The 128,041-nt window shown below is 27.5% G+C and overlaps 3 protein-coding genes across 10 annotated transcripts; 2 read left to right on the top strand and 1 right to left on the bottom strand.

Moving 5' to 3' along the window:
- The first annotated feature begins 45,337 nt into the window (after positions 1–45,337).
- On the top strand, positions 45,338–60,549 carry LOC135922066 (procollagen galactosyltransferase 1-like). Its single transcript, XM_065456481.1, has 12 exons — positions 45,338–45,342; positions 45,387–45,514; positions 46,941–47,005; positions 53,693–53,759; positions 55,244–55,505; positions 55,612–55,731; positions 55,898–55,980; positions 56,255–56,361; positions 56,661–56,793; positions 57,771–57,898; positions 58,546–58,809; positions 59,009–60,549. The coding sequence occupies exons 2-12, from the start codon at positions 45,500–45,502 to the stop codon at positions 59,214–59,216; spliced, it is 1,452 nt and encodes a 483-aa protein (XP_065312553.1). The 5' UTR covers positions 45,338–45,342; positions 45,387–45,499; the 3' UTR covers positions 59,217–60,549.
- Positions 60,550–68,766: 8,217 nt separating this feature from the next.
- On the top strand, positions 68,767–107,255 carry LOC135922064 (alpha-aminoadipic semialdehyde synthase, mitochondrial-like). 8 transcript variants are annotated; one of them, XM_065456475.1, is made up of 24 exons: positions 68,767–68,848; positions 84,251–84,794; positions 91,403–91,582; positions 91,828–91,980; positions 92,354–92,500; positions 92,727–92,805; positions 95,408–95,535; positions 95,676–96,034; positions 96,353–96,464; positions 97,747–97,809; positions 98,274–98,344; positions 99,874–99,989; positions 100,263–100,416; positions 100,938–101,048; positions 101,291–101,399; positions 103,155–103,231; positions 103,906–103,969; positions 104,626–104,793; positions 105,067–105,162; positions 105,590–105,702; positions 105,890–105,981; positions 106,316–106,392; positions 106,556–106,664; positions 106,764–107,255. In XM_065456475.1, exons 2-24 carry the CDS (start codon positions 84,282–84,284, stop codon positions 106,913–106,915), a joined length of 3,243 nt encoding a protein of 1,080 aa, XP_065312547.1. In that variant the 5' UTR covers positions 68,767–68,848; positions 84,251–84,281; the 3' UTR covers positions 106,916–107,255. The 8 variants fall into 8 exon arrangements, 7 of the variants coding, with proteins under 7 accessions (XP_065312547.1, XP_065312551.1, XP_065312550.1 ...); XM_065456476.1 differs by lacking the exon at positions 68,767–68,848 and adding an exon at positions 76,002–76,020; XM_065456477.1 differs by lacking the exons at positions 68,767–68,848; positions 84,251–84,794 and adding exons at positions 86,848–86,910; positions 91,192–91,267.
- Positions 107,256–114,266: 7,011 nt separating this feature from the next.
- Positions 114,267–126,015, bottom strand: LOC135931442 (uncharacterized). The gene is made up of 5 exons (XM_065468554.1): positions 125,771–126,015; positions 125,637–125,726; positions 125,311–125,584; positions 119,382–119,566; positions 114,267–115,187 (listed from the first exon to the last, which is right to left on the bottom strand). Exons 1-5 carry the CDS (start codon positions 125,952–125,954, stop codon positions 115,039–115,041), a joined length of 882 nt encoding a protein of 293 aa, XP_065324626.1. The 5' UTR covers positions 125,955–126,015; the 3' UTR covers positions 114,267–115,038.
- Positions 126,016–128,041: the final 2,026 nt, after the last annotated feature.

The following is a 128,041-nucleotide window of genomic DNA, read 5'->3' as shown; positions in this document are numbered from 1 at the left end:
TTCAAAAACAAACTAAAGAAAAATCATAATTATTTAAATGATCAATAACAATATTCCTTTTTTTATTGTACCAATTTATTTTAAGTGAAGAACACTTACTTAACTATATTATGTAATAAACACAACAATAAAACTTTTTTCTTAAAAAAATAACTTTTTTATCTATTAAAAATTAGATTTCCTTTTATTGGAATGTAATAAAACTTTTTTCTTAAAATTTCTTTTTTTGGGTCAGCAATCTGAATTGTATTATTTTATTTTAGTAATAATTGTTTATCTTTATAATTGCCATTTTCGTTTTTATTTTATTATATAATAAATAAATATTATTTTTTATAACATAATTTTTAATAAAAAAAATTTTTTAATTAAATTTTTATTTTAAAATAATATTATGAAAAAAGAAAATATATCTAGAAAAATAAAAAATATTTTTACAAGTTAAAATATAATAAATCAGACAACTCAAATCTTCAATGTGGAAACAATTTTAAATCACTTTCGATGAAAATAACAAAAACTAGATTGGATTCGCTGCAATGATTACTCTATCTATAAATATATATAACAAATGGCACATCCTTTTTCCTTCGGCATCAATATTCACTTTTATTTAAAGACACTTGAGGAGAGGATATACTTCAAACGGATATCCTATTTGGCGGTAACTACAAGAAAGAGATTTGCCAAAGCTATCAAGATTAGCAAGAAAAATATTGGCAATTACTGCAACTAGTGCTTCTTCTGAACGAGGATTTAGCATTGCTGGAAAGTTTTTAGAACAAATAAGAACGTGTTTGAATCCAGATGTCGATTCATTATTATTTTTTCATTATAATTACATATAATACCAATTTTTTATTTATATTTTTTCATAAATATTATATTTGATCAAATAAATTGTCCATAATTTAAATTAATTATTTTATTTTATCCTTAAAATAATTTCCTAAATTATAAAAATTTTAAAGTGTAATGCTGTAATATTTTTAAATTGAAAGAATGGCCATAATTAAATTAATTAAGGATTAATTGTTTTTTTTATAAATAATGGGCGGGCGGGTAAAAAATTTTAAACTAATGGGCTGGGTGTGCGGGTATCTATATTTTTGATAACTATTTAGCTGGGCGGCAGGGTTAAATTTTTTTAAACCAATGCAGACCTCTAGAGGGACTATTAGGTTTTTTTCATAAAAAGGTTTATGGATATCTTTAATATCACTAGCACACCATTGGCTATATCACATTTTTAAAAATATTTGTTTTTTTTCTAAGAATAATGAATTAGTCATTATTACATTATTCTAAAATAAATTTTAAAAATATTAAGTTTGACTTAATCGGTTGGTTATATATCAATAGGTATAGGTCAAATCAAAATATTTTTTAGGATAATGCTTAACAATCAAATCGCGTATTAAACTAAAATAAATATTTTTCCATGGATAACGCTGGCAATGCATTATTTAGTTATTGGGCAGGTTACGAGTTGGTTATCGGCCAAATCACGATATTTTTAAATTATTTTTGGGATAATGTTTTACACGTATTTATAAATATATAAAACAATAATGAACAATAACAAATTTGATCAATCTTATATTTAGTAAGTGGTCGGTTTTGAGTTCGGCAATCGGTCAAATCAAAAATTTTAAGATTTATTTTAGGATAATGTTATACATGTAAATATAAGTATTGGAAACAAAAATGAATAAATTTTGATCAATAACCCTAGCAATATGTGCATTACAAGTTTTCTTTTATTTTTCGATTCTAAACCTACTCAATGTTAAAGAAACCTATCATTTTATTTTAATTTTTAGGTTTCCACATGTATTACCACATATAAAAAAGCACTAACTAATAATCCTTCGGGAAATGATATTTTCATATTTATGCATTTAACGCCCTCTTATGGATATATTATTATATTTTCTTCAAATTGTAGTTTTACTTGTTCGACATTTTTATTAATCCTAATTTATTATCAAAGCCGTAGCAAATTCTTTATTTAGTTTTTCAATATTCACGTTACCATTATCATTATTATTATATTTATTGCTGATTATATTGACTTTACCATTATTGGTTTCGATAGATCAAATTCTATAGTCCATGGAAATTTAAATAGTGCTGCATCATTTGTTTTTGTAACTAATAACGGAAGCCATTTAATTTTATCATCTAATTGTACTTTTACATGAGCTTCACCCATAATTTTTATTATATTGTTTCCATATGTAGTTGAACCTCAAACCATTCTAGGTTTTGACCTCCCTATTTTATTCCATATTGTTGCATTAATGATGATTACTGCGGAACCTGTTTCATATTCCATTTTAATTTAGTGTTTTTTTATTATTACCATAATTTTCTGTCCATATTTGTAGACTTTTCTTATTGAGAAATTTGAATCGTCGTCGTTACTATTGTAATTTGTGCCGTAAACTTTTCCTCTAGCTTTACAAACACACTGCAGTGTGGTTTGATTTCTTACATTTGTTGCATTTTTTTCTGTATGTTGGACAATTCCAAATAGCATGAAAACGATTAATAGCACACTTTTTTGTATAATTATTACTTGTGTGGTAGATTATAACCTTGCACTGGTTTACTTTTTATGTATATTTTATTTTCATTTTGATAGTGTCGATTATCATTATCATTTTAATTTAATCGTTTATTATTGTAATTATGTTTAGTCGTCTTTTGATTTTTTAACTATGTTAGTAGTATTATTTCTTTCTAAGTCGGCCCGTTCCATCGCTAAAGCCATTTCTATAATCATGTTTAAGCTTAACGGTTGGTCTTCATCTCTAGTATCTAGGTATCTTAAATGTAGTTCTTTATCTAGTTGTGATATCTTTCCAGCTATTAATTGATCGCCAATTCTTAGATATATATTATCTTCAAATTCGTATTTTCGGGCTAGTTTCTTTATATTTTTTAAATAACTCAATAGGGATTCTGTTGTTCCGTGACTTAATCGAATCAAATCCATTCTCGATGCCAAAACAGTTCTTTCGTCTTTATATAGTTGTTTTGCAATTTTGCATAGATCTGCCCATACCACATCATCAATTTTTCTTGGAAATAGTAATTTTTTTATATCAGTTATAATATTTATTTCTCCAAAAGCTATGAATGATTTTTTCAAAGTAGCATCAGTTTGAGGAATATTCTTTACATTAAGCATATTTTTAGTAATCTACATAGTTGTCAAGAGAGCATTCTTCTTTTTTGAATTTATTAATGTAATTTTTTCCATAATTTAACTCTATTTAATATTTAACTTGACCGTAGACCACATTTTTTTTTATTTCGTCGTCAAATTTTATAGTCAAAACCATTTGTATCTTTCATTTAAATTCTTATCTAAAAGTATTCCATAATTATGTAATTTAACTTCTAATATTATGCATTTAGTTTGACAATAATATAAAATTAAACGTGGGAAAGTTATAATTGTATGAGAAATATAATATTCAAATAGCGTTATATAATTTTATAAAATATAACAAAAATATGTCAAATTTAATGTAGTTATCAACTTGAGTCTACTTTTTAAATATAGTTTCACATTTAACCTGAAATAAATTCAAAAAAAGTTATCGAGAGTAAAAAGAAGATAGCTAAACAGACACTCATAAAAGTTGCAAATACTATTTGTAATAATAGAATAATGCTTAACACGTAAATAGCGTATTAAACAAAAATGAAGATTTTTCCATGGATAACGCCAGCAATTCATTAATATTGGGTGGGTTACGAGTCGGTTATCAGCCAAATCACGATATTTTTAAAATATTTTTGAGATAATGTTTTACACGCATTTATAAATATATATAAAACAATAATGAACATTTTCTAATTGATATTAATAGCAAATTTGATCTATCGAATATTAATTAAGTTGTCGGTTTTGAATTCGACAATCAGTCAAATCAAAATATTTGTAAAAATTTTTTTAGGGTAAAGTTATATACATAAATATAAGCATCGGAAACAAAAATAAAGAGATTTTGATCAATAACGCTAGCAATATGTGCCTTTCAAGTTTTCTATTATTTTTCAATTCTATAAATGTCAGAGAAATATATATTTTTTTAATTTTTAGGTTTTCCACATGTATTTACACCCAAATATAAAAAAAGGCGCTAACCAATAATTTTTCGTGTTTCTTAAAATGATATTTTCATATTTATGCATTTAACGCCCTCTTATGGATATATTTTTGTTAAATTTCAAAATAAAATAAAATTTGAGTGATAATAATCTTGTTAATATATTTTTTTTCATTAATAATAAATAAAAATATAGCATTATATAAAGTGTTTTTGAAAATAATTTTTTAAAAAAGAATGTATAATAAAATTTTGATTGATTATGATTAAATGCTTTTTAGCAAAGCAGCATAAAATGCAGTATTTAGTCTAACTCGCCATAGAAATAAAATAACAAATTTAGTCATAACAACATCCTATAATAAAGGATTCTTTTAATTTTTAACAAATATTATGATATATAATATTTACGAATTATATCCTAAATTTTTTTCTTACCCTATAAAACGTGAAAAGGTGATATACTTTTAAATATACATCATACATAATATAATAAAATATATTTTTGAATCGAAAAACTTATTAATAAGAAAGAAAAACTTACATTATAATAGTCTAAAACCGTTTCCAAATATCACGTAAGAAAGAAAGAAAGAATTATATTGTTTTTTAGTTTATATAATCTTAAGCCGTTTTCAAATATCACGTTTTTGTCGAAGCGGTTTCCAAAACATGTTTCCATCAATATGGATAATAATATGTCTAATTAATTTTGTTTTGCTAATAATATTATATTTAACAAATAAACATATGGGATATGGTATTTGAGACGCTATATTTAATCGTTAATTTAGAAAAAAAAACGATTTAATTTTTTTTTATAAATTATTAAATGGATAATCACCTAATTCAAGGTATTTGTAAATCAAGGAAATTTTTTAACTTTAAATATGAAATATATGTAAAGTTAAATAAGTATGTAAGATTATAAGTTAGAGAGATATGGATTAGGGTTAAGATATATTAAAAAATGGGATATAATAAAATTAATAATTTTTACTAACATGTCAAATCTGACAGGTTTATGTGATTATAAATACTTTTATAGAATTGACCATAAACGATTAAATGGCGCCTGCGATACTCTGATCTAGAAAATGCTTTTTAAAATATTATATTATACAAAAAAAATAATTTTAGCAACAAATTATTATCCTGTTTTTTTGAAATAAGAAAAAAAAGGCCTCAAAAAACGGCTTTGAAAAAATAATAATTTTGCCTGAAAATGGCCTAAGAAGAAAAGAAACTATTTTAAAATCTCCTTTACAAAACAAGGACCCTAACCCTAAGCTTTAAAATATGTAAATAAGACAATATCTCTATTGACCTTTTTTGATCATATAAGTATGTTTCGTAAAATATCTTAAACACGTCATTTATTTATCATATTATACTAGAAAAAATTGATCAACGTCTATGGCCTATTCTGCTTTGAACTAAATTACCCGCGTAGATCTGTGAATCCAGTAAGAACTATATTTTATTTTTGAAGCCACATATATGGTTTATGGAAGGTGATTGCGTAATTTTATCTATAAAAAAATGGGTCTTATTACATTTTAATATAATTTGGTCCTTGTTTGATGGGTACAAGGTTTGTTACCATAATTACGATTTCTTTTATATAATTAGCAATGGTAATTAATACTTTTTAAATATTCAGGTATATAATTAGAAATTAGCAGTTATAATTCATAAATACATTTATAATTCCCTACCTTTTTAATTAGTTTTTATGAAAAATGTTTAACAATTATAATCATTCATTTTTTTTATATTTAAAACTACTAATAATTGCAATGTTTCTTTATATTTTTGGTGGAATAATGAGTAATTCGGAATTTTTAACTTTTACCTTAGACTCCGTTGCTATTCAAATAAACTTTTATATTCAGTAGAAGATAAATCTAAATTGTCAATATTCAATTCAATTTTTTTTAAAATAACTTACAAATGATAAAACCACAGTAACTGCTTATGTACTCTGAGATCAAATCAAAGGGTCATTATCAAACTTACAATAATTTCTTAGAACATTGAGGCATATTTAGATACTATATTTTTGTTTCTAATCTTGTTCCTATAGAGAAAATATCCTTATATAATTAACAATCCAATTAATTAAATCAAGAGCAAATATTCAGAAAACTTTATCAGAATTTCTTTTCAGAGCCATCAATTTTGCTATAAAATTTAAAGCACTGTGGCCTTCATCAGCACCTAAAAGACTATTTACTTTTTGCTAAGTTTTATAAAACACGTTTAAATAAGTGCTTGAAAAATAGATATTTTAGTAGCAGTGAACTTGATTGAATTTCTTAACATCAAATGTATAAATCTAATGATATTGTATTTTATATTGAATGAGTAAAACGTTTATATTTTATAAACATAAGAAAAAATTGCAATAATAAAATTTTATAATTATATTCTGAAATTAAATATTAGTAAATTACAAATGGGTTCAAAATACACAATAATTTAATCTGCATCATATATACATTTATGTTCGTCTTCCCCTCAATGATGGCAAGTTAAAAAGATCATACTAATAGTCTACCATACCATGATTATTTAGCGAATATGGGCAGATGGATCATGTTATTATTATTATTTGTTAATTGCGAGAAGTAGGTAGGCTAAGCGTGTCCCAAGCCTAGATGGACATTACCGCTATTTCGTTCATTGAAAAGTATAAAGCTGCTTTATTATGTCTATATCCAGCCTCTGACTCAGCTACTTTAATTTTACTATAAAGAAATTTTAATTATAATTACTCTAGAAAATCACGATTACATGTAATTAGTAATTAATTACCGTTTTTTGTAAATGGAATTATTAAATATAATCTGATTCAAAAATTTTATAAGTAATAGAAATTAATTACAATAAAATATTGGGTATGGCCAGTAAAAAAACATTTACCACTCTCTCGCTATGACATTCACATATTAAATATAAAAAATATTAATCTAATAATTAGATAATTATCGCTTAAGATATAAAAAGTTGTTCAAAGTGTTTGTCTGATATCCAATTATTTTTAGATTTAAAAAAAAAGGTAAAAATTCTCATGCGTCATTATAGATGAAATTTAAAATTAAAAGACCATTTAATCTATTTTTAGTATTCGTAAAAGGCTTTCCTTTATAACACGATTCAATAATTACTTAATATAAATAAATGATAAATCAACAAACGAATTAAGTTACATCAATTAAAAAAAAGCAATTACCTTGACATTAGATTACACTGAAATATATAATGTAAAATAAGTTGTTTTTTTAATGGTGTTAAAAAATATAAAATTTTGTATCCAATAGCAGCGGCATATCTAATAATTTTATTTAGGCAAGGCCTTGCTATAAAAGTCTATTGAGGGGCCCTTTTTGAAATCTTATATTTTAAGAGCTTAACAAATAGTTTTTTTAAATTTAATTAAAGCTATACATATTTTATGATCTTCAATTTTGAGAATTGAACCAAAATATTAAAAATTAGCTAGTCTATACCTATGTCCGCTTAAGGCTTTCTCCCTGCGTATATTTAAAGCCAAAAATATTTGTATCATTCTAGTAATGAATTTTTTTTAGTTAAAATTTAATATTTTTCAGAGACAAGCAGAAGTACTTGCACGGCACAGATTTTTTCTTCTAAAATTTTTTACGTCCAGGTTTAAAAATCTTAGGCCCGGCCCGGATATTTAAAAGAAAAATTTTTCGAGGCCCATACCGAAATCGATTTTTTTAGGCCTTATTCGACCTAATTTTGTGATTTAGAGATAATTATTTTCATCCCTATTTCATAAATTTAAACATTTTTCTAAATTATGAGAGTGGTCCAGTAGATGAATAGTTAAAGGGGGTAGAACTACGCTTACCTTTTCAATTTATTAGGTTTTTTTTAACAGACGCATATTTTTGCATTATAATAGCTATTCTTTTATTTTTCTATTATCATCAGTTTTTTAAAAAGTAATAATTAAAAATAATATATAACATGTATGGTTTATTTATATTCCTGAGATCCTTAGAAATCGAATCAATAGTAGAATTTATTTTTCTAAAAAAGTCTTTGTTTAAAAAAAAAGGTTTATAATATTTTAAACTTCTATATTTTTAAAAAATATATATATCTAAATATTAATAAAGATAATTTTTTATAAAACTATAGTATTTTTAATGGGATTAAAAAAAACTTATTTTTTAAAAGAAATTAATCACAAAAGTCCGTTCGTAATAAAATAATCAGCGCAAAAGATGAAGCAACTGAGGAACATCTCGGCATTCCTAGCATCGTTTTGGAGTTTCATGGCGTTTCTCAGGGGTGCCAAGAAGTGAAAGTATAGTGTAGCCATCTGGTAGAGTGGGCACATGTTCGTATCAAAGAGTTTATCGTAACCTGAATAGTTAAATATTAGTTGAAAATTATTATAGTAAAAAAACAATAAAAAAATATATATATACCTTGATTAAAGAAATGAATCGGAATGTGGTTTTTATCGCATTTCTGGATATGGTTTTGGATGGGGAACAGATGGTCGTTAGCGATTAAGCATTGCTTTTATACGAGTCATAAATGAATGTGAAATTATAAATTAATTGAAAAAAATAGGAAATTTTAAAATATATAATGACATAGGGGATCCTGGCTCTATTGAAATATTCGACAACATCCAAATTATCTTTAACAAAAAAAAATTTAAGAGATCACCCGGCCTACCTCCCATATAAATTGTTATAAATCGTTGCCCTCTATGTGACGAAGTTTTATATTACCGAAGACAAGTGTCCAGACATCCTACAGTTGGTACAAAATGGTTGTAGATTGGTATTCATCGACGGCTGATGCTCATAACTATCTTCCAAATTTGTCTGCAAAATGAATAAATTTAAATTATTTGATTTTAAAAGTGACGATCACGTGAATTTCGATTTAAACCGATTTTTAAAAAAGGGATAACTCAATAATTTATCCAAAAAAATATTGTTTAACCCTAGAGTTTAAGCTATAAGATGTCTAACCTTTTGAGTTAACTATTTTTATAAATCCACTCAACTCGAGCCGTTAAACAACACTAATGTGAAATATGGAATAAACAATTTTTCAATATTATAAATAATAAATATGATGTGATATACCCTAAGATTGTTTTAAGAATATATGAGAATATCGTAAATTAATATTGTTTTTTTTTAAAAAAGGACCACTTTGAATTTATGTTTTTATGTATTTACTTTAATTGTTGTTGTTTATGTTATTGACAAATTAACGAAAAACTATATATTATTAAATATAAGTAGAGATAGACCTTAAGGCTAGCTATTTAGCCATTAACTTAAATAGTTATAAAAAAACCATAAGTCCTAAAATAAAGTATATAAAAGGGACATTAGAAATCAGGTAATTTTGTAACTTGAGACATTTCGGAAATGATGTATATGGAGGTCCGATACATAAAATGAATTTGATTATTAATGAAGGAAATAAAACTGATAATTTATTTTTTTTTCTCAAGAGATTAAAAAAAAGATTTTTCATAAAAAAAAAATTAAAATTTCTAATTATGCAGAGAATCCCGATTAATAAAAATGCAAATTGATTAACTCAAAAGTTTTAAATGTTTTATTAATTATATATTTTAAAATCACCCTTGTTTTTGGTAAACCCAAATAAACTTAATTCTCCATATTCCCTATATATTCGGTTAAAAGATTAGAAAAAAAATACTATATATTTGTAATAACGTAATTGTGCTAATTAGCTTCAATATTTAATTACATTTTTTTAGAAACTTGTCATAGTTTTTTTTTATCACTTATAATAATATTCTATTTAACATTTATGAGGTGTCCTGAATCAAAATTTTATTATAAATTTACGAAATAAAGTTTGGGAACGAAAAGATTGATAAGCTTAGGATGGAAAATCATATGAGGTTGGGGAACAGAGATTCGATTATTTCTATCTGCAGTATCTGTCGAGGGATATAAATGAGAGAAAAATTATTTGACTTAAGGTAATCCTATATTTAATTTTTCCTTACGAGGATAAAAAAAAACCTGTTCGGTTAAATGCACGTGGTTCTTAAAGGGCTGGTTGAATATTATTTACGTTATTGGATTTTTACTTAGAGATACTTCTATAATTCAATTAAAATTATCCGGCATCCGAAATAGAAAGTGCAAACATTGTTATGAAAAAAAATGAAACGAGCACTATTACAGTCGTTTCTTAAAAAATAACAAATAAAAACAGGGAAATTTAATTATCATCCCCGATTTTGAAATTTCATCAAAATACATGAAAAGTGCAATATCAATTGAAAATGTAATCATTTAGGATAGTTTGACAAACAGAAATTTTATTAATAGTTAAATCAGAGACCTGCAGACCCGACCCCGGTACACGGGCCGGATTTTAATTTTTTTAAATATTCCCGAGCCAGGCCTGAAAATTATATTTGAAATCGCCATTATTAGCTATAAAAATCACAAAAAAAATATAATATATTTTAAAAAAATCAGGCTTAACCTAAAAATATAAAACCCGGGCTGGGTCCGAAAAAAATTTTTGAAAAAAAAATCCGGGTCGAGCCCTGCAAATAGCATCTCAGCAGGTCTCTGAATTAAATGGCATACTACAATTAATTATTAGGTAAACAGAGAAGAGTTTAGTATACTCAAATATTGATTTTTGTTTTTAATCTTATATATTATTTAAATGCCATATGACTACAATAATATATTAATTAACATTTTATTTTCCTCAAGAGGTATAATAATTTTAAGTTTGTCTAGCGATATTAAAGTAAGATATCTGGGAAAGGTGTAATCGATCAAAAAAAAATTTCAATACTTTCTGGAAATAAATCTTCAAAACATTTATTATTATTTTTAAAAAAATCTAATTATAGATTTTTAATAGGGAGTTGTAGACAAAGATATAAAACAAAATAGAAAAAAAATCCATTATTTTTCTTATAATTATAAAGCATCGTAAAATAGACTACATTTATTGGAACCCCTTAAGTGGGCCAAAAGTACCCTTATCAGGGTTAGGTTTTAAAAAGATTTATTTTCTATTTTATTAAACAATGATTACTATAAAAGAAAGTACACGACTAAACGATTAGTTTTATTTAATTTAAAATTTTTATAAAAATTTTTGACCGGGGCAGGTTTGAACAGGAAATTAAAATATGGTTTGGGCTCCGAACTTATAAATAAATTTTTTTTAAATAATTCAAGATGGGCCTATCATAAAAAGAAATTAATTTCCAAGAGTTCTAATATTTAACATTATATACAACAAAATGATTATACTGTTTCTAATATTCTCCGAAATATATTTTAAAGAAACATAAGAAAAATGAGTTTAATATTTTTAACTTATTTTTTTTTTATTTTAACAAGATTGGAATTTCAATTTTTTAGGATATTTTAAAAACAATATATATATATATCATATTAAGATCAGAGGCTTGCATGGGCCTTAATCATTTGATCAGGCCCGGATGTAATAAAATGTTAGCACGCCCCATATTTAATATTTAAATAAATATTGTATACTTCACTAAAGGAAGAGTCAGTGTCAACAATTTTGCCTATGCCTAGAATGTCTTTGATATGAGCTACAGCCTCGGTATCTTCTTCCAGATTAGAATCTAGTTTTTGCTTGTTAATTTTGATCGTGATATCATCTATACTCCTTTCTAGCTCATCACCTGCCTCACCAATACCGCTGATATTTGCATTCAGAGCTGGCATTTTTTGGGGGGTTAAGGGAATGGTTAAATTAAAAATAATTAATTTATTATTTCTTAAATTTATAATATTTTAGATATATAATATTAATTGTTTTGAGATTCTAAATTAATTATTATTAAATTATGTATTATATATGTATTATTTTTTTTAAAGCCATTATCCTTTAGGCTAATCAGAAAATGTTTTAATGCCTAAGAATTAATGAGGGGTACAACTCAATTGATATTAATTGATATTCCGATTTTGACAATGAACCAATTGAAGTTACAAAAATAACGATTGATCAACAATTCATATTTTGTTATTTAAAACAATCTGTTTTTTTCTCTTCAATTGTTTGGTTTGAATAAAAAACAAAAAACAATGTTTTCTTATTAACTAGGATATCCACTTTCATAATTTAATGAAACATTTTGTATACAATTATTAAGAACTCAGTTTTGACATAAAAATTCTTTTGGGCCTTCTAGGGGAGGCAGGGCTCTTGAAAGAGGGCTTATTACAAATAGCTTAAATAATTTTATGATAAAGCATTTCATGATTGGCATTTTATACTTCGAACGCTTAACAATGAAGAGCTGATAATTTTTTTTTTAAATAGGTGAGAAGATTTTTGTCCTGAATCATGCCCATTAATGTGTAAGAACGAATAATTGAGATATGATTTTTCTTGGAACTACGGACTTCCCTATATATATTATTATTATAATTTGGGCTGGCTTACAATATTGGAGTTGATTACAATAGTATTGGTTTATTTTTAACAATGCCTTTCCCTATATTAAATCGTTTTTAAATAACATATACAATTTAGATAAGAATTAAAATAATCCAAAAGGGTGTAAATCTCTTCGCTTATTAGAAAATTTTTCAGAGTAAGCATCATTCTAATTTTAGTTATCTATATCACTTCTATTATCATATTCAAAAAAATATAATTAATATGAAATCTATTTCCATAGATTCAAAAATATTACCATTACAGATGCCAAACTTATATAATAAATGGTAGATAAGAGGGTCGAGATAGTAAAATTTAGCCCTTCTTTCTAAAGAAATACTTATTTGAACAAATTTATTTTATTCCTAAATTTAAAAACAAAAATTTAATCATTTGGTAACATTTTAAGCAATTAATTTTAGCGTTATCCACCAAACAAAACCGGAATATCGTTTGTCAATATCCCTTTTGGTCCTTTGTCGGAATTCAATTTCAAATCACCCAAATAACTTGGTACTTATTTATTTTATACCTCAATTTGCTAAATCTCGAGCCTTACCATAATATTAATTTAGGCTAAAAATCTTAATCGGGCCGTTTTAACTAACAAATAATGACATTTTTTGTATGTTTAATTTATTATATAAATTAAAATTGTTATTTTATTTTTTTCGATACATATTTAAAAAATAAAACGAAAAGCTTTTGTCTTATATTAAACTTTCAAATCCCATCTTTTAATTAAAATAGATATCAAAAAAAAATTTTTTTTTTGTTAAAATAAAGTATATAACTTGTTAATTTTTTAAAAATTTTTATAACATTTTTTTATGTTTTTATTTAAACATAATTGTTATTAAAAGATAAAAAAAAATAGCAATTAAAATCCTTTAAAAATTTTTTCTATTTATAAAAAGGTAAAAATTATAAAAAAAAATCGAAATATAAAACAAATATTAATTTTTATATATTTAAAGAGGTCTGAGATTTTTTTTTAGCTTCGGTCTCAGGGTCCTCAATTAGTGTTGCTAAACGGCTCGATTGGGATTGTTAAAAACGGCTGCTAACTCCATATTTTAGCCAGAAAAATTTTGCCTATGCCTTGAGATTTGGCTAATAGATGTCCAAACCTTTGTGACATCTATGAAAATATTCAGGCTTGCATAATATTTTTCGGAATAATATATCGAGTTAGCCGTTTTTAAAAATCGACCCGTTTAACAATAACAAACTAGTCCCAATATTTATTTATTTTTTTTAGTTCGGACATGACTTTTTATAAATTTAAAAACCCGGCTATATACCCGACCCGGATTTTAAAATTATTATTTTACGGTCGGTTTTTGGATATCTTCTTAGTCTAACTCCTGATCAGATTTCAGGTCTCCAAAAGATATACTAATATAGGAATTAAGGTAAGAGAGAGAATAGGGAAAGAAAATATTTTATCGCGATTGATGAACAGAATGATATAACTTACATCCCTGATGGGACATCTCATTTTGCTAAAACGCGTTCAGCGATTAATCTATAAATAAAAAATCGCTAAAATAATTTAATTATTGAAAGAAGAAAAGAAAAATCACGGAAATCGATAAATAAGTTCGTCTTAAAATGCTTGGAAAAGTAAAAGAAAATATAAACAATGTCCAGATGCCACTTTTAAAAGCAAATAGCATAAATTTAAAATGTTTTTTTTGCCGATCATATATATTCAATAATGTTACTTATGAATGGGATAATTATGTTTATTATATTAAAAAATTGGGTTTTCTTAGAACTATTTTGACCCCTGCATATTTGCGCATGCTATCGAAAAAATTATGGCAAAATTATTTAACCCAAATATACACATTATTTTTACATCCAAAAACCATGATTCGCTTATATTAGAATGGTTCCAAAGGGTACCTTTTAAAATTACTGTTAGTTATTGTCAAGTGAACATTTAACAATTTTCTAACAACCATACTATAAAATGCAATGAAGTCCATTTTTATAAATATATTAAGAGATGGAATCACGCGATAACCTCCGATATTCTATATATCATTCCGCATAGCATTGAACCACCTAGTTGACTTCAGAAAAAAATAAATGGTTCTTATTAGATTCGAATCCAGAACTATAGGATTAGTTCTGCCTATTTACCGAATAGGCCCCAGACGCTTTTGCAAAAGGAAAGGTTTTTTTAAAATATATATGATAACCATTTGTGGCAGTGTCGATCCAAACAGAAATAGATAAAATACCATTTCGTTGAACACTGCCTTTGATAAAACTAACTTTTAACAAGTATTTTACATTTTTTTTGTTTGGGTTGACACTGCCGCTTATGGTTTCATGATATATTCAAATAAATTCGGCGGTTTACCAGAAAAGTATGTATTTTTATCAGTTAACGAGGATACTATCTAACACTTCGACATGAGTTAGAATCCAGAAAGAATAGGATTTTTCCCTGAAGTTAAGCAGATTACGATATATAGTTAATCGGACGGTAGAGCTTTATTCCTTATGTTAATATATATAAAGATACCGTCTAGTTTTGTGGTTGTTTTAGCAACTTCGCAAGTTGACTTGGCACCAGTTTTTAAAACTTTGAGTGTATCATTAAAAATTTATAATAATTTTATATACAAATAAAATATCAAATTGAATATTAAATATTGGTTTACTTTAAATTTTAGTTTTAACAAAAGATTTATAAGTTTGGCATTACACCTATATAATATCTTAGATGTATCTTGAAAAATAAGAGAATAGCTCAATCTGGTACATTTGAAAGAGTGAATCTGTTAGGCCATATATCTATTTTAAAAAGTATCTTTAAATAACTATAGTCTGACTTTACCTTACAAAAGGAGATGATAGGAGGGGTTTATGAGTTGACGAGTACTCAATCACTCAGAATTAATGTAATAGTTGGATTTTATAGAAATGTATGAGAACAATAATAATAGTATTATATTATAAATATGAAGATTAAATAAACTAATTATTCTAATAAGTATATAAAAATAAATAGTAAAGTCTAGTCTAGCTTTGTTGGCATATTCTTACATGTGATTTATGAAGGGAGGAGTTAAGAGAAGCTTATTGTGTCTTCCATGTGAATTTGTTTTATAATTTATGTAAAAAAAGTCGTTGGGATGAAGGGGAAGCTACTAATATAGTGATATTGTGACTGTGACCTTTGAACCCCAAAATGTTATTTAGATATCCGAACCTCCATTGTTCAGTAATGTAATCATATTATAATCCCCCTTTTTAAATTTGTCTAGATTTTTTTTCACTATCCTTTTATTTATGTCATATCAAATATCCTTTTCCCTTCTTCTAAAAAAACCAGGGTCTGTTCTGCTCATTAGCTTCGAAAAATATTTTAGCCCACAGCCCAACGGCCTGTTCAACGTTTTTTATTATTTTTTTAGCTCACCCGCGCCTACCCAATGTTTAAACTTTTTAACCCGCTTATTGCAGTTGTCTAGTGCAAGGAAAATTAATATATATCAGAGAGCTGCATAGGTATCATTCGCACGGTCCGGGTTTTATATTTTTAAGTCGGACTCGGCTGGGATTTAAAAAAAATATATTATATGTATTTTTAATTTTCATAACTAATAATGGCGATTTAAAATATTTGGGTATTTATTAAAAAAAGTTCAAACCCGGCCCGTCTAAAAATTAAAATACAGACCAGCCCATGTACTTAAAGCCGGTTTAGAGCCTGGCCTGCAGGTAGGGGAGACCGGGGTAAAGCGATTGACGGGGTAACAATGTTAACGCGAATAACTTTTTAACCATTGAGTATAAAGACCTTAAATTTGGTGTGAAGATTTATTTTTATATCTAATTTCTTACCTATGTTCATCTTTTAAAAAACTTACCTGGTTTTATATATTTTGTAAAAAAACTGTTTTTTACCCAAAAAATATAAAAATCCTTCTCTAGTATATTTTGCTTTTAGTAAAATTTACATATCCTCAGGATTCAAAATTTGGCACACATGTTCCTTAATGTATTAGCTATAAAATAAAATTTATCTGACATCTTTAGCTATATTAGAAGTTACGCAATAACGATATTTATAATATATGTCACCTAGGGGTAAAGCTGTTATGGGTAAAACGGTTAAAATATAAAATTATTCACATTAATTTTTCATTAATTCATTTATTATAATTTTTATTGTATCAATCAAATAATGAGAAATTATAAAAGAAAAACCATATACAGAGATGTAAATATAATAAATGAAGCCATAAAATATAAAATAACAAATAATACTTCATTAAATTTGTCTGCTAAAAAATTTAACATACCTTATACAACGTTGAGAAGGAGATGTAAAATTGGTATTAAAAGTTCAGATCATCATAAACAAATATTTACAAATGAAGAAGAATCTAGATTGTGTGACTACATATTAGAAGCAAGTAGGTCATTTATGGGATTAACGCCTAAACAAGTAATTAAATTATATTGTTTGTATTATATTGTATTTCATAATTTTAATAACTCAATTTAAATATCAATATTAATTTGGTAACTTTAATAAAAATGCTCAATTGAAATTATATTGTATTTCATAAATTTAATAATGCTCAATCTAAATATCAATATTAATTTGGTAAATTTAATAAAAATGCTCAATTGAAATTATATTGTATTTCATAATTTTAATAATGCTCAATCTAAATATTATTAATTTGGTAACTTTAATAAAAATGCTCAATTGAAATTATATTGTATTTCATAATTTTAATAATGCTCAATCTAAAAATCATGTGGGGCAACAATTTCAGATTTATGACATTCCAGGAGTGTTAAAAAATGAAATACCAAGGGCAGTGACATCAAATAATATATTAAATGGTTCTTAGCATGTGGCATATTTCCTTTAAACCCAAATATATTTACAGAACAAGATTATATCTGCTGTAATAATTCAAATGCTAACTCAAATATTGAATTTGAAAATAATGATGAAAATATTAGAGTGACTCAAAATCTTACAGTGACTCAAAATAATGATAGTGATTTATCTATATTATTGAACGAAAATGTTCCAGATGATATTGATGAACCTTATCATGATATGTTACCATCATGCTCAAAAAATTATAATAAAGTATTCAATCCTTCATCTATAATACCTATTCCAAAATTATTCAATATTTCATCGGATAAAATATCTAAAAAAAAGAATTCAGAAATATTAACATCTACACCTTATAAAAAAAAATTATTAATTCAGAGAAAAAAAAGATATCAAAAAATAATTGTTTATGTGTTATTTGTAATAAAAACTATAAAAATAGTCGCAAGGGCGATGAATGGCTAAAATGTACAATGTGCCTTGAATGGGCACATTCTAAATGTGCTAATTATGATAATTATTTTACATGTCCTTATTGTATCGATTAGTTTTTAAATAAAAATCATAAATAAATGTTAAATTTGTAATATTTGTTAAATAAAACAATAAATATGTGTCAAATATTATTTTAACCACTTTACCCTAGTGCTTATCCATTTTACCCTAATGAGTAGTTTTACATAACTAATCATAGCTCCTAAAATATTATAGGTAGAGGGCTACACTTTTTTTTATCTTGTAGAAGAGAGATGGGGCTACACATTGATCTATAATTTGTTGTGTTTGACTCTTGTTTAAAATTTTTATGGTAAATATGCAAAATGTCTATCGTTTTACCCCGGTCTCCCCTATATGATTATATATATATACGAAACATTTTAGTCTGACCATAGTGAACTCAAAACATGTATAGGACTTTGCTTAAATTTTTAAATATCTGGAGACCATAATAAATCTATAAATACAAATATAACGTGCGACTAGTAAATTATGACATAATTGGTCAATTGTTATATACGAATATAATTCTGTATTTTATTCTTTTTTTGAAAAAAAGAAAGAGCTAATGATACAATTATAATTTATACAGATGGGAAAATGATTATTTTCTAACTATAAGATCCAATATTATAATAAAATTATGTTTACGATAGAAATATGTACGTAAATTAGAAAATGGAAATCGCAAAATTGACAAAATTGCTTAACTTATAATAATTGCCACGCTATTTTTGTTGTTGTTTGACATTAGTTTGTCCTGTTCCCTAAAAGAAATTGATAATTATATACCATTCGTGAATATAACTTCAAAATAAAATAAGTAAAACCTATATAACTAAAAAAAAATATATGTATATTTACCGTCTTAGTTTAAGAATATAATAAGTGTAAGCTTATGCCCTTTCTGACTGACCGTGATTTAAAAAAATAATAGTATATTCTAATTATTGTAATTTTACTCTCATGTTTCAATTTTTTTAATTGGATCTGCCCAAATAATAAAGTAAAATATCAATAGTTTGATTACAAAGCGGGGGAAAAAAAGAAATATAAGATAAGGGAAAAGAAAATGGAAATTAAAACTCTGATATAATTAAATCATCATTATGAGTTTAGCTTTTTAGAAAAGTATTGCACCTATTTAAAATATATATCCCCCCGCCCAAATAAAAAATATTTTCAAAATAAACGAAATGTTCATTATAAAAGAGTTAAATTAAACCTATTGTTTAATTTAGGAGTATATTATTATTGAATAATACTACTTCATTTCCTTATAAGTATTGGAAAACTCCATCAAGAAGATGTAGCATTTTTAAGATGCCTTTCATCCTGGAAAATAAAAAGATGGGATTGGAGAGGCACAGGCACGTTTGATTCTACAAGCACACTTTCTTTATATGTTAAATTTTGTATCGGACGTTTTCTTGTCATTTTCCGAACTTGGAACTTAATTAATTTATGATATTTAAATAAAGTCATTTTATACTAAATTATATAATATATACATTACATTAAGGCTTTTTTTTAAAAAAACAAATGTTCTTAATATGCAAAAAGTATAATTAATAAAAACAATATATTAATATAGATTGATAAATTTTCTTTCTTTCTTTCTTTTTTCTTATCTTACCTTTGTAATTTAATAAATTATATAATTTTTTAAGAGATATGTTAATCCGAATTTTTAATTTATATTATTGAATATTAATGTTTTTTTAAATTATAATTAGTTATTCATATGTTAATTCCCATTTTTAATTGAATTTATTTTTAATAACAATAATATCATCCACTAGGGAGTGTGTAGATTTTTTTAAAAAAAAACAATTTTTTTTTATTGGGCGTGAAAAAATCAAATTTAGAAAAATATGATTGTTTGAATTAAAAACGCGGGACACGAATTTTATTCGACCCTTGTTAACGGAAGTTTAAAAAATAAACAGGTGATTTGGGATGGATGATAATTTCTATGAATAATAAAAAATAAGAGAAATCTAAAAATAGTACATAAACTAGAGGAAGTTGGGACGACAAAATATCAAAAAAAATTTTTCGAAAAAGATACTACGAATTTTTATTTTTATATAAATGAGGCAGATCTCAGGGGACCCCAATGAAGGATTTTACCTTCGTCAGAACGGTCCAATTTTTTAAGCATTCACTCTTTTGATTTGTACCCTTTTTTTAAATTTTATTTTTTTTATCTCATTCCTCTTTTATACATATATATGCATTAATTAATTTTTAATATATTATTTGTTTTTTAATATATATTTTTAATTATAATTTTTAAATGAAAAACTTGTGAAAATTTGTTTCTTAATAAAGTATTATTTTTTTTTTTAAAGTAAAATTTAGTTTTAAATTTGCATAAAAATAATAAAAGAGAAGTAAAAAAAAAAATATTTTTAGCAAATTTTTAATATTTTTTTAAAAATTAAATGTATTATTTTTTTTAAATAATATAAAAATATAAAACCTACTCATTTTTTAAAGTAATAATATATGAAATTTATATAATATATAATTTAAAACATTTTTGTATAAAAATTAAAAAATAAATAAATTGTTTTTGAAAAATAGATTTAAAAAACTAAATATATAGATTAAGCCTAATCTATTTAAAAATAAATGACGGCGAAATGCTTGGTGAACCCAGAAGATCTCTATAAAACTCCCTTTCTTACCATAGAAAAGATATGTTACTTTTATGCCATGGCTACCATTTTAGCCTTAGGATTTGCGGCTCAAGTTGTGTTGGCTGCCTTAATTTTGATTATGAGGAATCCAGATAGCCCCTTACTCACTCGTTTTCTACCTAACACTTTTATCAAAGGACTAAGGAGCTCGTCGGATTTTAGAAACTATTCCAAATTGACTCGCAACTCATTTTACTGGTTCATGATTCTCATATTAGCCTGGGATATTTTGGCTTGCGTGAACTTCATATTCTGGCCCGTCTTGTACTTTGCTAGCCCAATCATGGGCGTCCATAGTAAATTATTCATGACACATATCGCCGTGACATATTGGCCCATTGAACAGCTGTGCGCTTCTAATGTTAACTGGCTGACGGCCATACTCTCGCTGGACCGGATGATATCTATAGCGTTTCCTCTAACGTTTAACGCGCGATTCGTTGGTCAAAATTCTCGAGCTATCGTGTCTGTTATATTTTTCATAACCTTGGTGGGCTCTATTCCTTACTTGTTGCCTTTCAAGGTAGAAACCATAGTCCCCAGATTACTCTGTTTGGACTACGAAGACACCAACGTAACCATAAATATTGAGAAACACTTCGATAACAAATTATCGACACTTTCGCCATCCTTAGGAATAACGGTCCATAACCATAAGCCTGCTAATCTACAGGCGTTAAAAGCTACCGTCATAACAATGCTACAGAATGGAGAGAATTTTTACTTGAAAGGAGGTTACCACGATAGTAATGCCTTAGTTTTAGTAAACGGAGCAGACTTTCCGGGAGACGGAATACGTTTTAACAGTTTTGACAATCTATGTTTGATCCAAACCAAACTAAATAACTTTACAGTGGAATGCATTTTGATTACGCTACCTAAAGGGTATAAATATGTTGTCACTAAACATTACACCACTTGGAATCCTGTGTATGACAAGGTGTTCAGCGTGTTCATGTATCTAATTCCGGTTATCATATTTATATTTTGCAATACATACATGTTGTTCAAGCTGGCCACGGTTCAAAGAAAGGTGTTCCCAACAACTACGGCTGATACCCCATCTTCGACCCCATCGTATGCCAAAAGCGACGATCTAACAACGATTGGCCATAAAAGCGTGTCTTACGAGGTGGATCGAAGAAATATCAGCGTTTTATCTTCAAAATTAGGAATTATAGAAGAGGGGTCGGGTAGTATAGAGGTCAACACTCAACAGTCTAATACTGTTAGGACTAATAATGATGATAATCAAAAGATTTCTTCTAAAAGAAAGAAACCGAAATCCGCGACATTGGGCATATCATTGAAAAAAAAAGGCAGCTCTCGCAGAAAAATGGATAAGAGCCAAACGAAGTCTAACCGAAATATAACGAAGTTGATGATGTTTTTGAACATTGAATTCCTTCTTTTCAACTTGCCCTACGTTTTGTTCATCTACGTCTTCAATCACGCTTACGTGGAGGTAGGGGCGATATCGCTGATAAGGTATCAAGTTTTGATGAATGCGCTCAAATACGGCAGCCATGGTATAAGGGTCTACGTAAATTTTTTAGTTGATAAAAATATCAAGGAGACGCTCAAGATAATAGTGGATCAAATGATATCTTCCTCCAAAATAAAATGGGGAAGAAAGGGGTAATACGAAGAAAAAAGAAGAGATTATAACTTTATAATATAATATTATATAGTATATTACATGTTTTCGGAGCGGTTGCGACAATACATAATATTTCTACTAATTTTATGGGATTTTTTATCATACGTGCAAAGGTCAGTAACCACTATGAAGTTTGGAACTGAATTCTATATTTTGGATCCACCATTTTATAAAAAATAATAAATTAAACTGGTATTTGTTTCAGATTCATATTAAACCCGTTAGTATTAAGTTTTAGTAAAAAATTTTTAAAAAAATGGAAATTTAACTGACTTTTTCTGGAAAGGTACACATTGTTTTGATCTCAAAATTAGTAACGATTATAATAACTCGAATCACTATCTGATAATTTCCCCATATAAGAGAAATTCTTCGATATTGATGATTACAAAGATAGTGCCTACAAAATGGTTTATAGTTCAACTCAATAGAGAATTGCTGTTACAACAGCTGATTTATTTAAATTTCTATTCTTCTATTTATAACCAGACGAGACAATTTTGAAGTTTTTCAATAAACGATTATGCTTTTTATTAAAAACCAATTTAAACCCTCTCTTGCCTTTTTAATTCTACTCCTTACTCAATTATTTAATTGTAAATTATATTTCAACTAATTTAAAAAAATTCCTTCCGTTGAACATTCCTTAATTTGAGCATCCTATAAAATGACCTTCTGCACCTCCTACTTGTATTATTCAACAATTTGTAACTATGTGCAGGGTTTCTTTATGTCAGGAATTTTTTTTTGTTAAATAAAAATAATCAAAGTATTATTAGTTGTTATCAATTATGTCAGAGATAAAAATAATATTTATATAATAAATTATAATTAAATATGTATATATGTATATGTAATTAAAATTATACATGGAATTCAAAAAATAAATAGCGTTTCTTTTTTTACAGTTGTTAAATAATTGTAGTATACCTTTTAAATATATATATGATCTATAAATGCTGGTCAAAATATTCAGAAATACCTGAAGAAAGAAAAATATTCAGACCGAAATACCTTCACATAAAATGGCACCCGTTTAAAGATAGTTTGGAACAAAATAATTAAGTCAAACTAATATCCCAATTTTAGCAATTTTTTACACAATGCATTTATATTTTTTAAATATTGGATATGAAAACATTATTAATAAGGATACCCTTACTCAATGACATATAATAATATACCTAGACTGACGAACATCAATAAACAGCTGAGGGCACCTGTATGACGCCATCTTGGTCACGCATATCATATATAAAACATTTAAAAATTTTATAGAAAGTAAAGTAATGGCCTACGTTCAAAATTATTCCAAGGCTATACTCACAAAGAAATATGTATTTAGCAATTTAGCAGACCAAATTCAAATATTTTAAAGTATTCTGGATCCTATATTAGGTTATCAAAATGGCGGGTCACGTGGTCTCCAGCTGATCGTTAGTCTATGTATTAATTATTATGTCATTGGTCTCACCCTTTAAAAACGATAAAAGTATGCACCATAATTTTTCTAAATGAAAACCAAAAAATACACGTCCTTTTTTAAAAAACTTTTATCTTTTCTAAATATATTAGCAAAAAAAATTTGTATGTTTAAACTCGAACTCAAAATTGGGGTAATTATATTTAGATCCCGAGCATATATATTATTTTTTTATCAGGTTGTAATTTTGTTCAGCTTTCTTTGCCATATGTTTTTGTCTACGAGCTTTGCTTCACTGTCAATCATTTTTTCCGCTGTCTTTCTATCTTGGATATTGTTATCAATCTTTTTTTTGCCCCTATTCCTTTAGTCTATTAAAACGGGCCGATTAAGATTTTAGCCAAGGTAATATAAGTCCCGAGTTTTGGCAAATAGAGGCCCAAAGTTTCTGCCATATATGAACAAAATCTCCAGGCATACATAATATTATTTTTTGAAATTCTTAATCATGGCCGTTGATTCAAATCGGGTCTCGTTTAATAACTTTTACCTAGGTCATTTTTTTTAAGATAGTTTTTTTAAAATATACTTTCTATATTTTAATTTCATATTTATATAAATTTATATCCATCATTTTTTACACCTCAAATTAATCATATTTTAAAAAAAATGATACAAAAAAAGGAAGAAGTATTAATTATATCAAAAAAAAATTAATATATATTTCTCTTAATTAGATATTTCTTTCCCCAATAAATAAAACAATCGATAATTCGTCCAAACCAAAATCCTTAAACTTTGTCAACCCCCTTCCTTCATTTTTTAATTGGATTTCCGTTTTCTATAATTAAAAAAAATTAATGCTAAATATAGTAATTTTACATTTTATAAATGTAATTTATCTCCCCCTGTTTCTAAGGTCTCGTTTATATAGTATGGGCGATATCGCTAAACGATAGAATGGCTGTATATAATATAAAATTGTATTTTGTAATTTACGCATCGCGTTCATCGACAATGGCTGTATTTTGCGCGATTAATAAACGAGGTCTAAAAGACACTAAATGGGGAAAATGTGTGCCAAATTTTTATAAACATATTTTCTACACCAAATTCAGGTCAGCAAGGTTATAGTGTATATATATTACTAAGTTTAAGTATATGTATATATATTCATTAATAAAACCAATTTGGGATATGATTTCCTACATAATTTTTAAAACAATATTGAAGTTAATATTTTATCAATTGAGTTTTTTTTAAAAATGGCCAAAATTGGGGACATATACCCCCATTTTTAGCGATATAGAATTGAAACCTAAAATTGATGTAGTTTTTTTAAATATGACTGGCAGAGCAGATTATCAATGATGTATATCTTTTAATGTATTTTAATAAGTGAATACACTCAATTTGATCATTATACATACTTTCTCATAATGCTGAATTGCTAGCAATAATCGCTACTCGCGCTCCAAGTACCGCAAGATTGGTAACTATAAACTTATAAAAATTAGGTTTTAGGGTTTGTTTTCTTTTGCTCGCTCCAAGAGCAAATACTGAAGCGGTAATATTCATAATATATTCAGATTTATATAAAAAATAATAAAATCGATTTTTCATAAATTAAAATCTTTACTTAAAATTTATAAAGAAAAATAACACAATTTTTTTTTTAGGAAATAAAGAAAAAATAATTATCTAATTTATAATTAATTAATTAATTTTATACTTTGAAAAGCGATACATTTCCAAGTTTACTATTCTAGTGAGGTGAGGAATATCTTTTTCTTCTTATTCTTAAATAATTCATCCCATGTCTATTAACATCTTAACGGAATCATTATTTTTTTAAATTATTTTTATTTATTTGTTTTTAATTTTATTTAAGTGATAATCTAAAATGAGTGCAAAGGATGATTTAATTTATATTTATCATTTTTTTAAATATTATAATATAAAAAAAAAAAATATATAAATATTTTTGAGAATTATATATAAACATTTTTTTTTCAACTAACTTAATTAATTAGCTTATAATTTTAGATGTTTACTATAGGCAAGTCGTTAACTATGTGCTTTGGGTGATTAAGCAACCCTCGTTAGAAAAATTAACACCAATTTTGTAAAATGGCTTATCACCTAATTTTTTTGAATATTGGTAGTAGTGATGTAAAATCACTCCTTTTAAGCCGATTTTTAAAAACGGCTAACTCAATGATATCCAGAAAAATATGACGCAATTTTCCATTAAAATTTATAATCAGGGGAAAAATTTTGAGAATAAAAAGACTAACTTTCGGCTATATTCCAACATAATGAGAACCCATTCTAGACAGTTTAGAAGAAAAAAAAAATATTTTGAAGATATTAGGTTCAATATAATCTTCAATAAAATATAAAATTTCACAAAAATAAATGAGGGTTTTAGGGTTATAAAGATTGTATAATGGCGACAATTTTAGCCACCTTAGTATAACGCGTCTTAAATTTAATAAGTTTAATTTAAGCTAAAACTCAAGCCAAAATTGGTCTCAGACTCTTCGTTGTTAGAGCTGAGCAGATTTATATATCCAGTTATATTAAGAATATTCCCAAGTAAGAATTCAGATAAATTATACGTAAAGTCTTAAGTCATAACTTTATTCAACTCAAGGTATATCGTATTGATTGATGAAATAGGTTTCTCTTAATTATTTTTCGATTAGGAAACAATTAATAATATTTAGACATTTTTTTTAACGAAATTTCCCCCTTGTTTCACAATCAATTTAGAAGAGAAAAAGGTAACATATTTTTAATTTTATTTAATCTTATAAAATAATATTACAAGTGTATTAATTTATAGGACTTTAAAAAAGAAAAATCTAATTTTAATTTTTAAAAAAATAAAATAATAGATTTTTTATATTTTCCCCAAATATTTATTTTTATATCATTTATGTCTAAAAGAATTTTGATGAATGTTGAATGAATGATAGTGATTGATATAATTTTATATTTTTATTACGATTAAGATAGGGAAATAAAAAAAAAAATAAGAGATTTTTTTTTAAAATTATTAATTAGGAAATCATAAGTTCACGTGTCTTTCAATCATATCTCCTTACTCAAGAACCTCCGATAAATTTGATCTCTCAAGGTCTTGGCGCCTCACATCCGCTTTATCCCTGGCAAGCCTCGAGAAGGCGTTTTTCTATGACGGGTGCCTTCCATAGCTATTTGTGTAGGGAAATACTTACTTTAACTGTAGTCTACCTTCCCAGAAGAGGCTTCCTAAACATACTATTCCTTTATTATTTTATATATATATAATTTCTTATTGAAATTATCACATAAATAAAGATTGGCTGCGTTCTAAAGGAAATACGCTCATAATAAAGGTATAAATTAATTAAAATCATAAGCATTGCAAAAAAAAAATAATTTCAATAACGAGCCATAATATACTGGTAACTGATCAAAATATTTTGGTATTTTCAAGCTTACAATATATTGGTTAATAAAAATATAAATAATTGCGCGCTGACAATTATAAAGATAATTCCAACGCCTTTTTTTATGAGCGAAAGTCTGATTGCTCCATTTAGGACATAAAATATAAAGGGGCTTATTCGTTTAATCCACTCAATTCCTAGCTACAGTTAGGACGCAGCAATTATATATGAATTATAATATATATATATAACATTTTGATTTGACAAGCATCATAATAAACTTGAATATTATTAAACCCATATTTGCATATCTGAAGTAGAAATATAAAATTATATTACACTTATGGTATTAAAATGATATTTAATGGGACAGATTATATAAGAAACAAATATGAATAATAAAATAACAAAAATATTAAAGATTAAAAAAAGATTTCAGCGGTTATAAATTGTCTTGGTAATAGAATTGATCCAGAGACAGAGAAATTGCATTCGAATATCTTGATTAAAGAATAATACGCCCCTCCCCCAAACTCACCATGAATAAGGAAGTAAGGAAGGAAGGAAGGAAGGAAGGAAGGAAGGAAGGAAGTAAAAATGGATGGATGGAGGTAAGCTACCTGGCATATGATAAGGCCAATATTGTTTCACAACTCTTTGATGACCTATTTCTCCTAGTCTGCAAACATGCAAGGTAGTATAAGACAATGCTTCTGACCGGCATTACCGGAATTTCGAATACAAGAAAGTACTAATAATACAAACGGGGCAGCATATGGCACTCTCAGTTAATGACCATATTGATGGCTTCAAGCTATATGCTATATGTATGGGGATGTATGTCTTAGTGTTGTTAAACGGCTCATTTTTAGCCGATTTTTAAAAACAGCTAACTCAATATTTTAGCCAGAAAAATATTGCCTTAGCCTCGAGATTTCGCTATTAGATGTTTGGACCTTCGGGCCATCTTTAAGCAAAATCTTTAAACTAGCGTAATATTCATCTGAAAATAAAATATTGAGTTAGCCGTTTTTGAAAATCGGCTTAAATGGAGCCTTTTAACAACACTAGTATGTCTGAATGAAACAAGGTCCATCTACCATAATAGCTGACTCCATCATCTTACCAACCCTTAAAAAAATAGTTTAGACGAGTTGAGTCAGAACTTTAAACATTTTTTAGGCTTACCGTTATGGTCTGTATAAATTCATAATCTCCATTGTCTTATTAAGGAATAAATTATAGGTTCCCTACCCCAACGTTTAAAAAGAAAACCCACCCTTCGCCCCTCCCTCTTGGTTGTTGTAAAATGTGTCTATGCAACCAAGGTCTAGTGTCACCATCGCCAACTTGCAGGCGTGTAGGAGGGGGGGTGGCAGGGGGACAAATCTCCCCCCAGCCACAAAATGCAGATGCCGGATATATTTTTCTAAAATATTATCGTTTATATCTATATATATAATCACCGTAATCAAGAAATGAACGTTTTCCTATCATCTTAATGTTTTATTTTTTCTATCAACTTTCCTATCTTCTTAATGTTAAATAAATCGATGGAGACTATATATCTCTAATGTTAAATTTTAAGAAAATTTTTTGTACATCACGGAATTCGAACCCATGACTTAACGTTTTAAAGACAAACGTTCTTCCCACTCAGCCACCTTCTATATTAAATTTTGTAATATAATTTTCTTATATATGTTATTAATTTTCTATTAACATATTTTTCGATTAATTTATATAATTTAGATCTTATTGTGTTATATTATAAAGAATACTAACCTCACCTCAAATTATGATAAGAATGAATATTATTAAATTTAAATTAACAAATTAAATTATATTTAGCCAATTGAAAAATAAACATTTATCTCATATTAATTTTAGCGTAAGTATTTATATTCAATCAAAGTAAAATTTATTAATTTTTATATTACAATTTAGATTTAACAAATAAATTTAAATTATTTAACACCCCAAAATATGTAATAAATTTTTTTTTATCTCACCCACAATATGGGAGCTCTGCAAATAGTATAAAATACCTATTTATCAATATCTTCTCATGCCAGAAAATTAACCTCCCTCACTAATCCTAAATAGTTATTATAATTTAGATTTAACAAATAAATTAAAATTATATTTAGCCAATACATTTATCTCATATTACCACCCAAAAATATGCCAGTATAAAAATTTTATCTCAACAATATTTGAACTCTGGAAATGACATACAATACCAATTTATCAATATCTACACTACATTTTTGATTACAATTTCATATATTACGCTAAATTTAATAAAATGAATAAAATAATCACTAAAATTTGTCATTTATTTTATATAAAAAAATGTTATTTAAAAAAAAATTCATATCAAGATTTTATTATTCCTGTCATTCTTGACGGGTTATCAACTAGTGTTTAACAAATATGATTACATTAAGATAAAAAATTTAAAAGAAGTAATTAATTACTTCTAAATGCCTTGAGGTTTAAAATACTAACTTCTGAAGAAGATATGTTCTTCCTTCATAAAGAGCATGCAGTTATCATGGCATAGCTACTTCCATCCCTTTATTCTAAATCTATAATGAACATTATTAAAACCTAGAATTATTTTATATTATATAATTAAATAAAACTTGTTAATTTATATTCGTTAATATTTATTCCTATTTCAAATATATATTTAATTACATTTATTTATCACATTCATCTACTAAGTTATTTTATCAATTAATTTCTTAGATTTCAAGTTTTACTTGGAGTTATATTTGCCTATAATATTTATCTACCATTTTCAAATTTCTAGTCAAATATTAATTATTTCTGAAACTCATTGTCCAACAGGGAGAAAGAAATTGCAAGCTTGTCCAACGAGATGGAGTCTCCGCAATCAAGTAGTAACAGCTTTTATAGAGCTATAAGAGCCGATTATTAATGCTATTACTGAAATATCACAATGGCCTGAAAGAAATATTTCTTCTGAAGCAAGAAAATTATTGGATTCAATATTCCAAATTTTTTTTCTCATTAGAATGTATTATTTAATTATACAACTATTTTATGTAATACTTTTAAAACATGACATTGACTTGCTTGAGAAGATGAGAATAGCGGAAGCATTTTATTAGAACTCAAGAAAATTAGGGCTAATGTTGTTGAAGAATTTCATATTTTATAGGTTATTGTTGAGTCAAAAGCAGAGATATACGTGTTTATCTCTCGACTTGCAGCAAAAGCTCATCGTCAAAACATTAATATAGGATCCGTAGAAGAGTATTATAAAACAAATGTCCCCTCTCTTAGATACATTTATGACCCAAATAAATGAATGGTTTTTAATTCATCATGCAGCACTTACCTCTAGATATTACTTCCACAAAAGTCTTCCCAACCTTTTTCAGATATGATAGAAAAAAATATATTTATTAGATTTTATCATGAAGATGTTAAAGTATCTTATTATGCCTTATTAGCTGAATAACTATGTTTAAAAGATTAACTATGGTTGGTATAGTCCCAAAAATATTCTATGGATGCTTTGCATTATTTCAAACACATATTTTATTCTCAATGTATTAAAATGGTTATATATATTAGCAACTCTTCCCATTAGTAAACCAATGAGAGAACATTCTCTTTTGTAAGAAGAATAAAAGAGCCCTGCTGCAGAGATACCAAATTTTTTTTGGCCCGGCCCGGGTATTTCTTTTAAAAATTTTTTTAGGCCTAGCCCTGCTTTTTTAAAAATAAAGTTTCCAGGCCCGGCCCGGATTTTTTTAAAATAAATTATATTTATTTTTGATTTTTATAGCTAATGGCGATTTCAAATATTTGGTTTTAAAATATGCAGCCCGGCCCCGGTGTTTTTTTTAAAAAAATTTCGGGCGCGGCCCGGATATATTAAAAAAATTAAACTAAGGTCCGGCCCAGGTCCAGGCCTGCAGGTCTCTGAAAAACATATCTAAGAAGTACAACTTCTGAAAGTAGATTGAATGGTTTGGATCTTTTGAATATTCATAGGCATTTAACGCCAAGCAAGGATGATTAAAGAATTAGCTTAATCCCAACGAAGATTGGATTTTATATTGTAAATATATAAAAAAAATTATTATCCCCCCCCCCTCCCAGATCAAATGCGTACGCGCCTCAACTTGTTAAAAATATATTATATATTTATGAGATTATGACATATTGGAAAACATTTTATTCAAAAAAAAAGACTCATAAAGTTTTTAATTAAATGGGTAAATTTAATAAAAATTAGCATAAGTTAATTTTTTTTTTGAACATTAATGACAAAAAAAATAGCAACTAATTTAAAAAAAAAAAATTTAATTTATATACGTAATTTCATCTTACTTGTTTACAAACTTTATAAATATTTAAAATATATTTAAAATTTAAATTAAAATTAATTTATTTAAATTAAAATAAATATATATTATATATTTTTATTTGATTTACTGTATTTTTAAATAATTTATTTAAATTAAAATAATTAATTAAAAAGTGCACTTAATGGTCTCCTTAGGAAGGAGGTGGACTCAAGCCGCGATAAAATTTTCAAGAGCCTTCCTCAAAAATTTTGAAATACAAATCTAGAATAAATTATTTGAATCGCCATTAGACTTGTTAACAATATCCTTATATTATAAAAACCTTTGCCGATACAAATGTGAACGGATCCGTTGATACTGATATAAATACATTTTCCTCGAATGTTAAGATATTAACATCTGGAAATAATATATTTAATATATAAATATTACATCTAATAATAAAATAGAAAATAGAAATACATTATTACATATTATATAAAATATTTCCAAATTAACATCAATTTATAAATATTTGATTTGGACAAAAAAACGTTTTCAAAAGTTTTTATCGATATTCCCTGGCAACAGTTAGAGCATTTTTAGCGAAATAAGTGTTCAACTGGTGGGTTGGAATTGTGTTTTATTAAATAAATAAATATTCAATATTAGGAAAATGGTTAAGAATGAAGAAATCTTTACTCTTTGTTACTAAATAATTTATCAAGGTTTTGTTCTATATTTAAAATTATCTTCATCAAATATCTTTTTAATTTAATATTTTTAATTAATAAAAATTATTTAAATTTCTTCAAAATTATTACAACATTTAATATAAAATTATAATGTAAGATAAAAAAATAAAATGTAAAATGAACTAGAATTAATTTATTTTAATTTAATCAAATAAACAATTTAAACATTTTTTTTTATTAACGTGTTAAATAAATTTTTTAGTTTAAGCTGGAGGGTGCGATTGGGTCTACACAGGAATAATCCCAGACTGAGATCTTACTATTCTTCCATGGAATCTTGGATAAACCATCAGGACTTTTACCATCTACTTTCCAGTTGACTCAAGGGTTGAAGGAACTCCAGCAAAATGACATTGCATTACATCGAAGACCGATAATGCAAATGAAGGGTTCTACCTTAGACAAAGATTGTCAATTAATATAATTCAATCTAACTACATCAATAATTTATTTATTTCTAAGTTTTTATTTTACTGAAAAATAATGAATTAAAATTTCTCGGGCCAAGACGACAATACAATGAAATATCAAAAGTATCGTCGATTTGGTTTACAAAGATGTGCAGGATGCAATATCATAATTTCATGATATCTTAATAGCTCTGATCGTGAATTATTTCCCACGAGAATTGAGTATCTCGAAAAAAGTATTATCTTCTTCCCTCATCTCAGATATTCTTTACGACAGAATAAGGTAAATCCAGTGCCCAAGCTAAGATTGAGATAAATAGTCTTGGGTTCCCTCTATCCGATAGTTTAAACAAGCAATTTATGCGGTGATGATGACCTTTCTGGTTGTTTCTTTTATTTTCCTTTCGAATGCTGTAGAACGCGTCTTTTTCCTCTCCTTAGTGACGACAATTGAAAGCACTTTCTTCAACAAAAATATGTTTTTTTTAAAAATGTAAACAATAAATTATATTCATTTCCTTGTATTGTTATCCAAAAATAAAGAGATCATATAAATATGCTTTTTTATAATTTATTTCAACTAATTGACTTCCTAAATATACTTAAGCGTTTCGTAATCTAATATAAAATCATATATTAATAAAATATATTTATTTTAAAATGATAATTATAAAATTTTTTATTGTATTTTTTTTTTCAAAAAAAAGACCCATATCTAACCTTCTCCAAATTTTTATTTCTTATTTTAAATAATAAATTTTGTTTAAAAAAAAAATACAAATTTAAAAAATTATATTACTAAGTAAAAAGAGCCAAAACTAAGAAAAAATGTCAACAAAATGCTTTGCGAACCAACATGATTTATACAAAACTCCCTTCACTCCCCTTCAAAAGATATGCTACCATTATATCCTGGCTACTATCCTAGCCCTGGGGTTTGCTGGCCAAGCCGTATATGCTTCCTTACTATTGCTTTTAAGGCATCCGGATAACCGCTTAGTTAATCTTTGCCTTCCTAACACTTTTATCAGGAATCTAAGACGCTCTAACACTTTCAGAAACCATGCAAAATTGATTCGCAAACCGTTTTACAGTTTTATGACTCTCATATTAGCTTGGGATTTTTTGGCCTGCTTAAATTTCATTTTCTGGCCAGTTCTATACTATGCCAGCCCAATTATGGGCGTCCACAGTAAATTATTTATGAGACACATAACTATAACATATTGGCCTATTGAACAGCTCTGCGCTTCTAACGTTAACTGGTTGACCACCATTCTCTGGTTCGACCGTATGATATCTATAGCCTATCCTCTAAAGTCCCCTTCACGATTCGTGAGTCAAAATTCTCGAGTCATCATATCAATTATATTCTTAGTAACCTTGGTAAGCTCGGCCCCTTACTCTTTACCTTTTAAGCTGAAAACCATAACTCCCAAATTAATATGCATGAACTATGAGAAGACCAACACAACTATAAGCTATGAGAATCATTTTAATTACAGGTTACAAGCTTTTTCACCACTCATTGGGTTAATGGCCTTCCATAAACATAAGACTTTTAATCAAACATTTATAACGAAAGTAGTAAGTGGGAATAATATTTATCAAAAAGGAGATTACCAAGCTAATAATGCCTTAGTACTAGTGAACAAAACAGATTTTCTGGGAAACGAGATCAGCTTTAACCATTTTGACAGCATTTGTTTGATTCAAACCAAGATGAGCAACTTTACCGTCGAATGCATTTTGGTGGTGCTCCCCACAGGATTCAAATATGTCACTACTAGTCATTACAACACTTGGAATTCAATATACAGTAAGGTATTCAGTGTGTTCATGTACCTCATTCCTGTGATCATATACATATTTTGCAATACATACATGCTATGCAAATTGACACCACAGAGGAAAGTGGTTCCAACCAGCACAAAAGATAACCAGTTTTCGGCCCGGTCGTACCTTAATAACAATGATTTATCGCCAGTGGCCCCTAAAGGAGCGTCTTACATGGATCATAAGAAAACCGGTATAGAGGCTCAGCCTAATACTACTAAGCTTAATAATCAAATTTCTTCCTCGAAGACAAAAATACCAAAATCAATCACTGTGCAAGAGACCTCATTAGCTAATAAACTGAACAGTTCCTATATAAAAACTGGGAATAGTCAAGTTAAATCCATTCGAAACATAACTAAGTTAATGATGTTTTTGAACCTAGAATTTCTAGTTTTTAATTTACCTTTTGTTTTATTCATCTATACCTTCAACCACGCGTATGTGGAGATGGGGACCTTGTCTCTTAGTAGATATCAAGTTTTGATGAATACCCTCAAATACGGCAGTCACGCTATGAGAGTCTACGTAAATTTTCTAGTGGATAAAAATATCAAGGAGGCGATCAAGATAATCGTCAATCAAATCTTATACCAACAAAAGATAGGAGGAACAGGACATATTGAAAGAAGGGGTACCATATACATGTTTATCAAAGCAGTTATAACTAGAGAACCTATAAACTAAAAATGAATACAACTTCTACTTTTCTGTCTTATCACGTAAATTAAACCCCGTAGTTTGGATATTGTATTTTATATTCTCACTCGAAAATTATTTAAACAACAACCATAAAATTGTAACATACCATGATGGATTTATATAGGAAAATAAATTCATTAATATTTTCGATTATATTTTTTGTAATGTTTCTCCTTTTTTTTATTATTATTATGCCTAATTTTTTTTGCATTTATCATTAAAAAATGGGCTTTTGCACAATTGATTTATTTACTTAAATAATTTACGCATAACTTTTTTTGAGTAGGGAATATTTATAATGTTCTTAAAAGGTTTTTGAAAAGTGTTTTTTTTTCAATTCCTATTTTTTTTTACAATGTACACTTTTATAACGATTTTTCCGTGTTTAAATGTATTGTAGTATTTGGAAAATAAAAATTTTCTGCCTTATTTTAGGCGAGGTTGGTTTATTTAGTTAAACAAAAAATATAGACGTTAGTTCTCTATTAATGGCCAATAATTAATCTGACCTCTAAGAGAAAGTTTGTCATCAAGTCCCAAACTCCATGCTGACATTGCGACAGAAGTGTCGATCACTAAATACTGTACAGAGAATCTGCGTTTAATGCCCTTAATCTAGGATCTGACAGGGATGTTCATGAGGCTATGACGATCTTTCCAAAGAACAGTATCTTTAGGTGAAAAAAAAATTTGATAGTAACAATCATGCCTAGAATTATAACCAGCCTTCCCTTACCAGAAAAGTTTTATCCTTATGCACATATATATTCAATACTAAATCTTTACATCTGACCTATTTTCATAGGTCTGGTTAGGTCGTTTAGATTTTTTTTATAACCCCAAAGACGAGTCTGTATTTTCTCATGAGATCTACCTATTTTCCCAGCAAATCAAAATTTTTAAAAATATTCTCGTTTCTCCCGAGATTTATTAATTTTGTATGGGGGGAGGGGGGGGGGGAATATATATAGAACTTCCAAAATGTTGCTTCAAAATATAAAGGCCCTAAAGAAAAAAATGACACTAAAAAATCCAATCTCTGTAAAAAAAAAAGCTCCCAGAGGAAAATCTATAGGAATAATTCGGTATAAATATCTGTAAATATATATTTAAAAAATAAATAAAAAATAAATAAAATAGGATAATATTTTAGATCAAGAATGAAAGTATATAGTTATAATTATAAATTGTCTCCCTGTTTATATATTAAGACATCAGCATGATTTTCAGCCCAGCGACTCATCAAGAATTTTAAAGAGTGTTTTGGTGGTCCGGCTAGTATAAGATTTTGCCCGGGCTGAGGAAAAAAATTCTCAAGTTTAGATATTATACTTAATTAAGAGTAAAAACCGAAAAACTGCTAAACATTAATTTTTGATAAACTTTTATTTAATATTTGATAATTATAATGACGAAATACATATATTTACAGTTATATTAAATTAATTAATCGGATAATGAGAAGTTTAACTCACGTATTTGTTCTACAATGATATCACTATCTGCCGATGATATATATTTTCTAAAATTTTAAGAGTTGAAATAACTGGATGATTATATGTTGTATCAATAATTTTAAATTGTAAATATAAATTACATTTTATGGAAATTATCTTTTCAAATTATTACTAAGTCTATTTACTATTTTTGGAATGGGTTCTTTAAAAATAAAACCTAATCCTCTTCTAAGCAGCATTCGTAGGTGGAATCTGTAAAAGTGGTATAGCGATCATATTTATAGGTTTGCAGACAAAGACCTTTCTAACATATCAGAACATGCTTTGCCCTTTCCCATATTCCGGAATTTTCTCCAAAAACCACTCTTTGATCGAAATTCTGCTAGATTTGCCAAAACAACTCCCATATCAAGATTGAATTCTGAAATCAGAGAATTAACTTCAACCATGGCAGGTGATATTTCATCTTTGTTTTGTTTAAACCTATTGAAAAGCAGATAAAATATCTTTGCTTAGAAATGAATATTCTGACAAAAAACTCTTTACGTTTGCTTTAACATATATTTCTGCTCTCCTCCTCCAAGAAAATTCTTATTTGTTTTAATTGATGTTAAAATAGTGGGAAATAAATTCAGAACTTGGGATATACTCGCCTTATCACTTACTAATACATTTAACTTATAAATAAAAAATATTTACTAACTAATTATATATCTAATTTTGCAATATAGTTTAGTTTAATATATTCAATCGATCTTTATAAGGTAATCAAATAAAATTAGCTGATCTAAAAATGACTTGAGGAAAATCAAAATATTGTAATAGGGTATGTGAAAAATCTTTTTGTAAGTATTAAATATATGAAACCTTATCTAATGAGATTCAAATTTCAGGAATTAATTAAATATTCCTGGGGAATTTTAATGGAAATTTTGGATTTCGTTTCCGTAAATATATCCAAAATTTTCCAGAACGTTTTAAGCATGACCACATATGGGAGATCTATGAGTTTTCATAAACAATAATATTTGATTTCATAAATTATAAACTTATCTTGTATATAAAAAAAAATGAACATTCTTAAAAACATACATAATGATCACTTGATTTAAAACTCTAATTATGGAATTTTTTAGACTTGTAACAAAAATACTAGATGATCTCTTTCCATAATTTTATATCTTGCGCCGGAGTCTGTAGGTTTCGTAAATACTCCTTAGATATTAAAGATAACAAATGTGCCTAAAACCATCCTCTTCCAAAATAGATCATTTTAATTATTTACTAATAGATTTTTATATTTATGTCATTTAATTTCAAGAAAAATCATTTCACATCTGATCTGATGAGTAAAGATTTAAAAATTTGTATCCCTAATATGATATACCTTTATTTAAAAGTATAATCCTAATAAATGACGTAAGCCTTTTCATACCATTTTTTTCAAATATAATTAGATGGCGTTAGGAATCTGTGCTTGAAGACACCATATTACTTAAAAAAGGGTGTGCATTGGCATTTTATTCCCAGTTGTGGTGTTTTTTTCTCATGATTACATAAAAAGATTTATAAATCAAAAATTTATTATCCTACCCCTCCCCTCTCCCCCCTCCCCCCCCCCTTCCCCACCTACCTCTTCTCCTCCTCTAATAAAAATTATAGGTTCTTTCATAAATTAATTGTGTATAATGGTGTTAGATAGGCATATATTTTTTATAGAAATTAAGTGAAAACAGGATGATAATAATGCCATTTAAAAATAAAAAATAATGCAGGATTTTTGTATAATATATATCTCTAAAGAATGATACTAATTTACTTTTTATATAATGCCGGTCGATTATAGTGACCTTTCCCCATGTATCTTAATTAGGTTTTCATATATATATGGGCAGCTTAATTGCTTCAAACTGGTGCTATAAACATTTCTAAAAAATCGAACGCGTTCGCATTCAACGTTCATCGACAAAAATCAGGTTCAAAATTTTATGAGTAAGTTTTTTTAAAAATTTCATTCAAAAAAAATTCCATAAATTTTTTAACTCAAAATTACTTAGTTTTTTGAATAAAAAAATATTTTTATTTATTAAAAAACTTATTAATTTATAAAATATTAAAACTCGTATAAAATTTAATTATTTATAAAAATATCTATAATATATATCAGAGACCTGCAGGCCCGGCCCGCGTATAAGGACCGGACCGTATTTTAATTTTTTAAACATACCCGGGCCGGGCCTGAAATTTTTTTAAAAAAAACCAAATATTTGAAATCGCAGTTATTAGCTATAAAAATCAAAAATAAATAAAATAAATTTAAAAAAAAACCCCGGGCCGGGGAGGGCCGAAAATAATTTTTGAAAAAAAATCCGGCCGGGCCAAGCAGAAAAAATTTTTTAAAAAAATATCCGGGCCGGGCCGTACAAATGGTACATCTGCAGGTCTCTGATAAATATAAAAGCCTTGTCACACTGTCACAGTCACAGTGTCACAATTTATAATATATTATATATTTAAAAAATCGTTAATTTTAAAAAGCTTCTATGGCCTAATTGGCAAGAAACTAGTTTACAAATCTGAAATCATTGGGTTCGAATCCCAACAAACATCATTTTTTTTCTTAATCCAACTTGCTGGTTCCGTCCTTTGATTTTTAGGCCCAGCCTGGGTATATTTAAAATAATTAAAATATGGCCTAACCCCTGTACCTGTATCAAAATATATTATCTTATAATCAGGATCATCATGAAGAATGGATCCATATCATGAGAAGATGAAAACTTATTCAAAACTCTGTCGATAACAATTTACCAAGGAGTGCTTTGTGGCTTCCATTGTAAATAAAAAAAAACCCTTAAGGAAGAATGCATTCCCACAATCTAAAAAATATTTGCATTTTATATGATTACTAGCTGATGTTCCACAAGAAAGAGGAATTAGTATTCTCCTTAATTTGATGATGGATAAATTAAAATAAGCCTATATTATATGAGGTGTGAATCAGAAATTTACCTTATTTTGATGAATTAATTCCAAAATTTTTATTATTCTTATATGTTAATGAAGTATATATATATAAACTTATTGTATTCAATATGAACAAATACTTTTTTTAAATTACATTAATTTCATTATTTTTTCAATTTTTATTATTTATGTACTCAATAAAAAATTTAATTCTGCTAGATGAGGGTTTTGTATATTGTCATCATGGAAACAAGTTTTTGGACTTATTAAGAATGAGTCAAATTGGCTTCAAGAAATTAAAAACAAATTATTATAGGAAGAGTAATACATATTGTTCCATCATTAAGATACCAAAAATTTATAACCAAATCAAATATAGATTTAAGATAATTGATGAGACAATGAATAACAAGGCAAAATAACCGAGGACGTGTTCCCCCTGCTGGCTTTCGTCAGAATCTATGACATGTGGGCTGAATAAAGGAGTTTTAATGTTACAGTATGTCTCTAGGAATTTTAAATAAACAGGAAATTTGCGATAAAAACATTTATTTAAAGCATTACTAAAGTCTGCTTTATAATTAATAGCCATGTCAGGAGGAGGATTTTGGATATAATACAAATGGCAGGTGAAGCTATTTTGCCTTATCCCTTAACATATCCTAATTGATACGTATACTTAATAAGTTATGACCCGACCCTGGGTATTGACCCGTGGCAATTATTTTTACTAATAATTTTCTAAATAGCTCATTGCAATGGAGTGGATACCACCACAGTGTTTGTGAGATAATCAGGTTAGCCCCATAATTGATTCGAATTATGATGGCAGGTCTTTTTTATAAGAATATTTAGGAAGGTCTTAAAGCATTTAAATGATTCCGATGAAAGATTTTATACGATGTGGGAGGGCAAAAACAATAGCGTATGGGAGAGAAAAATTTGTTAAAAGAATTGATAAATATCATAACTCACAAATCATATTATTTTATTCTAAATTTTTCATAATATATTTGGCCTTATCTCTAAAATATATAGAAATCTTAGAAGAATGAATACGGATAATTTATTCCTCACATTGACTATTCTGATTCATCCATCGTCAAACGAAGTAACATTTATTATTTATCCATAAGGAGTTCTGATTCCCCATCATTCTTGACGGGTTATCAGCTAGTAAATTTATAATACTTTAAATTGTGTTCAACTATTAAAATTTAAAACCTTTGATAAAAACAAATTTCAAATAATTACACTAAAAATAAATATATTTTAAAGTACATTAACTATTTATATCTATGTACATAATATCTATGTATATAATATATATTATTTAATGATTTTAGCTTTATGTTTCTATTATAATAATCATAATAATTTAATAAGCCTATGAAATACAACAATCTAAAATAAAAGGTTACATATAGTTATATTGTATAAAATAATAAATATCACAATCATGTAGCTCTTTATATTAGAACTTGAAGATTTTGAATCTGATATACTTTTTGTACACATTTTACATTTTTGTCAGGCAGGATAGAATTAGTTTTATTGAATATATGATGTTACTGTTATTTTGGGTCATGGTAATGTAATTCAGAATCAGATGATGATGATGATATCACAACATTGCTTACGCTAATCTATAAATAATAATATTTAAATTATAAACTATACTATAGGACAGAAATAGTGGTAGGTTAAAAAAATTCAAATGTAATAAAGAAAACAGTTAATCAAAAAATAACCCTCTTTTCTTTAAAAATTTGGATTAATATTAAATTAATATTTTTTTTTATTTTCAAATAAATAGAAATAAGAAGATTTTCTAAAATTGAACGAACGCAAAATTAAAAAAAAAAAGAAACATGTCACTTTCAAAGTTCATCACTCAAAAAACGAACTTCGTTCACGAACGCGTTCGTATACAACATTACTTCAAACTATATATTGAAGACCTGATGCGGGATAGGGTCCCTGAATTGCATATAGACACACCTCGCATATAGACACACCTCGATATGTCATTCAAAGAAATAGATCCTACGAGGGTAAGGAGTAAAGGGTATTATTTTGGAGTTGCCTTTAATAATTTTTCTCCCTCGTTAAGATGAGCACGGGATCTATCTACCTACCGATTTTAAATCAAGAAGAAGATAAAAGAAATCATAAGATAATTCCTTTTTATTGGAGGCCTGATACGGGATGGGGTCCTTTATTTGCGTAAACAAAGGAGTATGCGCACCTCAATATGTCATTCAGAGAGGTAGATTCTAAGGGTGTAAAGAAAGGGTATTATTATGGAGTTGCCTTTAATAATTTATCTTCTCTAATGAAGATGGGCCCGGAATCTATCTACTTAATGGATTTTAATTTAAGAAGAACATTTAAAAAAACAATGAGATAATCCCTTTTTAAAATTATTGTTTAGTTTTTCTTAATTTATTTTAAAAAAATATATTTTAGTGCACAATTCAAATCAATCTTTAGCACGTTATCAATTTGGAATATAATTATAGAAATTAAAATGTTTGGTTCAAATCAATGGTATTGTTTTTAATATTAATAGTGTCATGGCTAAACAAGGATTTATATATTACTTTACATAAATATCAATCATAAACTATCTATAGATTTAAATGAGGGGGAGGGGGGGGGGTAATATTTAATAACTATTTGTATATAATTTTAATATTTTAAATATAGGTTATAATATTTTTAATATAAATTTTAATATTTTATATAGTTTTAAATTATGTAAGTTTTAATATTTTATAAATATATTTTTTATATTATAGTCTTAATATTTTTTAATATATATTTATTTAAATTATATACTCATAATAAAATGAATATAGCATTAAATATTTATATTTTAATATAAAAATGCGTTAAATAAACGTATATTAAAATGTATCTAAAGACACATACATATACCTTTAAAATAGTATCTAGATACAGATACCACATTTTATATCTAGATACTTAAACATCTCTGTTAAAAGTTTCAATTATAAATTATCTAAAAAATTCGCATTTAAAATAATAAATTTTTTGAACAATAATAAACACTATTTTTGATGAATTTAAATTGAGCACTTCGCCTCCCTCTCCCCTAAAAAGGAATTATTAATTAAATTTTTAATGCATTTAAAACTAATTTATAATGTTAATTTATTATTTATTATTTAAAAACAAAGGATCAGGCCGAAAGCCAACTGTTCAAAGAATAATATAAACTATCTATAAATACTCTCCCACCCTCTTGGGTCAATACTAGAGAAAGCTGTTATAAAATTAGAAATTGGTAGGTAAAGTTCTATTATAATAAAATAAATTTTATAAAACTATAATTGTTTATTAGCGATGTATATGATATAAAAAAGACTTTTAATATCAAATAAATTATCAAATTAATAGAAGATAATTTATAGGTGTAGATGGCATGGTCTAAGATAAAAAATGTTCTCTTTATTTATATTTCACATGGTTTATATATCTTTGTTATAACTAAAAATTAGAATAAAAATCAAAAGTTTAAGTTAACGAAAATTAAAAGTAAAAATAAAAGTATAATTGTACAATTTGAATAAGTTAAATATATCAGATTATAAAAGTAAAGATAATTTAATGAACGCGTGATATAAAATTTAAACATATTGCTATATATAATATTCAAATTTATTATATAACAATAGGAATCATTTTTATACATTTAGTGAGTATTTAAATTATATAGTAATAAGATAATACATCAATAACATAAAATAAGGTCAATGATATCACAAAATTTCACAACACATATTTAAAATGATTGGAAAATATTTTTTAACTTCTTATTGAATAAAAATTTAACTTAATTCCTTTTATTTGAATATATTTCTGCTATGATATACTTATATGACATAGGCATTATAAAAGGAGAGGGAGCGAGTTGCTGCCCTTTCCCAGTTTTCATAAATATCAGTGCTATTCCTCTCCACCCTCACCCATTTATATAAACTAAATTTTTTAAAATAACTAAGTAGAAGTTAATTTTAAAAGAATTAACAAAATTCAAAATTTCATAAAAAAGCATTAAAAAAAGAGACAAAATCTATTTAGAATATAAAATGTTAACTCGCTAAAGATCTGAAAGTGGATCTACATTCCTCCTATAAAATTTGAAGGAAAAAAACAAACGAAATAATCCAATCTCTCTCCTACAAAATTCTGGTTATAATTTTGATAAATGAAAATCACAGTCACTGTAGTGTAAAAATTATAGTATGATGTGATACTGTTCCACAATTTCTTAACTGCTTTATTATGCATGATATATTACAAAGAATAAACTTTAGTTCCATCTAATTTTATACCTACTTTATTATTCAATACAATTTTCATGGAATAACATTAATTTTATTAGTAACAAGTATTTCGCACTATATTTACAAAAAAAAATATATAAACATTTACAAATAAATTAATGTGAAATAAATCACGTAGTAAGTTTCACATTTGGATGAAAACTAATCTATTTTAGGAATATAATTTATTTTATGAAAGTGATAAATTTGGAAAAAAAGGGAGACAATTTTTTGTATAAAATAAAAAATCATAATAGAAATTATGATTTATGAAAAAACAAAACAAAAACTTTAAAAGTTTTAATCATGGTTGAATAGGTTTAAATACTATCCAGCTCCCCTATGCCTATGTCCACATTCAGGTCGGAATTCTGAGAAAAAGTTAAAAAAATTAAATAAAATCTATATTTACAAAAAACGAATTAAAAATAAAATAAAATCAATATTTACAAAAAATAAATTAAGATTAGCAACAAAAGAAAATAAAATAAGTAAATAAAGAAGGAAACAACAATAAGCAAATAAATTCTTTCTTTTAAAAAAATTTAACTTATATTATTTATATCAGTTCTGAAAATTAAAAATAACATCTATTTGTAACTTATTTTGTATTGTATACCATTTTTAAAACAGGGATAAAAAGTTAAGGGGGGGGGTCCAGATTTGCCCAACGTAAGGAGCCTACCAGTTCACATATAAAAAACAAAAATTTAACAATCATTCTATTTTTACGTATAGCATAGTGTAATATTAAGCCCGAATTCAATTTAGACTGGAATCTGGCCTTAGAAAAGCTCTATTTCTCTTCGACCCCACAGAAATATTTTATTAACTTTATGAGAGAAAAAAATAGAGTATATAATTAAAATTTTATGAATCATTATATTTCAGCCTCATAAAATTTATTTAAAATTTTTATGTTTATAACTTTAAAAAATCGGAAATTAAAGTTCCTTGTGAATCAATCTGATATTTCAACCATCTGTTATTTAAATTTTAATGAAAAACGTGCTAAATTTTTTAATAATCGTATTCATATATGCCTTGCACATTGAATATTCTAAATGTCAAAAAGTTGTCATTCCTTTATTAGCTAGAAATAAAGAACATACTCTTCCCTATTTTTTTTACGGTCTCGATTATCTAAATTACCCTAAGAAGAGTATTTATTTATGGTAAAATTAATAGATAAATAATTACATTCCTTCGGAATAGGGTATGGACTGATCATAATGAAGATAATACCACTGGTATTCTGAAAGAATGGGTAAACAAGGTGCAAGATGAGTATGCAGAGATTCGTTTGTTTACTAAAGGTAATTATTATTTTTTGTTATGCTAAATATTTCCTACTTAATAGATAAGCCAATAAACTATGAAAGTGAAGTGGGCCCATTTGATTGGCCTGCATCAAGATATAAAAATGTGATTGAAATCAAAGAAAAAGCCTTGAAAAATGCAATAGATTCTGATATGGATTACATATTTGTAAGTCATCTGATAATTCATTTGATGCACAATTTATTTATGTTTTGTATTTAAATTTATATAGGTTTCTATTAAAATAACTTAACTCTAAAGCCTTGTTAATAGTAACTACAATGTCCCTTAGGCGATGCATGATTAATCACTAAACTATAGCATAACTGTAATTTAACATTATAAATTTTGTAAATTAAGCATTGCTTGAGTGGCATTGCAGTATTTTGATTTTTGTAGCCAGGTAAAATCAGGTTATCTCATTTTTCTCTTTCGAATTTTTCTTCTCAGCAAAATATATGAAATATTTAAAAATATGTACAATTGAATGATTCATTCTTAACAAAGATGTGCTTTCATATAAAAATTTATTCTGCCATATAGCCAACATAACATGTTAATATTTTATTTTAATAAAAAAAACATTTATAACCAACCGTCCAACTTAACTTTTTATTTTATTTTCAAATGTAAGATTAGGAAGATTTTTAAAAGTGAGAAAAAAAAGGAATAAATGGCAAAAATAGATTATTCATGTTAATTTTCTATGAATCACTTATTATTTAAAAAAAAACGTCTTTGAAAATGACTCAAAAATATTTTTATAATTTGTAATACACCTATAAATGTATGAATGATATGGTTTGTGTTTGTGAAGTTTATTTTTGTCTTTTTTAGCTTAGTTCATTCAGTTCAGGCATGTACTGATAATCCCCTCTCCTACCATTGGAAATTATTATTTTAAACTAATAAATCCCCACCTCCCCCAATGTATAAAAAGTGTAAGTTAATAATTTTCCAAGATAACTATAATTCAAAATTAAAAAAAAAATTGTTTTAAAAAAGTGAAAAACCAAAATAATTTTTATAAAAATATAACATTGCCTAATGTCCAAAATAAGTGGACCTACTAATGACTTCTAATTACGTTTATAGCAGAATAACTTAGCTGATAGTGCCCCCTTCCCATTCATAGGAAAGTCCTAGCTGCATCTATGATTCAATTTAAATGGTATATAAGAATTCCCCCCACCTCCCCATCTAACTATTCTCAATTTTGTAGCGTTTTAAGATTCTGTACTCTATATGAATTCCTATAAAAACCACATTGATTTCTAGCTAAAAATAAATGGCATAGAAACTTTTTTGAATAAAGTAAAAAAAAAAACAAAAATTAAAATTAACGTTTTTGAACGGCTCGATTTAGCCAATTTTAAATTGAGAATTTGGCCAAAATAATAATAGGCAAGCCTCGAGATTGCGTTAATAGATGCCCAAACCTTTCTGCCACCTTTGAGAATAATCTACAGGCATGCGTAATTTATTATGGCTAAAATATTCAGTCAGCCGTTTTTAAAAAATAGAACCATTTATCAACACTAGGAAAACGAAGTTTAATATGATTCATTATTTTACTCATCTCATATTCTTTTAGTATTTAGATATGGATAATTTTATCACCAACCCTGACACGTTGAATTTCCTTATTAGAACAAAATTGTGAGTCATAAATTATAATTTATATATAATATTTATTTTTAAAAAACACAATTTATCAAATTCCCCCCCCTCCCAAATTTTTAGAAATAAAATACAAGTTCGAGCCCGGATTTTTTTTTAAAAGAGAAATTGGAAACATGAACAGCGTACAAAATATATTAAATAAGAAAATGAAACGTTTCAGACCGGCCCCATAGCCCGAAAACAGTCCGCAGATTTAAAAATTCTATTTGTTTTCTAACATCGATCCTGAATTTATGCCAATCACTATTTTTTTTTTTTGAAAATGCTTTCGATTTGGGAAACCGTCGAATGATTTATTATATTGAGCGGGTTAAACAAAATTTTTAGATAGATGAGCGAGCGGGTGAATATTGATAAAAACTATTAATGCATAGGCGGGCGGGTTAAAAAAATTTAAACAACGAGTGGTATAGACCTCTAGTATCCAGGTCGATACACTTTAATCAAGTAACATATATGGCGACATCCATCGGACCTATTTTTATAAATCTAGTCCTTACCCAATCTAACCTTTTTTTTGTGATTGATTGGACTCTATACGAAAAAGATGATTATTCAACGAAATCTGAAAAATTGTAAGCGCTGAATGATGATAATTAATTTTATGGTTGTAAAATTTCTAAGGCTCGAAGAAATGTCATTCCGAGTTCAGTCGGATAGGATATAATTGGTTGAATAAGAAAATTGGTGGGACAAATCTTATCAACAAACCTAGATTATTAAGAGAAACCTCATTTAAATTTAATAAATATAAAAACAAATTCGCGAAATGGCCTATATAACATCTTAATATCCTAAATATCTTGATTTTTTTTCACGAACTAAAATAAAATATAATTAATTTTTAATAAAGTTTTAGCATTGTTTGGCCTGCAATCTATGTCCTCCCAAATTAGACATCCTATTAAAACTTGATATTGCAAATTTTTGAAGTAATATAAGTGAACGATATTATTATATCATTATCATTTTTAGTATTAATAAATAATATTTATTTTTTTCGCGTCTTTTGACCCTATATATAAGGTTGGTAACGTAATGAAAAATTTTCTTGGAATTTTTATAATTACATTCTTTTTTTGTGTAAATTATGTACCTTTTCATTTATTTATTTATTTTGCTTTTTTGTATTTATTATCTTTTTTATTATCCTCTCTTTTCATTTTCTTCTTTGCATTTATTTATTTTTATTCCCTTTTGTTCTTTTTAGAAATTTAAAAATATTACATTTTTTTCTCCCCCCCCCCAAAAAAAATAGAAAATAATTCTACACATATTTTTTTTTTAAAAAATCTTATTTTATTTTCCTTTAATTCCATTCTGCTGTTCCACTTCCACCCTTCCCAGATGTTGTTTATAGTTTTAATTAATTTTTTTTTAAATAAATTTTATTGATATTTTTTTTTATTTTAACCATATTATGTATAATAATGATGTATTTATTTATAATTTTATGAGTAAGATGTAATCTAATTTGACAACAAAATATTAATAACTACGAAACCCGGTATGGAAGTGTTTAAAAATCCGGACCGAATTTAAATAAACAAATTAAAAACCCATACAAGCAAAAAATCGAAAATCCGTCGGTTCGGGTTTAAAAACTGAAAAAATTGTAAATCGGGAGCCGGCCTAGAAAATCGATTTCTGCAGACCCCTGACAGCAGTTCAATACCTTTCAAATGTATCTAAATACCGATATATGACCTAAAATGGAAATAACAATTACATGGCTAAAAAATATAGCTAGATACAGATATAATATATTTTCAAGATACATTCGTTACAATCATTTATGTAAGTGAGGTTCGCATAATGCCAAAATGGGAAATTGTTAAAACTCAAATTATGGGATTTTTAAATCAAACATTTTTTATTCAGTTTGATATTTTATTTATACATAAAAACAGTTCCCGTTCTAAATCGCTAATAATTGGGAATCCGCTTATATCTCCTAGAAAATTTTTAAAGTAAATTTAAAATTAATATTAATAGATGCTAGGGGAATAAATGAAGGAAATATCATCCATATTCCCAGTTTTGATTCCCAAATTGGTATTATTTTTAGTAATCATCTAATAATATAATTTCAAATTTACTTTAAAGATTTTCTAGGAAATATAAGATAAATTCTCAATTTTTAGCGATTTAGAGCCTATCCCATTACTAATACCTATTTGGGTAAAGTGAAACGTGGGACAGATATTTAATATAAATATGAATAAGTTTAAAACTATTTTAGATATCTAATCAATAGATATAGATATACCTCTAATAATATCTAGATACATATACTTTAAAAAAAAATACTTAACAACTCTGATAATTTGGAACCCTAGACAGAAGGATAAATCCTAAAGATGAGATATATATATATAAAGTAAGTAATATTTAAAGAAATAATAAGTTAAATGACTTAAGATGAAATAAAGAATGCGCTTAAATAGAATAACGATGCCGTTACGAAGATATGGAATTCACTGGGATTCAGAGTCTCCCAATTTTAAATCACTCTCAAAAGCCATTTTAAAATATGAATATTTTCTTTTACCGGAAATGTATTCCAGTATACATGCACGTGATCTTTTGTGTTTTTTAAAAAAAAATATAAAGAGATTATAATAACAGAAGCTATTGGATTTGGATTTATAATTCAAAAAATTCCCAAATAAAAAATTTTTATTTATTATAATATTTTTTTCTTTTAAAAATCACTTATCTGAATTTCACGATTTAGATTATTTACTTCGCGATTTAAATCAAAAACGATTTAGAATTAAAAAAGAAACGCGAGGAAAATAAATTGTGGAACGAGGTAATTTTTGTAAATTTTTTTTTAATGAAACTTTTGTTCTACAATATAATTAAGTATATTTTTTACTACTACATCGTATCATATAATGTTAAATATTATAATTACAATTTAATACCTTATGATTTTTTTTTTCACAACATATACACCTAATTAATTGACATTTTTACTAATGAAAATTTTCTTCGCTACTAGAAAAAGGTAAGAATGAAAGAAAGAAAGATAGAATGAAAGAGAAAAAGGAGGGGAAAAAATGATTTTTAAAATAAATCTCAAGCTTATCTATCTTATATGGGTCAAATTTTATTATTTTTTTAAAAAAATATTTTAAAAAAAAATAAATTTGTTAAACGTTATTTCCTATGATACAAAATTTTTTTAAAAAATAATATCCTTTGCCGCTGGCCGCTACCCCCCAGACATATCGCCCCGTTTGATTATTATTATTATATTCCTAACAAAAAATATATGGCTTGACATATATTAAAGGGAAGTGCCGCAACCTGCCTATAGATTTGTTCCTATTTTGGTTAATAATATTTAGTTTTTTTAGTTAAGAAGAGAGAATAAAAAAGAACATCAAAGAGATATAATCTGAGAACCAGTTTTACCCTATTTCCCCGATGATGAAGCATGTTGGGCTAATAGTGACACCTGCCAATCAGTGTATATATGTAAACCTGCCTTTAGCCAGTGAGAACTGGATAGGTCAAGTAAAAGAACCATCGGCTTATTGTTATTACTCTAAAGATGAAAGCTAGTAAATAACCAAACAATGTTCACCACGATTGAATAAAAAAAACTATCACATTTCCCAGCTTTGAATTATGGGCTAGCAAATATGAATTACAATCGCATTAAAAATACATTTAGGATTTTTTTTAAAAAAAAGGGAAGGAGAAGAGTTAATGTAAATCTGGAGGAAACCCTCGATCAAAATTTGGAGTTAGAATTTAGCAATGATCAGCCTTGTCAGATATGTGATAGAACTTATGAGGTTGAATATTCTTCAAAATAAATCTCTTAGGAGGAGAATCTTTTGTCGACGTAAATTAGGCATCTAAAGCTAGTAGTGTACCAACACAAATTTAATGAAAACCGATCTGATATTGCGCTGACGTTGTGCCGAACCGGAGAATAAAATCCGTTGACTAAAACAGACCTATAAGTTCCTCACAGTACTTGGTTTCCCAAGTGAAAAAAAAACTAAGATTTTTCCTTTTTTTTTTCTAAGTTAATTTAAAAGACGCAAATGTAAAATAAACTTTTTATTAAATTTGAAATAATAAAAAAAATTAACATATTTTGCCTAAAACTCGGCCTTTTTATACCTTATAATTAAATAAATAACAAAATAATTTTCTAAAATAAAATAATAAGACTCATCTTGAGTCTTACAATTCAAAGCCAAAAAAAAGAACACGCCGATGTTACAAAGCCATATTATTCCGCGTAATCAAAGGATAATAAAGATTATATAAAAAAAATATACAATAAAATAAAAAAACGATAAAGCACTTAATATGACATCTCCCCCCTTCCCTACTCCAAAGTTCGGGCCAGGGGTAGTAGAGAGAGATCTTCCCTAGGTCTGAAATAAATCATTGAGTACCTGGGTATTTACTCCCAGGTCCAAATACTCCTCATGTGTGATCGCTTGCCGTCCCGGCTCCTCCAAAACCATGGGTCGTCTCGTTGGGCCATTACCCCCGTCGGCTCTGGCCTCCTCTGGGAAGGAATCAATGTTCCCTGTATGGTCGTTGATTGCACGGTGGCTGATTCCTCACCTCCCACGCTGAAACAATAGTGATTGTAGTTATAGTTAGGGCTGGCATGATTAAATCAAATTGATTTAAATCTCTAGCTTATATTATAAATTGTTTCGATGGGAGACAAGATTACAGTGCTTTCGTTGTGGAGTGGAGGGACACGTCAGAAGGGATTGCCCGCAAGTATTGTGCCCCGGAGGAGGGACCCCAGCGTGGGAGGTGAGGAATCAGCCACCTTGCAATCAACGACCATACAGGGAACATCCATTCCTTCGCAGAGGAGGCCAGAGCCGAAAGGGGTAATGGCCCCAACAGAGACGACCCATGGTTTTGGAGAGGCCGGGACGGCAAGCGATCACACATGAGGAGTATTTGGACCTGGGAGTAAATACCCAGGAACTCAATGATTTATTTCAGACCTAGGGAAGATCTCCCTGGCTCGAACTTTGGAGTAGGGAAGGGGGGAGATGTCATATTTAGTGCTTTATCGTCGTTTTATTTTATTGTATATTTTTTTTATATAATCTTTATTATACTTTGATTACGCGGAATAATATGGCTTTGTAACATCGGCGTGTTCTTTTATTTTGGCTTTGAATTGTAAGACTCAGGATGAGTCCTAATATTTTATTTTAGAAAATTATTTTGTTATTTATTTAATTATAAGGTATAAAAAGGCCGAGTTTTAGGCAAAATATGTTAATTTTTTTTATTATTTCAAATTTAATAAAAAGTTTATTTTACATTTGCGTCTTTTAAATTAACTTAGAAAAAAAAAGGAAGAATCTTAGTTTTTTTTTCTCTTGGGAAACCAAGTACTGTGAGGAACTTATAGGTCTATTTTAGTCAACGGAACAAGTTGATATCAGCCGATATATCGATCCGATATCACTTGTCTTCTGATTTTGTTCGCTATACATATTTTAATTTTTTTCAATGTACTCATACTTATACCACTACGTATTTTCTTAAAACTTAAACATTTTAAAATATGTTACTATTAAAAATTTTTTTGTATTCGGTTATATTCTTCAAAAATTTATACCTTTTAGCTAGGGATATTTAAAAAAAAATCATTAAACTACTACAATTCTTATGATAAATACAATCTACAAATATTTTATTGCTAATTTTACGCTTTTTTTTGTAAAATTAATATTCAGGCTTGTTTTTTTCTATTTAATTTGTTGTTTTATCCAAATTTTTTTCTTTGTTTTTATAACACCTAGAAGAAAATGAAAATATCACTCTTTAAAAAAAACTCTTAAGTATTCTTAGGCATTTTTTTTTTAAAGTTATCAAATATTAAAAACATTTATAAAAATGATTATCTTTTTCGAACTGTTTTAAATCATCATTTAATGACAAAAAAAATTTTAAAAATCATTTTCCATGTGTGCCGACTTAAATTAAAAACAAAAAATCATATAAATTAATTAGTTGGATAGTGTAGCTTAAAAGCTTTATCTAGTAGTATTGTTAAAAAGCCCGAATTTTGTCGATTTTTCAGGCCCGATTAAGATTTTTAGTTAAAATAATATTATGTAAGCATCGAGATATGGCAAATAGATGTCCAATCATTTCTGCCAGCTAAAATCTTTAGGCTTACATAATGCTATTTTGGTTATAATCTTATAATCGGACCGTAAATCAACCCGAATCGAGTTTTTTAACAACACTACTATTTAGCCCTTTAAAAATGGCTTCCAAAAATAATATTACCTACGCCTCGAGATTTCGCCCAAAAGATGTCCAAACCTTTCATACCATCTAAAATTCTCCAGGCCTCGGTAATATATAATTTTTTGGTTAAAAATCTTGAGTCAACCATTTTTATAAAAATTGGCTTAAATCAAGTCGTTTAAAATTCTGTTGTATAAATCATATAATGGAGCCTTTTTAATTAATATTCGTGTACTGCTCGTGTTTTTCAATATCGGTTTAATATACAAAATAGAGCCAACAATCCGGGCCGGGCTGGGTAGTAAATTGATCAAAAATGAAAAGCCCGGGTCCGATTTCTCAAATCCGGGTGGGGTTTAAAATTTTGATCAAAATTATTTTATAATTACAAATTTATAGACCTCTAGTCTCTCCAATGCTCACATCGGGACACTACTCAAATTTTTGGGGTGCAATGAATGAAGAGGTTAAATATTACATTGTGCTTTTCGAAAAATAATAAATAAGAAAATAAAATAGAAAGAATAAAATAGAAAGGGGAAAGAAATATATGTAATAAATTGAAAAGAATGAAAGAATAAATGTTCTTTTAGAAAACAAAGCTTTTTATTTATAAGATTCGAAAAATAATAAATAATAAAATATAATAGAAAGAATAAAATAGAAAGGAGAAAGAAATATATGTAATAAATTGAAAAGAATGAAAGAATAAATGTTCGTTTAGAAAACAAAGCTTTTTATTTATAAGAATAACTGATATTGTAGTATAGTAGTATTAAATTTTTAGATTTAGTTTTTCTAATTACTTTTACTAAAAGTATTAAGAAAACGAATGTTATATTTATTGATCATTTTTATACACTGACTAAAACATAAGTATGGTCACTTAATGATGGAGGTCTCACTCATATTTACCCTTAATTACCTTCTTTTAAATTTATTTAAAAAATTTCTTTTGACATCATATAACAAGATAATTTAATTTAAACTTATTTTTAGAATGTCTTTCTTTAATGAACTTTTCAACTTTTTTATTTTAGCAAAATTTTTTAATTTTTTTTCGATATTAAGGTTTATAAATAAATACGAATTTTTTTTTAGCAACATTTTTTAAGTTTTTTTTCCATATTAAGGTTTATTTATGCATATGAACCTTTTATTTTATATTTTTTTTGAAATTTTCAAAAATTTAATGCGTTTCTTTCAAACATATTCTTGTTTTATATTATTAATATTGTGCTAAGCCCTTTAGCTGAGTAAAACCAATTCCATTATTTTTTTTAAGAGGGGTTAAATTTTTAGTTTCTATTTTTAAAACAATTATTATTTCTATTGTGGTTTTTTTTTGAAATTTGTGTCTGCGTCATTTAAATAAAGCATAATTTTTTAAAAAAAAATATTATCCAAATTGGGATTTTTTAAAAAAAAAACATTTAGATGGGATAGCGTTTTGTCGAAATTCGATGGGTTTAAAATCAAGAATATACATATTTTTTGTTACATTTGGCAGCAACATTTATATACTATTGATAGGCGTAAACCAGATACCAACAGGCCCTAAGCTCGGCCCGAATACCCGAACCGGGCCCTATTTTAATTTTTTTTAAAATATACCCGTACCGACAAATATCTTAAATCGTCATAACTATAAAAAAAATAAACATAATATATTTTTTTTAAATCGGCCCGGGCCGTTAAATTATTTTTTAAAAATAATGCGAGTCGGATCTGAAAACATAAAACCCGGGCCGGGCCGAAATTTTTTTTTAAAAAAAAAATACTGGCAAGGTGGTGCTAATGACATCTCTGCAGATCTCTGGCATTAACTATGCAATCTATCTAATTAACTCTCGAGAAGAGAAAGAAATTAACAAGTGATAAAAAAAAGAATTGAAGTAGATGGTTAGAATTTTGGCCAATATTTATATTTTATACTGTTCGCATGATCAGGGTTATTACAAACGCCATGACGACTACATGCCCATTGTGAAGAGGGAAAAGAAGGGTTGCTTCAAGGTTCCCATGATTCACTCCACGTATCTTATAGATTTGAAAAAAGTTTTCCCCGGGAAAACTAACGTAAACATAAGGAAAGATAGCGGCGACAAACACGTGATCAAAAATTTTCTCACCTTCGACCCCGAAAATTTTCCGTCCTACAATTTGACGTTGGACGATATCATAATATTCGCCAAATCGGCGCAGGCTTCTAGTATATAATATCATATAAATACATATTATTTTATATTTTTTATAAATAATTAAAGCATTTTATGTTTTATCTAATATATCATTTTATCGACGTAATTTATTAATAGAGGTGGACATGCACATTTGCAACAACGAAACCTTTGGGCATCTTTTGGAACCCCTTAAATCTAACGCGAAACTAGACGACATCAAGCTATACATGCACGAACTCAAGATGGATATTTTAAGTAAGCCCCGCCACCCCCCCCCCTTCTCCCATATTTTTCCCAACAAAGCATTACTTTTTTTATCAATGTCTATTTTATTCAATAAATTTATTTTTTTAAAAAAACCCAGATTGGTTATTGAAAATTCGCTTGAAATAATTTTGAAAATAAATAAATGTATTATTAGATAGTGAACCAGCTGGTCTTCTAGCTTCCAGATTCGTTCCTCAACCTAAATTGCCTACCAAAAACACTATGGGATTTGATAAGGTTTTTTTTTACAATAAAAAGATATACATATATATTATTTTAAACCAAACATGTTAACTAGATACTTTTGAAAAGTAACTGGTCACGAGTTATATTCTTAAAATGGTTAATAGTAACGCCACGAAAGTTAACCCATTGAATAAAATTAAAACTAAAATGATAGCCATCATATTTAGATTAAGTTTTGTATTATAAAAGCGCGAACATTTTGTATGCATTCATTCTATTTTAATATCATTTTGAAATGTACAATAAAAATAATTTAAATCAAAAGGTTTACATGATCAATTTAGAAAAAAGACCCGAGAGGAGAGAAAGAATGCTCAATTGCTTCGATGAGTTAGGGCTAGATGTGACTTTAATCAACGGGATAGATGGAAAGTAATTACCGCATATTATGACTAAGCCTGTACGCCGAGCCTCAATTGACTGCGGCGGTTCCTTTAAATTTTTTTGCCGGCGTTTAGCGGCGGCCGCGGCTTGCTATTTATTTAAATTATTTAAATAAATTTAATTTATAATTTCAATAAACTAAAATAGGGGAAAAGAAGGAAGGAAGAAAAGAAAGAAAGATCATTCAACAAAATGCTCAAATTTTATATTTCTTATATATCTAAACTTTATTGTATTTATTTTTAATCGATGAACATATGTAAAACGAAAAAAAAAACAATTGATAGTAAATTGAACGACTCATTCCTGAAGACGCAAAATATAACTATGCTCGGTAATTACAAGGATCCCTACCACAAGAGAGCGTTAACCCTTGGCGAGATCGGTTGCTTCCTCAGCCATTATCAAATTTGGAGAGAGGTTATTCCTATCATTTCTTTCTTTTTTTTTAAAATATAACTGATCCCGAGCATAGATAATTACTACTTTTTAAAGAATTTAATCCACGGGGAGAGTAATTAATTTAAGAATAAAAAAAATTTGATCATTGATCCAATTAAAAACGAACGTGATGTAAATAATATTATTAATATTATATTTTGTGCTCAAAAATTGAGCATTTGCTTTTTTGACATACCTTTTTTAATAAAAAAAACGTAACGCATCCTTTATTTAAATTGAGGTTATTTATTAGTATCGTCGATTCAAAATTTTAACTGGCGAATTTATATTAAACTCTTTATGTTCAAGTGGTGCGTTATTTATTATACTAGTATCATAACGCTACTATAAAATTTGAAAAACATGTTTGCGACGTATATTGCCAAAAATTATTAACGTTATGAAGAATCAGCTGTGATTTTTATAGCGTAGAATAACGTAACGCTCGAACCATAACGTGTTTAACTATAAATTCAACGTAAATTATAATAAAAAAAAAAGAATTGGTTTTTGTAAATTATATTATCGTCTGCCTTTTTTATTTCATTAATTGTTTCATTCTATTTTAAAAGAGACAAGTTATTTTTTTTACATTTTATATAATATTAAATTAACCTATTCAAGATCGAAGGAATTTTTAGCTTCCCCCCCTCCTAATTATCTAGGTAACAAGGTTTTATCGGCCATCTTGCAAAAAAACCGAGTTCTTAAATAACTGGTCGTAAACTATACATTTATTTTAAAATGGTATCTAAAACCAAACAGTAATTTGAAAATTGTGTACGATACTATTTGAAATGCATTATATGTTGCACATCATAAGGCGTTGGCGTTTTAAATAGGGGGGGGGGTGAGAGATTTACTTATCCCCACTTCTTACCACCCCATGGGTCAATCATTTTTTTCCTTGTTTTTTGCCTTTTTTTATATAGTAAATATATTATATTCACGTCTAGGTTTTAGCCCGGGATTACCGGAAGGTGTTGGTATTTGAAGACGATATCAGATTCGAAAAAGATTTTAGGACCAAAGTTGAAGCTCTCATGAAAGAGCCAGAACGCCTCAAGATGAATTGGGATCTGATGTGAGTATTTTATCTCATAATTTAGAAATATAATTATTTGAAGAAATTTTTTTTACCTCTCCCTTCCACCTCTTCCTCTTTCTTTATTGCTATATATAAAGTGAGTTACAAGTTAAAATAAGACGTGACACTAAAATAGATAGTATAAATATGAATTAGATTATTAATAATATTTCATCATTCCAATTTATTTTTATAGCTAGTGAAGTAGTTTATAATAATACTAGCAAATAAGTAATTAACCTTAAGTGCAATTTAAATTTACATAATGTAACATAATTATAATCAGAATCAAATTAAAATATATTTAACAAATAATATAAACTTAAAATTAATATGAAAAATTAGTAATTTAATTATTATTTTTTTACACATTCGGTAAATTTGTAACCATCCGCCAATTATCGATTTAAAAAATTTATTGGATCGGATATCCGGTTATTAATTAAAAATTCACAAATCGAATAAACTTGATAATATCGGATTTATTGTTTAGGATAATAAAAAAGAACTAATATGTTCTGGACAAGTTATATATTGAATTCTATTGAGAAAACATGGTGGTAATATAGAAATAATCTTATATACTTTTCTTTTCTATTAATTATCATATTTTACTCTCACAATCCAAATATTTAAAAATAAAGATATTTCGGAAGGAAGCGTTTAGTTCCACCCGAAAGGGAGAAATACATTAAAGATTCGGATATTTTGGTTTGGCCTGATTACAGTTATTGGACCCTTTCTTACGCACTTTCCCACACAGGAGCCCAAAAACTCAGTCATTGCAGTACTTCTTCGAAACCGATAAACCCGCTGGGCTCGGTCCCCAAAGACGATTCTCTATGCCCATTGAACAAGATGGTGCCAGTCGACGAGTACCTGCCTATAATGTTCGATATGCACCCTGAGTAAATTAATAAACATTATATTATTTTTTTTAAATTGGATTTATGATAAAAAGAATCCTCTAGGAGAGTAGAATGCAAAGTTTATTTTCTAAACCGCTTTGATCCACCCATTTAATAGCCCCCTCCCCCCTCTTACCATTACAATAGAAATTATCTATAAAGCCTTTTATAATATATATTTTTTTAAATGATCATTTAGGGAAGATTGGAAAAAACATTTTCCCAATCGTGATCTGGTAGCCTTTTCGGCCTACCCTCTAATAGTTTACCCCACCCATTACACCGGTGACGATCTCTACTTTTCCGACACTGAGGATTCGCCCGTTATAGCCAACATGACAGCCGTTCCGCACCTCTTCAACCATCGCTACGACACGAATGGTCATAAGAATAGGGAGGAATTGTGAAAATTGATTAAATATATAATATATTTTTTTATATTTTTGTTTGAATGAATTTATTTTATTTTCTCTTATCAATTGTCCTCCCCTAGGAAAAAAAATTATGAATAGCTGAATTTGCGCATTAAATTTAACTTTTCAAATTTCTCTAATGCCCCATTTTTTTTAACCATAGTTGGACTCTTAATGTATCATATTATTGAGCCTTTTCTTTATCCATTTGGTGGTTAGTTTTTTTTCCTAAAGCTATTCTAGTAATTCACACCCCGAATGTAGAAACACATTTATTATATATCAATTTCTTAGTATACCATCTCTACCCTGCATCCTTATCATCATTTTAATAGTTGATATGAAAAAAAATATTAAAGAACCTAATTGATAAAAATATTTTTTTAGAATTTTTAGGCCCTTCTAATAAAAAAAACAACTTCTTTTAACGCTCTTCTAATAATTTGTTATGCCCAAAATATTATATTATTCTTTTTAAAACGCGGTGTGCTATGAATGATGCCAACTTTTTTTAAAATAGCTTTTTATTTTATAACTCGTCTCGTAAATATAATAAAAAGAGATTTTAAATATTTATATTTATTAGATATTTTATATTAATATTTTTTTTTTAAAATAAATAATAATATTTCAACACTGAATTCTGAAATTGGACGCTAAAATTAATCAAATTATTTTTTTTTGCAATATTTTAATTCCATAATAATTATTTATATAAATTATTCCTTATTTTTTTTCAATATTAATTTTTAAATTTAACAAACCCCGTGTTATTTTTATGGCTACGTCTTCGCGAGCAAATTTTTTAAAAAAATGCGCGGATACGCGCTTGCGCCAATATTTGCTAAAGACACTCACGTTTGTTTATAATATTGCGCACTAATTGTTAGCGAAGACTTAGGCTAAATAGCGAAAAAAATTATATTTTATATAAAGTAAGCCTATTCAAAAATGAATACGAAATCGAATAATTTGCTATTCGTATACAAGTAATAGATTATTCGATTTGTTTGACAAATTCGAATAATTTGTTATTTAATTCTTATTATATTTATACTAATCAACTTTCAAGCCAAAAATTATTCATCAAATTTATTTCTATTTTTTTTAAAATGCATCAACCTCTCTCCCACTGCCACATCCTTTTCAATAATTGCTTAGCGACAATAAACCGATAATTTTTTTAAAAAAAATGGTTGAAATACACAATCACAAATCTCTCTTTCTTGCTTTTACTAATTTTTTTTTTTTAGAAATTCATATTTTAAAAAATATATATTATGTATTTATTATTATATTTTATAGATTTAGATGCAGCGAATTCTTTTTTATGGCAATTTTTATATACTTTTATATTATATTATATTTTTTTTTTAAAAAAAATTAAAATCCTATATAATCAATCAATTTATAGTATTTGCTTTATTCAAGGATTAAAAAAATTTTATATAATTCATATGCAAAAATAATATTTTGCACAACTTTCCGGGCCTGAAATGATTTGCGCAAGTTCCCTTCGCTTTGTACAGATTTTCGGGTTTTGATCTGACCCGTGTAGGTCTCTATATTATATTAATCCTTTTGGAAACATCAGACCCATTACTATTGCTATCAATATTCCAACTCTTACCGGTATTCAGGTATTACTCCTATGCATAGTTTAGGTGAAATCGAGAAATTAAATTAAAATGATCTTTCACATAATATTTTTTTTTTGATTGGCACTTTTCCAGTAGGAAACCCTTGTAAGTGTAAGTGGTAAATAAATGTGGAAATAAAATTTAAAAACAAGTATTTCAGGGGAGATATTGAATCATAAAAATAATTTCTTAATTCTTATGTTTCATCGGTTAAGAATTGAAGTGCCCGTTACATTTTTATAGTTTTTGAGTTATGATTGGATTTTAATTGATTAATAATATATAAATGGCCCGTAACCATAGAGTGGGAATTGGGAAATTTCCCGCCATATCTGAATTTTAATTGATTAAAATCCTCCCCCCATCCTCTATCATCCACTACCCCAATCACCACCAAAAAATGTATATAATATATAAAAAGACATTCATTTGAAAGAAAAATAAGTAAAAGTTAATAATTTTTTGAAATAACTATAAATATTTTTATATAAAATCATTTTTATAATAAAAAGTTCGGATTGGAAAATAGACTCGGGCCGATATTACGATATTTATTGTTTTTAAATATCCCACAATGACGTATAAATTTTTTGGAAGAAGAAAAGAAACGAAAATGATGAGAATAAAATATAAAGCAGAAAAAATGAATAACTAAAAGAATAAAGATTAGAATAAAAAAAAATTAAAATGAAATATAACTAAATATAATAAAATTAAAAAAATTTAGAAAAGAAAAATATTAATATTATTTCATAAAAAATTAAATCTATTTAACGCCATCTTATGTAAAAAAAATTATATCAGAACGAATCTATGGTATTCGGGTATGAAACGATTAATTTAAAAAAATATTCCCCCTTAATTATTATAAATCTCTAATTTTTTATTCCTTGGGATGAGAGAATCAGCTGTTTATTATCGTAAGATGTTACATAATAAGGTAGGCCAAATAAGTGAATGGAGATATTAAAGCGAAAATTATATTTCAATTTATGAGCAAGAAAACAAGATCAACTCCCAAAAATGGAATTGGCTATTTCCTCTCGAAATCTTTCACTGACTTCGGGATTATAATGATCTTTATGAAACACATTTCACAGTCAATCGTTGGCAATTCCCTAGTGTTCATTTTTAAATTAGCTTTACAAAAAAAATTTTTAAATAAAAATTTATATAATAAAAATTCTTTTAAAATCATAATGCTTTAATACCCCCTATTTTCATGTATAAACTTCATTATCTGATTTACATTTTAAAAAAAAACAACTGGTTATTCAACTTAAATCATTCGAAAAGAAAAATAATTATCGAATAATATAATCATATTAAGATGATCACATTAAGTTTCCTAATCACATTAAGATAATCACTAAGTTTCATAATCACCTTATCATGATAAATTGAGTAAGTCACAGAATAACTAAGAGTCAACCAGATCACATTATCAGGATAAATTGAGTAATAATCATTACCATAATATTGGTAATCCTTATAATTAGAACACAATTCTAAGAACACACTAATTTTATAATCACCTTAATTTCGGTTCAACATTATTTTTAGAGTAGCATAAATCTGAGAATACATTAATTTTAGAATACACTGTTTTTGGAATAATCGCAATTTTATAATGACATTAATTTTAGAATAACATCAATCTGAAATAATTAGTAGTTTATCTACGTATTTTCAATTGATCGTTATGACGGATTCCCTTAATTCCATCTATAAACTCCACACGATTTAATATGTTTTCTAAAATGCAACCCTTTTCCCATTTTTTTTTATTTAAATATTCTAGCCCAAATAATTTGTCTCACAGGAAATTTTGTGTTGTTTTTATCACATGGTAATATACTAGCACTTCCCCTTGATTTAAGAAAATCTAAAGGTATCTGTTCCCTCGACCTAAAAACAATTCTACAGGAGTATAACCCTTCTTATTTTTAGAATTAAAATATAACTGGGCCATCTAAATTTCAGTTTTTTCATTATAAACAATTTCACTTGGCGTAAATCTTTGTCTTTCAAAGTATTCAATTTAATGTCTTCCCACGTTGTAGGACCTCCCTTTAATATGTATGATAAATTACGCACTAAAGCATCTTCCCTATCCAAAATTATATTACCAATTATCTCAGGATCTGCACAATCCGATCCTAATCTAGACAACACATCAGGCAAATTATTTTCTTTTCCTCGCCTATATTTAATTTCCACATTAAAACTTCCCACAAGTGACAACCACCGTTGTAATCTTGGGGACATCATCCATTCTTTGTTATCTTTTTTGAACAAATGAATCAATGGTTTATGATCAGTATAAGTCACAAATTTTTACCAATCAAATATTCACAACACTTGGTTAACCCAAAAATAACCGCTAAGGCTTCTTGTTCAATCACAGAATACCTAGTTTCAACTTCATAAAAAATTCTTGAAAAAAAAATAATTGGTCTTTCTACCGTCAATTATATGTAACAATGCACCTCCAACACCCTTATTGGATGCATCCACGGCTAAAATTATTTCCAAATCATTATTAAAACATGTTAAAATAGGTTCTTCACAAATTTTCTTTTTTAAAATTTCAAAAGCATTTTGTAGTTCAAATTTCCACTCAAAATTAACCCGTTTTTTTAATAAATCGTACAATGGAGATGCCACTTTTGCAAAATCCTCCACAAAACGATGATAATAATTCACCATGCCCAAAAAAGATTGTACTTCAGCTTTGTTACTTGGCTGATTCATATTAAATATATTTTTCAAATTTTTATCAAGTGACTTCACTTCAACAACATTAATTTGATGATCGAAATATATTACTTCAGTTACACCTAGAACACTTTTTTCTTTGCTAGCCCTCAAGCCCTTATCACGAATTCTCTTGAAAACCTTTTCAAGGCATTTATTATGCTGTTCTGGCGTCACCCCAGATATCAGCACATCATCCATATAATAAAATACACCTTCTAACCCCTGAAAAACAGATGCCATGGTACGTTGGAAAATAGGTGCTGACACTTAATCCAAACGGTAACCTGCAAAACGCAAATAATCCTTTAGGTGTAGTTATCGTTAATAATTTTTGAATTTCCTCCTTTAAAGGTAATTGTAAATAAGCTGACGAAAAATCAACTTTAGAAAAATATTTTGCACCTTTTAAACTGGCCAAAATTTCTTCAATTCGGGGAAATAAATATTTAACTCAACAACCCACCTGTTTAAAGTTACTCTAAAATCAGCACATAGTCTCAACTTTCCATTAGCTTTTTCACTGGAACTAATGGTGCTGCCCATTTAATCCACCGGAATAATAATGCCATCTTTAACCCAACGGTCCAATTCGTCGCCAATTTTTCTTTTCCACTCAAAAGGAACTCGACGGCATGCTAGAAAAATGGGTGAAAATCCCTCTTTTAATTTCACATCCACTTTATAATCATTAAGACATCCCAAATTGTCTTCAAAAATTATACCATATTTTTCCAATAAAATAGATATATCTTCACACATTCTCTTCAATTTAATGACTTCTAAATCAACAATTTGATTTTCATTAATTTCAGTTTCATTTTGAAAATTATCCAAGTTAACCATTAATTTTTCGGAAATTTCACATATATAAGGATTAATAGAAGGATTCACTTTCCTTTTTACTAAATCTGATATTACTATTTCATGAATTTTATTTTTAACATGGTCTGTCATAATTTTGCATTTAGTATTTTTTAATATCAAATCACTAATTGTTGTAAAAATATTCCAATAGTTGTTTAAGGGACCAATTTTAGTAATCCAATCCCAACCCATAATTGTTTCTACATTTTTTTCTACCACCCATAAGTCATGAAAAATTGTTAAATCATTTAAAATCACTCCTAATTTAATTTTACCCAAAACCAAAATTTCGGACCCATCAAATTGTTTAACGCACATGTTTTCTTTCTCAAGCGTACCCTCAGGCCAATATTTATAATAATTTGCTCTAGACATTAATGAAATGCTTGCCCCAGTGTCAAACAACAATTTTATCTACAAATTTTATATTTACACGAGGACACGAACACTGATTACTTTCTCTTTCAATCGTTAAAATTTATTCATTTTCATTAACTGAATTATATTTATTATATTTGAATCACTATTAATATCATTAATATTCATGCCTAAATTCAACTCTGAATATAATGGCCTCTGAATATCAATACTTTTTTTTATTAAATATATTTGAATTATTTTTAACAACACTATATATATTACAAATTTTATTATTAATATATGATTTTTCAATTTTTATATGAAGTCATTGCAATTCACTCACGGATTGAACACAATTCATGGCCACATGACCCATTTTCTCACATTTAAAACACATTCGGTCATTATCTTTATTGCTCACATCTTTTTCACTTGAATTTGAAATAATAGGTACCACTGGATTTATCAAAACAGGTGGTCTCTTTGGAAAACCATCTTTAAAATTTGCTTCTTTTACCATGCAATTTCTTTATATGACTTGTAAAACCACATCGATGACAAATTATATCATTTTATCATCAATTTTACATTCACATTTTCATTAATTTTTCCCACTATGACCCCTTCGGCCACAAATATCACAATTTTCACTAAAATTATGATTTTTATTTCTAATTGTATCCATATCTTTAGAAATATTCATCAAACTTTCTCTAATTTCTTTCATATCATTTGAAATTACACATTCATTTTCATTTCTTTTAACATTGTTAGTAACATCAAGATCTTACAACCTTCACAGGTTTATTAATCACAATTTCAGAAATTTTCTCTTTAATTTCACTCATAAATGAATTCAAACTATCATTTATATCTTTTGACGTTACAATACTTTTACCAACAATAGGTACTTCACTAGTATTTGACTTCTCATTCCCACTGGAATTATTCATTTCTTTAATATTTAAATTTCTAAGTTCAATTAGAATCAAATTTAAACTATTTTTTAGACCTTCAGAAAAACCTAAAAATTTATCAGATGTCACAGGATTCAAATCCACAACATTAGAATCATCTAACTTACTCCCTTTATTTGTAAAACATTTATTCTTAATTATCTTAATTAAATGTATAATAAAAATCAATAAAATATATAAGACAAAAAAATTAAAACTGTAACCACACAAATGGTCACATCCAATTTATCCAAACTCGAATTAAATACTTTAACAAAATTATTCTTATAAATTTGCATTTTATTAAAGTTAGAATTCCTATGATTACTAATAAAAAAATAAACCATGTTCTCATTAAAATATGATAATAAAAATTTTATCATTAACAATAGACAGCGTCTACATGAGCGGGAGGAGTAGGAACAGTTTGCATCCTATTGAGGGAGTAGGGGGTAGGCTGCTTTAATGGGGGTAGGATAAATTTTTTGGGGGGTTATCTATTAAATTTTGAGATGAAATAGGACACAATTTATTGCTGTAAAAGTTAATACTTTTATTATAGAATTATTATAATACAATTATTGACCAGATCTATATATTGCAAACAATCATACACATTGTTTTCCAAATCAGCAAGCTCATAATGCCATAATAATTAATTCATTGTAAATAATGGAGGTTTTAATTGAATTTATTATCTAAAAAATAAATTCTTTATATTCACAAAATATCGATAGTTGGTAGTAGAGATAGATTAATTTAAGTTATCCTTATAAATTCTCTGAAAAGAGTATCGATATAATTATAAAGGTGAAAATAATAATAAAGAGACACTGCCGCTGAAGGCGGTGGGATTTTTTAGGGGGGTAGGCAAAGGTTTTTAAAGGGTTTGCATCCATTAAAAATCCTGTCATGTAGACGCTGACAATAGACCATTGCGTTGTGTGCAAAAAGATATTTAAACAAAGAAAATATTTATTTTTTTACCTTTTTTATTTGGATTCGAATGATCTTTTTCTTCTTCGAATAAAAATTTTAGGAACCGCATCCTTTTCTCAATTTAAATATTTTTCCCAGTTAAAATTTCTATCCTGGTACAACGTGTACCAATTTAGTAAATGTAGACACAATTCATAATTGGAAAAATACTATTATTCAAATTTCATAAAACACAAGAATAATTTATTTTTTCACGAATCCATAATAATTGAATAATAATCAATAATATATTCTTAATTTTACAATCAATAAAACATCTGATTGACATTTTTTTAAATATTATATTATATTTTATCTAAGTACACATTTTATTAATATCTACAACATATAAGACATAAAAAAAAGGTAAAATCATTATTTTATTATTTTGTTTAGAATTAGAAAATCATTTCATTACATTGATGTTGTTTATTTGTGAAATATTAATTATTCTATCACATATATAAACTTATTATTTGGAAAATAATATGTAGGAAAAAATATCATCAATAAATATATTATCTTAGACTTTAAATTTTTTGTCATCTTTATATATTATTATAAGCGCGAAAGGTTAAAAGAATTACCAAAGTCCTCTTGAATGAGGCGGCTAAATATAAAAAAAGATACCAAAGTATTCTTAAGTGAGACGGCTGAATATAAAAAAGGATACCAAAGTCCTCTTAAATGCTAAAATCATAAATGCTAAAATCATAAATGCAAAATCATAAATGCTAAAGTCATCTTATCTGTAAGCGACCTTCGCGCCAAGATTTTTACAGAAAGAACTGTCGCACGGAAGTGCTGCCCGATTTTTTAGAACATTTTACAGTAAGCTCTGTCGCACGGAAGTACTGCCCAATTTTTTGATATTTTATAATAAGCCTTGTCACACGTGCCAAATTTTTTTTACTTATAAGTTATTAGAGTTACATTTTAGCCATAGACGTAGCCCGAAATTTCCTAAGTGAGGGTAGGGGATGGATTGGGGGTTTAGGCTGCAATCAAAGTGGAGACGGATTCGTTTTTTACATCCGTTCCGTCAAAAGTCAATCTCATAAAAATAATATATATATTGATTTTCAATTTTAAAAAATTATAAGTAACGTTATAACGCTCTATAAAATTTGCCGGATCAAAAAGTCAAAATGTTTTGACTTCAAAATTTGCCGGATCCTTTTTTAAGACGGATGGTATCGGAACGGACGCACTTTGATCATATATATTATAGTTTGTCTATTTTTTATATATAAAAATACTATTTTTTATAAATACTTATTTATTTTTATTATTTTAAAAAATTACTAACTTTTACTTATTTTCTATATATCTTTTCAGTATATTTTAATGTATTTACACTTTCTAATGCATTTTAATGATGACTCGTCAGTTTGGCTCTAGTTAGTTATAAGTATTTGGGTAAAATTATTTAAATATTTATAATTTTATTATTATATTAAATTTTATTAAATTTTTTTTTGTTAATTATAAGATGATGGACGAATAAATAAATAACAGCTTTTTTAAAAATTAGAAAAATGTATTAAAGCTTAAAGAACAATACTTTCCTTTTAATTTATTTAACCTTTTTCTGCTGAATTTTTTATTATTTTTTGGTTGGTCCTTTTAATCGGCTCTTTTTCGTTTTTGAATCGAAAATTTTCCTATTTTTGAATAGTAAATCCGATATATGATCTATAATTTTGATGTCTGCGTAGTAAGTAAATTTTTATATTTAAATAGTAGCCATTATATTATGAATGTACAGAAGATAAAATTAAATTTTGATAATTCAGATGATATTTTATATTTTTCTTCGAAAAGATTTTATAGTTTTTAAATAAATTAGAATTAAAATAAATTCAATCAATTGCTATTAATTCATGATATATTACATTAACTCCAAAAATTATTATCATTATGGAACCTAAATAAATTTAATATTTCGTAGAAATCAATAATTTCAACATAATTTTGTGTTTATCGTGGATTTATAAAATAAACATATGTTTTTTTTAAACAACCACACCTCCAATGTTTTGTTCGAATTTCTCTTTAGAAAACAAAAGTAATTCATAAATCATAATATTCAGAATTCTGGTTATATATATATAATATAATTAAGTTATATTCTCTTTCATTTTTTCATTGGTTCTGATTATGTATATTTAGAAAATAGAACTTCTATTTAATATAATATACTGTTATACATTTTATGTTTAATATATTTTTCCTCTATATTAATATTATTAAAATATTCACAATACCATAATACCTTTTAATAACAAATCTTAAAAATATCCAATTAATCCTATCAATCTATACATAATTATAATCAAAAGTTAGAATGATCTTCAAAAATATTATAATTAATCATATTATAAATTAAAATCACAATTGTTTTAGAATAGAACTTGTTTCAATATTTTTTTCTCATCTTTTTCAAATCCTAGTTTGGTAGATTAATATATATATTTTATGAAAAACATAAAAAAAATGCTATTAATATGAATAAGAGTTTTTAATTATTTTGCAAAAAATACTCCTATATCCTTTCCATTAAATATATGATCTAGTTAAATATTGGTATGATTTTATTTCCTTTACAAAGATTATTTTTGAAAACAGGATTTGTTAATATACTTAACATATCTAATTAAATTACTCTATTACAATTTTGAATAGTTAATCTAATTTATTCTTGATCATTCATGAGAAACTTTGTAGCACAACAGATTTTTATGCCCATTTTTGTTTTGTATAAACTGATATATTTATTATTATTCATTTATCTTTAAAACATGTAAACAAAATATAAGAATAAAAAATGAATATATATATTAAAAGTGAATGTATATTTTAAAAATATTGATGGCTCTAAAAAGAGCTTATAGTAAAAATGTTCCTAAAAAACAGGTATAATTATGTTTAAAAATTTCTAATTGGAGTTTTTGTTTAAGAAAAATTGACTCACGTTTTTCGTTTGTAATGTTAAAAATTTTACGTGCTAAAATTTAAAAAAAAAATAAGTTGTGAGAAATTGCCATTAGTTGAAATGATTATAGGTTGAAAAATAAAGTTATTTAGTATTGAGTATTTATTAATTTTTTTATTTTTCCCGCTAGTAAGAGGGTTTGAATTAATTGATGAGGGAAAGGAAGAGACGCAGGTTGCGTCCCATATTAGGGATTTCCCATTGGACCATGGGGTGCAGGTTAAACCGTCAGGTCTGAGACCATCTTGTAAAGAGAGGTTTGTTGGTTCTAGGATGTTAGGTATTTTAGCCTTATTAAGAGCGTTATGGATGATTTTATTTATAGCTTTATGTCGGAGGTGGCGACCTTGGCTGCGGGAGCAGTCTAGGCCATGTCTTGCGTTTGGTTGAAGGGTAGGTTGCAAAGGTGACAAGTGTGTGAATGTGTAAGCTAGCGTCTAAGTCTAAATCCTATGGTAACTCTCAGTTGGTCATTGGTTAAGAGATTACCAAGGGTTAGGCTTGGAAGTGCCTCGAGCCATTCATGCCCGCCGTATTTATCGTTTAGTTGAAGAAGTTGTATATCGCTGATATCGGAAGGGTTAAGACTATTTTGTTTCTTTATAAGGGGTTCCAAGATTGATTTATTAGAAATTTCGGTTGGGAATGTTTAACCCTGGGGTTAGTAGATTCCATCTTTCGATTTCTACTGTTAAGAAATCGTCATTGGGGGTTATGAACTAGGAGATCGCGGAATTGCGAAAGGCGATTAGAGATAAAAAGAGATAGGGAGAGTAATTCTAAGTGGATCAGGTCTATACCACCAAGTTTAGCGGGTAATTGAGCAAGGTGCCAGTTAAAGTCTGATAATGAAAGATTAAGGATCCTTTCCATAAAGGTCTTTAAGCGAATATTATGTTGGGTGAAAAATCCTAAGGAGGTGAATGAGGAGGATGAGTGGAAGAGGTGCGAGATTTTAGGTAAATATAGGCACTTTTTTAGTAGATAAAAAAGTTGGTGCGATGGGATATGATTGATGAACTTTTCCAAGTTTTGCATCTCGGAGAAGGTTTTATCTATAGTTTTTTCCGAAATTTTATTATTAAGTAGTGGAGAGCCAAAGGGTTGGATTTCTTCGATTTCGATAATATTTTAATCTTTAAATGAGTCTAGGGGAATCTTGGGGTTGAGTATGCAGATTTCTGTATATTGTAAATTTAATTGCATAATTAAATTTTGAATATTTATTCATTTGTATTTACAAGTATATACGTATATATATATATATATATATATATATCCTTTTCCGTATAACTATTAAATAATAACTGTTAAGGTTGCTTGTATTATTTAAACTATGTATATCAGCCATAACCTCATTTGTATAATATATTATTAAATTTATGAAAGACTATGTAATAAATATAATTACAAATATATTATTTAAATTATATATAATCATTATTAATATATTACAATAGTTAATGGTCTCAACCTTCTCAAAATGTTTTTTTAATCTTTAAAACTTTACAAGGTAAATTTTATGTTTTTTACCTATTTTTTTGCATTTTTTACTTAATCTTAAATGTTTAGTTTATAGATTTTTGATTTTTTTAATATTAAAAATCACAAATATTATGAAACTATTTATAAGTATATCAGAGACCTGCGTATTTTAATTTTTTAAAATATAATCGGGCCAGGCTTAAAATAATTTTTTTAATATATCCAAGCCTGGCCTTAAATTTTTTCTAAAAATGCCTGGGCCTGGCCTAAATTTTTTTTAAAATATTCCCAGGCCAGGTCTGACCGAGCTAAAAAATATTTTAGAACCAGAGCAAGGAAATTTAAGTCAATGCCTCTAGGCAAGGTTCGGTCAATTGACAGGTCAAATTTGGTCAAAGGGATATTTGACCTGGTCAAATACTCTAAAATGTTATTGGTAAATAAATATATTTATTTAATAAACTAATATATATTTAAAGCATGTTTATCACTTTTACAATATATTTAAAAATATATTATTCATCAAGGCATCGATTTAATTACAATTTCATATTAAAATTAAACTAATATAAATATATTTAAAGCATGTTTATCACTCTTTTACAATATATTTAAAAATATATTTGTCATCAAGGCATCGATTTAATTATAATTTCATATTAAAATATAAGATTTTCATTTTGAAATATAAAAATAAATAAATTTTTTTCATTATTAATTTGTTAGACCTCAATATATAAATAAATGTAATAATTTTGCTAAAGCATGGATTGAGAAGTTTACTAATTGCTAATTTTTATCACATTATGTACAATTATCCATACAAGATGGGCATAGTCAATAAAATGTTAGGAGCAAATATAAATCTGTAAGAAAGCTCTGAAAGCAGCTATTGAAGAAGTTGAATATTTGCTCGAAAGAAATTATCAAATATATTAAATGAAGAAATATTTTGGAAACCTTCAAATCAATGAAGGGAAAATGTAGTAATATAAGAATATATTGTAATATACTATTTATACACTATGAATTATTACATTCGTCAATTAGATATGGTTATAATGATTAATATAATATTGAGTGAAGGTTAACACCACCTAACACCCCTAGCATCGATTACATAATATAATTATGGTCAGTTTTATTTATTTATTTTATAAATACCATATAATATAATATATTCTCGTTTACACTAATTTTTTATGGTATCAATTTGTTTAGAATAAAAAAGTTAATGTATAATATTATGCTTATTAAATGATAATACTCGCTGAAAAAAAATACGATAAAATACCGAATTGGTGAATTTTTGTATGCACCAGGTCGAATATAATCTTAAAAAAATTCAAAGCCGGAACCTAAAATTTTTTTAAAAAATATCCGGGCTAGGCCTAAAATTATTAAACCCGGGCCGGGCCTTTTTTAAAAAAAAATTCGGATCGGGTAGAAACAATTTTTTTGGAAAAAAACTGGGCCGGCCGTGCAAATGATACCTCTGCAGGTCTCAGATGTGTATAATAAATATTTTCAAATAAAATCCTTAAATTGTGTTATAATTTGACTTTTTATATTATTATATAAAATTATATTGCTTACTCATTTATTCGCGATAGATATATTTATTTTTTAAAAATTATTTTGTTTAAATATTTATCGTATTTATAAATAGTCGCCTGATTTTATATCACCTGTAGATCTCGTGATTTCTCTTAAAAAGTATAAAAGGGACGGGATTTTATAATTGTAACAACTTTTGCTTTTTTTTGTAAGATTTTCCAAATGAAAATTTATTAATTTTAGTTTTAGAGTTGTGTTGGTAAATTTTGCCTTGACAAAAACTTAGGGGGAAAGTTGTTATAGTGTCACATTAATAAATGATATTTTAAGCGGTGAATGTGATCTAAACATATGGGGAAAATTATAGTGTGGTTAGTTGATATTTGTCGAAATGTTTGTTAAAAATGTGGTGCTAATTTTAAAAATAATTGTGAAATTTGGTTAAAAGAAAATTATTGTAAATTTTAGTAGTTATGCATAATTAATTATTGGAAATAAAGTGTACAAATAATGTATCGAAATAAATCGGTGTAAGCGAAATAAATTATATAGAGAGCGCACAATGCGATAATTGGGAGAAATTTATATTAATAAAGAAATATAGGTGAAAATATATAAGTGAAGAAATTTAGAGTAGTGCCGAAATTTAAGTGTTGGAAGGGGGGAAAGAGATGTAAATTTTTATGAATGTTGTTTGATTTCCGCAGAGAGGTACGCTTCTGTACGCGGCCAAATGCGTGAAGGAACTCTGATAATTTTTGCATTAAAGATATAACAACGACTAGTGATATAATGAGGGAGTTTATTAGTTTCAAGTTTAGAAAATGAGTGTTGTACCTTTTTTTTGTGTGGGGTGAATATAAAATAATGAAAATCATCTTGCCAATGAATAGCGCGGTGATGATTAAAGAGAACCCTATTTTAGTGCGGCTAAGATAAATTAATTTACATAGGAGCCAAAATTATAAATCAACGACATGCGAAAGCTAAATGTAGCGGCGAAAGTGTTGAATAAATATCTAGAAATAAAATGGCGGTGAATCTAAATAAAAAAAATAAAAAATGGTAAGTGCTAGAAAATATATTTTTGTATATGTAGCTGTGGTAAACTTTTTCAAAATAGCAAGGCGTTCGAGTTCACAAGGAGAGATGGCAATTTTTTTAAAAAAATAAATAAATGTTGAAAAATAAAGCCAAAGGCGGTGTGTCAATGGGTTCGAATGGGGTTGAAATGACAAATGGGAGGCGAAGGAGAAAATAATATAAACAAAATGAGTTTGGCTCCAAGAGAGAAAAATAAATCCACGAGGTTTGAAATTCGACGATTAATATTATTCTAGGGAAAATGTTTCTATATAAAAGGAGGGTGCCTTATTAGGGAGGAGATGCTAAAATATATTTAGGAGAAAAGATATTCAATGTTTTTTTTTCTTACCTTTAATTTTGGAATAAAAAACGCGGAAGGAATAAAAGAGAATTGAAATGGTCGATAAAAGAAAAAAATTTGGAACCGTATTTTTGGTTAATTGAGTAGAATATAACAGCGTATTGGGTAATTTTTTTATTAAGGAAATAAATAATTTAATGAATTCACAAGGTTAAATATTTTTCTTGGTTTAAAAAAAGGAGGGGGGGGGGAATAGAAAAGATGATGTTTTAATTTTATTATGTGAAGAAATGAGTTGACGAATTATCTAAAATATGTAGATTTTCGAAATGAAAGAAAAAATAAACTTATAAGTTGATTTATGAGACTAAATTATCTTAAGATTTTGGGCTATTAAAATAAGTATGACATATATTGACTATTATTGTGTAGAAATTTAAAATATAGGAAGTGGAATTATTATATTTTTTTTCGATTAAATGAGTTAACAAATGTGTAGAGGGTGGGGTTTAGGGAAAGGGGTATCATTGGGGAGTAATCGGGGGGGGGGGAGTAGGGAAAGAGTAGATGCAAATATGTATATGTGGGGTGAATCTATAAGGAGAGAGAGAAATTTTTGTAAAATTGTAATATATTGTGCTTTGGATAATTTCAATATATCAATGCGGTGAAGTAGAAAGGAAAGAGAATGAGTTGGCTGAACCATATATAGTCACGTGATGCAGATTGACGATCATTGGCTGAATAGTGTTTTTTTATATATAAAATAGCAAATCAAGAATTGATTGTGCTAATGGATATAGATAGGTGTACCGATATTTTTGGAGGCCAATCCGATCCGACATTCCCGATATTAAATTTTACCGATCCGATATCATTACCAATGGTTTTAATTTTTAATATATTTTTTATATAACATCTGTAATTTAACTCATTTAAATATATTATAATGATAGTTACAGTTTATATTCAATTCAATTGCAATTCTAAAATTATTTAAAACATTTTTATTGATAAATATCACTTATTTATATATGTAATAAGTAATAACATTAATCTATTTACATAATAAGTAATAAAAAAATATATTATTGAAATTTGAAATAAATTTAAAAATTAATATATCGAAGATTTCTTTTTAGAAATACCAAAATTTCCAATTTATCAGAGATCAGTCTGCGGCGATGGGGTTTCAATTTCACTAAACAGATTCTGAAGAGATTATCGCACACGTTTAAAAACAGAATGCGCAAAAAAATAACAATATGGCAGATGTTTATTAATTAATTATTATTATTAAAAATTAAACATAAAATGAATTTCGATTTTATGTATAAAAATAAATGGTTTATATTTTTTTTAAAATTTATAATATTTGCCGATAACCGATATTTTAAAATGTGTGAAATATTGGCCCGATCCTATCCGATAAAAAATATCGGTACATCCTTAGATATAGATTATTATCCCGCGGGAAAAGAAATTATGGGGAATATGTATACTCTATAAAGACTAGGAGACGAATAGTTAACGCTGGGTCTAGTATTCTTTGAAACTCGATGAAGATTACGGAGGCAAATCAATAACGTTGGAGTTAGGATAACTGATATTCGATCATAAACGATGCAGCCAATGCCTACTTAAGCGAAACTATTGGGATTTTGAAAAGGAACCCCACTATACGATTAAAGATATTGGAAGGAAGATAAATTCATATGTTGGTTCTAGTGAAATATTATGCAATTCTATTTATTCAAATAAGGAATCGAATGGGATTACGTTAAATAAAAATAATAATATAAATTCTCGACAGGGGGTAAACAAAATAAGATTTTATTTTAATTTAATACATATTGAAATTAAATGTGGACAAGCAATTAATTAAGAATCGTCATGAATAAAAAGAAATTATGTTTGTAAATATATAATTTGTGATGAAAAATGAAAAAATTTTTTGATCTTCTTTGAAAATGCTCAAATAAGATTTTTATTAAAAATAATCGGGTTCGGTCCGGGCCTAATATTTTTTAAAAAAATTCGGGTTGGGTCGGGTCGGGTCGGACTTTGAATTTTTTTTAAAATATATCTAAATTTATCAATTTTATATTGAATTTTTTATGTAAAATAAAAATATTTGATTTTATTTATTGAAACTTTTATTTTGGTAATTATAAAAATTAATTTCTATATTTAAATAAATTCGGGCCGGGCTGGCAAAACTTTTTTAAAAATATTTCGGGTTCAGGCAGGCACGGGCTTGAAAAATTAGGCCCGATGCAGATCACTAATTAATACTAACTAAATTGTTAAGGCTGATTATTATTGATATTGAGGGCAATCATTGTACACAAATTAATTAGAAACCCTTATTCCAAAATTTTTATATACATTTTTTTTTTAATTACCATTACCTTATATTTCTTATGAATGTTTAAATTTGTCAAAGTTATAGCATTTATTTATAAATATTCAATAAAAAGTGCAAAAAAAAGTGTTGTTTTGATTTGTATTTAAACTGCTAAATGCTAAAATGACTCAAATCACATTTTATAAAAATTCATTAAACATAATAATTTTTATTATAAAAATATACAAAATCATAAATATGAAGATAATATAAAAAATAATAAATATGAAAATAATATAGAAAATTATAAATATAAAGGGAAAATTTCATTTTAAATTCAAAAATTTATTTCTGATTGACTATATCATTTAACATATCTTGTGTGTTTGGCTCTAAATCCTAAGATATAGATTATTATATAATTCTAATTTAACGTTATAATACTTGTGATGATATCTGTACATTTAACATATCTTGGATGTTTGGCTCATAATCCTAAGATATAGATTATTATATAGTTCTAATTTAATGTTATATACTTGTGATGATATTTGTACATTTAACATATCTTGGATGTTTGGCTCTAAATCCTAAGATATGGATTATTATATAGTTCTAATTTAATGTTATATACTTGTGATGATATTTGTACATTTAACATATCTTGGATGTTTGGCTCATAATCCTAAAATATAGATTATTATATAGTTCTAATTTAATGTTATAATACATGTGGAGATATTTGTAATTAATAGCATCCTTAGATAGTTTTAAACTGAAACTCGCTTCAGTGTGCTTGCATATATCCTTCACATTTTCTTTTAGCCAGTAAAAATCTTCAACAAATTTAAGGTGCTTGCTGTTCATCATAGCAGCACCTGAACCTAAAATATAAAATAATATTTATATATCTCTTACCATTTGTTTTTACTTGCAGCTGTATCTCTCACAAATGTCTATAAAGTCTTATATTTTCCATTAATTGAAATTCGTTCGCCATTTTATTCCCTCAATTCGCAAAAGTTTAAGGAAAAAACGATTAAAGTTTTACGAATCGTGAAACTTTTAAGAATCATGTAATTTGCGCAAAATCGAAAAAATCATTTTGGCCAACATTTTAATTTCCCATTAAAAATGCCTTATATTATTTTTTTCGTTAAACTCGCGCAAATTGCGCGGTATAATTTTTATGCAATTTTTGATATTCAGGACACAGCCTAAATGTAAATCTATTTCGATAAAACTACGGTATTACTATAAGCTTTTATAATATCTTCGATAAAATAATTAATAGATAAAAATGTTTAAACCACGGGCCTGTACTCGGATTCGTGCTCAGAGCTGGTTTAATAAAAAATTTTTACCCAAACCCAGGGGGCTGAGTTTTACGCAACCAACTAATTAACAGCACTAGTTTGCAATTACATAAATATTTTAAAGGAAAATAATTATCCTTAATGATAAATGATAACTATAAATAAAACCCTTATAAATTTTGAAATATTGAAAAAAAATTAAAATTAATTTTGCATACATATAATTTATCTAAAATGATAAGCTACTAAAAGATTCAGTGAAAAATATCGAAAGAATTTAAAGTAATAACGTTTTTTAAAATGACTATTGTGTGCCGTTGGATTAATTGCGAAAAAATAATTAAATTAGAAATAAGTAGTATTTCCATGAAATTTATATTAAATTTATAAAGAAAGATTTTAAAATGTATTTATTATAATTTTAGAAATTTATGTATTTTATGATTATAAATATTACTATTATAATAGTGATAAATCCGGCGACGTTACGTGGCGGCGCAAAGGTCTATATTTTTTTAAAAAAAATCGAAATCTATTATCTATTTCAGTTATTATAATATCCTATGTATAATATCCTTTGATTCAATTTTTTTTTAAAATTCTTAAACTTTAAAATATAAAGTAAGAGTAAGTTATAGACGATAGCTGACCTTATTGTCTTTATTTGTTAATATAAATATAATAATCGAATCGAAATATAAACAATATTCTTATATTTTTAATAGAAAATTGCTTTGCAAAGAATGTAAAAAGGCTATCAATTCTGATGCATATATTTACAAGACCTGTGATACATGGGTTCAAAAGTGATGCCTCAATGCACCTGATGAATCTTATAGGATTTGGGCTCTATTAAAATCACCATACTTTGCAGGTATTGTTATAAAATAGAAGACTCATTAATGAGGTTAAATCTACCCGGATGTATCAACCTCTAACAATAAGTTAGCTTTAATTAACATGTACTACAAGCATCCTTCTCGTGAAAGAGATAGTAAACACGTAGGGAAAGTAGATAAAATTTCCAAAAAATTGCTTGAAAGTTTTCATCCCTTTAAAAGGTATTCACCTAGGTCCTGCATAGGAGATGAAAATTGCTGCTATAGAGCGCTTTATTGGCAATTTATGGTGATGAAATTTATCATTTATATATAAGATGCGTAATCGCTATCGAAATGATAATGTATAAGTGAACATACGATATAATTTCTGCCCTATATATATTAAGCAAAAAATACAATGGCTTAAATATTTGGGACACTATTTATGATTAATTATTAAAGGACCTTTTGGCACCGATTGAAAGGTGGGCCGAGATGGCTCATATATATGCTGCAAGTGTACAGATATGAATTGGGTCCTATTACCTAAATGAAATGATTGTTTCTCATGAAACCAAAGATAATAATTCATATAATCGTGAGGTTTATGGAAGATCAGTACCTATATCACAACCAGTGGGCATAAATATTTTATGAACAAAAACCTCAATAGGGATAATGCAATGTAATCATATAATATATCTGCAACCTGTGTGTAATACATATAAGGTAACGAATGATGATAAAATTTTGGATATCGAATGCGATAAATCTATACATGACTATATTTATTATGATTTTCAAATGTCTCCACCAACACTCTCTGATGATGGTTCATATATTTCAAGCGAAGAATTTGATTTCGTAAGTATATATCCTTTTAAAATCGATACCATATAACATTACCCATTATTTGAAATCATCACCAGCAAATGATAATAATGTAGAAATATTAAATTCCAAGATTAAAGATTACTCATTAAATCGGAATGGATATACGATGGGTATGATTATGTATTGTCGTCACTATATGTTTTACACACAGGTTGCAGATATATTATATGATTACATTGCAATATCCCTAATGAGGTTTTTGTCCATAAAATATTTATACCCACTGGTTGTCATATAGGTACAGATCTTCCATAAACCTCACGATTATATGGATTATTATCTTTGTTTTTAAACAATTATCATTTTAAAAGATGATAGGACCCAATTCATTTCTGTAAAGCTGGGCTTGCAGCATATATATGAGCCATCTCGGCCCACCCTTCAATCGACGTCAAAACTTCCTTTAATAATTGATCATATTTAGTGTCCCAAATATTTAAGCCATTGTATTTTTTGCTTAATATATATAGGACAGAATTTATATCGTATGTTGACTTATATTTTATCATTTCTATGGCAGTTACGCATCTTATATATAAATGATAAATTTCATCACCATAAATTGCCAATGAAAGAGCTCTATAGCAGCAGTTTCCATCTCTTATGCAAGACCTATGTAAATACCTTTTAATTAATTCTGGACGAAAACTTTCAAGCAATTTTTTGGAAATTTTATCTACTTTCCCTACATATTTACTATCTTTTTCACCAGAGGGATGCTTGTAGTAAATGTTAATTAAAGCTAACTCATTGTTAGCGGTTGATACATCCGGGGAGATTTTTAATCTCATTAATGAATCTTCTATTTCATAACAATACTTGCAAAAATATGGTGCTTGTAATAAAGTCCAAGTCTTATAAGATTAATCAGGTACATTGATGCAATATTTATGAACCCATGTATCACAGGTCTTGCAAATACATGCATCAGAATTGATAACTTTTTTACATTCTTTGCAGAGTAATTTTCTATTTAAAATAGAAAAATATTGTTTATATTTTGATAAAATTTCTAAAAGTGTGTATATTCTAAAGTCACAACTGGGCGAACAATATGGGTGTCGAATGAGCTCATTTATAGAGGGCATGTTATATTATTATTTAAAATAATATTACATACTTCATGTATTCGCGTAATATATATTTATTTTTAAAAATTATTTCATTTAATATATATAGCATTTATGTAGTCGCCTGATTTTATATATCGTGTGGATCTCGTGATTTCTTTGTCCCAAAAAAAGTATAAAAGGGACGAGATTTTATAATTCTAACAACTTTTTTAAAAATTTTTAAATTTTTTTCAGGGTTGTATTGGTAAATTGTGTGAATTATAAAATAGCGTTGTTACTAATAGAGTTTTATATTATATAATTTTCACACTACCAAATCAAGCATCACGATGTTAGGTTTTATTACAATTAAAAATATAAATTTGAAGTAATTAATATATAACATTCATTTCTTCATAAGTACCAAATGGCGATATTTAGCTCTGAACAATGACTTAAATAAATTTGATTCAACTATGTTACAAATGGTTTCTGTTTGATAACTTGATATCAATTATGAAAAAAAAAATATAATTAAAAATAGAAAAATTTAATGAAAATACCCCAAAGCATTTATACTTAAACGCCTCGATTTGAGCCAATTTTTAAACACGGCTAACTTAGTATAATACTTCGCAAGCTGGAAGATTTTGCTCATAGATGGCAAAAAGGTCTTGATATCTATTAGCGAGGTTTCGAGGCTTTGGCAATGTTTTTCTGGCTAAAATATTGAGTTAGCCGTTTTTAAAAGTCGTCTCAAAATCGAGCCGTTTAACAACACTAAGCTTACTATAAGAGCTATTCACAAGTTTTTTTTTCCTTACTTATTTTATTTTGTATATCTCTATGTCAATGAAATGTGAATTTTTTTGTAAAACGTTCAAATAAGGTTTCTCAAATTATTTCCAAGCAAAGCTTACCTATTTGTAACTTATTTTAATTTGCAGAATAAAATATTTAAAAATAATTAAATAATTGCAGTTAGTTCTAACTCACAAAAATAAAATAAGTGTAATTGGTAATTGAGTACTTTTTTTTTGAAAAAGTAATTAAAATTAGTAATTATGTCTAAACAATTATAAAAAAAACACGATTTAGCCAATTTAAAAAAAAATAACACCAAATCAAGAATTTAGCCAAACATAATATTATACAAGACTCGAGATTTTGCCAAAAGAACCAAACTTTGCTTAATTTTTTTGACGAAATTTTTAGGGGTTAAAGTAATATTTAAAATATAGGGCTATGCTGATCCTCGAGATTTTTACCCGACCCAATATTCGTATAAAACCGATCCGATATTTAGATATATTTTTTTATTTACCATCTATTCTTTTTGCTAAAAAAAGAAGTAACTATTAAACTATGATCAAGACAAGTAACGCCGCATTTATAGTGAGCCCGATCTACTCAAGCGATGCGGAATTAATCGCTGCGTAAATATAGGCGTATCCAGAATTTTTCATTTAGGGGGAGAGGGGGAAGCCTATTCGGCTGGGTTTTCCGGCATAAATTTTATTGGAGGGCTTTAGGCCCACTTATTGTAGGCATTTGGCTATATTATATTTTAAAAATTTTGAATCATGGTCGTTTATTTTAAAAAGTTATTAACTTTTAGACTCATTTTTCTTTTAAATTCCTCTTTATAATGATATTTTGTGTACATTTTTTAAGGTTTTTTTTTATTAGCTTAAAAGGATATTTACGAGAACAGGAAAATTTGCAAAATGGTTAAGAAAGTCATATTTATTTAGTGCATTATCACGAAATGATTAAATATATTGTGTTTTTTTTATGATCAATATTTATGGTTGAATGTGGTATGGTTAAATATTTTTAGATTTTTTTTTATCAAATGTAACAAAAGAAAGAAAGAAAAAAAGAGAAAACCTTTTTTTAGGCATTACAAAAAAAAATAAATATAGAATTATTCACATTCATTATTATGACAATCGCTCAACTCAAGGAATGGTCAGCTGAAGGAATTTTTTTAATTGGATGAAATGTATTTGTATCTGAGTGTAAGGAGTAGGATTAAAGGTTAGAGAGCTACGGGTTAAAGTTATTTAAAGATTTGAGAGATATTACATAAATTATTAAAAAACCTATCAAACCTAACAGATCATGTGATTATAAATAAACGAATAAGAATTTAAATAAATCGGCTGCTGTAAATTGCGATTTCCCTGAGTTGGGACCATAATCTATAATAACTAAAATCAATGATAATACGATCGGTTCTTTTTTTTTGAAAATATCTACCCAAGATGACTTCTTTTATATATCCCGATCTGATATTATCGGCACTGCCCTACTAAAATCCTGATTTCGCCATATAAAAGTTTTTTTTAACAGCTACTAGGAATATAGTAATCAATTCATTTTTAAGGTAAATTATGCCCAACACTCGATAACCCCTTCTCCACCTGCCATAAATTTTTTTTAAAAGAAATAAGTATTGCAAGCAAAATATGTAGAAAAAATATACAAGATAACAGCTATAAGATTTATTTTAAAATGTTTGTGCTTATATTTTATATATTTTTATAAATTATTTTATATCCCAAATCAAAGTTCAAATGTTAAATGTAAATATGTTAAAAAGAAAATTATATGTAATATAAATTTCTATCATTTGATTATATTATATTTTATTTTATTTTATACAATATTGTTTCTGGCAGATAAAAAAAATGGCGAATTCATATAAATAAATTATTTATTTTAAAATTTAATCAATTATCTATAAATGCCAATTGTTTAAAAATACCTTTTTTTTCTAAACGTTTTTATTATGGGGATAATTATAAAAGGAAAAGGAAAGAGAGATATACGTGATATATAGCGCATCGCCCTCTAACGTTGAATACACAACAGAGCTACGCTAGGTTTTCCTCATTTCCATCTAATTGGAACAATTTAATTTGGGTATAAAAGTAAAAATATGAGGAGCCCTCCACACGTTTGTGGGCAAGCCGCACGTACTTGTAGGCACAACATTTCGAAAAATGTTGCTTAAACCTCTATAGGCTTTAATTTAAAAGGAGTGGGACAAAGAAAAAGCCTATACCCGAGAACTACAGTATAACTTAATTACTTTAAAGGTGGGTGATGGCTGATTTTAAGCTTAATTTCTTTAGTGTAAATTATAATTGCTATCAATATTGAGATATAATGTACATAGAATCTGTAAATAAATATGATTAAAATAAAATAATATTTACCGTTCTATCACTTCAAATTTTCCACCGGAAGTCGATATAAAGTTTAAAGGATTTTGAAAATTTATATCCAAAGAGAGATATAGAAAGAAAGAAAGAAAGAAAAAAAAGAAAGAAAGAAAAAAAAAAAGAAAGAAAGAAAGAATATAAATTGCTTATTATCTTATAAAATTTAAAAGATTTATCATCTATATATCATTCGCATATTTTTTTTAAAGATAATAATTCATTCCACGAGAAAAAAAAACATCACTGAAATAACTATTCCCATAAATCAATAAAATAATTTTTAAAACTTTTATCGAAAAATATTTTTAAAAATCTATCAATCAAAAAAATCTTCGGCCGATAACTTTTATCAAAATATATTTTTAAAAATCCATCAATCAAAAAAGGATCTATATTAAAATTTGAGAAAATTTTACCATGGTTTGCAGTAAATTAGCGCGAACGACTTTATTACACAGACTCAAACCCGAGACACACGCCTATCATTTCTCGTCACTATTTGCCCGGGATTCTATTGCCAATGTCACTAGTGGTTTTTTTTCGCGCGCTTTCTTTCATTTTAATTGTTCTTCTATAAACCCCATTCAAAATACCGCTAAGAGAACCTCCAAAACAACCGGTTATTACTCCAAACTGCTCTCCCCGCGTAAACAATACTCGACCAACCTCAACTATCAGTCACGAAAAAACGTGTTTACTTTACCCAGACGCCAATATAATTATTCCCACCCAAAATCCATAAAATTTATACAGAATGTCGATAAAGTCGTCAAAAAGCCTCCCGATAAGAATATCGTGGCCATAAGACGAGAAACTCAAAGTCTGTGGGAGAGGCGGGCCCCCTTAGCACCTTTCCACGTCAAAAGAATATGCTCACAGGGAGTTAAAGTGTTACTTCAACCTTCCAACCGCCGGGCTTATCCAATGGACGTAATACAGGAAAAAATAATAATATAAATTTTACTATATTTTTAAAAGAAAAACCTTGCCTTTAAAAGTAAAATAATAGTAAAAAATAAAATTATTATTGGAGTTAATTTGCATTTATAAATATTGCAATATTAATAATTGTCACAGTTTAACGAATTAATTAATATAAAATAGTTCCTATTGGATTATAAACGACATTGATAAACGTAGAAAATAAGTTCTAAGTAAGTTAGGTTTTAAAAATATTTAAATCATGCCGTTAATTTGGTTAGAAATTGCACTAATCAGGGTTTACAAAAAATACGAAAATATACCTTAGAAATTTTGCTATTTTTATTTTAAAATATATGGTCTATGGTATTAATATCAATTTTAACCGTATCACGTCAATACCGCGAATGTATTATCGCGAATGCATTATCGCGAATGTCGATTACCGCGAAAAGATATTATAGCGAATGCATTACCGTGAATGCATTATAGCGAATGTATCATAGCGAATATATTAGCGCGAATGCATTACCGCGAAAATATTATAGCGAATGCATTACAGCGAATGTAATACCGCGAATGCATTATTGCGAATGCATCATAGCGAATGTATTATAGCAAATATATTAGCGCGAATGCATTATAGCGAATGCATTACCGCGAAAACATTATAGCGAATGCATTACAGCGAATGTAATACCGCGAATTATCGCGAATGCATCATGTATTATAGCGAATATATTAGCGCGAATGCATTACCGCGAAAATATTATAGCGAATGCATTACAGCGAATGTATTATCGCGAATGTATCATAGCGAATGTATTAGAGTGAATACATTACAGCGAATGCATTATCGCGAATGCATCATAGCGAATGCAATATCGCGAATGCATTACAACTAACATTATCACAATGCAATAGTGATTTATATTTGAAAAATTATATTTAACCCATTTATTAAGTTCCAAAAAACCAGAGAACCAGCTTAATTGTCTATATTTTTTTAAAGTAGCGTTTTAAAATTATTTACCTCTAAAACACGTCACTTGTTATTTATGAAATTCGTATTTTATTAAAAAATATGTGGAATTTGGTATACTCAATTTTTTTAACGATTAGATTAAGTCGTTTTTTACAAAAGACCCTATTAATAAATATTTTAATATTTTATATTTTAAGATTGATTCTAGTACAAAGCGAATTTTTGCCCCAACAAGCCCCATGAATTTTTAATTTTTTTTCTAATTCTTTTGATTATCAATTACCAGAAAAGGTGAAAGTTAAAGGGAAAAAAATAGAATTTAAAGCTATAATAGCCAATGAATACTTATTATATCATATTTTTAAGCATAATATAATTAATTCGACCTAATTCTACTAGCCCCTAGTTACTGATATGATTAACCCTTTCCAGCCCTAAAAAAATATGTTGATAATTTTTTAAATTTTTTAAATAAGATTAGATGAAGGGGAACATTGGATTGAGACCTCTATCTTATTAAATCTTTTGTAATCGTCAAAATTATTAATTTTATAGCTTTAAAACATAAAATCTTATCTTTTTTAAATTTAAACATTGTTAAATTTAAAAATAATAAATGCCAACTCCTGTTTCAAATATAAATCTTAAAATGATAAAAAATATATTTAATTATATATTTTGGTGGTATCAATAGATGATATGTGAATTTAGTTCATATTTAATATTTTGTAAGTTATTTTCAAATCATATTATTCTGCTTGAAAGGGAATGCCTACAATAAATATTTTTAAACATAATGATTATGAGACTTTCTGAAATAGGAAAAGAAGATTTTTTAATTTCATATTCTGTCTATTTAATTATTTCTAAATCTCACTGTGCAAATTGGTTTATTATTCATGATACGGTTTAAAACAATTTTAACTTTAAGAGAGACAGAAGGCCACAAATCCATATTTTTATGCCGTTTAATATTATAGTGAAAAACATATTAATTATGCTTTAATATTATTTACTTATCTTAAATTCCGTATAAAACAATTTATAAAATACAGAGAAATATTCAAAATAACGAAATTTGGAAATTTAGGGCAGGGCTTTAAATAATCAGAGCTAAAAAATGCAGACCGAAGTACACAGGTATATTAATTTACGACATTTATATTATTTATTTTATTACTAATTATGACATTGAAATATGTTAAATTCAATTTTGTCAGTAATGTAAAAAATAGCTATAAAAGTATAATTTTTTTGGCGTTGATAAAGGGGTAACTACCTGAATCACGGGGAAATTTTTGATCTTTTTTTTATTTATTTATTTTTTAAAATATTTTTTATGTGGTCACTTGAATATTTATTTTTTTTATATATTTTTATGTGGTCATTTGAATAATTATTATTTTAACTTATATATTTTTATGTGGTCATTTTAATAATTATTATATGGTCATTTTATTATTAAGAAAACCTCTCATTTGTATATATGTGAATATAGTTATTTTAGTAATTTGTTTTTCCTTAAAAATATATATATTTCTATATTATCATTAATCATAATTAAAATTAGACATAAATTTGATATAAAAAATAAATTTTTTATTTTTATAGGCAAAATATATTTAAAAATAATTTTAAAATGGCGTAAAATTATTTATGACCCAGACAAAATGTTTTTAAGATTATTTTATCCCTTTTTTTTATTCAAGGGTGTTCTGAGAATTTATATTACAGCAACTGGCATGTTTTTAAGGTGATACGTGATATTAAGCGCACTAGCCCTAAACGTCATACATATAGCAAAAGTTATATATACAACAGAGCAACGCTTGGTTCTCTTATGAAAAAACCCATCAAACTGGGATAAAAAATGGGAAAATAATTAAGAGGACCATCCACGATTTTTGGGCAGGCCGCAGTTACCTGTGCGCGTAAGTGGCAAAGCCACTCACTTAAACGCCCATGGGAAGTAAACAGATAAAAGCCCATGCCCGATTAAGTAAGTTATGATTATGGAGGGTCATATTGGCAATGTTACAATTTACAATTTAAGTCTTAGGAGTAACTGGGAAATAGAAATATGCATAGATTAAGTATTTGATATTATACAGTATCCTGAACTAAAATTAAACTGGAAAATAAAACTGAAAAAAGAAAAGAATAAAGCTATAAAATTACTTTTAAATTATTTGTAAAATACTTTTAATTAATAATACTTTACAAATATCTAGAAAATAAATTAGCAGTGCGTCACTATTAAATTTACTACATTTTATCTTTAATTTAGTATTAAATTATATTGTATCTTGTATTAAAAATAAAATAGAACAAGACTAAAACCAAAAGTAAAATAGAAAATGTACACATTTAATACTTAACATATTTTAAATATTACCTTATACAGTATCCTGAACTAAAATTAAAAAAGAAAAAATAAAACTGAAAAGAAAATAGAACTGTAAAACTACTTTTAAATTATTTGTAAAAAATACTTTTAATTAATAATATTTTACAAGGATCTTGAAGATCAATTAGCAGTGTGTCACTATTTAAATTTACTACTTATCTTTAATTTTGTATTGAAAATTAAATTGTATCTTGTAATAAAAACAAAATAGGAAAAGGACTAAAACCAAAAAGTGATTAAAAATGTACATATTTATATTAGACATTAATAGAGAGGGAGTATGGACTAGCGATAGAGTAAAAAGGTTTGGTCAAAAAGAATAAAATAAATTATGTCAATTAACAAAAAGATAAAATTAAGACTTACATAAAAAGTATAGAATTAAAGCCATCTGAACGTAATGTAATAAATAAGCTAAGAATAGTAAAGATTCGAAAATTTTTGTCATTTTATTTTACATATTATTAAAATATTTTTATTTTTTATAGAAACAAATTACTCAATATATCATTTAAATAATTATGATTAAAAGTTATAAAGGTTTAGATCTAGAGATATATAATAACTTTGTTTACAGGCTTGATAAAAAGGTGCCTCCTACCTACTACTATAGGTGAGTAGGGAGAGATACTCACAAGTGTATGGCCAGGCTCACATGCCGAAATAATGAAAAAATTCCAAATAAATTCGAGCACAATCATATTCTGGATATTGCTCAAACTGAGTCACGAAAAATTGTTAACGAAATTAAGCATAAAGCGAAAACAACTATCGATACTCCCAGTATGATTATCTCGGAGATATCGTCAAATCTAGATGAATCCATCGCAATGAAGTTTCCTAACTCCAGCCTTATTAAAAGGATAATACACCGTACAAGAAGCTCTCACAATCATCCACCACCTTGCACAACTTCTTTGGCCGAATGAGCAATATCCGGAATATGATTGTGCTCGAATTTATTTGGAATTTTTTCATTTTTTCGGCATGTGAGCCTGGCCATACACTTGTGAGTATCTCTCTCTACGCACCTATAGTAGTAGGTAGGAGGCACCTTTTTATCAAGCCTGTAAACAAAGTTATTATATATCTCTAGATCTAAACCTTTATAACTTTTAATCATAATTATTTAAATGATATATTGAGTAATTTGTTTCTATAAAAAATAAAAATATTTTAATAATATGTAAAATAAAATGACAAAAATTTTCGAATCTTTACTATTCTTAAAAAACAAGCCAGTTGCTGTAATATAAATTCTCAGAACACCCTTGAATAAAAAAAAGGGATAAAATAATCTTAAAAACATTTTGTCTGGGTCATAAATAATTTTACGCCATTTTAAAATTATTTTTAAATATATTTTGCCTATAAAAATAAAAAATTTATTTTTTATATCAAATTTATGTCTAATTTTAATTATGATTAATGATAATATAGATATATATATATTTTTAAGGAAAAACAAATTACTAAAATAACTATATTCGCATATATACAAATGAGAGGTTTTCTTAATAATAAAATGACCATATAATAATTATTAAAATTACTATAAAATAACTTTCATGAAACTCTATTCGCGATATGATAATGCATTCGCTATAATGCATTCGCGATAATTCATTCGCTATAATGCATTCGCTATAATGGATTCGCGATAATTCATTCGCTATAATACATTCGCTATAATACATTAGCTATAATATTTTCGCTGTATTATATTCGCTATAATGCATTCGCGGTAATGCATTCGCTATATTATATTCGCGATAATGCATTCGCTATAATATCTTTTCGCGGTAATCGACATTCGCGATAATGCATTCGCGATAATACATTTCGCGCTAAAATTTTCGCGGTATTGACATGTAACCATTTTAACAGTGTAGTCATAGTCATCTCATATTAAACTAAATTCAGTTCGCATCAGGCTTTACCGTTGTATATGCGTAGTGTGTACCCTGTACTATATTTTATTATATATGTAGCTTTTATATACTCAGTGGCGCTTAGTGTTGTTGAACAAATTTGAACCGATTTTTATAAAACGGCTAACTCGAGAAAAAATATTGCCTAAGCCTCGAGATTTCGTTAATAGATGTCCTTACACCTTTATGCTATCTCTATGAGCAAAATCTTCGGTCTTGCATAATATTTTTCGGGATAAAATATTGAGTTCGCCGTTTTTTAAAAAATTGGCCCTTTTTAACTTATTTTTTTTTACCTCGTTATAAGAAGACAATCCAAACACCTCTAAGCCACTGAGGAAGAAAATCGTTCCTCGGTCATAAAAATAAATGGTATTTATAGGAAGGTTTGTAAAAATGACACGTAAGGGTAAACAAAAATACTGTCATATTATCGTGGCCGATATAGAATTTGAGTCCGCTTTTATATTTTCTCTATTATTTATAGTTAACTTAGTAAGCACGAGCGTGAGTCAATTAATTTTTGAAAATTTGGAATCAAATTTTTTTTGACGTTTTGGACAGTCTTATTCTGATGTTTTGGACAGTTTTAAATATAATTATACGAGAGGGTTTCATTGCACTTCAATCAGGATTATAAGAAAATAAAAATGTCTTTCAGGAAATAAATGACGCTTCAGAAGCGTTTACACTTTACATATGTATCTAAAAAAATATTGTTTTTGTTGAAGAAAGTAAGAAAGAATGAAAGAATGAAAAGATAAAAAGAGAAAGAAAAGAAAAGAAAAGAAAGAATTTTTAGCTCGAATACCAAAATGTTATGGTTATAAAAAATAATAATCAAAGCCAAAATAAATCGTTAAATAAAATGAAATTTTTCAATATTCTATATCGCAATTATATATTTTTTAATGTATTTTATCTAATTGATTGGTTTCTGTTAGTTTGGTTTTTTTACCGATAAAATTTGGCAAACATTTTTAAAAAAAAAAAAAATTGTTTTCTTATTGAAAAAAAAGAAAGGCATTTTTACAAGACTACAGCCAATATATATAGTTCATTATTTTATTCTTCAATTATTAGAATGCCACAGGAGAAAAAATCTCGAAGAAATGAAAGAAAGAAAGGAATAAAGAAAGAAAGAAGAGAAAGAAAGAAAGTTTTTATTAATATAATAAATTATCAAATATAGAATTCTAACTTTTCTGATTTCTTTAGCGATTAAAAAAAACATACCACCATATCTTTGTGTAAATTTAAGTTAAATATATAAAATTAAATTCGCCGCTTTAAGGAATACGCGAACGCCGGTGCCATAATCCAGGAGGATATAATGGATGCTTCGTTGATCATTGGCGTAAAGCGGCCGTCCAATATAGAGGAACTTATCCCCAATAAGACTTACCTCTTTTTCTCGCACACGCACAAAGCCCAAATCGATAATATGTCACTCCTCGACGCTATTGTTGAAAAGGTAAGCGTCCTTACATAATTTTCTACACAATTTATCCAAATCGGTAGAATGTAACCCCATTTGTATACATGTTTTTATTAACCTAAACCGCTTCGATTATTTCGGAACCCGAATCGAACTCTAAAAACTTTCAGACTCATAACCGGAGTGGAACCTCCAAATTAATGGATACGGGTTTAATCTCTTCAATGAAATGAAACACACCCATCGAGTAATAATATTTTTAAGTATATATTATTACCAAGAATATCAAATTGATCGATTACGAAAAAATGGTGGACACCAACGGTCAAAGGGTTATAGCGTTCGGCAAATATGCTGGTGTGGCGGGTATGATCAATATATTGCACGGTTTGGGACTGCGATTCTTAGCCCTGGGTCATCATACCCCTTTCATGGTATTAAATACTTAATATTAATACACATTATTTTCAAATATTTTTTCGTGGTATATAATTAAAAGTCATGTTATGTTGATATCTTTGGAGTGCCTTATTTATTTAATAATCATATTAAGGATAAATGGAGATGTAAATCATATTCCACTGAACCTTTGGAAGCACAATGCCTCATTTGCATCCATTTCTGCGGCTTCGAGTCTATATTTCTAAAAGAGATTTTTTTTGAAATCTTACTATAAAAAAGGAATAAAATAAAAAATAATACTGAATGCATTTAAAATCCTGGATCTTTGTCGCCCGCTATATTTTTCCTCGTACCTACTATACAAAGATATGTGTTTCTAAAACCTTTTAATTTCGATATAAATAGAACGTAGGCCTGGCTCACAATTATCGGAACAGCAACGTAGCTAGACAGGCCATAAGAGACGTCGGTTATCAAATAGCCCTGGGATTGATGCCCAAATCGGTGGGACCACTGACCTTCATATTCACGGGTACTGGGAACGTTTCACAGGTTCGCAGTTTTCAATACCATTATGATATGTAACACACAACCGATGGGCGTTATTTTTTTTTTAAATAAAGGTAACGCGTTACAAGCCCCAACATTTTTTACCCCGTAATGATAAATTTAGCAAACGAGGACACTCTTTAGCTTCGTTCAATAAGGAAAATTTATTTAAATGAGCTTGAGAATATTATCAAACTTTTTTTTTAAAAAAAATTTATAAATATTAAAGGGCGCAAGAGAGGTTTTTAATGAACTTCCGCACGAATACGTCGACGCCGCAACACTTCCTAAGATATCGAAATACGGAAGTTTAATGATTTAATTTTTCTTCATCTTTTTTTTTTTTGCGCGAATTGATTTTAAGAAATTTTCTTTATTTTTTTTTTATATCAGAAAATGTAAATACGATAGCTCTAAATAAAGTTAAAACGTCCGCTGGGACCAAATGGACGCGTCCCCTCCCCCTTAAAACAGTTTTGTCCCGTCTCGTTCTCGAGAGAAGAGACGTGGCTGACCTCTATAATAACTTTATCGTATATCGAGATACATTTGATAATACATCATAATATCATTTTATAATATTTCATAAATTTATTTTATTCAAAAAAAACGGGAAAATATGATAATATCTCGCCCTCATATTTTATTTATAAGGAAGATAAAAAATAACGTTATTCGCATAATAATTTTTACGATAATCAAATCATTAATTGGCAAAAAATTTAAAAAAAAATTAAATACCCAATTAAAACTGAACAATTATCGAAGAATCAACCCCCCCCCCCAATAAATCTTCCACTCTGCACCCATGATGTCAATCTCCAATCAGTTCGTTTTCAACTCTGGGAAGCTGGCGTTCCAACTACCCGCCGGTATTTGATATGGGTTCATTTGGTTGTACAGGTCTAACCGCGTTCTTTGGTCTTCTAGCGAGCCTCCTAGCTTTCCAATAATAACACATCCTCATGGACTGCATTCCTCGTCTTCCGGGGTTGAGCAGCTGTGCCCCGGGTAGGAGTAATTCGGAATGCTTGTCTTGATTCACCCGGCGGATTCGAATATATACTCATTCCTGATGTTCATCTTTTCAACGTATACGTTGTACCAACCCATAGCTACATAAATAATATCTTTTAATCGATTAAATTTTTCTCCATAAAAAAATTAAATGATGCAGAGTATTTGTAATGATTGCACTTATTCATCACTTTTTTCTCTACATTTTTTTACCCTAAAACATACAAATTTATTTGACAATTTAAGTTACTAATCAAAGTTTACTATTTTTACCAAATATGGCAATTAAAATTTATATATATATAAAATTAAGGACACCTGCCAAATTAGATTTTCTTCTTACTTTCGTAAAATTTGGGAGAATCCAAAAAAAGATTAAAAACCGCCAAATTTTATTTCTTGTCTCCCTTTAGAAACTTTTTAAGGAGCTCATTCGCTCAATTTTATTTCTTTTTTTCCCCATTTCATCACTTTATGGCTTTGCTCTAAATTATTTAATCTCAATTTCATTGTGATATTTATTACACAATCTCCTATTGTATTATTTAAATTTCATTTTCAAACTCTTTTCTTTCTTTTAACTTTTACCCACCACTACATCAGGAAATGTTCAAATACATCTCATATATTAATTGATATATCCCAATAGTAATACTCTTCCTATACCTTTAAACCTATATAAAGAATATTTTTTCCGTGTTAAATATTATATATTAAAAAGCAGTGTATTTCTCCTTCGGGAAATGCTTCCACCCCCACCCCCTTCCTTTATTTTAATAAATTTAAATTTACAGTACAAGCATATATATATTGTACACTTATTATTTTTTGATCACCTACATAAACTTGAATTCCTATCTTTTTTTTCTGTACGAGTTCTTTATTGTTCTTATGACACCTCACGGGATCTTAATCTGTCGGGTTCCACCCTTTTTTGTAACTGGGCACGATGCCCAACTCCCTTTCTCCCATCTGCAAACTTCACTCGACTTAACTTGGGCCCAACATTTCCCATTATCACTCCCAATTTCCAACTTTTTGATACTCCCAAATATCCTACCCCAAACTGTTTGTTCCGCTACACACTTCGATGTTTCATCATCCCCCACCTCTATCTCCATATTCGGCATATGTCTTAATGTATCTAACAAAATTTGAGTTCAATGCCAAAATAAATTTCTCCGCTGGGCTATCTTCTTGACCCTTCCTACTATTATTATATTAAACGAACATCGCCCAAGTTTCTCCTTCCTCATATTTTCAGTTTTGAAAATAATTTTTGACCAAAACCAGCATTATCTCCTCCTGTCCACTTGAATTGGGATGATACAGCGGCTCCATAATGTGTTTCGTATTACTATAATTATTAAGATAAATTATTTTTATGGTGAATAAATACTTTATATAACAAATTACACACTTTTTTTAAAAAATGCTGATGTTTCTTACTAAATTTTTTGAGTCCTTAGTTTTCTGGTCTTCGAACCCTGAATCCATACCTGGTTCAGGGTTTTTCCCCTGAACCCGAACTCTTCTTTTTTTAGAATGAGGGTTCAGAGCCCTGATAAATATACAACAACCTCCTTTAAAGATATAATAAAATTCTGTAATTAGCATTTTACATTTGATTGTTTGGTAAATTTAAGTTCTTCTTGGATTCAAAAAGTGTATATGGGAGAGGAGGGGGGTGATTAATATTAGAATTTTACGGTATCAAAAGACTTTCCAAAGTATGGAAGGGAGCTTGAGGCCCTCTTCGTCTTTTCTTAGCGAACGTTATTACTACTTGCTAGTACGAAAATTGTATCCGTTGAGCTCACGAACAAAAAAAATGAAATTATTGAATGAAGGAAAGTTCTGTTTAAAAATACTTTTAAATATTTCATTTTAAAGAGCTTAACAAAATTTACGCTTGCGTTATCAGCAGGGAACACCATTTACTCCACAAGGAAAAGGGAGTATTCGATGCTAACGATTACGATAATCATCCCGACAATTTCATATCCTCATTCAGTAAAACGGTTTGCAAAAAAAAATAAATAAGGATATTTAATGGGAGGAAATGAGTGAATGAAAAAAAAACAAAGAAAGAAATATAGAAAAAAACAAAAAGAATGAACATAGTTGTTTATACTTCCCCCCCCCCCTTCAAAAATTTCAGATTGCCCCGTACGCAACGGTGATAGTTAACGGTATTTACTGGGCTCCCAACTCCCCTAAGCTAATTACCATACCAGCCGCGAAATCGTTGTTGCAACCTTGCCCTAGCTCTTCTCCGTCTAAAGCCACTATGGGAGGCGGTTCGACGAAAAAAGATTCGGATTCCTGGGCTAAGTCTAGCCCCGATGTTGGGGATAACGCTTACTTTCAAGGCGGTTGCCCTCCTTTACCGCACAAATTGTTAGCCATATGCGATATCTCCGCCGACCCCGGTGGCTCGATAGAATTTATGAGCGAGTGCACTACTATAGATAAGCCTTTTTGTCTCTACGACGCCGACCAGAACAAGAATACCGAAAGGTTTTTTTAAATTTAATTTTTTTTAAAAAAAATATGTATTTGTCATTTCTTTATTTTTTTTTAATTTTCATTCCTCATTTCTTACATTTTTATTTTATTTATTCTTTCTATTTTTTACCTCTTCTTTTTTTCCCTTCATTTTCGATTACAAAACTGGCTAGATTAGCTTAAAATATAGAAAAAGAGAATTGTGATAAATACCTTATCCATAGAAGAAATAATCGTAAACAAATAAATTTCTTATGAATGAATGTCAATTTTCTTTGTTTGTTTTCGAATTACAAAAAAAAACCGTAACATACAAACAAATAAAAAAAGTTATACGGGAATAGGTATATTGGTGTGCTCGATAGACAATATGCCCACGCAGATTCCCATCGAAGCCACAGACTTTTTCGGTGAACTCTTATTGCCCTTCATTCCTGATATGGTTATTCAACATAATATTATCATATATTTTATTTGTATTATCGCGATATATAAACATTATTTCATGCTACTTTTTTTAAAATGCCTATAGAAGTTTAAGCAATATTTTTTTCGAACTGTTCGCGCGTACAATTACGTGCGGCTTGCCCGCAAACGTATAGAGGGCTCCTCATTTTTTTTTACCCGAATTTTAGTTCCAGTTAGATGGAACTGAGGAATACCTAGCGTAGCTCTGCTGAATCTTCAACGTCAGAGGGCAAAAGCGCTATAAATCATGTATCACGTCTCTATTTAATTATAGTTATGAAATCGATATAAGTATATAATGGCGTAATTTCTTAAGGCATTAAAAAAGAAGGAAGGAGTTTTTTTTCAAAAATCGAATAATTTTTTTTCTTTCTCCGATGATCGAAATTTTGAAGGAGAAAAAATTAGTTCTCGTTTATGCATAATAAACTTGTTCGTTTTTTAAAATTAGAATAGGCGCATATCTTTATCAGGGACCTCCCACCAGGGGCGAGGGAGAATTTCGCCATTAAAATCTCGGGGGGGGGGAGTATCTTCTTAATAAACATACATAATCACTTAATTGTATGTTTTCGTTATCGGGGAGTTTGTCTCATGGACATTTTTTTAGGGGTTAGGTCTAGAGGGTATCGAACCTTATTACTATAAATAATATTGTTTTCTTAAGAAGTCTTATACATTGAAAATTAGTCACGTGTCCTTTAATTTTTAGAATGTAACTAACGCGACGATTCTGTCCAACGTTCATGCTCCTTTTATATAAAAATCTCGAGACACAACACGGAAAACATTACGCGGAAATCACAAATTAATCATAGTTTAAAGGGCTTAACTTTATTAAAATTCGAGTGGTGAAAAGGGGAGGGGGGCAGGGTTATCATTTTTTTTAAAAATTCTTTAACAGAAAAATAAATCATTCTAAAACGTATAATGAGCACCATCATTTTGATATAATATTGGGAGAAAATTTCTTTTTATTTATTCATTCATTCAAGTCTATTTTCATTCATTCATTGCAAAACAGGATCAAGGCGGGTTAAACATTATTTATTTAAAAAATTTATCTTAGGCTAAGGTGTAGATTCATATTGAATATTTTTCATAACAATTAAAGTATTCGAAAAAGGGGGTATAGAGATTGGAGAAGGAAGAAAGAAAGAGAGAAAAGACAAGAAAAGAAAGAAAGGAAAAGAAAAAAGAGGAAATATAAAAATTTGAATATTATTTTATTTTCAAAATTTAAATATAAAAAATAGCTCAAGCTTTCGACTTCGAAGGTTCCACTCGAAAAGATAGAGATCAGCACTGTTATCAAAAACGTAAATTGATTTTTTTAAGCAGAACATTTCTTTCTTTATTTTTATATGATCACCTTTGCCGGGATGCAACACTGGTCTGGTCACTTTAGGTTAACTTCCTATATGACCCCACTAGGACATCGGTCGGACCATAAAAACAAATTTAAATATTTCCTTTTAAAATTCGAAGTAATCGCTTTTACCTCTTTAAAAACAAAATGGCCACCATCCTAACTCAACTTTTTAAAAAAAAAAAAATTTTTTTTAGGCCCGGCTTAAGTATATTTTAAAAATTAAAATACGGTTCAGCCCGTGTACCCGGGCTTGGTTTAGGGTCGGGCTTGCAGGTCTCTGTTATGTGTATATATATATATACTGGACCTTCTTTATCTTGACCAACTTATCATTGATCACTTTTAAAGTATGTTTCAGTATTATATACATATATAAATATAGTTTTTTTTAACGATTATTTATTCTAAAAGGCCATTATCGCTTCCGACAAGAAATTGACCCCAAACTTTGCTTACATACAAGAATTGAGGAACGTTCAAAAGTTTTATTCAAAATCAAATTTATTTTTGCAAAAAAAATAAAATGAAGGAGCATAACCAATAATTAGAATTGGTTCACTATAGTCCGGTCCCTTTGGCCCAGATTGGACCACGATCCTTAAACAATAGAGACGTTGATTAAAATATTTTGTCTTCTTATATTTCCAATTTATTATGCGTGACCGATATCGAAGTCTAATATAAAAAAATTTTAAAGGCTTTGTCCTAAACATCAAAAAATTAAATCACAAAGCTTTCGAAATAAATAAGCTATTTTAAAAAATAAAAAATAACTTCTTAAATTTTTTTTTATAAATTTCAAAAATTTGACATAACGATTTCTTTAAAATTTTCCAAAAAGAATATTGAACATAGTCTTTAATACATATTTAGTGACAATTATTAATTATAAGAAAAAGCATTATTTCGAAATCAGGGCAAAAATGCCCCATAAAACAATCATTGAACAACGACCAAATTTATTCAGATAATGTGTGTCCTAAATAGTTTTTAAAATTCGCAAAATGAAAAAACTTTCAAAAATTTTGAAATTTTCTAGAATCATTTTTTTAAGATATGTTTTTATTTTTATACTAAAAATAGCTTGTTTTTTTTCGGTGAAAGTCACGAAAGTTTCCGAATTATATTTTGGCCACAGCTTCTAAAGAAGAAATTAATTAATAAATACTTAGTTCTGTTCTTTTTTTTAAAAAAGAAAGAATTCATCGATTTAAAAAAAATTATGGTTAACAATTGTGACAGGTACAACAAATTAAACTTTCTTAATTTCTTTTATAGTTTCTTTCAAAATATATTGACATTTCATATTTATTCGATTACTTAATAAATTCATGGTCAAATTATGCAGGGTCTACTCTAGTTGCTCACACTATGAATAAACATTCATGTTGAATTTAAAAGATATTTCGAAAAATTTTATATTTAATTCCTACAAGAAAAATGACCATTCAAATTAGAGTTTGAAATGATCTTCAAAATTAAAAAATCTTCAAAGATTTTGATCTTTGAAGATTTTTTTGAGATTGTTCAAACAATTTGTTTTATCAAATTTTACCTAATCCAAATCTTTATTTGTAAATACTTTTATAAGTAAATCCTTTGTAAATTTTATGCATAGAAATTAGTGTTGTTAAATGGCTCGTTTTGAGCCGATTTTTAGAAACGGCTATCAATATTACATCCAGAAAAATATTACCCAACCCTGAAGATTTTGCTCATAGAAGGAACAAAGGTCTAGACATATTTTATCGAAATCTTGTAGCTTAGGCAATATTTTTTGGCTAAAATATTGAACTAATAAAAATCTTTCATGATAAATCTCAAATTTTTCTATAAAAAAATGATTATTATGATCTTCCTACAAATATCTTCATTTTTGTGATTCTTATTGATTATCTCAAAAGTCTAAAAAAATCACTGTGTGATATTTGTCAGAATCGATTCAATAGTCAATATGGTTAATTCTTCTTATTATTTAAAATAATAAATATCGCCCGCGTTCACGCCTTAGACAAACATTTAAAAGTAGCGGGAAAAAACCGAAAATTCTCATCCTAGGAGCTGGTTACGTGTGTGGGCCCGTAGTAGAATACTTGTCCAGAGAAAATTCATACGAAATTACCATAGGTATTGATTACTTTTCCTTTTTTTATTATTCAATAATAAATATTGTGATAAATGGATAAAATAAAGGATAGGTAAATTAGAGGTTTGGAATAGGTGGATTTCAGCCAAAAAGCTTGCCGACTTGTTGTTTTGAAATTTTTAACCCTCACACCAACTTATATTTCTTTATAAACCCCGCCCTCCAATTTATTTATAAATTATGATATTACGTGTTTAACACAATTTATCTCATTTTTTTTTCTTTAAGAATTATTTAAATTTTATAAATCAAAGTGAGTCCGTGGCAAAAAGAACTGCAAAGGGTAGTGGAAACTACGTGCGGTAAGGATAAAGTTAGGGCTTCTAACCTTAACCCAACCGTGCTGGATATCGATAAGCAAAAACATAAATTGGAGGACCTCATAAAGGAAAGTGACATAGTGGTCAGGTTTCTAATAATTATCATATATTTTAGACGTCTGAAAAGGGCCCGGTCCATTTCGGCCAAAGTTTTTGCACAAGTAACCCAACCCGGCTTTTAAAATTTTTTTGTTCAGTCCGTTAAAATTTTTTCTGCCCTGTTCGCGGGACTAGCGGCCGGGCTTTACAGATCTCTTGATACTCAGCATAAATTTTCGGACCTTGAAGTGATATACATCTTAATTTTAAAAACGCTAATTGTCAAGCACGTCTCTAGGATATGGCAGAAGTGTTCTTCGCCCCGCCTAAATTTTTTTTTAGTAAGCCTAAGACCTCGTTCATGTTAACCGCGTCGCTTACAAAATGCACGATATTATATTTACAACTACGCTATCGCTTAGCGATTAATTTACTCATCGCTTGACCATCATCGTGGTTTCTAAGAACGAGTCTAAATGATAAGAGTTAACGACGGCTATTTATTTAAAATGTCGATTATATATTTATACTTATAGAAAGAAGAATTTATTTGCTTTACATTTTTGAAAGTTTACTGCCGTTCACTTACCATCCATCCATAGCAAATCTTTGCATAAAACACAAACGAAATATGGTAACGACTAGCTACGTTAGCCCGGATATGAGACTCTTACAGGATAAGTAATATACAACTAAAAAATATATCTTTCTTCTTTTCTTTGCCCTCTTCCAAAGTTACTAACGCGTAAAGTTGGAGGCGGAAGAGGGGAAATTATGGCGGAAAGTTTATTGTCATAAAAGAATTTCCCCTGAATCTATTTCAGTTCAGTGGCACTGTTAGATGAATCTTCATATAGGTCTTACCCTTAAAATATTTTTCTCTAACAATTTATAAAAAAAAATTTTTTTATTACTAATAAAAGGATCAAAGAAGCCAATATTTGCATAGTGAATGAATGCGGCTTGGACCCCGGTATAGATCATATGTTGGCCATGGAGATTTTCGACGATATCAAGGAAAAAAGGAAACAAGTTAATATAACCTAGAAATATTCTTACTTTTCCATATTTTATAATTTCTATTGAAAAAAAAGAATATTTAACAAATTTTTCCTTAGGTAACGGTTAACTATCTAAATTTAAAAAATACTTCTGAGTGAAAAGGCGTTGAGGAATGATCGGCTTAAGCAGTGATGGCAGTGTTCGAAAATTCCCAGCACGTATGAGTGATGCGAAAGCTTTGAATTAAAGATGGGTCTTGCATCGAGGATGACATGAGTCCATTATTATTTATCATTGTAATGAAAGTGGTGACTAGAGAGGTACATAAAGGACTTTGGAACTTTTGTATACCGATAATTTTGCCAGGGGAACTTATGGTATGCTGATAATTTTGTACTGCCGGCAACACTTGAAACAGAGTTAAAAGGATCGGATAATATATGGAAGACGGTTATGGAAGCAAAGGGTTTAGAAGTGAACGAAGAAGGATTAAGAAATATGGAAGAAACAGGCACTTGGCCTTGAAGTCTAATGATACTAAGTGTTACCTTTATATATAGAACGTGCCTGAAAGAGGCTAGCAATAATGACATAAATTAGGGTGGTTTAGATATCGACAATGGAGCTATTTTGGAAAAAATGGGAAGGTGTTGTTATTTGGGTGGCATCCTGAATACAGTTCGAGGTGTTGATTCTGCTGTTGTTGCAAGAGTTGGATATGCATGAAAGAAGTTACTAGAGATGGCGTATATTTTTAACAAATTAAAACTTATTTCTGAAGTCGAAGGAAAAGTTTATGTAAGTTGTATAGGTTACGGTTGGTGAAACGTGGGCGATGAAGCGGCACGCGAAGGTAAATTGATGTGAATGTTTAGATGGATGTTTGGTATATCTTGAGAAAATGAAAAACAAGCAGTGAATGCGGAAAGGGATTTGAATAAAAACTATTGGCGGTCATGAGAAGAAATAGACTCAGATGGTTTAAACACGTTGAACGAAAAACGAAACATGATTAGGGTGAAAAAATGCACTTCGATGGAAGTAATGGGATCGAGGCCTCGAGAAAACCCAACGAAGGCTCAAAGGAAGGTGATATAGGAGATGACATGTGAATAATGGGTCTTGAAATAGAAAAGGTAGAGAAAATGGATTAGATAGGAAACTGATTTACCCGGAAACCGCCATTAACCGACGAAGTAGAAGAAGAAAATATCAAAAGATTTTTAGAGAAATATCCTCTTATTCCTTGAGAATTTAGTACTATCTTTAAAAAAAACAAGGTTATTTCCAATATTTTATTTTTGGGCCGTGTGTTTCTTAAAATCCTATTTTGGAATTTTATAATAAAATAAATAATCAGCTATATAATGATTCTTAATTTTAGAATCATTTATAATAGATATGCTTATTTCTTTTTGGAGAACACATAATATTTCCTATTTGGAAAACAAACTAATTTTATTAAATATTTTGATATTATAAAAACTAACCATCAAATGGTTTAAAATGGCATCAATATGATTTTTAAAAGTTAAACGTGTCAAAATCGTTTATAGGAATCGACGTTAATAATTTAGTCAAATTATAATAACAGACGATAAATAAGTCCTAAAAATAATGTTGTAAATGGCGGATATATATTTTTTTTTAAAAATAGCCCATCAAAAAAAAACTATCTGATTACCTCCTAAAATATAAATTAGCAAAATACTATTATTTAGATTTAGTAAAAATAAAATTATGATATTATATTCGATACATCAGTTATATATATATTTATACTAGTTGATAGAGTTCAGTTCCTTTTGTGGTGGAATCCCTGCCCCCGAATTCGCTAATAATCCTCTCAGATACAAATTCAGGTAAATTTTATAAGTTATATAATTTAATAATTGAACCGTTTAAAGGGGAAAAAAAAAGTTTTCAAATTTAGTATGACCCTTTTCAAAGTTTATTAGATATATGGAAGGATGTTGTACTAGTTTTAAAAAATTCAAAATGGCTCTGTCTAGATAGAATGTGAATTTTTGTTTTAGACTTATAAATGAGAAGGAAATACGTCGAGTGACACCCATCAATCACCTTACATGTCAAAATCTTATATAAAATAAATAAAATGTAAAGGGAAAAAAAGGGCGACCTATAGCAGCTTTTTTAAATAGAATGCTCTATTAATTAAGAACAAAATTTAATACGAGATAGAATGAAGCCTTAATTTTACGTGTGTTTCACAAGTTTTTTTTAGCACTGTGTTTATACCTAGACAAAATAAGTTATGTACATTTCATTTTAAGATGCCGGAATATGTTTCTTTTATCCCCCTAGACAAATCATTTAGTTTCGGAATTATTAAACAAGCTAAGTAAATATTTTATCTTTGAAGAGCTAGAACGCAGCCGTAATGAGCGGTTCCCGACCTATAAAAGGGAACGAATAACTTAATTATAAATTGTGGTACTAAATTCCGTGGTTCATCAACCCATTTTTCTAAACTAATTATAATATATATTTTTTCTTGAATATATATAAATACAAGTTGGTTTCCTAAAGGCGTTCTCCTCAATTCGCTTTCCGGTTGTAAATATCTCAAAGACCAAAAGGTAATTAAAAATTTCTGTGCTTTTTTTTGATTCAATCGAGAAATTCATAAGTTTATGGGGATATTTTTTGGATGAGGTGGATTTTTTTACAAGTAAAACCCAGCCTGGCCGGGATGTTTCGTTCGACCCGGCTAATTTCAATGACATATAATAATACCTAGACTGACAATGCATTCATTAAAAGTGTACGTCAATGAAAACAGTTTACCCATATCATTATTAAATATTTTAAACGAGCCACCAATTTATTCCTATGCTTGACGTAAACTTTATTAAAGAATTGCCTGATCATAGAGATAATAAGGAAGCAAGTTATCAATTTAATAGTAGTAACACGAGAATAATTACTATATGGGTTACCAAAATGCCGGGACCGACGCTTTCAAATACATTATAATGAATGCATCATCGGTTTAGGTATTATTATATGTCATGGCTAATTTGCAATACTAGTCGTATAGATACATTAGTTTCCCCATTTATCTTTCATTTCAACCAGAGACCTTGATGAGCTGAGGCCTGGGCCTAGCCTGATCAATAAAAATCCAAAAAGGACTCTGTTTCTACATATTTTCCATTATTTACAAAATATTTTTATATATATATATATATAATGATAATATCAAAATTATTATATTTTTTTAAAAAAATAAAAGGTCGTGGAGATTCCTCCGGATGGGTCTATAATAAATTCCCCTTGGGATTATACCGAATTGCCTGCTTATAATTTGGAAAGTTTTCCTAACAGAGATTCTACGGTTTATGTCAAAGAATATGACATACCCAGCGTGAGGACATTGATCCGCGGAACGCTCAGATACAAAGTGTTTAAAATATAAAGAATCAACTAAACAAATTTTTGAAATATTAGGCAGAAGGAAGGAAGGGGAGGGGGTAGGAGTGGAGGATTAGCAAAATTTTTATATAAATGGGCGGATGGGTTAAAATCGACGACCTTTAGCTAGATACCGTATACCATTCCCTATTAAGTTTGAGAGAATGACATAAAAAGGAGTATAATCAAATGGCCCTGTAAAGATTGGCCATAAAAGTAATATTCCTATTATTTTATGTACTAACCCTTATTTATTCACCAGGGATTTTGCAATGTTATCAAAGGTTTTCATCAGATGGGACTTTTCGATCAATTCACCCTTCCCATCCTTCATCCATCGGCTCCTAGTCTTACATGGGTATCACGTTTAAATTATTTAAAAAAAAATTTTTTTTAAATTAAATAATGATTTTCATTAAATCTTAGTAAAAGTAGGCTAAAATGATTTTAAACGGGGTTTTTAAAGGTCTTATAACCAATTTCCTTATTTCTAAATTCCATCTTTAAACATGCACCCCATTATCAATATTTTGTTTTTAACTAAATCCTTTTGAATCTATTAAATGAATATCTCTACAAAATTCAATTTAAATAGCTTTATTTATTTTTTTGTCTGAGGGATGGATGATAGGGCTCATATTTAATATAAATATTTTTTTAAAATTCTACAAAATTAAACTCATAAAAAAGTAATTTTGTTAAAAATGGCGCGAATTTAAGCACTCTATTAGTTTAAAATACGGTATAGTGAATTTATTTACCTTTTTTTAAAAAATTTTAAAAAGAAATCCCTCATGTGCAACATTTTAGGCAAACCCAGTGACATAATGGCAGATACTCTCGAAAACTTTGTTTACGAAAAAGTGGGAGATTCTAAAAGAGTTCAAGCGTTCGAAGAGTACACATTATTTTATCTTTTACTAACCCACGGAAGAAAGAAAGGAAAAGATTGAAAAAGATTATATTAAATTCCCCTTATTTGCTATAAAAAGTAATTCGAATGTGCAACAAAGTTTTAAGCATCGAAAATTTAAATTCTTCTTTAAAAATACATTTTTTTAAAATTTTTATTTATAATATTAAAGACTGGGCATGTTATCTGACCAAGTAAAGGTTGACAAAAAGGTAACTCTATTGGATACCGTATCTAACTATTTAGCCCAAACGCTGTCCTACGGTGAATATATATAATAAAAATCACATATTTGTGTATGAAATAAGACAGATATATTCCCTCTTAAGTTGAATAAAACTTTCTTTCTAAATTAATAAATAAATAAAAATTCAAAAAAAACGATTTAATTATTTTCCGGTTATAACCCTTCTCGAAGTTTTTAACCCCCCTCCATCCTACTGTTTTTTTACAGTTTAATCATTGGTCTCTAACCTTAATGACGAATAGAAGCACTATAATTATTAACTCCTATTTTTCTAAATTATAGCGGCCGTGGTTTAGAATAAATTATCTCCCTTTTTTCTTTCATATTTTCTCCTACTTACTATTTATATAGGAAAAAATGAAAAGGACATGATTATCTTGAGGCACAATTTCGTGATATACAAAGAACCAAATAACCCCCTCGAAAAAGTAAGGCTGCATTACATTTTTATAATTATTACATTGTTCTTTTAAAAAAAAAAATTCTATTTATTATCTTTTCTTTTCTAATTTGTATTTTGTTCTTTTTTCATTTTTTATTTCCCACATCTGTGTTTTTTATTATTATTTTATTTTATAAAAAAATTAAAAGGAATTGAAGACAGTGACGCTGATAGTTTACGGAGAACCTAACGGACATACGGCCATGGCTAAAACCGTGGGATTTCCTTGTGGAATAGCTGTTAAAATGATCTTGGAAGGTTTAAAAAAGAAATTATTCCCATATCAAAACCAATATAAATACTTTATAAAATTATATTCTAATTTTTTTTAATGATCTTATGCTTTCTCCCCCATAGGTGAAATACAGGGAAAGGGTCTTATCTTACCCTTAACTCGGGAGATTTACAAGCCCATATTGGACCGGCTAATGAAGGAGGGAATCGCCGCTAAAACCGAAACCAAGATGATCTCTACGTCTAGTCATACACAAAAACATATTGTTGGATAGAAAATTTTTTTTAAAAATAATAAATAGAATTTTAAAAGTCTAATAATTTGTTACTCATGTCACGAAAAATCAATTAGTATTATAATATAACTTAGCTATTTAGTTTAAAAAAAATATATATACATTAAATAAATTCATATTTTAATATATTCCGTTTTTTAAAAAAAACATTTATTTTATCTATCAAAATTTAGGTTATTTTAAATTAATCAAATTATTCATTGCAATATCTTATAAAAATATATTAAAGTCTAATTCGTATTTATTTATGATATATTTAAATTTATGATCTTACCTATATAATATTGCCATATATGCACCAATCTAAATATTGTATGATAATATTTCTTTTAATCCAACTACGATGTGATATAATGTAATTATTTTTAACATGCTTTATTTGATCCGAATAGGTTATATTTTAAACTCCTTTTTTTTTTTAGATTTATTTTTTTAATTATAATAATAATATTTGCAGTTTCACGCACTAATTTAATGTTATTCATGTTTAAAATTATCTTTAATTTTTTTTTGTTATATAAATAATCTTATAGCAGTATTGTTGTTAATTAAACTAATTTTAAGAAGAAAAAAAAAATAGTCCTACAAAAAAAAACATCATTATTATATCCCAATTTTTTTTTATATTTAAATTTTATTTTATTAAAATTTAAGCCAAAAAATATTGTCATATTTTCTTTAAAAATGATTGCCATAGAGCGTTTATCTTTTAAAGAGGAATAAAGAATATAACTGCGAGGTTTGTGGTGCTGATTAACCATTTGAATTGAGTAACATCTGTTCTTTCGAATTTAAGAATATATTCTTTAGGCAATTATAGAATGGGAACGGTTAGGTCAGCTTTTTCTTTTTGGGACGGATGCTACGCGAGGTCTGATGCATAATAGCGCAAAATTTAAGGCTTAGGCACGTCCTAAGGCAAATTTTAGGCACATCACGAAGGAGAGATCGTTTTGTAGGAGATCTGTAAGGAAGCAATGTGACCGACCAAACATATTTTTCCCATTCTCTATTGCTAATATTGAATTGTCTAAAAAGAATTTTTATTTGCCTATTATTTTTATTTATTTAATCATTTATAAACTGTATCTGAATCCATATTTTAGTAAGTATCAACAAAATACAATATTAATTTAAACGGGCAAAAATAAACATGTCCTTTTTTTATATCAAAAAACAATGTTAATTTTTATAAGAAATTTTGTTTAGAATCAATATATAACGGTTTGACTAAACTACAAATGCCAAGGTAAAAAATGCTTAGGTAAAAAAAATTTTTTATATTCTCTCTTAATTATAGGTAGGTTCATTTTCTTATTCTATAAATAACTTATAAAAAATTATATTCTTAGATATATTAAATAATAAATGAATAGACATTAATAGTTGTATTTCCTTTTATCTCATAATAACGATATAATAAATTAAAAATAATTATAATTACATTTTAAATGATAATACGCCAACTTGCGGATTTAATATTAACAAAATAAATAAATATTAAACTTACCTAAATCCAAAATATAAAAAAAAAGGAAAGAACTTATAGAAAATCAATAAATCACAAGAACCCGAAAATGAGGGAATTTACAAAAATCAAAGAGCTTACGAAAAATATCAGAACTTTTACAACCAAAGGCTTACACAGAATAATACTTCGATAACTCTTATAAACCAAACTTGATAAAAAAAAAACCTTAGAAAAATTAATTCTTCGTTTTTGAAAATTTTAGCACAAAAATATTAATTTAAAAAAAAAAATTTATAAATTTAAGCATAAAAAAAATAATAGTTTTGAAAATTTAAGCACAAAAATTAATAATTTTTAACAATTTTATGCATAAAAAAAAATTCATGATTTTATAAATTTATAATCATAAAAAAATAATAATAGTTTCGAAAATTTAAGCACAAAAATTAATAATGAAATAAAATCACTATTTTAAACATAAAATTCATAATGAATAATAAAAATATTTTTCCACAAAACGATAAAAAAATATGATTGATATAAAAAAAATCTAAGTTTTTTCATTAAAATGATTGACATTTTTACTAATTTTTTATAAACAATAGGAAAAACAGTGCGAACTACGACGAATATTAATGAAATTTAAAATGTAAATATAATTATTTTTAATTTATTTATTGTTGAATTTAGACAGACGGGTCACACCGTCAGGGATGGGAAGACACTGTCCGTGTTCGAGGTCCGGGATGGTCGATGATGGGATCCAAGGGGCCAGGTTTGGGTATCGATTTTGTCATGGGATCATGGGGACAACGTCGAGTAATTAAGGTAACCTAATTCATTTTATTTTATTGTAAAACATACGTCAAATTTTATTATATCATATAATCAGACAAAAAAAAATAAATCAAATATTAATGAATACAATTTATTTTTCCGAGGTCTTATATAGTCCCCATTTTTTTTAATTAAATAATAATAAACAAAAATTAATTTCCTTCCCATGTCCATCTCGAAAACTGGCTAGAACTAATGTTGTTAAACGGCTCATTTTGACCCGATTTTTAAAAAAGGCTAACTCAAAATTTTATTAGACATAATATTATGCAAGCCTTATGATTTTGCACATAGGTGGCACAAAGGGTTGAACATCTATTAACGAAATCTCGAGGCATAGATATTATTTTTCTGGCTAAAATATTGAGTTAGCCGTTTTTAAAAATCGGCTCAAAACGAGCTGTTTAACAACACTAAGAACCAGTTTTGAGGATGAAATCAAAACAGGGTGGTATAAGCGAACAAAAAAAAAGTGAATGGCAATATACGAGTATGGTATAAACAAAGAGAAAAATATAAATGATAAACAAGTTTTCGTTTGAAAACACAACACTCCTCCCCGCTTAACTTCTACTACCGCCGCACCTTTCGAATCAGGGCAGATGACAGGCCTAAATAAAAATTTATTTTACAACCCAAAAAATAAATAGAAAGGCATACGCCGTACCGCTGGATTAGAGAGGGGTTCAGTCCTAAGTTAATTACCTTAAGCACATAAAAACGTCTATCAAAATAAACGGCCTTGTCGCACCGCGGTGTCAGGGCGGATTTTAATCCTAAGTTAATTTAAATTAGGACATAATCAATAATCAAAAAAATAATAATAATAACGGCATTCGCCTTACCGCTGAATTAGAGCGGTGTTTATCCTAAGTTCATTTACTTAGACATATAAAAACATCTAACAAAAATAACGGCTTTGCCGCACCGCGGTGTCAGGGCGGATTTTAATCCTACTAAGTTAAAAAAAACTCTTGGGGTGGGGGAGAAGGTATATAAAAAACAAAGGGGGAAAAAAGGGTTATAATGCGATAAAAATGTTTGACTTCTATTCTCCCCGCTTAAATCCTACTATTCAGGGGAGGGGTTTCCGATGATCTTTAGTTCCCTCTCGTAGATCGTTGAGCCTGCTCGTTCGTAGTTGTTACGGTTTGCCCCTTGGGTCGGGGGAGTAGATTGGTAGGATGTTGCCGGGAAACTGTTGTATGTTTGTCTAAGGGCGAAGGCGATTTGGTAATGGGCACGGTTACCACACTTGTAACAAGTGGGATTATTATTACGTTGCATATTCTGGTGTAGTGGGTATTGCGTATTGTTATATCTTGTGGCTATATAATTAAGGCTATTATGGGTTTGGTTTCATGAATTGTTTTGGTTCAGAGATTCAGCTATCTCCCAAGTTTGGGCTATTTTTAGCTTTGCCTTAAACGTTAAATCATCCGAAGTAATTACTTGGCCTCGAATTCCAGATGATTGATTTCCGGCTCCGAATTGGGATGACAGGAATAGATCTCAGCTGGGGTCTAGGTTGCATTGCGTGGCTAACGTAATCAAAGCATGTGCATATTTGGTAATAATTTACCCATCCTGTTGTATACGATGGCGGAGTTTATTAATTGCTAGTCCTTGGTTACTATTATTGTTACCTAGAATAACCTTGATATCTTGCATTGATAGCTCTGCCATGGATTTTGGAGCATATGCCAATTTTATCTTTGTATACAACCAGTGACCACAGAAAGATAAGAATACTGCTAAAAGATTTTTATCCGTCTGGTTACGGTTGATGAGCATAAACCGTTCAAGCTATTGGTCGGTGGCCTCTTGATCGTAGGGTATCTAAAGCACGTTGGGAGCCAGTGTTGAATTTAGACAGACGGGTCCCACCGTCAGGGATGGGAAGACACTGTCCGTGTTCGGGGGTCCGGGATGGTGGGATCCAGGGGGCCGGGTTTGGGTATCGATTTTGTCATGGGATCACGGGGACAACATCGAGTAATTAAGGTAACATGAATTTATTTTATTGTAAAACATACAGTCAAATTTTATTATATCATATAATCGGACAAAAAAAATAAATCAAATATTTAATGAATACAATTTATTTTTCCGATGTCTTATATAGTCCCCATTTTTTTTAAATTAAATGATAATAAACAAAAATTAATTTCCATCCATGTCCATCTCGAAATCTGGCTAGAACCAGTTTCGAGAATGAAATCAAAACAGGGTGGTATAAGTGAACAAAAAAAAAGTGAATGGTAATATACGAGTATGATATAAACAAAGAGAAAAATATAAATGATAAACAAGTTATCGTTTGAAAACACAACATTTATATTAAAGGATTTAAACTATTTATTATGAGATAAAATACAATTAATAATATAATTTTTATAAGTTATACATATCATAAGAAAATGAATCTTACTCCAATTAAATCAAATAATTTTACCTAAACATTTGCAGTTTACCTTGGCATTTGCATAATAATGTATTGGAACCTTAAAAATAACAACACTAAGATTGCAATTATAACAATTGTGTTTATTTGATTTTTGGGGTATAATATTGTAGTAATGTAGAAATATATTATAATCTACTATTTATACATTATTAATTACTATATTCGTCAATTAGATATGATTATATATATTTATGATTTGATATAAAATTGGGTGAGCTACCTAACACCCATATCATCTATTATAGTGATATTCGGATCAATTACATTTTATATCTTGCCTTTATTTGTATGTGTTATATGGATGAATAAATATTGTACTTGCAATTATTCTATTTATTATAAAGGTTAAATTCCAATTAGATTTTAAAAAAATTAACTAGTTATTTTTTATGAAATATTGGAAAACACGAAAATTCGAGAGAAAAACTATTTGAAGAATAGTGTCGTTTATGCCCATATATATTTAAACTCTCGATATCAAGTTCCATTGGATATTGACCAAAAAGAGATTGCTAAAGATCATCTTAAAGAAATTTTGGCATAAGCAAAATTCCGTTCTTTACGATATATTGAAGGCTACACTTGATGTATTGATATTAATAACACCGTTGATCACTTTAAAAATTAGATAGGGAGAAGAAAAAATTAAATTATTATGAGATTAAAAGGTGAAACCACAAATTCCTATTATATATTCTTAAATGGAAAGATTCTCACAAATTAAGAGAATAAATAAGGATGCAAATAATTTGAAATTCGAAGAAAAGTTTTCAATATATATAGTCATGGGTGTACCAGCTACGCCTGTATAATAATTTATAATGTATTTACAAAGATAACCATTTATTTTAGGTCAGCGTTAGAAATGTGCATTTTCTGCTTTGATATACATATTTTGAAAATCTCAAATATGACATTTGATAAGATGTTTGTTAATGATTGTGAGATTAAATAGAACATTTAAAATTATAAATCAATTTTCACTTAAAAAAATTGTCTTATTTTTAAGTCAATAATTTCTTTATGTTCTCCTAACCTGGGCCCTCTTTTAAAATTTTATCCCTGAACCAGGAACCTTTGTTTTTGTAGAAGGGTTCACATCACTACTTATTATTCTTGTTTTATTTTGTTTTAATATGCTAGCGTCAATGTATTATTTATTTTTTTTGAAAATGTGATTTTTATGCGTCATTTAAAGAAACTGATTTTACTGGAAATGTATTTCATAATATTTGGAATTAGTGTTTAACGACTCGTTTTGAGCCGATTTTTAAAAACGGCTAACTTAATATTTTAGCCAAAAAAATATTACCTAAGCCTCGAGATTTCGATAATGATGTCCAAACCTTTGTTCCTTCTACAAACAAAATCTTCAGGCTTGAGTAATATTATTTTAAATGAAATATTGAGTTAGCCGTTTTTAATCTTTCTTTCTTTCTTTCGGCTCAAAACGAGCCGTTTAATAACACTAGTATGGATTACTATATAAATATCTGACAATTTTGTCACGAACTACTATAATTTATGAGTTTTTCCAGAGATTTTTTTCATATAAATTATAAATGATGCAAAGTAGTGCTGTTAAAAAACCCGATTTGGGTCGATTTTTAAAACAGCCCATTTAATTTTAGCCAAACTAATTGTGTAAGCCTCAAGATTTGGTAAATAGAAGCCCAACCCTTCCTGAAATCCATGAGCAAAATCATCAGGCTTACATTATATTATTTTGGGTTATAATCTTAATATGACCGTTTTTAAAAATCTCCCCGAATAGGACTTTTTAACTAATGCAAAGGATAACGGCAAAATTGCTTATACAATTCATAGGATAGGTATTTTAAACATGGTGGAACATATTTCCAAAAGAATCAGATTTTTATAAATTTAAAAAACGTGCTCAAAAAATGATTTAAAGTTGGAAAAAAAATGACACATTACCGCTAACATATATAATAATATATTAATATAACATTTTTGGAAATATGGTATGTTTATTAATATAAATACGAAAATGTTAGTAGCAAAAAGTTGCGTTAATAATCTTTCTTAGATAAGTAACGTAGCTACCTACTCCAATCAAAAAATGTAGCATGCTAAAAGTGTTCGTGAATCATAAAAAATATATATAAGCCTTATAATTTATGGGAGGGGGGAGGGTGGAATTCTTCCATTGTTTCCTTTTATAATCAAAGGTTTTAAAACTGTTTCTACAGTTGAAGGAATTAATCAATATCATCAATAATTTAATTCAATGCTTTTATAAGGAAATACTCATTGCTTAAAACTTAAATTATTCTTTTTTTTAAGATTGTGGAAAATTGGTGGAATCCAATAATGGAATCCAAGGAGTGTATCCAGAATCTAACTGATTCAATATTTATTATTATAAAGCATAAGGGCCAAGGAGATCATGATCTATTTTTTTATTAAATAGAATTTATTTTTAAAAAAATAGAATTTTTTTTTATTTATTTATTTTGAAAATATAAAATTATTATTAATTTTTTTTTAAATTATTACAATAATAAATAAAAAAATATATAATCATAATTAAAATTATGGAGGATTTTTCAAAACTTTATTATAAACATTTCGAATAATATAATTGGAAGATTTAAAATAAACATAATTATGTAATGATAATTATTATAATCTTTAAGAGGACCTTTCGAGGTTGGCTGTAAATTGCGGTAGAGATGGGGGGGGGGATTAGTTAAAAAAGAAAACTGGTGGGCTATAATGAACCAGTCTATAGTTTTATATATATATATATATATAACAAAAAAATAATATGTTACTATAGAAGTCGTTACTAAAATAGTATACGATTATAATGAGGCTAATGGGAGGTTTTTAAATAATGTTTTGCTTTTAAAAAAATTTTGCTAAATTAAAAAAAATATTCGAAATCCTATTAAATATAAGTAATAAAATTTTAGTATATTAAAATAAGAATAAATGCCACCTTACAAAATCTTATCTGGAAAGGAATGAGGACAGGGATTTATAGTGAAGCTAATGCTGAGGTACAAAATAATTAATATCAATTTGCTAATAATCAACTAACGGAAATGTTATGGCAACCTTTTTTTAAAAAAAAAGTCGTCTGCTTTGAAATAATTACAAAATAAATAAACAAAGTTCGAAATTTAAGCCTTTGTAAATTAAATTATAAGTAATTTGAAATTTAAAAAAAAGAAGTAGGAGAAAGTAGTAATTAAAATATAAATTAATATTTTTTATTTAAAAAAAACCATTATTTCATTTTTTTTATTATGAAGAAGGGGGGAGTTTAACGCATGCGCGAAATAATATTTTTAAAACGTGTTAGATTTGCTTGTGCCTTTTGATGAACAGCTGTTTGGAATAATTGGCGGAGAAAAGTCTTTTGCGAGAATCTAAGGACAGGTTCGGATTAGATGGAACCAGAAGGTCCGGAGCGAAGAAATGAGTGCGTGAATCGCTATTAGGGGATCCTATATTCATTTATTTATAATTTTTGAAAAGATTTTTTTAATATTATAATGCAAGTTATGTAGGCTTAGAATTGTAATGTTCTATCTGCATTTTTATAAAATAAAATATTATATTACCCACATTTCGATATATGCATTTTTAAAATTTAGATAAAATAAATTATACAAGATTTTAACTAAATAGTGATATTAAAATAATTTTATTAAATAAAAAATATCAAAATACAATTCAAAAATAAATTTATAAATTATATGGCCATTTAAATTTATCATTCATAAATTTCGTCCATTTGAATCTAATATTTGGTTACATCTCCATTCGCTTTATAACAGCGTTTATTCTATTAGGTATTGAATTTATAAAATCCCCATGATTCCCTAAATAAATCTTCCATAGTTTTCTTTAGATTCATCCTAGTAGTTGGGTAGTAGGAACGATTTTAAATGGCTTCTTAGTGATAGCATATAGCTTCAATTGGACTTATAACGATGCTGACCATCCAAAATATGGGTCCTTCTTTTAGATAACCATTTTTAAAACTATTTCGCACTATGACATGGTGCCCCATATTTTTAAAATACATGTGTGCCACCAGGAAATAAGGAATAGATGATTTGGGTAAAGTTGTTGATCTAATATCTATTAATACATTTTAAAGCGTTTATTATGCCGTTCACAATCAGCTTCGCCTTTAGAATAAAAAAATCCATGTCATTGTGCTCTCTGGAATGGATATTTGGCAGTTTATTTTTAAAGAATCAGTACGAAAGGCTTCATTCTTATTTCTTATTGCAGAATCCTTAACATTGTCGGATTTATATGAAAGGAGAACGTTCCTCCATTTTTCAGGATCCACTTAGCAAATCACCGTATTTAAGAGCCTATTTTTAATCTTTTCCTTTTTTTGAATCAACATTAATATTTCTTTTATAGTCTAAATTAAAGATTAGTATAGATAGACATTTTATAATAACGACTATCCCAACTTTATATAATCTTCCTTTGACATGTTTGTAGCAGAAATCAGTTTTCTAATTATAATAGACTTTCAAGTCATAAATCTAAATCCCGAGTGACTGCATGACGTTTTCCAAGTATAATTTTTTAAGACACAATCTTCTCTTGAATATGTCTCATAAGCCCTTCCTTTAAAATAGTTGTTTTTACAAGGATTGGGTTCTAAGATCCATCGATTAATTGCTGTAGTAAAATTTTCACTGGGAATTTAAGATACAAATCACATATCTTTTATAAATTCCTAAGCGTCATTTTAAAAAAAAAGTATTAGAAGCATAAAATAAATTTTAACATTTATTACTAGATAAAGTAGAGCCATGCCGCATGATCTATTGTATGAATAAAATCAAGTATTACATGAATTAATAGTTACTTCAATTTAAGGAGACTAAATAACCTAATGTTAATTTTTTTGGCTAACATACCTGGGATACTCCGTATCAAAATCCAACGCTTTGAGACTGCACTATCACGTGTTTAATTATTTTGTAAAAAATCTAGATTTTAATACAACTCAAGAGAATTGCGTTTCCTTTCAAAATTGACTATTTATATAGAATCGAATAATATCTTTATTTGTTCAAGATAAAGTAAATATCAATTAGTATAATAATTGATTTTAATTTGTACAAAGATCATGGATGCATGGCTCAGATAAGATCTTAATTATTAAATTCCAAACGGGCTTAAAAAATTTATCAATATTATAGCCATATTAATTTTGTGAAAATGAATATTATTATGGTTATTCCTGTTTAATGTGTTCTGTTTATTATTTTTTTAATTGAATTTTATTTATTTACTATATATATATATCAAAATTATAATTATTTAATTTTTCGTTATAATTGATATTGTAATTAACAAAATAAAATGTTTTATTTCTTAATTCACACAAATTCATTTTGGTTTTATCAAGATTGATAATAGAAATGCCATTCTGATATTAAATATTCGTATGATGGATAACCATTTTTAAAAAAAATTTAAATAAAGTAGCATGGCCAGTTGCTAATATTATATAATTTAGATATCTAATTTACTGTAATTTTTTAAAATACATGTATTGAAAATGTAAATGCTATATAAATCCATATTAAATATCATATAAAAAAAATATTAGATCAGGAATGAAAAATATAATGCTGGTATTGGTAATATAAAATAGGAGAATATTTTTTTTAACAATGAAAATTATATTTTGCAAAAAATTCATTTATATTTCAAGGTATTCCGAGCTAATTAAGTGTTGGATGGAAGAATTTATGTAATCTAAAATTATCTTCTTCAAGTATAACTTTTGAAATTCATATTAAAATTTGCTATTTTATTTAATTCCCTATTTTCTATAAAAATGGAACATTTATAAAGTTATAAAATGTGCATTTTCCATATTTTTAAGGGTAATGTATATCAGAGGTCTGCAAATGGAAAAATTCTAAGTTCCATCAATTTTTTTCCCAGCCCGACCTCATTTTAATTTTTCACTAAACTCCTTTCTATTGGATCCTCTATTTTTAAATTTATTTTTTGTTAGATATTAATAACCAATAAAGTGAGGGGATTATTTTTAGTTATGGGGGTAAAGCAAAAAATTTTAATTTATCACTGGGAGTTATTTGAGATCACAAGGAAAATTCTAACTATTCTAAAAAACTATCAGTTAAATTTCTTTTTTTAAAAAAAGGTGGTGAGAAGTTAAGTTTTTATGTATAAAATAATATTTTAAAAAATTTCAATCTTAGTAATGCCAATTAGAGGTGAGCGCGGGCCTAATTTTTTATTCACGGCAAGCCCACTCAAGATGGCAATAAAAAAAGTCACGCCTCCTCACGCTTACTGCTGAAAATTTTTTTACCCAACCCGCCTGCTCACGAAAGACAATATTATCATCACGCCCGTCACACCCGAAAATTCACGGTTGTTTTAAAATTTTTCCAGATTTTATTGCTATACTTAAGCTTTTTGTATTTTATTTCTCCAATTCCATATTAATAACACAAAATAATTATAATTAATAAATCAAAATTTTTATTTAGAAAAAGAGTAATGTTCGAGTTCTTTATTTCAATTGTGTTCGCCATTCTTCTAATAAGATTGGTTATAGAAAATTACCTTTCACTGGGAGCTTGTCGGGGCTGATAAAATTTTATTAGCTATTCTCAAAAAAGGAAATCAATTTTACTGCTTCCAAAACTTCAAAGAATATTGTCATTGTTATTTGTTTTATGAGCCATTAATCTTTTAAGTTCATGCTCACAACTTTCATCGATATCTTCACTATAAATATAATCATCTGGAAATTGACTTAATGATTCAATTAAGATATTAGGTTTTTTATGTGTGTAGGTTAAACTAAAAAAGTTATAAATGACAGTATACACATATCATCTAATTATTGTTTTATATTATATATCTTCCTTTTCTTCGTCTATTAAAAACTTGAAATTCGGATCTAGAATTAAGCCTAACTTATATACTGGCTGCATAATAAATCTTTCCATCAAAAGAATGTCCTGTTTTTTTATGGTTTTGATAATTATCGTATCACCTTCAGAAGGTTGACAAAATTTTACTAATTTTTTTTTTATAGATGAACTTCACATACTTTGGACGAGAATCCGAGCTCAGATTAACCGAGAATTCTTTGAATTAAATTTTAGTAAAGATAAATGAAAATAAAACATTTAAATTAAATTTATTTATTTCCCAAATTTTTGCTGAACGAGAGTTGGGAGATTTATTGTTTTTCATTCAATTGAAATTTTATAAAACGGGGGAAAAAAATGTTAAATGCGGAAGTATTTTTTTGTTTTCAAAAATTATTATTTTTTCAAACAGAACTAAATTAAATTATAAAAAATATATATATTGTATAATAATAAAATTGCAAATTTATATTCATAAAAAACAGTTTTAAAAATTATAATTTCCTTGATTAACGGGATATTTATATTCACACCCAATCACGCCCGGCAAATGGGAAGGCCCGTCACGCCTAATAATTTAAAATTTATTCACATTCATGCCGTGACCCATCGCGTACGCGTAATTTCACGGCCCGCGCCCACCTCTAATGCCACTCCCAATAATATATGACATGATGAATTTTCCCATAATAAAATAAATAAAGGTGTTATTAGATTACATTATTATACTAAATATAAGTAAATAACCATTCATGTTGAGAGCTTGAACAAAGTTATTAACGTCCAATTCCTCGTTTATCTGTTCCCTGCCTCGGCGGGAAGATTCGATCCTCTCTTCTGATTGGACCTGATTGATCATGTGGTTAGCGTGATCTACCCGGTGTCTTAGATTATTTGGTGAAGGTGAGGGCGATGATGAAAAGCCACGGTTTCTAAAAAAAATAGGAGTTGGAGTTTTTTAGGGGGAGGAGAAAACATAAATATTAAATCACGGAATAGAAATATGGCTATAAAAATTAATCAAAGATATTATCTTTTAAAATCATGGTGAATAAGTTAAAATATAATAAATTTAGATCTCCAATCATTAACGTTAATAATTTTCATTTTCAATCATTTGATCTTAGATAATAATAATATAAGGCAGTTATTTTATGAACCCAAATAATATAATTTTAAATTTTCTTTTATTCCTTGGAAAAGCACAGAAAATAGAAGTAAATCTAAAAACCAACATTTGCTGCATTACCATGAATTAATTAATATTAGGTGAACCTTTAAAACCAGATAATACTTGGTTAGGGTTTAACTCCTGCTATATTCAAAATGGCGATTTTTAACAAGAGAAGATTTTAAATCTGGTTCTAACCGCTTTAAAAACCTTAAGGTATCGATTATAATATTTTACAGATTAAGTATTTAGTTCCGGGAACAAAAATGGGCTAATATTTTATAGGAAGGAAGTGGAATGGGACAGGAAAATTAATTTTAAAAATTATTCAGAATTATCCAGATTTTACATTTATTTTTTAAAAAAATTACAAACATAATGCACTTTCTTATCCTATCATGTAATGTAAACAAGATGAACTAGGTGAAATGGCCTTTTTTAAATTATAAGAATCACTCCGGTGTAGGATTGTGAAAACCATCTATTGTAGTTTCAATACCGTATTGATTTTGAAGAGATGTTTTCATCGCTTCAAATATATTGTCGGCTTATAAAATTGTAAAATATTTTTTAATTATATATTTTTTCATCGTTTCAAATATATTGGCGGCCATTAAAAATGTAAAATATTTTTCACATCGCTTCAAAAATATTGGCGGCCATTTTCGATTTGTAAAATTTTTTATTTAAAATAGATTTAATTATTGTAGTTAAACGGCTCGTTTTGAGCCGATTTTTGAAAACGGCTAAATCAATATTTCATCCAGAGCCTGAAGATTTTATTTGTAGAAGGAACAAAGGTTTGGACATCTATTAGCGAAATCTCGAGGCTTAGGCAATATTTTCTGGATAAAATATTGAGTTAGCAATCTTTTTTAACAACACTAGATTTAATAGTTTTAAATATATTTAAATGATTTTCTTCTTTTATATAATTTTTTCGGGGAATTTACTTATTTTACAATTCTTGATATTACTCAATATTTGTAATAATTTTCTTCTTTTGGTTAAAATTATATTGTTTATTCAACTCCATCCTGCAGAAAATTTTAAAATAATATAATTGTCGATTCATCTATAAATGTCAATTCAAAGATTTTTATATTTTAGATTTTATTCGTAAAAGTTGAGGTTCCGTCATAAATTATCAATACCGTATATTGATTTTAGATGGTATTGATTTTACAATACTACACTGGCATGGTTTCCAGGTCAAAATATTCAAATCGCGGAAGAAATATTTCTCGCAAAGGTCCAGCTTTCGGACGGGTTATGAGATATGACTTATTGGATTCCATTTTTTGTTCTTTACAAAATCAAATTATTTTATTCCAATGAGAAAATGTCATGCGCATTTCGTATTATAGTTTAAAATATATTTATCATTATTTTTAAAAACTGAATTCCAATAAGAAAAATCTGAAATTTCTTTATTTGAGGATACATCCATTTCTTATATTTAACTAAAACAAACTAGACTAGATAATCTTTAATTTCTTTTTAAATTTAATTATAAAATAAAAAAATTAAGCAAATAATATTTCTGAATATTATTTATCATTCAATAGTATTAATTTTTTTTAATTTGGGGAGATAGTTAAAGTCAAAGGTCCAACCCTGAATTTATATTGAGCCAAATATAAAATACAGTAAATATCATATCGCATTCATAGTTACCGATCGCGCGACTTGAGTCATGAAACCAAAAGCCAATCGCAGCGATTTTTTTTAAAATACAAATCATTTTATGCAAGACTACTCCATAGACAGAAAAAAATTTAGAAAACAGGTATAATCTAATTATTTTGTCAGTCATGTTATATCTTAATGTAGCCAACTAATTTTAAAAATAATTGTCACCTACCCTCAGGGTTGGTAAGTATCGTGAATACTTGTATTTAAATACAAATTCAATATTAATTTTGTGATCCGAGTTATATTTGTATTTAGTATTTATTTGAATAATTTAGAGTAGAGTTGCACTAATTTAGAGAGTATTTTATATTTGTATTTAATATTAAAAAATATTTTGTAATATTAAATTATAAAATGTGAAATACAATTAGTGTTGTTAAACGGCTCGTTTTGTGCCGATTTTTAAAAACGGCTAACTCAATACATCATCCAGAAAAATATTACCCAAGCCTGAAGATTTTGATCATAGAAGGAACAAAGGTCCAGATATATATTGTCGAAATCTTGAGGCTTATGCCACATTTTTAGGGCTAAAATATTGAGTTAGCCGTTTTTAAAAATCGGCTTAAAACGAGCCGTTTAACAACACTTTCCACAATTTATTTATTTAAATATTAATTTTGCGATTCAAGTTTGGTGACAAAAAACAAGATCGTATCTATTTCACCCTATTTTATTAAAAAGATACCGAAAATGAGAGTGAAGAAATATATTTTTTTTCAAGATAATATAGGACTAAGTTACAAATTCCAGATCCATAATATTTATAATAGTTTATTAAATAGTTTTAGCTGGGTATCTGAGATATTTTCATATCATTTAACCATATTAGAGGAAAGTACTTCAAAATATCTTCCAGAAGAACCCATAAAATAAGAGGCGCAAAGAATTATTAGAATAGTTTTATGTTTATTATATATGCTCGATGTTATAACTCTTATATATTTGCAGGCCGTTACTACTGCTAGCGCCCGCGATATTTAGTGAAAAAACTAAATATCACAACCATGTTTATTAAATAACAAGACTGATATACCGCTATATTTTAAAAAAAAATTTATTTCTTTTTTAATAAATATAATTTTTCTTTACCTAAGAAAAACTATTAAGGTATATTTGGATTGGTATTATATTACTACCTTAAAAATGAAATATATTTTAAATAAAAATGTAATACTTTGTTACTTGACGACGACAAAATAGGGCCTCCCACAGCGTTTTTAGCAAGGGTATTATTTGGTTGTGACTTGAACCCCATTTTGATTGGTAATATATTTCTGCCTTCATTTATTAAATTATTTTATGTAAAATGTAATTTAGTTACTTAATGAAAATTTCCTCCCTTTCCTTGAAATACCTATCACCGAAAAGTCAGATTGGATTCCTGTGCCTGTGGATTTTTGGCAATAAGCTTCCTCATCGTCATATACTAGCACTTCATGCTATCTCAAAATTGGATATTTATCTTAGTCAACTTTGTGGTGAGAGATGTAGCAAAAAATATATGCAGAATACATTATAATTGGCACCTGAACACTCAGCGCAGTCATTCTTAAATATATCAAAAAACATCATACTTTTCCTTTAACAAATTTAACTATCGATGAAAAATTTAAAAAGGTGCAAAGAATATTGCTGCCCTTTTCAGGGTAAACGACCTTCTTCAAGAAATCTTTGATGTATTTATTGAAAAATTAAAAAAACATGAAGATATAGTCAAAGCTGGAAAATATTTTGATGTTATGGAACTGGATCTCAAATTATTTTTTCCAATACCATAGTTATGCCCAAATTAATAAACAGTCGACAAGGTATGCTTATTTTTTGTAAAATAATTTTCGAAACTCTCAAAAATATAAAATGTATCAAAAAAAATGCCTCTCAAGAGGTAGATTCAGACAATCTGATTTATCAGTGATAGGTCTTTCGAGGAAAGGGAGGAAATTTTCAGCAAGTAACAAAATTATATTTTATATAAAATAATATAATAAATTAAGACAGAAAAATATTACCAATCAAAATGGGGTTCAAGTCACAACCTAATAACACCCTTGCTAAAAGCTATGTCAGGCCCTATTTTGCCATTGTCAAGTAACAAAATAACATTTTTATATATAGTAAATTTTGTTTTTAAGGTAGTAATATAATACCAAACAAAATGGGGTTCAAGTCACAACAAAATAATACCCTTGCTAAAAAGCTATGTGTCAGGCCTTATTTTGCCCTAGTCAAGTAACAAAATTACATTTTTATATATAGTAAATTTTGAATTTAAGCTAGTAATATAAATGGGATTGGATATCACAATATACAAGCACTGAACTCCAAACTTGCTTTTGGTTAGTTGTAATTTATACACTAGTTGGTTAGTTGTAATATATACACAAGCTATTATATATTTTATTTATTAAAAAAGGTCCATATTCTTTTAGCAAGCAGCAGAGGGCAAAAACACATATTACATTTTCCATAGAAAATTACCTACCCAAGCCAAAAGTGTTATGTATGATATATTTTTAGTTAAAAATATAAATATTATTTTAGTGAATAAACTTGTTGATAATTATCAACCTCAAGATTTCATTTGTTTTCCAGCCAACAACATCAGAATGAAAAAAAATATCATTCTGATAAGTCAGGCATGACTTTGAGTGTGTGGCAAAATACTCAAAATTGGAATAGGGGGATCCTAATAAAGTTGATCCAATTATAAGTGATGGAAACTGTTTTTTCAGATATTTTATTAATAACAACTTATAGAATCTATTCTAAATATTATTTAAAATATTACCTTAATAGTTTTTCTTAGGGTAGATAGAAATTATATTTATTAAAAAATGCAAGAATTAAAAACATTTTTTAAATATAGCATTATATGAGTCTTGATATTTAATAAACGTGGGTGTGAATCATGGGCAGTAGCAGTCACGGTCTATAGTATATGCAATTGTGCAATAAATAATGTTTGAAATTTAATATTAATAATATGATATTTAGTGAAAAAACTAAATATCACAAAAAAATATATATATAATTGCATTAATTAAGTTTTTTTGTTATTATTATATTATTTTAATTAGTTAATTTTTATAAAATGGTTAATAAAAATATCATTTATAATGTTATTACTTTTTTAAAATTATATTATTTTATAGGCATTTAATATTTATATTTAAAATACATTTTCTTAAAATGTACTTGTATTTATATTCAAAATAATTATGTTTATTTTCAAAATCTCTGCCTTCATAAATTTTTTTTACTATGGGATATTTAAATTGTGGATTTATTGCAGAGGGGTGAGACCTGGCAACCATGTTGAGCTATGTGAAATTTAACTAAATCATATACCATTCAGATCAAAAATTTGAAATCATTTTTAGAAACACTATATAAATGAATGACAATGAGCAAAATCATATTATTATTTTTTTTTAAATTCATAAGGCGTGTAAAAAATTAATATTAAAAAAGCTTTTCCTTAAGGCATAAATAATTGGCCAGAAAATATAAAAATTAAATAAATGATTAATATTATATAATAAATATATTTCATCCAGAAGATATCAAAATTTATTAACTACCTGAAATATTTTATTGCTTTCAACCTGAATATAATTTAGGTTAAAAGCAAATAAGCTATATTATAAATTATAATTTAAATTAACTCCTGCCCTTTGAAGCCTATTTAATTGATTAGTAATTGGAATTTTTCCATTTATATTATCTTAGATGGCAATCAAAAATAAAAAGGGTTATAATAAAAAAAATATTATATTATAGCTAACATAAATGTATATATTATTTAACCTAGGAGAAGACAGGTAGTTCCGAGGTGATAATGATTTGCATTTATGGTAAAACCCTGATTTGGCATCTAAGTATTCTAAAAATGCTACCATCTCGTCCCTTTTAATTCGTTTATTATTGCCTGAGGTATAATTAAAATAATTATTATTGTTTCTTTTAATCTGTGATGACTTTGAGTGAACAGAAGATAACCAAGCTTTAATTTCTTTGGTTCTTTTTCTTTGGCCTAAATTGAAGGCAATTTCAAATCTTTTTTGCTGAGATTCAACAGCTTCTTTATATGTTTAAAAGATTAGATGTTAAGGGCAATTAAATGTAAAATTCACCTTTATACAATGAGGTGATAGCAAGAGATGCATTTTGAAATGGAATCCACAATTCTTCTTGTTCAACACTAGGGTTTATATTTTCACATGCTTTTAAATAATTGAAGTATAAAAATATCTAAGCCAAAAAATACATTTATAAAGTTGTGAAACTGCAATAGCAGCCATTTGAAAATGATTCCATAATCTTTGTAGGGAGTTTTCTTTATCACTAATATGGCTCTCTTCGCTGTCTGATGACACCTTTTCTCTTTCATTTTCCATGTCAGAAACAAAATTTAAAATATTTGTGTCTAATTCTGCACGATGATCATTCATATTTGAATGAAGTTGGCATAATTGTTCCTTTTTTCTTTTTTGACAATAAACCTAACCTAGAAAGGTATTGAAAAGAGTTCCATGAATCATTGGTAACTTATTGGTTGAATAAGGTTAACGGGTTTTCAATAAATTAGATTATCAATAAAATTAGAAGTTCTTTATGAATTTAGAGAGAAAATATGAGACTCAGCTAAATGATTTCAATGCTGAGAGACTCCGCATTAATGATATATTTACAGGAAAACCAATGCTTATTAAATCAAGATTATTTGATAATAAATTTAAAGTTTTTTAAATTTTTTATATCATTATATTAAATAAATATTTAGATTAATTCTCTAATATTTTATTCCCTCATTTATAATTATTATATAAAATGTTATACCAGACAAAAATAAATATTCTAAAATTTAATGAGTTAATTAATATTAGAATAACTTATGTATTAAATGTTTTTTTAGAATTATATATTAATAATTTTAGCTGGATAGATATTTTTAATATATATTTTTGATTTATTTTTATTTATATGTTTTTTATTTTCAAATAATCGCATGTTAGATTCATATCCCAGCATTTTAAATAACCAGCTATTAGATAAAGACGCTTTTCGTTATGCAATCAATTTACACCCATTATATTTGCATTAAATGCAATCAATCGGCAGACGCGTATGGGAGACACTCTCTCCACTCTAAATTTATATGAAAAATCAGCCGACATGATAAAATAAATGCAATAATAGCTTCTTTTTTAAATAAAGCCAATTTTCCCTTTATTTTAGACCTACATCCTTTTTAGATAAAAAAAAAACGCCCTGGTGGCAAAACCGTCGTATCTTTTTTCATGGGAAAGCTTTTAATGTGGGATTTTACCTGCATTGATCCCATGGCTACATCTAATAATTCCCATGATCCTCTTAACAGAGCCGAATCTCTAAAAAAATATAAAATACTCACACCTAATGTGTAATAACCACTTTGTTCCTATAGCAGCTACATCAACCTGCTCTTTTGGACAAGCGGCTTTAAATCTATTCAAAATAATATCCAAATCTATAAAAAAATCATACCTTTCTCCATTTTACAAACTCAAGCAGAAAATCGCAGTATCTATAATTAGATCTAATTATCAAATATTTAAAACATCATGGCCCGACCTCGCTATTTTTTTTAATATGTTTTTTTTCTTTTTATAAAAATATACATTTGTATCACTTTTTTTTAAGCCTAAACTGATATATGACATATTTTATTATATTCTCTATATTATAATGTTAATTTTTAAATAATAATATTTTATCATATTTGTACATGAATTTTAATAAAAAATTGAATTTTAATGTATTAAAATAAAACTTATATAATATAAGAAAATATTTTTTTAGTTCTTAGATTATAAAATAATATGAAAACTTTATCTATGGATGTAACAATGATATATATGATGTAAAAATATTAAACACAAAAATTTATTAATGAATAAATAATTTATGAAATAATGATATTGGAAATACCCAAAAGTGTTTCATTATTTATTTTCTATAGTATTTCATTTTTAATAGTTTGTAAGAAAAATCTTTAGTGTAGTGTATGATAAAATCAAAACACTTAACTTTTAAATATTCACATTGGAGCTGTCATTTGGGTGCTGTGTAATTTCGTGTCATTAATTGCGCGCAGAGATAATTTAGGGCAGCAACCATTTGGAGCAGCTGCAATTTGACACATTTTCAATTTTTCCTTTAACAATATTTATTAGTGTTTTAAAGTAAAGGAATCTACGCCGCAGAGTAATTCCGATTTTTATTATATATTAAAAAATTAAAGTTAGGCTAACAATTTTTATAAATTTCTTCAATAAACTACGTTATAAAACTTCCTATATGAAATTTAAGAAACCATATGATTTAAAGAAACGATATTATATTTTTCTTTAGTTCTTTCTTTCTTGCTTTCTTTCTTTCTTTCTTTCTTTCTTTCTTTCTTTCTTTCTTTCTTTCTTTCTTTCTTTCTTTCTTTCTTTCTTTCTTTCTTTCTTTCTTTCTTTCTTTCTTTCTTTCTTTCTTTCTTTCATACGAGTTT

This window comes from Gordionus sp. m RMFG-2023, chromosome 1 (assembly GCF_954871325.1).
Source record: "Gordionus sp. m RMFG-2023 chromosome 1, tfGorSpeb1-WG-v2, whole genome shotgun sequence".
Classification (NCBI taxonomy): Eukaryota; Metazoa; Nematomorpha; class Gordioida; order Chordodea; family Parachordodidae; genus Gordionus; species Gordionus sp. m RMFG-2023.
Note: the sequence above shows the minus strand (reverse complement) of the source record. Positions and strands in the feature narration are given on the sequence as shown.

What these genes read in the sequence shown, in the direction of transcription:
- LOC135922066 (XM_065456481.1), top strand. An exon ending in GGGGTGCAATGAATGAAGAG is followed by an intron (nt 53,760 to 55,243) that starts GTTAAATATTAC and finishes TCGCATGATCAG; the next exon opens with GGTTATTACAAACGCCATGA. An exon ending in AAGATGAATTGGGATCTGAT is followed by an intron (nt 57,899 to 58,545) that starts GTGAGTATTTTA and finishes TTAAAAATAAAG; the next exon opens with ATATTTCGGAAGGAAGCGTT.
- LOC135922064 (XM_065456475.1), top strand. Translation starts at nt 84,282, where the DNA reads ATGGTTTGCAGTAAATTAGCGCGAACGACTTTATTACACAGACTCAAA. An exon ending in GAAAGTGACATAGTGGTCAG is followed by an intron (nt 100,417 to 100,937) that starts GTTTCTAATAAT and finishes CATTTTTGAAAG; the next exon opens with TTTACTGCCGTTCACTTACC. An exon ending in AGCCCAAACGCTGTCCTACG is followed by an intron (nt 105,982 to 106,315) that starts GTGAATATATAT and finishes CTATTTATATAG; the next exon opens with GAAAAAATGAAAAGGACATG.
- LOC135931442 (XM_065468554.1), bottom strand. Translation starts at nt 125,954, where the DNA reads ATGAATGATCATCGTGCAGAATTAGACACAAATATTTTAAATTTTGTT. An exon ending in AACTACCTGTCTTCTCCTAG is followed by an intron (nt 119,567 to 125,310) that starts GTTAAATAATAT and finishes TATTTTTTTTAG; the next exon opens with AAACCGTGGCTTTTCATCAT. An exon ending in TCAAGCTCTCAACATGAATG is followed by an intron (nt 115,188 to 119,381) that starts GTTATTTACTTA and finishes AAATGAATATAG; the next exon opens with GATCCCCTAATAGCGATTCA.